This window comes from Pongo abelii, chromosome 5 (genome assembly GCF_028885655.2).
Source record: "Pongo abelii isolate AG06213 chromosome 5, NHGRI_mPonAbe1-v2.0_pri, whole genome shotgun sequence".
In the NCBI taxonomy this organism is placed as follows: Eukaryota; Metazoa; Chordata; class Mammalia; order Primates; family Hominidae; genus Pongo; species Pongo abelii.
Window position 1 is genome coordinate 94,819,421 of NC_071990.2, and position 144,179 is coordinate 94,963,599.

Consider the following 144,179-nt stretch of genomic DNA (forward strand, 5'->3'; position numbering starts at 1 on the left):
AAAGAATAGAACTTCATCAAGGTGGAAGTATTGGAGGGTGCCTTGCCAGCAAAGATCATCTACTCACTCTAAGAGGGAATTAAGAGTGGTGGTTTGGGGATAGCACCGAGAGATATCAGCTGTGATGGCTTGAAGAAACAGTGTAAACCATCAGTGTAAACAAGAGTAGGGCATTTATAAGTAGTTGAGAATGGAGAATAGGAGTATGACTAGAGAGAAAATAGTAGGGATGACAAGTTTTTTGGGGCTCGGCCTAAGTGGTGGGGGTGACTTCGTAAAGCCCTGTTGCAAAAAGTAGGGTAAGGACGAACAGACCTAATAGAATGAAGGGATGTATTAGGCTCATAAGGGTTATTACTGTTCTTCAGAAATACGAGTGAGTTTAAGGGAAGTAGGGGAGAGTACTTGCGACTTCCAGGAGGAAGAGGAGGGATTAGGCTGGCTGTCCAATGGACACAGCTTTATTCTGGAATGGTGAACCTAGTGGGGAGGATCTTGCAGGCGGATGGCAGTCGGGGTACTATAGATGACTAAGTAGGGTCCGGTCCATCAAGGTTGTAGAGTTTGAGGGGTCAGATTCTTAACAAGACTGATCGTACAGCTAGGGTGTCTTCATATGGCTAGGGATCTGGAGTAGGCAAGAGAAGATTAGCAGGCTGGTGAATTTCCGGTCTAGCCTGTTGGAGGACCGGAAGATAGTCACCTAGAGGGCTGGTGTCTGGGATGAGGTTGGGGCCAAGCAAGAAAGCGCATCCATATAAAAGTTCAAATGGACTGTACCTTGTAGCATCTCGAGGACAGGCTCTAATTCTGAGAAGGGCAAGAGGTAAAAGTACTGTCTAATCTTTTTTAAGTTGGAGGCTGAGCTTGGTGAGGCGTGTCTTTAAGAGACCATTAGTCCGTTCTACTTTTCCTGAAGATTGAGGATGGTAAGGGATATGAAGGTTCCACTGAATACTAAGAGCCTGAGAAATTGCTTGGGTGATTTGACTAGTAAAGGCTGGTCCATTATCAGACTGTATAGAGGTGGGAAAGCCAAACCGAGGAATTATGTCTGACAGAAAGGAAGAAATGACCGCGGTGGCCTTCTCAGACCCTGTGGGAAAGGCCTCTACTTATCTAGTGAAAGTGTCTACCTAGACTAGGAGATATTTTAGTTTTCTGACTCAAGGCATGTGAGTTAAGTCAATTTGCCAGTCCTGGGCAGGGGCAAATCCTTGAGCTTGATGTGTAGGAAAGGGAGGAGGCCTGAACAATCCTTGAGGAGTAGTAGAATAGCAGATGGAACACTGAGAAGTGATCTCCTTGAGGATAGATTCCCATGATGGAAAGGAAATGAGAGGTTCTAAGAGATAGGCTAGTGGCTTGTAACCTACATGGAAGAGGTTATGAAACGATGATGGAATAGAATGGGCCTGTGAGGCTGGAAGGAGATATTTTCCTTGGTCTAAGAACTATTTGCCTTGTGTGGGAAGAGATTGATAGGTGGAAGTTTCAGCAGGGGAGTAGGTGGGAGTGACTGATGTGAAGAAGAAAAACTGGCTGTGAGGGACAGAAGTTGGAGAGCTAGCTGCTTGTCTAGCCACCTTATCAGCATAAGCGTTGCTGTGAGAGACAGAAGTTGGAAAGCTAGCTGCTTGTCTAGCCACCTTATCAGCATAAGTGTTGCCTAGAGCAAAGGGATCTGACGCCTTTTGATGCCCCTTTGCAGTGAATGACCCTAGCTTCCTTTGGAAGTAAAGCGGCCTTGAGTAGAGTTTTTATTAAAGAGGCATTAATGTTGGAGCACCCTTGTGTAAGTGAGGAAACCTCTTTCAGCCTATATGACCACATGGTGGTGCAGAATATGAAAGGCATATTTAGAATCAGTATAGATATTGATGCGTAGTCCTTTTGCAAGAGTGAGGGCTTGAGTTAAGGCAACTAGTTCGGCTGGCTGAGAGGTAGTGGAGGGGGGCAGAGCGGTAGCCTCAATGATAGATGTGGAAGATACTATAGCATAGCCTGCCTTTGCTGGTGAGTGGCTATTAGGCCTGGTGGAACTGCCATCAATAAACTAAGTGTGATCAGGGTGAGAAACAGGGAAGAACGAAATGTGGGGAAATGGGGTGAACATCAGGTGGATCAGAGAGATGCAGTCATGAAGGTCAGGTGTGGTATCCGGAATAATGTGGGAGGCTGCATTGAAGTCCGGGCCAGGAACAATGGTAATTGTGGGAGACTCAACAAAGAGTGAGTATAGCTGAAGGAGCCGGGGAGCAGAAAGTATATGAGTCAGGTGTGATGAAGAAAATAGATTTTGGAAATTATGAGAGCTGTAGAGAGTGAGTTGAGCATAGTTTGTGATTTTGAGGGCCTCTAAAAGTATTAAGGTGGCAGCAGCTGCTGCATGGAGACATGATGGCCAGCCTAAAACAGTAAGGTCAAGTTGTTTGGACAAAAAGGCTACAGGACGCGATCCTGGTCCTTCTGTAAGAATTCTGACTGCACAGCCCTGCACTTCAGCTGTGTGTAATGAAAAGATTTGGGATGAGTCAGGGAGAGCTAGATTGGGGGCAGTCTTTAAAGCTATCTTCAAGGAATGGAAAGAGGAGTGGGGAAAGGATTTAGGATCTATGGGGTCAGCTAGGTTTCCTTTTGTGAGTTTATATAATGGTTTTGTTAGGATGGCAAAACCAGGTATCTAAAGGAGAAAGTATCTAACCATGCCCAGGAAGGAAAGGAGTTGTTGTTTTGTAGAAGGGGTTGGGGTTTGAGAGATCAGTCAGACACAATCGGCAGGGAGAGCACGTGTGTTTTTATGAAGAATTATGCAGAGGTAGGTAACGGATGGAGAAGAAATTTGAGCTTTGGAGGGGGATGCCTGATATCCTTTGGAGAATAAATGCTGAAGGAGCAGAAGTGTGTCTTGTTGAGAAGATGCAAAGGAGGGGATACAAAGAAGAAGGTCATCAATATATTGAATAAGGTGAGAAGCGGAGGGGTGGAAAGAAAGTAAATCATGAGAAAGAGCTTGGCTGAAGTAATGAGGGCTGTCCTTGAAACCTTGTGGCAACACAGCCCAGGTAAGCTGCTGGGACTGATGGGTGTCAGGGTCAGTCCAGGTGAAAGCAAAGAGAGGCTGGGATGAGGGGTGCAGGGGAATAGTGAAAAAAGCATCTTTAAGATCAAGAACGGAATAGTGAGTTGTGGAGGAAGATATTGAGGACAAAAGAGTGTATGGGTTGGGCACCACAGGGTGGATAGGCAAAACAATTTGGTTGATAAGGTGCAGATCCTGAACTAATCTGTAAGACTTGTCCGGTTTTCAGACAGGTAAAATGGGGGAATTGTAAGGAGAGTTTATAGGTTTTAGAAGCCCATGCTGTAGCAGGTGAGTGATAATAGATTTTAATCTTTTTAAAGTGTGCTGTGGGATGGGATATTGGCGTTGAGCAGGGTAAGGGTGATTAGGTTTTAATGGGATGGTAATGAGCATGTGATCGGTTGCCAGGGAAGGAGTAGAGATGTCCTATACTTGTGGGTTAAGATGGGGGGATACGAGAGGAAGACGTGAAGGAGGCTTTGGGTTGGGGAGAAGGGCGGAAATGAGATGCGGTAGCAGTTCAGGAATAGTCAGGGCAGAGATAATTTGGTTAAAACATCTTGGCCTAAAAAGGGAACTGGGCAGGTGGGGATAACTAAAAAAGAGTGCATAAAAGAGTGTTTCCTAAATTGGCACAAGAGTAGGGGAGTTTTCAGGGGTTTTGAAGCTTGGCCGTCAATACCTACAACAGTTATCCAGGCAAGGGAAACAGGCCCTTGAAAAGAAGGCAACGTGGAGTGGGTAGCCCCTGTATTGATTAAACAGGGGATGGACTTACCTTCCACTGTGAGAGTTACCTGAAGCTCGGCATCCATGAGGGTCCATGGGGCTTCCAAGGTGATCAGGCAGCATCAATTTTCAGTCACTAAGCCAAGCAGATCTGGGAAGGAGTCAGTCAGAGAGCCTTGGGCTAGAGCTTTAGGGGCTCTAAGAGTGGCTGCCGGGTGAGCTGGGCAGTCTGCCTTCCAGTGGGTCCCTGCACAGATGGGACATAGCTTGGAAGGAATCCTGGGCTGCAGGCATTCCTTGGCCCAGTGGCTAGATTTCTGGCACTTGAAGCAAGATCCTGATGGAGGAAGTCTTGTAGGAATGCTTGTCTGCTGTGGCTTAGGCATTTTGAAGTTCTTGTATGCTGGAGGTGTGGCTGGGTTTTGTCTCACAGCAGATGCAAGTAATTGTAACTCAGAAATGCGTTGCTGTCTGGCTGCTCCATCTCTATTATTGTATACCTTGAAGGCGAGGTTGATTAATTCCTGTTGTGGGGTTTGAGGGCCAGATTCTAATTTTTGAAGTTTTTTCCTAATGTCAGGAGTGGATTGGGTGATAAAATGCATATTAAGAATAAGGTGGCCTTCTGGCCCTTCTGGGTCTAGGGCGGTATAGCATCTAAGGGTTGCTGCTAAGCGGGCCATGAACTGGGGTGGGTTTTCATCTTTACCTTGGGTAGTTTCTTTAAGCTTGTCATAATTAACAGCTTTGTAAGCTGCCTTTTTAAGCCCTTCAACTAGGCAGGAAATCATGTAATCTTGCCTAGCTATACCTGGGGAATTTGCCTGGTAGTTCCATTGGGGATCCTCTTGGGGAACTGCTTTAATGCCTTCCTGGAGGTCTGGCTCATGAAGCCAGCAGTTATCAGCGTGAGATTGGGCTAGAGAAAAAAACTCTTTCCCATTCGTCTGGAGAGAGGGTAGAAGTCAGGATGACATTTAAGTCACTCCAGGTTAAATTGTAGGACAGAGTTAGATATTGGAATTCCTGTATATATTTAGTGGGGTCTGATGAGAAAGAGCCTAAACACTGACTGATCTGAGAGAGGTCTGATAGAGAAAAAGGTACATGTACCTTGACTATGCCTTAGCTCCAGCCACCTCTCTAAGAGGAAATTGTTGGGCAGGTGGGGAAGAGCTAGTCACGGAACTAAACTGTAAGCCAGACCGGGTGTAGAAGGATTATAGGGTGGAGGAGCGGAGGCTGAGGAGGCATTGGGACTTAGCTCGGCCTGGCGACAAGCAGCCTGGGGAGGACGGGAAAGGTCAGATGGGTCTGTAGAAAAGGAAGACTGGAAAGACTTAGCAACGCTTGGGGTTGGGACTGAGGGGACAGGTGGGAGGGAAAGAAGGAGGATTTGGGAGAAATCACACTGGGAACAGAGACTAGGAGGGAACAAAGTGTGAAAAATGCCTGGACATAAGGCATCTCAGACCATTTGCCTATTTTTTGACAAAAATTATTTAGGTCTTGTAGGATGGAGAAATCAAAAGTGCCATTTTCTGGCCATTTAGAGCCATTGTCAAGTTTGTATTGGGGCCAAGCAGCATTGCAGAAGAAAATAAGGTGTTTAGGTTTTAGGTCAAGTGTGAGTTGAAGAGGTTTTAAGTTTTTGAGAACACAGGCTAAGGGAGAAGAAGGAGGAATGGAGGGTGGAAGGTTGCCCATAGTGAAGGAGGCAAGCCCCTAGAAAAGAGAGTAGAGACATGGAGGGAAGGGGCTTGGGGGTTCTTACCCTCCAGAAAAGTGAGAAAGGGGTCAGGGCACAGAAATAAGGGGTTGGGGCACAGAGATAAGAGGTCAGGGCACAGAAATAAGGGATCGGGGTGCAGAGATAAGAGGTCGGGGCATGAAAATAAGGGATTGGGGTGCAGAGATAAGAGGTTGGGGCACAGAAATAAGGGATTGGGGTGCAGAGATAAGAGGTCAGGGTGTTCAAATAAGGGATTGGGGGTTCTTGCCCCCTAGAAAAGTGGGACTTGCAGCTAAGGGTGAAGGAGAAGGGGTTAAGGGGTTCTTGCCTCTGCCCCAGAAAAGCAGAGAAGGGGTAGAGACACAGAGAGAAGGGGTTGGGGTACTTGCCCCTCCCCCAGAAAAGCAGGACTTGCCGCTAAGGGTGAAGGACCAAGGCAGGCGTCCCTGCATGGTCTGACACCTCTGAAACCTGGAGGAATAATCAGAGAGGCGTGCCTGCAATGATTATACACCAAGGGAAGTCTGCCTTCCCTAGTCCGTAACCGGCGCCAGAGTTTTGGGTCCACGGATAAAACGTGTCTCCTTTGTCTCTACCAGAAAATGAAAGGAATTGAAATTAAGAGAAGGGAGAGATTGAAGTGTGGCACCAAGATTGAAAGGAGAAAGAGGTTGAGCGATAGTGAGGGAGGTTGAAGAAGAGAGTAAAAAGAGGCCGCTTACCTGATTTAAATTGGTGAGATGTTCCTTGGGCTGGTCAGTCTGAGGACCTGAGGTTGTAGATGGATCTTTCTCATGGAGCAAAGAGCAGGAGGACAGGGGATTGATCTCCCAAGGGAGGTCCCCTGATCCGAGTCACGGCACCAAATTTCATGTGCATCCATGTGAAGAGACCACTAAGCAGGCTTTGTGTGAGCAATAAAGCTTTTAATCACCTGGGTGCAGGCGGGCTGAGTCCGAAAAGAGAGTCAGGGAAGGGAGATAAGGGTGGGGCCATTTTATAAGATTTGGGCAGGTAAAGGAAAATTACAGTCAAAGGGGGTTTGTTCTCTGGCGGGCAGGAGTGGGGATCACAAGGTGCTCAGTGGGGGAGGTTTTTGAGCCAGGATGAGCCAGGAAAAGGACTTTCACAAGGTAATGCCATCACTTAAGGCAAGGACTGGCCATTTTCACTTCTTTGGTGGTGGAATGTCATCACTTAAGGCAAGGACCAGACATTTTCACTTCTTTTGTGGTGGAATGTCATCAGTTAAGGCAAGGACCGGCCATTTACACTTCTTTTGTGGTAGAATGTCATCAGTTAAGGCGAGGCAGGGCATTTTCACTTCTTTTGTGATTCTTCAGTTACTTCAGGCCATCTAGGCATATACGGGCAAGTCACAGGGGATGCAATGGCTTGGCTTAGGCTCAGAGGTCTGACAAATATATATTTGTAGATCCTTTCTTCTATAGGTTTAAAAGATAACTACATTTTAAAAAATTATTATATATCTCTGTCTATGGATATACCATGTATAAAATGTCATCTGTATAAATAGTAGTAAGCACAAAGTAGGAAAGATAATGGAGCTATATTAGCAGAAATTTTCTGTATACTATTACAGTTAAGCTGGATTAGTTTTAAGTAGATTTTATAAGTTAAGAACTTAAATATAAACACAGGGAAACTGTTAAAATTAAACTCAAAAAATAGTAAGATAAATGACAAATAAATATAAATCTTACTCTTGCAAATGTATATTTCATTCAAATAAGTCAATGATGGAATAATAGAGGAACAAAAATAGTAAGATTTTTGGAACACAAAAAGCAAAATTTCAGACATAAATTGTAATTTATCAGTAATTATGTGAATGAATTAAACACTCCAATTAAAAACAAGACTTTGCATAATAGATTTTTTAATAAAGTTGATTCAACTATATGCTATCTACGAAACAGTTTATTTTCAAAGACACCAAAAGATTAAAAGGAAAATAATGAATTAATATATATTATGCAAACAGAAAACTATGACAGAAAATATGGTTAAACTAGTATCAGTAAAACAAAAAACAAGTCTTTAATACAAAAAATATTACTATGGACAAAGAAGAACATTTTTAATAATAAAAATGCTGCTATAGTTTAAATGTTTGTGTTTCTCCCAAATTCTTATTTTGAAACCTACTTACCAACACGATGCATTCAGAACTGCACCCTTTGGGAGGTAATTCATGGGGCTCTGCCCTCATAAATAGGATTAGTGCCCTTAAAAAGGAGGCTCCAGAGACCTGCTTTGCCTCTCCCACTATGTGAGGACACAGCTAAAAGGTGCCATCTGTGAACCAGAAGACATACCCTCACTAAAAACTGAATCTGCTGATGCCTTGATTACAGTGAACTACAATTAACAACTATATGCTAATACATTAGATAAAATGGACAAATTCCTAGAAAAACACAAATTGGCAAAACTGACTCAAGAAAAAAACAGAATATTTGCATAGATGTATATTAACTAAAGAGATTGAATACTAAATAACTTTTCACAAAGAAAATACCAAGACCAATGAACAGAGCAAGATGGTGGAATAGAAGTCAACAGTGGTTGTACTCCCTGCCCCCCAGGAACACCAAATTTTAACAACTATTTGCATACAGAAAATCCCCATTACAAGAACCAAAAATCAGGTGAGTGATCATATTACCTGGTAGCTGGTTTTAACTTCATACTGTTGAAAGAGGCATAGAAGAGTGCAGGAGAGACAGTCTTCAATTGCCAATGCCTTCCCTCTCCCATCCACTAACAGTGGCCAGCCATGCTGGGCAGAGAATCTGCACATGGGTGAGGTAGAACACAGCAGCTGGGGGACATTATATTAGACTCAGTGCTACCCTGTCATGCTGGAGTATAGAGCCACGCTGGGCTCAGCCGACACCCATGCACAGAGGGAGCATTTGGACCAGCCCTAGCTAGAGAGGAATCTCACCTATCCCATCTGTCAAAACTCAAGTTTCTCAGCAAGCCTCACCATCATGGGCCAAAGTGCTCTGGGTCTCTAGGTAAACTTGAAAGGCAATGTAGGACACAAAGGCTGTAATTCCTAGGCAACTCCTAGTGCTAGGCTAGGCTCAGAAACAGAGGAGTAGAGTGGCACGTGACCTACAGAGATATCAGCCAGGGCAGCTAAAAGATTGCTTACCCCACCCCACTGCAACCTCAGGCAATGGGTCTGCCAGCAACAGAAGTGTCTTCTTCCTTATGCTTAAAAGGAGGCAAAAAAAAGAAGAAAGAAGACTTTATCTCAGATACAAGCTCACCCATAGTAGGATAGGATACTGAGCAGAGTCCTTAGGTCTGCAAACAGAAAAACCTAAAGACTCCACCAAAAAGCTACCAGAACTGATCAACCAATTCAGTGAAGTGGCAGGCTTCAAGACCAACATACAAAAATCAGTAGCATTTCTATATGCCAACAGTGAACAATCTGAAAAATAAATTAAAAAGTAATCCCATTTAAAATAGCCACAAATAAAAATAAATTTCTAAGAATTAAGTTAACCAAGAAAGTAAAAGATCTCTACAATAAAAACTATAAAACACTGATGAAAGGAATTGAAGAGGACACAAAAAATTAGAAAGATATTCCATGTTCACGAATTGGAAGAATCAACATTGTTAAAATGTCCATACTACCTAAAAGCAATCTACACATTCAATGTAATCTCTATGAAAATGCCAATAACATTCTTCACAGAAATACAAAAAATTATCCTAAAAAATTATATGGAACTCAAAAGATCCAAAAAAGTTAAAGCTGTCCTGGGCGAAAAGAACAAAATTGGAGTAATCAATCATATTTCCAGACATAAAATTACATTACAAAGCTATAGTAACCACAACAGCATGGTATTGGCATAAAAACAGACACATAGATCAATGGAACAAAATACAGAACCCCAAAACAAATCCATAAACCTAGAGTGAACTCATTTTTTGACAAAGATGTCAAGAACATACATTGAAGAAATGACAGTCTTGTCAATAAATGGTGCTGGGAAAACTGTATAACCATAGGCAGTAGAATAAAACTAGACCCATATCTCTTGACATATACAAAAATAAAATCAAAATGGATTAAATACTTAAATCTTAGACCTCAAACTATGACACTAAAACAAGAAAACTTTGGGGAAACTCTGCAGGACATTGGTCTGGGAAAAAATTTTTTGAGCAATACCCTGTAAGCTCAAGCAACCAAAGCAAAAATGGACAAATGAGATCACATCAAATCAAAAAGCTTCTGCACATCAAGGGAAACAACCCACAAAGTGAATAAACAACTCACAGAATGGGAGAATTGAAAACTATTCATCTGACATTGGATTAATAACCAGAATATATAAACAGCTCAAACAACTTTATAGGAAAAAAACTAATAATCCAATAAAAAATCGGCAAATAATTTGAATAGACATTTCTCAAAAGAAGACACGCAAATGGCAAATAGGCATATAAAAAGTGCTCAGGCCAGGTGTGGTGGCTCACATCTGTAATCCCAGCACTTTGGGAGACCTAGACAGGTGGATCACTTGAAGGCAGGAGTTTGAGACCAGCCTACCCAACATGGTAAAACCCCATCCCTACTAAAAATATAAAAATTAGCTGGGCATGGTGGTGGACACTTGTAATCCCAGCTACTCAGGAGGCTGAGGCAGGAGAATTGCTTGAACCCAAGAGATGGAGGTTGCAGTGAGCTGACACGGTGCCATTGCACTCCAGCCTAGGTGACAGAGTAGGACTCTGTCTAAAAAAAAAAAAAAGCTCAAGATCACTGATCATCAAAAAAATGCAAATCAAAATGACAGTGAGATATCCTCTCACTCCAGTTAAAATGGCTCTTATCAAAAAGACAGGCAATAACAAGTGCTGGAGAGGATGTGAAGAAAAGAAAACCTCATACACTGTTAGTGGGAAAATAAGTTAATACAACCACTGTGATGAACAGTTTGGAGGTTCCTCAAATATCTAAAAATAGAGCTTCCATACGATCCAGCTGTCCCACTCGGTATATACCCAAAAGAACGAAAATCAATATATACTGGTGCATATTAAAGAGATGTGTTGGGAGAGGTGGGGATGGTTTTGGGTACAAAAATATAGATAAAACAATGAATAATGTTTAGTATTTGATAAAACAACAATGCTTAGTATTTGATAGCACAGCAAACACTAAATGCTTAGTATTTGATAGCACTATAGTCAAAATAATTTAATTGTACATTTAAAATGACTAAAAGATTATAGTTGGACTATTTGTAACACAAAGGATAAAGAAAAGTTTGACTCAATTACCTCTGCCGCTGCAATCAACACACAATGAATATGCACAGACTAGTTCAGGGGTACCAGTAGGAAGAGTAGAGTTATATGGAGCAAGGACATCCCAGGTATGCCTAGCCTAAAGATGATCTGCAGCTGATCTTCAGCCAACGAATATGTGTGGGTACTAAATAAATGCTTGTTGTAAACAAATCATACTATGTAATTTATTTTACATGGTAGAAAATCAGTTCATCTCTATTCTGTCTTTTCTTTCAGCTCTCCTTAAAGTTTAAAATTAACTGAATTATTTGATCTCAAAAAACTTTCACAATTCTAAAAAATACCAATTATAATACTATATCATTGAAACAATCTTGAAAAGAGAAAGAATGAAATACAATTCATAGATTCAATTAGATATAAATAACTTCTTGACACATCACAAATTTTAGTATAGAATGTAAAATAAATTTATGGAAATCAAAACATTTTTAAAAATTATCACTGATTTCATTTCATTACTCAACCTGAAATGTGTTTTATTCTTCTAAATATTCTTGCTAAAACTCTTTTGTCTTTCCAAATTCAAACTTCTTTTCTGCCATGGATATAAACATTTTTTTAAAAAAAGTAATATCAATTTAGACTTTAAATTGTCTTAAAGATTACAGAGATAGTCTTTATTTCTTTATGTGGATTTAGTTTGAAATTCTTTTCTTTTTTCTTTTTTTTCTTTTTATGAGATGAAGTTTCACTCTTGTTACCCAGGCTGGAGTACAATGGTGCGACCTCTGCTCACTGCAACCTCTGCCCCCCAGGTTCAAGCGATTCTCTTGCCTCAGCTTCCAGAGTAGGTGCGATTACAGGAGCCTGCTACCACACTGGGGTCATTGATTTTTTAATTTTTATTTTTAGTAGAGATGTGTTTTCACTATGTTGGCCAGGCTGGTCTTGAACTTCTGACCTCAGGTGATCCACCTGCCTCCGCCTCCAAAAGTGCTGGGATTACAGGCGTGAGCCACCTCGCCCGGCAGTAGAATCTTTCAACTCATCTAAAACTAACTGCATATCTAAGTCTAGTTGATTAAATGCAATTTCTGTTTTAAAATTTTACATAATTAGTTATATTTTAGGTCATTAATTGGTTGATCTAATGAGATTTTATTTCATATAATTTTTCTTAATCAATTTTCTTATTTTTTTACATTGAATAAATCATTTAAATCTCTGAATTAACATTTTTATAAAATACAAAATATTATGAGTTATAAAGAGTTCCTTTTAGAAGAGTCTGCTTCTAACCCTCTAAGATTTGTAGCTAATGCTGACTTCAGGTCTTTTTCTTTTAAGCTATACATTTTTTGTCTCATTAGAGGAATTATAGAAATATCGGTGTTTTGCACGGAGTTAAAAATCATCTTTGGCATATCTTAATATCTAAGCAATATCCATGCACAAATGCACAAGCCCAGATTAAACGTCTTAAACCTTCAAACAAACAAACAAACAAACAAAACATAAAATGTGGTTCTCTAATGGGAATCTCTGACAGTTTTCACTGTGTTTGAGGCTCTGAAGTGAATTTCAGTTTATGTAATCTCATATTAAAGCAAAAGGGAATAAGGTAGAAAAATACTTTATTCAAGACTTAAATTTCTGAGGTTAATTTAATGTCTCATGTTCAGTAAACTCAGGTACCATAGAAACAAAATATTGCTTATCACTGAGAAAAATTGTCATGCACCTGTCAGAGACACTGCTGATTTAACGAACAATGGTTTGGGAAGTGGAGGAAGGTGGTCTCCTCCCAATCTAAGTTCCCTAGATCCTTGATAGCCATCAGTTACCCTATCCTTTGCATTCAAGAACATATTTTATAAACTTAGTTTGATGTTTTACATGAGACAGATGCCATGCCTTTGGGCATGATTTTTAAAAGTGTGTAGTTACTCCGTGCCAAACTGAGCCAGGAGCACACCACAGATGTTTTATTACCTGTTTTTTCAAATGCCAGCTTGGAAAACAATTAGTCAAGAGATATAAAAGAAGAAATCATTTTACTTGCTTACGTTTTCAAAATATTTTCTCTAATTCACATAGTCAAGTTAATATTTTTTGAAGAAATTCATTGTGTTAAGCAAAATAATGACCCCAAAAGATACCCATGCCATAATCCACAGTATTTGTGATACGTTACCTAACATAGCACAAGGCACTTTGTAGATATAAATTAAAGATATTGAAATGGTAATATTATTTAAATTTCCAGGTTGGCTCACTATAATCACAAAAGCCCTTTTAAGAGGAAGGCAAGAGATATGATAAAGGAAGCAGAAATCAAAATAATTCAGGGTCAGGATCCAAGGAAAGAGGGCAGCCTCCAAAAACGGCAAAAAGCCAGGTAACAGATTCTCCCTCAAAACTCCAGAAAGAATGCAGCCCTGCCATATCTTGATATTAGCCAAGTGAAACTGATTTTCTTAAGTACATGGAAAGTTATATAACCTTCTTATATATGAACACTCAATTACATAATAGCTCACGTGAAAGTAGCGGCTTTTATTTAAATTATTGTACTGCTCTTAAGATCTACATGACAGAATCAACAATCTTTCCTTGACTAATCAAAAATAGGGAATGCAAGTCCTCTTCCAGAGTGTCAGGCCACAGTAGATTTAGCAGATCATCAAGCTCCCTCCGATAAATGTTTATAAAAGGAGTTAAACAACCTCTTCTTTTCTGACAGCTCAGTCATCCCTGATCATTGACATGAGAACCATACCTTTTGATCATGTATCCACTTAAGGATATTGCTAGGTTTCTGATGCATAACTACGAGATAATAAATTTGTGTTGGTTTAAGTCACTAAGTTTGTGTTAATTTGTAACCAAGGCAATGAGAAACTAATATTCTTACAATCTCACTAGGTTTTTTGTTTTGCCTTCTATAATACTATAATCATTAAGAGAGAATACATCCAAGGAGGTTGAACAAAAAAATCATAGCCCCTGATGGACCAGGGATAAATTAATTACCATATACCTTCTAGAAGATATACAGACACTAATTTAAATGATCCTTACATTTAGCTTTTCAGCTGTGATGCCTTTATTGCATTCAAACATAGGCAAAACAAAATTATTTTAGCGTGTGCTTAGTAATAGAATCTGTGTATTTTTTTATTTGCTCTTAAAATAGAAATCATCTTTCAGCAGTTTTTTTTCTTATAATAAATGACAATGAGGGTGGCAGGTATTGTTTATTTTGAAATCTTTGCAATATGTCTATTTTAATGCTCTATCATCTAAAACCCGTTATCAATTTTTAAGCATTAGTTCTGAGAGCAAGAGAATGAACATGCAAGAGTATATATTCATCTACATGTGCGCAAGTGCACTTGCGCGCACATACACACACACACACACACACACATACACACAGAGAAGGCTTTCTTAGCAACCAGATGTAAACTAGGCATCAGAAGACGCTCAAGGAGAAACATGTTTTTCTCACCAAATCTGAAAATACATTTTCAGAACACCTCAATTGCCTCATTGTTAAAACTGAAAGAGATTGAAAAACAGTATTTACGATAACAGAAAAGGAGACAATAATGGTGTATGATGTATACAAATTGTTTAGCTAAATGTCCGTAATATATTTGACCCCTGCTACCTTCATTATTTTGTTACTCAAAAAACAAAACAAAACAAACAAACCAACAAAAACGGGGAATGAGTAGTCCATCGATTAAACCATGTGAATTTAAGTATCTAAGTTTGTCAGTGGAAGCAAGAGATACAGAATTTCAGGATGTGTTTTTCTTCTACTTAGATGTAACACATTCTCTCATTTCAAGATGAATTATAAACAATTCGACTTGTGAACACTCCCCATTTTTCTCCTACCTAATTTTCCTATAGTGATTTGTTTCTCCTTTCCTTTGCTACTGGCCTTGGCTTAATTTTCCAAAATTAAAACCCACATATGGGTTTGATCAGTGATTATAGCTGTAAGCAATAAACTACATTGCTTTTGTTTAAATTGTATAATTTTTGGCCCCTAGTTCAAAAGTAGACTGTAGATGGGCAGAGAAGAACACTTTCTGTTTCAAAACTGAACAGAATGAGAAAATATTTAATTGAACATCAATCCATTCACTTAAATATTTATTCAGTATCAAATGTATGACAGAGACTAGAATGGAGAAGCATCAGTGACAAAACAGACAAAGTTTGTCCACGTGGATCTTAAATCCAATGTTCAGAATATTAAAAATGCTGTCCCGATAGTTCATCTGACAATAATAGTTTTTATTTAAATCATTGTACTGCTCTTAAAACCTATATGACAGAATCCACAATCCCTCCATGACTAGTCAAAAATAGGGAATGCAAATCTTCTTCCAGAGTGCCATGCAATAGACTTGGAATATCCTCAAGTCTTCCGGTGATAAATGTTTCTAAAAGAAAGTAAACAATCTCTTCTGTCCTGTGTTACAAATCAGCCTTCCCTAATTATTGATAAGAGAACATGGACTTGATAACTTATCCACTTAAGGTTATGTCTATCTTTTCTAAACTTTCCTTGAAAGAAAGTAGAATGGAATTCTTTGGCCAGGTTCAGCAGGTGTCACAAAATTACACAGATTCACCTTCAGTTCACTTGCAAGAGGCAGTAAAGCTCATTTTTGCAAATTTTTGGTTTACATAGAAAACCAAGAACTACCAGCTGACATTATTGATTACATAATTAATCCAGCACGTTAACTATCAGCTGATAATTCTTAATGTAATTCTTCAAAATCTGGGACTACAACAATCACTGTCTTTCAAAACTTTAAGAAAAGAACTTTTTAAATGACAATGTACTTTCTCTTGATTAGATGCTTATAAATTCTTTCATTTATTTTCCCTTTTCTGTCTCTATTCCACTTCTACTGACATGTTCTTTCCTTTGTGGGTGTAAGATATTTTTATAAATTTTTAAAATGTAGATAGTCCTTTCCTGCCATGTATATGGTTTAATAACTTTTTAGTTTTCTTCTTTAAGTTTTAATTTAGTTTATGTAGTTTCAGCCAAGGTAATTTTATTGGCATTGCACTTAATTCATATGTAAATTTAGAAAGAATAGGCAAAGTTATGTGATTGAGTGTTCACATATAAGAAGGTGGTATAACTTTCCATTCACTCAAGCAAATTTTATAACTATTAAGAGATGTTTAGACCTTTCTTGATACAAATTCTATATTTCTTTCATTCACTTCATTCCTTAGTATTTTACATTTTTGCTTATTATTATGAATGTGACTAATTAAATCAATACATTTTATAAATGCAATTTATAGGTATATATTAAATATTTGAGCTCCTGTATTTATTTTATAATTAGTGACTTTATTTATAGAGTCATTTTTGTCTGATATTTAATATTGAGATATTTAATATTATGATTCTAGTTAGAACTCATTTACTTATGCAAAAAAAGGTAAGGAAACTGGTCCATGATAGATTCTATCCTCAGTCTTAGGATTCAATAACATTTCAGGATACATCCAGATATTGCTTACTTTTCATGAAGATTGCCAAATACTGAGCCCTTTTGTTCCACATGTCTATAGAAATTATATAGAGTGTGCTGCCTAATGCAATGGCTACTAGCCACATTACTAATTAAATGTAAGTTAATTTAAATTAAATTAAATTAAAAATTCAGTTTCTCATTTGCATCACATTGGACAGGTTTAAGTGTTTACCAGTTATGTGTGGCTGGTGGAAACAGTATTGAACAGTACAGAAGAATATTTCTATTATTGGAGAAATGTTTGATTGGACAATGTGGGCAGAGTACTTAAGGGCTATGGAATCAGTCTGCCTGTCTTTGGATTTGGATTTCATCTTTGTAATTGCCATTTATACGTATTAAGTAGCCTGGATTAAGGGATGCCCAGATACCTGGTAAAAGATTATTTCTGACTTTCCAGAAGAGGTTAAAACTTGTTAGACAGTTTGTTTGTTTGTTTATTTATTTTAACCTTTAAGTTCAGGCATACATGTGCAGAGGTTAACATCTGAATCAGTATGCTGAGTAAAGAAAATTTGTTCTCATCAATGTGGACAGGCATCATCTAATTCATTGAGGGACCAGATAGAACAAAAAGGCAGAAGGTCAAATTCATCTTTTTCTTGAGCTGAGGCATCCATCTTTTCCTGTCTTCAGACATTGCATCTCTTTGTTTTCAGCCTTTAGGATCTGAGACTTAAACCAGTGCCTTCCATCCTCCACTCCAATCCCCAGAGTTCTCAGATTATTGGCCTAGGACTAGGAGTTTTACCATCAGCTCCCCTGTTTTTCAGGTGTTTGGATTCAGACAGAATTGCCCCACCAGCTCTCCTGAGTCCCCAGCTTGCAGATAGCACATGATGGAACTTCCCAGGCTCCATAATCATATAAGACAGTTGCCATGACATTCTCTTATATATCCACAAACTACGACATTAGTTATTCTATCATTATTGTTAGTACTGCTACTACTGTTATCATTTCTGTAGAATAAATATGTGTTTTTTAAGCCTCCCTAAGTGTGGTAATTTGTTAAGTAGTTCTAGGAAACTAATACAGACACCATTCCCCAAACTCAGAAAGTGGAAACTTCTAGAAAAATGCAGAACATAACACAATATGTAGCTAAATCCAAGACCAGGCCAATTAAAATTTTCTTAAAAATGTATTGCAGTTCAGTTGCTCCAAATGTATACTTTGGTTTACTTGAATTGATTGCCTTTACAGGTAGCTTTCTTCTTTATCTCTTGCATGTTATGTTTGTCCTCCTGTAAGCACCAAGATATTTGGGTAGGTGCTGTACTTATCTAAGGAGAACGAATAGAGACTATACTAACTGAGAGTTGTAAAGACTATCATCAAATACTACTTAGTCAAAGTGCAGTGCCTTCTTTTTGTGTATGTTCCTAAGTCCCCAGGCTCTGTGTCCAGTCTAGTCCTATCCCCACATATGTCTCCAGGTACAAATATAATTGTAGTAAATTATTTTTAGGCAACTGCCATATTGATTCAGTACTATAAAAAGTCACCCTGTAGTAGGTCCATACGTTCAAAAGTTTTAGCATTTTAGGAAGACCAGGGAGACCTCTGGAAGCAACATTTTCTCTGCTTGGATTTGTTTTTATGGGTTTTGAAACTACTTGCAAGTGAGCAAGCCTTTTCTACCTAGCTTTTTAATTGGACTGGTCTTGGATTTAGCTACATATTGTGTTATGTTCTGCATTTTTCTAGAAGCTTCCACCTTCTGAGTTTGGGGAATGGTGTCTGTATTAGTATCCTAGAACTGCTTAACAAATTACCACACTTAGGGAGGCTTAAAAAACATATATTTATTCCACAGAGACTAGTAAGTCCAAAATTGAGACAGTGGAAGGGCTTGCTCTCTATGAAGGCCATAGGAAGAATCTGCTGAGTTCCCTTCTTTTAGCTCCTAGTGTTGCCAGCATTACTTGGCCTTCACTGGTTTGTAGATGCATCACTGCAATCTCTGCCTCTGTCACTGCATGACATTCTCTAGTGAATCTCTGTTTCTTGTTGTTTTATAAATATATCAGTCATAAAAAAGATTTCAGTCACATATTTTTCAGTATGACTTCTTCTAAGTTAACATCTGCAATGACTGATTCAATTTTCAAGTAAAGTCATATTCTGAGATTCCGGGAAAAACAGGAATTTGGAGGTAACACAACTCAACCCATACTCTCTCCAACTACTCTCTACTAGAAGGTGTGGTCTTCCACATGTGGAGGTCTTCCACATGTGGAAAGTGTTTTCCCAGTTATGAATTAATTTGACCACTTAAATCCTCAGGCCAATAGACTTGCTAATGATCATTGTTCATCTGAGGTAGCAATATAATTTTTTAAATGTTTTTTATTTCAATAGGTTTTTGGGGAACAAATAGTGAATGTTTTGTTACATGAATAAATTCTTTATTGGTGATTTCTGAGATTTTGGTGCACCCATCACTCAAGCAGTGTACAGCACACCCAATGTGTAGTCTTTTATCCCTCATCACTCCCAACCCTTTCCACTGAGTCCCCAAAATCTAATGTGTCATTCTTTTTTTTTTTTTGAGACAGAGTCTCGCTCTGTTGCCCAGGCTGGAGTGCAGTGGCATGACAATGTGTCATTCTTATGTCTTTGTATCATCATAGCTTAGCTCCCACATATGAGTGAGAACATACGATGTTTGGTTCTCCATTCCTGATTTACTTCACTTAGAATAAGTCTCCAATTCCATCCAGATTGCTGAAAATGCCATTATTTTATTCCTTTTTATTGCTGAATATGATTTTTATTGCTGAATACTATTCAATGGTATATATATATTATTATATATTATATATATTTCATATATATATATAATTTTCTTTATCCACTAGTTGATGGGCTGGTTCCATGTTTTTGCAATTGCAAATTGTACTGCTATAAACATGCCTGTATAAGTATCTTTTTGTGTAATGACTTCCTTTTGAGGTAGCAGCATAATCTGAATGAAATGCATTTTGTCTCTTTCTTGGACCCTGAGTAAGTATCTCAAATTTCTGCCCTTCAAGTTTATATTGGATTCCTACAGCTTCATGAAATTTCTCCACTGTACTATTGAGAATCTAGTTCAGAAAGTCTCCTCTTTGATGTTTAACATGACATCCCTTCCATCTCTACTTTGGTGGCTCTGAAATGCTATTAATTCATGACAGTGAATAGGGTAATAGATTTATTTTTATTTTTATCAATCCCATAGGTTATTGGAGAACAGGTGGTGTTTGGTTACATGAGTAAGTTCTTTAGTGGTGATTTGTGAGATTTTGGCGCACCCATCACACAAGCAGTACACACTGCACCATATTTGTTGTCTTTTATTCTTCACCCCCTTCCCACCCTTTCTCCAAGTCCCCAAAGTCCATTTTGTTCTTCTTATGCCTTTATATCCTCATAGCTTAGCTCATAGTTATGAGTGAGAACATACAATGTTTGGTTTTCCATTCCTGAATTACTTCACTTAGAATAATAGTCTCTAATCTCATCCAGGTCACCACTGTGAATGCCATTAACTCATTCCTTTTTATGGCTGAGTAGTATTCCCTCATATATATATAAAATCACAGTTTCTTTATCCATTTTGATTGATGGGGATTTGTGTTGGTTCCACGTTTTTGCAATTGTAAATTGTGCTGCTATAAACATGCATGTGCAAGTATCTTTTTCGTATAATGACTTCTTTTCCCCTGGATAGATACCCAGTACTGGGATCACTAGATCAAATGGTAGCTTTAGTTTTAGTTCTTTAAGCAATCTCCACACTGTTTTTGATACTGGTTGTGCTAGTTTACATTCCCACCAGCAGAGCAGAAGCATTCCCTGTTCAACACATCCATGCCAACATCTACTATTTTTGGATTTGTGGATTATGGCCATTCTGTTTGTTTTTTTTTTTTTTTTTTTTTTTTTTTGAGATGGAGTCTTGCTCTGTCGCCCAGGCTGGAGTGCAGTGGTGAAATCTCAGCTCATTGCAAGCCCTGACTCCCGGGTTCACACCGTTCTCCTGCCTCAGCCTCCCGAGTAGCTGGGACTACAGGTGCCTGCCACAATGCCCAGCTAATTTTTTGTATTTTTAGTAGAGATGGGGTTTCACCTTATTAGGCAGGATGGTCTCAATCTCCTGACCTTGTGATCCACCTGTGATTATGGCCATTCTTGCAGAAGTAAGGTGGTATATTGCACTGTAGTTTTGATTTGCATTTTCCTGATCATTAGTGATGTTGAGTCGTTTTTTAATATGTCTGCTGGCTATTTGTATATCTTCATTTGAGAATTGTCTATTGATGTCCTTAGCCCACTTTTTGATGGGATTTCTTTTTTCTTGTTGATTTGTTTGAGTTCATCGTAGATTGTGGATATTAGTCCTTTGTCAGATGTATAGATTGTGAAGATTTTTTTCCCACTCCATGAGTTGTCTGTTCACTCTGCTGACTATTCCTTTTGCTGTGCAAAAGCTCTTTAGTTTAATTAAGTCCCAGAAATTTATCTTTGTTTTTATTGCATTTGCTTTTGGGATCTTGGTCATAAAATCCTTGCCTAAGCCAATGTCTAGGAGAGTTTTTCCAATGTTCTAGAATTTTTATAGTTTCAAATCTTAGATTTAAATCATTAATCCATCTCGAGCTGATTTTTGTATAAGGTGAGAGATGAGGATTTCGTTCATTCTTCCACATGTGGCTCACCAATTATTCCAGGACCATTTGTTGAAAAGGATGTCCTTTCCCCACTTTATATTTTTGTTTTCTTTGTCAAAGATAAGTTGGCTGTAAATATTTGGTTTTATTTCTGGGTTCTTTGTTCTGTTCCACTGGTCTATGTGCCCATTTTTATATGAGTACCATGATGTTTTGGTGACTATAGCCTTATAGTATAGTTTCAAATTAGGTAATGTGATGCCTCCAGATTTGTTCCTTTTGCTTAGTCTTGCTTTGGCTATGTGGGCTCTTTTCTGGTTCCATGTGAATTTTAGAATTGTTTTTTCCTAATTCTGTGAGGAATGATGGTGGTATTTTGACAAGAATTGCATTGAATTTGTAGATTGCTTTTGCCAGTATGGTAATTTTCACAATGTTGAGTCTACTCATCCGTGAACATGGGATGTGTTTCTATTTGTTTGTGTCACCTATGATTTCTTTCAGCAGTGTTTTGTAGTTTTTCTTGTAGAGGTTTTTCACCTCCTTGGTTAGGTATAGTCCTACATATTTTATTTTATTTTTCTTTGCCACTATTGTAAAAGGGGTTGTGTTCTTGATTTGATTCTCAGTTTGGTTGCTGTTGATATATAGAAGAGCTACTGATTTGTGTACATTAATTTTGTATCTGGAAACTTTGCTAAATTAATTTACCAGTTCTAGGAGCTTTTTGGAGGAGTATTTGGGGTTTTCTAGGTAAATGATCATAACATCAGCAAACAGTGACAATTCGAATTCCTCTTTACCAATTTGAATGCTCTTTATTTGTTTCTCTTGTCCAATTGCTCTGGCTAGGACTTCCTGTACTATGTTGAAGAGGAGTGGTGAGAGTGGACATCCTTGTCTTGTTCCAGTTCTCCCTATTCAGTATTATGTTGGCTGTGAGTTTGTCATAGATTTTAAACATATTCTTGTATAATTAATGTCTTGTAATATGGAAGGACATTTGATAATTTAGATTTAACTAAGTAAATTTGGGTTATTATATTGGGTAAGTCATACTTTTATTAATGAAGGATGTATGAATGCAGTAAAAAAGAGTTAAGTCTCCTGTCTAGCAAAATAGAATAGAAGATTAAATTTCGGGGATTATTTGGTGTATATTTCTTAGAGAATACTCTCAGATACTTGATCCACCAGGCACTTATCTTAACTGACAGAACAACCAAAGTAGAATCCTTCCCTATTGATTTTACAAGTATTAATAACAATTTAAGCATCTAAAAAGAAGTTTGACACTAATGTAAACACTGAAGACTAACTGCAGTGAATACTTACTCAGAGAACCTCAGTAAATGGGAAATAGGTCACAACAAATTCATGAGGATGAAGAGAAAAACAATCAAGAGAATTAGAATATAATTTTGAAAAATGAAAGATGAACTGACTAAATTAGAAGAGAGAAAGCTATCAGCAAGGAAAAAATATGTAAGGCACAGCCACCAAAATACATAAGAGAAATCAAAAAATTCATAAACAAATTAAGTTCCAATATAAAAATAAAAATATAAACTGTATTTGTCAACATAAGCTTCATCAATTTCAAGACAGTTTTGTAAGCAATGATACCAGCCATTTATTTCACTTCTAAATAAATGATGGCCCTGGGAGTTTAACCATATCAATATAGTCTTACTTAACTGAAGAAAAAATGAGTGTCCTATATAGATTTCTTTAAGATTAGAAAATAAAGAAGTTGGAAGGAGCCAAGTCAGGACTATAGGTTGATGTCTAATGATTTTCCATCAAAACTCTTCCAAAATTGCCCTTTTTCTGATGAGAGAAATGATCAGGAGCATTGTCCTGGTGGAGAACACTCTGATAAAGCTTTCCTGGACATTTTTCTGCTACAGCCTTGGCTAACTTTCTCAAAATATTCTCATAATAAGCAGATGTTATCATTCTTTGGCCTTCCAGAAAGTCAACAAGCAAAATGCCTTGAGCATCCCAGGAAACTGTTGCCATGATTTTTGTTCTTGACTGTTCCACTTTTGCTTTGAGTGGACCATTTTCACCTCTTGGTAACCATTGTTTTGATTGTGCTTTATCTTCAGGATCATACCTGTAAAGTCATGTTTCATCATCTGTTACAATTCTTTGAAGAAATGCTTCAGGATCTTGATCCCACTGTTTAAAATTTCCATTAAAGGTTCTGCTCTTGTCTGCAGTCAACCTGAGTACAGCAGTTTTGGTACCCATTGAATGGAATGTTTGTTCAACTTTAATTTCTTAGAATTGTGTAAGCTGAGCCAACAGAGATGACTATGGTATGGGCTGTTATTTCTGCTGAATCGTTGGTCCTCTTCAATGAACGTACACACAAGATTAATTTTTTCTTGCAAATGTATGTGAATGGTCTACTGCTGTGAGCTCTATTTTCAACACTGTCCAATCCCTTCTTAAGATAAGTTATCTACTTGTAAACTGATGATTTATTTGGAGGCACTGTCCCCATAAGCTTTTTGTAAAGCATTAGTGATTTCAACATTCTTACACCCCAGCTTCACCATTATTTTGATGTTCATTCTTACTTCAAATTTAGCATAATTCATGTCACTCTGATAAGAGCTTTTTCAAACAGATGTCATATGCTTCTTAATGCCTCAAAATATATCCTGTATATGTTATAACAATTTAGTATAGATTGATTTTGGTACAACTTTAAACAATCCACATGTAGTTTTTTCATAACACACATTTTTCATGAATTTTTTGAAAATCCGTCACATGACATGGTAACAAAAGGTATCATTGAAGGGGGTTTGAATGCTAGGCTGAAAACAGGAGACTTGGTTACAAATCCATATAAGTAATCTTTAGCCTTCACCTTTTCTTCTCAGTGATAGCAGAAGATTGGAGAGATTAACAGAGTATCTGGATTGAAAGATACTAGGTCCAGTGTAAGGTAGCCTATACTCAAAAGAGGGTGACTAAGTGAATGTTTACATGACAGCTTCTGAGATTTCCAGCACTCCTCTCTCAGTCATGTCTAGAATGTTAGAAAACTGATTTATTACTCAAGTTATAGGTTTGGAAATATCTTTTCTCAAAATCTGACCATTGCAAGGGAAGATATTTACATTAAAAATCCCCAGTGAAATGACCCAATCAGATTAGTCAAAAATGAAGTTCACATTTGTTGTGTTGCACCTGACCTCAAATTTCTGAACAGGTTTTCGGTTCTCAATTTTTAAATGTGAGCAAACATCTAAGGAATGCCAGATAGCTGAGAAAATAAAAATCAAAATAAAAACTCTAATCTGGAAGATAAAGACTACCTGAAGAATTGAACGAACAAATAAATCACAACTACTACTATGGTAAAACTTAGAAGGAGAATATATTTTGTAGGAGGAATTAAAAAAATAAAAAATATAAAAATAAAAACAGTTCTCATCCTCAGAGTGCTAAGTGAAGTTATTTCACCCATAAAATAAGAACCGGAGTTTAAAAAATAAACTTTTAGGCTGGGCACAGTGGGTCATGCCAGTAATCCCAGCACTTAGGGAGGCCGAGGCAGGTGGATCACTTGAGACCAAGAGTTCGAGACCGGCCTGGCCAACATGGTGAAACCCTGTTTCTACTAAAGTAAAATAATGCCGGGTGCGGTGGCTCACACCTGTAATTCCAGCACTTTGGGAGGCTTAGGGGGGCGGATCATGAGGTCAGGATTTTGAGAACAGCCTGGCCGATATGGTGAAACCCCATCTCTACTAAAAATACAAAAATTAGCCAGGTGTGGTGGCACGTGCCTGTAGTCCCAGCTATTCAGGAGGCTCAGGTGGAAGAATAGCTTGAACCCAGGAGGTGGAGGTTGCAGTGAGCTGAGATCACAACACTGCACTCCAGCCTGGGTGACGGAGCCAGAGTCCGTCTCAAAAAAATAAAAAACGACATAAATTCACCAGGCGTGGTGGCACATGCCTGTGGTCCCTGCTACTTAGGAGGCTGAGGAACAAGAATCTCTTGAACCTGGGAGGCAGAGGTTGCAGTGAGCCAAGATCGTGCCACTGCATTCCAGCCTGGGTGATAGAGTGAGGGACCCTGTCTCAAAAGAATAATAAAAATAAAACAAATAAATGAATAAATAAAAAAATGTTTTTTAGAGATCAAGGCTGAGCACTTAAAAATATATAGCATAGTAGCAAAATTTTAAAAAATTACTAGAAAGATTAGAAGATAAACCTTATGTATTCCTGAAAATAAAGTAATAATGTGAAAAGATTGAAAACTATTGTATAGATTATTTGGAGACTAAATTTCATCTCAGGTTTTACCAGACTGGAAATATATCAATGAACACTTATCAGGTCCAAATCAAAACAGTTCTTGATATCAAACATTAAAACTATGGCTATCTTAATCAAAAGGGGGAAAATGATAACTTTAAAAGAGCAGATAGTTAAACTTTTGTGGCTGATGACAATCATGCATTTATCCTGTCAATATACTACATATTGTAACGGAAACTTTTCTGAGTGAGGAGAACAAGATCATGTCCATCTCTACCCCGTCATGATGATTAACATTCAGTTTTCTCGTACTGGGTTGTTGATCTTAAGTTATTTTAAAGTTTAAACATCCTATGATTTACTACTAAATGCTCACTAAATGTGTTTGATATGTGTATATGTGTATGCATATTTTATTTTCCTGCTCTTCCTAGCCTCACACGAACATGTACATCATAGTGCTATCATTAAATTAGTTCTGAATTATTCATGTTGGACAGTGTTTTCCAGTGTAACTATTCACCCCGGGTTCTGCCAGTTCTGTCTTGTTTTACGTCTGCTGTGCTGCTGCCAGCTTCTCAGAAAGACATCAAAATGACACTGAATGGGCAGGAAAAGTTGATAAATAATATGGAGGGAGAGCCACTTGGAAGTCCTGCAGTGTCACCAGAAATAATATAGTGAAGTGAAAACAATGAGAAATGGGGGCAGGGTATGGACTGCCACAAGAAATGGTCCTCAGGGGATTAAAAACAAAACAAAACAAAACAAAACAAAAAAACAAAGAACAGCTTCCAGGAAAAGTAATATTAATCAGGAAAGGAGATGGTAGTGTGGGAGAAAAGAATAAAAGCAATAAAGAGTATATAGAGATTTCAATTTTATTTATATAATATTCTAGAATCCACCAATGAATTAGCCTCAGAAACTTGCCCTGCTGTTTCAACACATCTACCTGTAAATTGTGACAAGATAAGGTTGATATGTGCTCATTATGTGGACTTTTATTCTGAACATTGTCCCTTCTGTTTCATCATCTGTTTCATTTTTGAAAAGTACACTTGACAACTGAAGAAATAGTCAGAAAAAGTATAGGGCATAGTGATGAATCTATTTCGTTATATGTGAATCCACTTACTGTGAATTCTCAAAGGTAGAAGTGAAAAAACGTGATCTGCTCATAAGAAAACACCAAAAGTACCAGGTACAAGTGTGTCAGGCAACATACCCAGGAAGAAATAAACCTCATTAGGGCAGCATCTCTAAGGAGGTTGCCTGTTGGGTTTTTCCACTCTGTGTTTCCGGAATCAATGTTAGACTTAGGTAAGACCTAAAGCATAAATATCAGACACCTTTAACAGAGTCTGTAGGGATTCTTCACAGAAACTTTACCAGGACAACAAAATCGCTTCTGAAGAAATCTAAACCCACACTCTAAAAGGGAACAAATGTGTGGTTTTGTGTGAGATTGTGAAGTTTCTAAATAACTTTTTGCAAAGAGATTATGACCACCTTTAGCCAGTATGGATAAGGTGGCTGCCCAGGCCTGTCCAGGATCCTCTCTAATGTCTTGCCAAGTTATTGGTGCCATATCTTCTCTGGAAGAGACTGCAAGTCCAGGTATACAATTGTTACTTTATCTTAATGAATCTTCTCAAATTGCTGCCTTTGTCACTGAATTTTGGTGGATATAGATCTCAGTCCACAAATTTGGGTCCACATAATATGTAACTTTATTTTTCTTTATTTAACTTGATAAAGGTGTCAATTTTCCAAGATTTCATTCAACACTAAGATATTGGTGGACATGAGGTGTAATGTGGATGTGCTATAGTCTGGTCGTCCACACAGTTTGTCCATATAGGAATCTGCTGGGACACCTCTCATTTATCTTGGCAAAATAGCTTCAAGTCCAATGGCCTTCATATTTAATCCTGTGCCATGCACAGGCACACAAAAATCATTTTTCCCCTCCTAGGTCATGCTCAGCAGAGGAATTCCTCTGAAAGTACTGTTATCGTACGTCCAACCACATCACAGAACTGTTTCTATTCTCAGGTGTTGCCATCTGCCTGTGGCATAAATAATTTTAGCTGTCAGAATCAGATGCTTAGTTGGGATTTTTGCAGTCTCCCTGTTCTTTGCTCAGAAGAAAGGCATGGGGCCCCTGTTTCCACTGACCCAGTGACTACACTGATCACTTCTCCTTTGTCATATTCTCCTCAAATCCCTTGGAATTTAGTTTTTCCCCTGGTAAAGTTGTGGAATCCTCAAATACTTTATGTTTATGGTTCATAACTTCTATCCCAAATTCTGTCTATACTCAGAATCTTACCATATCCACTAAGGCAAAGGTCTCTTAGATAGCTTCTGGCTCAAGATAACTTAAGTGAGCACAGCAGAATAGATGATAAAGGGAAACTGATGCTGTGCCTCAGTGCTGGGGAGACAAATGTCGTGGGCATGGACCACGGCTTCTGGGGAAGCACGGGACTCAGTGAAAGCCAAGTGCTGTTAATCAGATTCTTCTGTGGCCGTTTGTAAACACTACCTCCATTTCCTGACTGTCTGAATTTTCTATAGCTCCAGTTTGCCCATGTGCCTGCTCCAATGTCTAGGTATTCTCTGTGTTCTTTCTGAGGGGCTGTGGAAACCCTATAAGGAAGACGAATCCATTCATATTGGAAACTGGAAATAAAACTTAAAATAATTATTTGTTCATGTAGGCACCTGAATTCACCTACTTCCTTAGGCAGTAAAGACCTGAGCTTAGTCATGAGCTTTTTTCAATTCTGACGTAATTTAAAAGAAAAAATCTCTGTATTTTTCTGTTTCAATTTTTGCCTATTCCTAAATCTCCTTCTTGTCATGAAAGCCAGACTATTCCATTTCAAAGGAATTTTGAATATCTTCTTTTCAAGGATAGAAAAAAATATTTATTTCTGTTTCTCACCAGAATGTAACTTTGCTACAGTCAGTGACCATAGGGATCTGCCTTGTTTCTTGTTCACAGTTATCCAGCATGATGCCTGAAATGGAGCAGATATTCCTCAATGAGTATTTTTAAATGAATGAATGGATGATTGAATATTTTGTTCATGATTGAATATCCAACTGTCTTTCAAACTTGTCACTTTTACCCACTTACGTAATCAAGACATATTTCTAAAATATCAAGATATAGTTCTAAGGGTAGAGCAAGATGGCTGGACTATACCATTCATCTTGCACACAGAAACAGCAAATTTTAACAAATAACTACATACAAAAAAAGCACCAACACAAGAACCAAAAACCAGGTGAGCAATCGCAGCACCTGGTTTTAACTTCATATCACTGAAAGATGCACTAAAGAGGCTAAGACAGACAGTTTTGAACCTTGGATGTCACCCCTCACACATTGTCCTGCAGTGGCAGTACTGTGCCAAGAGAGAATCTGTGCACTTGGGGGATAAAGAGTTCAGTGACTAGAATACTTTACATTGAAAGTCAATGCTGCCCTGTCAGCAGAGAACAAAGCCATGCTGGGATCAGTCAGCACCCTCACACAGAGGGAGCATTTGGACTGCCCCTAGCCAAAGGGGAAGAGCCCATCCCAGTGGTAAGAATTTGAGTTTCTCTGCAGGCTTCACTATGGCAGGCCAAATACTCTGGAGTCATAGGTAAAATTGAAAGGCAGCCTAGGACATAAGTACTGCAAATTCTAGGCAAGTCTTAGTCCAGGGCTGGGCTTAGAGCCAGTGGACTTGAGGGGCACATGACCTAGGGAGACACCAGACTGGGCAGCAAAGGGAGTACTTGCACCACCTTTCTCCCAACCCCAGGCGGTGTAATGAAAGTGACTCCTTCCTATTGCTTGAAGAGAGGAGAATGATGAGCAAAGAGGACTTTATCTTACATCTTGGATATCAGCAAAACAACAGTAGGACAGGGCACCAGGTAGAGTTGCGAGGCCCCCATTCCAGGCCCTAGCTCATGGATGACATTTCAAGATACTCTCTGGCCCAGAAAATAACCCATTTCTTTGAAGGGAAGGACCCAGTTTTGTCGGGATTAAAGAACTGACTAAAGAACCCATGGGCCTTGAATAAACAACAGTGATACCTAGGTAGTACGCTATGAGCCTTAGGCTCTGAGATGTGCTGCTTTCAGGTGTGAGCCACCACATTCTAAGCTGTGGTGGCTATAGTGAAAGATTCCTTCTATTTGAGAAAAGCAGAGGGAAAAGTAAAGGGGACTTCGTCTTGTACCTTAGGTACTAGCTCACCCACAGTGGTATAGAGCACCAAGCAGGCTCTTGAGGTCCCCAAGTCCAGGCCCAGCTTCTGGTTAGCATTTCTGGACCAGACCCAAGCTGGCAGGGAGACCAATGCTATGAGGAGTTAGTCCCAGGCCTGATTGTATTCACCACAAATTAATTGAAGAGCCTTGGGCTTTAAGTGAACAATGTCAGTGGCCTAGCAGAAAACTTCATGGGCCAGTGGTGATGGTGACCACAGGGAGAGACTCTTCTGCCTATGGAAATGGGAGGAAAGAGCAGGAAGGACTTTATTTGTGGTTTGAATGCCAGCTTAGCAACCGGAGAATAGAACATCAGGTAAATTTCTAAGGTCTTTGAATCTAATCCCTGGCTTCTGGACAATATCTCTGGACCCACCTGGGGCCTGGGGAAGCTTATTGACCTAAAAGGAGGGATGCAAATCTGGCTGGCTTCACCATCTGCTGATCATAGAGTCTTGGGCCTTGAGTGATTATAGGTGGTAGCCAAGTAGTGGTTATAGCAGGCCTTGGGCAAGACCCAGTTCTGTGCTGGCTCCAGGTCTGACCCAGTGAAATCCCAGTGGTGGTGGCCACAGGGATATTTGTTTTTCTCAACCCTAAGTTCTAGAAAGCTCAGCACAGAGAGAGAGAGCTTCTATTTGTTGGGGAGAAACTAAAGGAAAATAACATAATCTCTATCTAGTAATTCACATAATTCTGGATCTTATCCAAGACCACCAAGATGGTACCCCTATGAATCTGCAAGAACCACAGCATTATTGGACTTGGAGCCCAAGAGTTTTTTTAATACCTGGAAAGTCTTCCCAAGAAGGATGGGCACAAACAAGCCCAGAGTTTGAAAACTAAACTAAATATCAAACTTGTCTATGTCCAGACACTGACAAACATCTACAGGCATCAAGACTATCCAAGAAAACATGAAATCATCAAATGAACTAAAGAAGACACCAGCGATGAGTCCTAAAGAAAGAGATATGTGACCTTTCAAACAGAGAATTCAAAATAGCTGCATTGAGAAAACTCAAAGAAATTCAAGGCAACACAAAGAAGGAATTAAGAATTCTCTCAGATAAATTTAACAAAGAGATTGAAATAATAAAAAAAAGCAGAAATTCTAAAGTGAACTATGCAACTGACATACTAAAGAATGCATCAGCGTCTCTTAATAGTAGAATTTATCAAGCAAAAGAAAGAATTTGTGAGCTTGAAGATAGGCTATTTGAAAATACACATTCAGAAGAGACAACAGAAAAAAGAATAAAACAATAAAGCATGCCTACAAGATTCAGAACATAGCCCCAAAAGGAAAAATCTGAGTTATTGGCCTTAAAGAGGAGGTAGAGAAAGACACAGGGGTAGAAAGTTTATAAAAAGAGATAATACCTGAGAACTTCCCCAAGCGAAAGAAAGATATTAATATTCAAGTACAAGAAGGTTGCCGATCACCAGACAGATGATTTGACCCAAAGAGTACTCAAGGCATTTAATAAACAAACTCCAAATGTCAAGGACGAAGAAAGAATACTAAAAGCAGCAAAATAAAAGAAACAAATAGCAATGGAGTTCCAACACATCTGGCAGCAGATTTTTCAGTGGAAATCTTACAGGCCAAGAGAGAGTGGCATGACATATTTAATGGGCTGAAGGAAAAAAAAATAAAAACTTTTATCCTAGAATGGTATGTCTGGTGAAAATAACCTTCAAGAGTGAGGGAGAAATAAAGACCTTCCTATACAAACAGAAACTGAAGGATTTCATCAATACCAGACCTATCTTACACAAATGGTCAAGGGTACTCTGCAATCTGAAGGAAAAATTATGTTAATGAGCAACAAGAAGTAGCTGAAGGTACAAAATTCACTGGTAATAGCACACAGAAAACACAGAATATTATAACAATGTCATTGTGTTGTGTAAACTGCTTTTATATGATGTATATTATAACAATGTCATTGTGTTGTGTAAACTGCTTTTATATGATGTAGAAAGATTAAATGATGAACCAATCAAATACAATAAATACAACCACATTTAAAGACATAGACTGTACAATAAGACATAAAGAGAAATAAAAAGTTTTAAACTGGTGAAAGAAATCACAGTGTAGAAATTTTATTAGTTTTCTTTTTGCATGATTGTTTAGTGTTAGGTTGTCATCAATTTAACATAGTTGGTTACAAGATAGTATTTGCAAGGCCTCAAGGAAATGAGAAGTTGAAAAACATACAACAGATACACAAAAAATAAAAAGCAAGAGATTAAATTATATGGCTGGAGAAAATCACCTTCAGTAAAAGGAAACCAGGAAAGAAAAAAAGAAAGAACACAAAACCACAAAACAATCAAAAAATATAAACAAAATGGCAGGAGTAAGTTCTTACTTATCAACAATAACGCAGAATGAAAGTGGACTAAACTCTCTAATCAAAAGACGTGGAGATGCTGAATGAATAAAAAAAGCAAAACCCAGTGATCTGTTGCCTAAAAGAAACACACTTCACCTATAAACGTACACATAGATTGAAAATAAAGGAATGGAAAAAAAGTTCCATGCCACTGGAAACCAAAAAGAGTGGGAGTAGATACACATATATTAGACAAAAACAATTTCAAGGCAAAAACTGTAGGAAGAGGCAATATCATTATATAATGATAAAGGGGTCAATTAACAAAGAGATATAATGTTTATAAATATGTAAATATCAAACACCACAGCACTCAAATATATAAAGCAAATATGATTAGAGTTAAAGAAAGAGATGACCTCAATATAATTATACTGGAAGCTTCAACACCCCACCTTCAGCATTGGACAGATTTCTGAAACAGACAAACAACAAAAATAAAATCAGACTTTATCTGCACTATAGACCAAACGGATGTAATAGATATTTATGGAACATTTCATCCAAATGCTGCAGAATACATATTCTTCTCTGCACATGAATTGTCCTCAAAGATAGACAGCACGTTAAGTCACAAAACAAATTTTAAAACAATTGAAATAACATCAAGCATCTTTCCTGACTGCAAGGAAATAAAACTAGAAATCAGTAACAGGATGAATTTTGGAAACTATACAAACACATGGAAATTAAACAATGTGCTGCAGAATGACCAGTGGGTCAGTGAAAAAATTAAGAAGAAAATTGAAAAAATCAAGAAGAAATTTGAAAAATTTCTTGAAAGAAATGATAATGGAAACACAACTTACCAAAACTTATGGGATACAGTGGAAGCAGTTCTAAAAGCAAAATTTGTTGCTATAAATGCCTTCATCAAAAAAATAAAAACTTCAAGTAAATAACCTAATAATGAATCTTAAAGAACTAGAAAAGCAATAGCAAATCAAACCAAAAATTAATAGGATAAAAGAAATAATACAGATCAGGGCAGCAATAAATGAATTTGAAATGAAGAAAACAATACAAAAGATGGACAAAACAAAAAGTTATTTTTTGTAAAAGATAAATAAAGGTGACAATCCTTTATCCTCACTAATGGAAAAAAAGGGAAAGATCCAAATAAATAAAATAAGAGATAAAAAAAGGAGACATTACAACTGACGCTGCAGAAATACGCAGGATCATTAGTGGCTGTAGTCAGCAAATAAGTGCGAAAACATTTAGAGGCAATGAATAAATACCTAGACGCATACAACCTACCAAGGTTGAACCATGAATAGGCCAATAACAAGTAATGAGATCACAGACATAATAAAATGTCTCCCAAAAAGAAAAGCCTGGAACCCAATGGCTTCACTGCTGAATTCTACCAAACATTCAAAGAAGAACTAATACCATTCTATGAAACTATTCTGAAAAATAAAGGAATTGGGAATACTTCCAAACTTATTCTATAAGGCCAGGATTACCCTGATAATTAAATCAAAGACACATCAGAAAAAGAAAACTATAGGCCAATATATCTGGTAAATATTGACACAATAATCCTTAAAAAATACTAGCAAACTGAATTCAACAATAAATTTAAAAAGTGTTTTTCATGACCATGTGTGATTTACCCCAAAGATGCAAGGATGAGTCAATATACGCAAGTCAATCAATATGATACATCATATCAGTAGAATGAAAGATAAAAATGTATATGATCATTTCAATTAATGTTGAAAAAGCATTTGATAAAGTCCAACATTCCTTCATGATTGAAAACCCTCAGAAAAATCAGACACAGAAGGAACTTACCTTAACATAATAAAAGCCATATATAACAGACCCACAGCTACTTTCATACTGAATGGGGAAAAAAATGAAAGCCTTTCCTCTAAGATCTGGAACATGACAAGGATGCGCACTTTCACCATTATTATTTCACATAATAATGGAAGTCCTAGCTACAACAATTGACAAGAGAAGGAAATAAATGCCATCCAAATTGGAAAAAAATAAGTCACGTTATCCTTGTTTGCAGATAATATGATCTAATACTCGAAAAAAATCTAAAACTTAAAGACTCCATCAAAACACTATTAGAATTAATAAATACATTTAATAAAGGTGCAGGATACAAGATCAACATACAAAATCAGTAGTATTTTATATGCCAATAGTGAACAATCTGAAAAAGAAATGAAAATAATCACATTTACAATAGCCACAAATAAAGCCAAATATCTAGGAATTAACTTAACCAAATAAGTGAAACATCTCTGTAGTAATAGTAAAAACTATAAAACACTGATAAAAAAATTGAAGAAGACAGAAAAAATGGAAAGATATTCCATGTTTATGCATTGGAAAGATCAATATTGTTAAAATGACGAAACTACTTACTCAAAGCAATCTATAGATTCAATGCAATTCCTACCATAATACCAATGACATTCTTCAAAGAAAAAAAATTCTAAAATTTATATGAAATCACAAATGATGCAAAATAGTCAAAGCAATCCTGAGCAAAAAGAACAAAACTGGAGGAATTACATTACCTGACTTCAAATTATACTGCAAAGCTATAGTAACCAAAACAGCATAAAACTGGCATATAAACAGAAATATAAACCAATGGAACAGAATAGAGATCCCAGAAACATATGCCTACAGTGAAGTCATTTTTGACAGTAGTGCCAAGAACACACACTAGGGAAAAAACTGTGTCTTTAATAAATGGTGCTGGGAAAACTGTATATGCATTTGCAAAATGAAACTATGTATCTTGGCATATACAAAAATCAAATCAAAATGGATTAAATGCTGTAATCTAATACCTTAAACTATAATACTACTACAAGAAACCTTGAGGAAATGCTCCAGGACATTGGTTCGGGCAAAAATTTCTTGAGCAATAACTCACAAGGGCAGACAACCAACGTGAAAATGGACAAATGGGATTACATCAAGTTAAAGGGCTTCTGCACATCAAGGGAAACAATCAAAAAAGTGAAGAGACAACCCACAGAATGGGAGACAATATTTGCAAAATATCCATCTGAAAAGGGATAATAGGCAGATTGTATAAGGAGCTCACGCAACTCTATAGGAAAAAAAAATCTAATAATTCAATGAAAAGGTGAGCAAATGATTTGAATAGATATTTGTCAAAAGAAAATATCCAAATGAAAACCAGGCATATGAAAAGGTGATCTAATTCATTGATTATCAGAGGAATGCAAATCAAAACTACAGTGAGATATTATTTCACTCCAGTTAAATTGGCTTGTATCCCAAAGACAGGCAATAACAAATGCTGGAGAGGATGTGGAGAAAAGGGCACCCTTGTACAGTTGGTAGAAGATAAATTAGTACAACTATGGAGAAGAGTTTGGAGGTTCCTCAACAAATTAAAAATAGAGCTGCCATACAACCCAGCACTTCCACTGCTGGGTATGTACCCAAAAGAAAGAAAATCAGTATATTGAAGAGATATCTGCACTCCCGTTTGTTTAAGCCCTTTTCATAATAGCCAAGATTTGGAAGCAACCTAAGTATCCATCAACAGATAAATAAATAAGGAAAATTTGGTACATATACACAAAGGAGTACTATTCAGCCATGAGAAAATGTGATCCTATTATTGACAACAACATGGATGGAACTTGAGGTCATTATGTGAAGTAAAATAAATCAGAATCAGAAAGACAAACTTCACAATTTCTCACTTGTATGTGGGAGCTAAACATGAAAACAATTGAACTTATGGAGATGGAGAGCAGAAGGGTGGCTACTAGAGGCTGGGAAGGATAGTGGGGATCACGAGGGAAGTAGGGATCAGTAATGGGTACCAGAAACTATTTATGAAGAATAAATAAAAGGTAGTGTTTCATAACACAACAGGGTGACTATAGTCAATAACAATTTAGTTGTATGTTTAAAACAACCAAAAGTGTATAATTGTTTGTAACACAAATAACAAATACTTGAGGAGAATAATACCCTATTTTCCATGACAATGGAAATTTTATTCTATATTGCTTGACTGTACCAAAGTTTCTCATGTTCACCACAAGTAGATACACCTGCTATGAACCCACACAATTAAAAAAATTAAAGATATATTTCTAATGAGAAATGTACATCATGAGATAGGTTTATTTAATTGGCATCATTGCATTATAGAAATGACAGTGAGAGTATGAAGGAAATATAAGGGTTTACAACGATTTAGGGCTATGTGAATTTATATTTTAGGATGAATGGTGGGCTGTACCCTGCATTTCCAGGAATATGTGAAATCAAGATTAGGACAAACTGATAATAAAAAGGCTTCTACTAAATCACAAGGCTTGGTTGATTGACAGTAAGGAAGGCTACACTTTATAATTACTCTGATTCCCTAAGAGAATTTTAGGAGCTAGCCTGAAATTTAACTCTCCTGGGAAGAATTGCCAGGGCCTTGTAGAAGACACACAATCACACTGACTCACTGACACATACACACACACACACATACACAACTTATTGAAGATGCTACATAACAAGGTAAAGGAGCCTATTGCATCAGTGCCTGGAAGTAAGCAGCAGAATTGGGACATGTCATAAAATAGAAAGAATTAGAATAGCAATTTTTAACTAAATCTGCTAAGTAGTGGTGACTGAGAATTATCAGTAGAAGTTGCCTTAGCTATCCACCATGAATGAAGGAACAGTGAGCTTCTGTAGAGTGAAGGGCCTAGTACATTCAATCAACTGATTTGGTAGAAAAGGTCTACATGTACTTCTCTTTTCTCTTTGGCTTTATATTTTAATCTGTATCTTAGCGTGGAAAAATAGAGTTAGAGTTAAAGATTAACTTATATAATAACTTATATAATAAATTAACTCTTATTCAGAGCTTGACATTTTTAGACACTTCTAGTCTACTGCCCTGTGATCTTCAACAGATAGGGCTAAATTATTTTGAGCTTTGTTTCCCTATGTGGGTGTGTGTGTGTGTGTGTGTCTGTGTGTGTGTGTTATAAAGTTTCATTGATGTCACTGAGCATGTGAAAACAACCTTTTTATTTTGAAAGAATATGAAAAATATTACGTGTATGAGGTGGATGCAGTCTTAAAACCTAGAAATTAAATATACTGGGGTAGTTTCGATACTTCAATTTGTGAGTTAATTAATTGCTAATAGTTTAGCTTCTTATGAGATATAATTTCTTCCGTTTGGGTAGAGAGGATAAAAAACTAAAACAATAATTTGGAATGATAAAAGCTAGTAATTGACTGAAATAAATACTGATAATTTCATAGGGGACTGTTGTGATAATTTATGTTCTTGAACATCACTGCTGAAATAACTTCGAGACCATTTTCTGCATGAGAAAAAAGATGCTTCAAGCCGTAGCAGATGACTGGTCAACACTTAGCCAGGGCCTACTTGTCTACATAGCCATTTAAAATTTTCTCGTCTTAAAATTTATTCAAAGGAGAGAGTAGATAATTTGTTAATTACATGACTTGCTCTTCAGTGTGCCCTGCTAGAACACTTACTGAATAAAAATGTGATATTTATGTGATATATTTACTTCAGTTAATTTAGTCCAAGAAAGTGTATAAGAATAAATTCTGTTGCTAGCAGGAAATGACAATTACTTTATTCTTCAGAAAATGCAAACTCTACATCTTGCAAGTTTGCTTCCAAATCCAATTGTCATTAGTTTTTCTGGATGCTCTCTGAGTTTTTGCTATATTTTTAAAATGTCTGAGAATTATTTTGGCATTTTCTCCATTGAACTAAACAGACATATATCAGTACAAATCAGTTTTATATTTGATGACTAAATGTTCAACTACCACAAGAAATCCTTATTTGCTGCACCGTAGAATTTGGATAATTACATTGAATTGTACAACAGTTTAGAAGTTCAAAATTTGGTAGGTGCAGGTTTCATTAGCAGCAGTAACCCTGAAAGGCCAAAGAATAGGCCAGTAATTGTTAGTTGCATCTTTAAGCAATAAAGCATGGGGTCATTCTACCCTCAACTCACAACCAACAATTGCTGTGTAAGTTGAGTGTGTGTGAAATGATTGCCCCTGCACCTAATTGTGGATGAAAAGAAAAATTAGTAATATTTTTTTAGAATTGTCTCTACCTAGGAACTTTTGTTTTGTTATTGTTATTGGTCTACCTTAGATTAGAATTTGTAAATATAGATTGTCTTATACATAAAGGGTTTTTATTCATGGATATTGAGGAGTGGAGAGTGTGCCCATCTACTCATTCATGAAATTGTCAAGATGACTCCTGCTCAACTAGATCCCTAGTTAGGTGATGTTCATCTTCATTCTAAACAAAGTAAAGCATGGAATTTTTTAACTGACTTTTAAATCCTCTCTAAGGTAAAATTACTTGATATTCATTTGTTTCTATTCATTGTTAAATTTCACTTCCAAATTTATTGCTGTTGAGAAATAGAAATAATGATGTGGTTTTTTTTCTTTTATTCATTAATTCCTTTTTTTTCTTTTGATACATGTGTGTTGTTTTGATGTCAGAGTTATGCTGGCTTCATAAAATAAATTGGAAAGTATCCCATCCTCACCTATTTTGTGGATATCTTTGTAAAGGAATACTGTTAATTCCTCTTAAATATTTGGGAATCTTCAGTGGTAATTTTACTGAAGAAAATTTGGGGTGTTTTTGTGTTTTGTTTTGCTTTCACTAATTCAAGCTCATTAGGTGTTATAGGTTTATGCAGGTTTTCCATTTCTTCTTCAGACAGTTTCCATATTTTTGTCTTTCTAGTGTTTGTTCCATTTTGTCTTTCTAGTGTTTGTTCAACTAAAGTTATAGAATGTGTTGGCATACAGTTGATAATGAGATTTTCTAATAATTTTATTTCTGTAGGACTAGTTGTGATATCTCTGATTTATTTCCCAATTTAGATATGTGAGTTTTCTCTCTTTTTTTTTTAGTCTACTTCAAGATTTGTTAATTTTGTTGATAATTACAAAAAAATTGGTTTTGTTTTTTTCTATTTTTTAAATTGTCTACATCATTTATTTTCACTCTGATGATTATTGTTTGCTTTCTCTGTCAGCTTGATTTTTACTCCTCTTGTTCTACCTTCTTAAAGTGATGAGTTAGTTGATTTGAGATTTTCTTTTAAGATGTAGTCCTGTAGAGCAGCAGTCCCCAAACTTCTTGGCACCAGATACTGGTTTCCTGACAGACAATTTTCCCCTAGATGGGTGATATGTTTGGCTCTGTGTCCCCACCCAAATCTCACATTGAATTGTAATAATTCCCATGTGTCAACGATAGGACAAGGTAGATATAACTGAATCATGGAGGCAATTTTCCCCATGCTATTCTAGTAATGGTGATTGAGTTCTCATGAGATCCAATGGTTTTATAAGGGGCTTACCCCTTTGCTCAATATTAATTCTCTGTCCTGCTGCCCTATGAAGGCGTGCCTTCCACCATTATTATAAGTTCCTGAGGACTCCCCAGTGATACAGAACTGTGAGTCAATTAAACCTCTTTTTCTTATCTATTACCCAGTCTTGGGTATTTCCTTATAGCAGTGTGAGAATGGACGAATACAGGAAATTTGTACAAGGAGTGGGGTGCTCCTATAAGGGTACTCAAAAATGTGAAAGTGACTTTGGAACTGGGTAGCAGGCAGACGTTGGAATAGATTGGAAGGCTAAGAAGACAAGAAAACATGGGAAAGTTGGGAGCATTCTAGTTATGAGCAATCAGAAGACAGAAAGATAGAGGAAAGTTTGGAACATCCTAGAGACTTGTTGAATGGCTTTGATCAAAATGCTGATAGTAATAGGAAAAACGAAGTCCAGGGTTAGGTGGCCTCGGATGGAGATGAGGAATTTGTTGGGAATTGGAATAAAGGTAATTTTTCCTATGCTTTAACAAAGAGACTGGTAGCATTTTGCCCCTGCCCTAGAGAGCTGAGGAAAGTTGAAATTGAGAGACATGATATATAGTATCCGGCAGAAGAAATTTCAAAGTGGCAAATTCAAGAGGAAGCATTCAAGAGGAAGCAGAGCATAAAATTTTGAAAAATTCGCAGCCTGGCAATGTGATAGAAAACAAAATTTCATTTTCTGGAGAAAAATTCAAGATGACTTCAGAAATTTGCTTAAGTTACAAGTACGCAAATGATAATGACAATAAGAATGGGGACAATGTCTCTGGGTCATGTCAGAGACCTTCATGGCTGCCACTCCCATCACAGGTCCAGAGGACTAGGAAGGAAAAATGGTTTTGTGTGGCAGGCTTAGGATCCCCCTACTCTATGCAGCCTTGGGACATGGTGCCCTGTGTCTGAGCTGCATCAGCTCCAGCCATAGCTAAAAGACACAAAAGTACAGCTTGAACCAGTGCTTCAGAGGATGCAAGCCCCAAACCTTGGTGGCTTCCACATGGTGTTGAAATTGTATGTTCATAGAAGTCAAGGATTGAGGTTTGGGAACCACAACTTTGATCTCAGAGGATGTATAGAAATGCCTGGATGTCCAGGCAGAAGTTCACTGCAAGGGCAGAGACCTCATGAAGAAACTCTGCTAGGGCAGTGCAGAAGGGAAATGTGGGATTAGAGCCCCCACACAGTTCCCACTGGGGCACTGCCTAGTGGAGCTGTGAGAAGAAGGCCACCGTCCTCCAGACCTCAGACTGGTAGATCCACTGACACCTTGCACTGTGCACCTGGGAAAGCCACAGACCCTCAACACCAGCCTGTGAAAGAAGCTGAGAGGGGGCTGTGCCCTGCAAAGCCAGAGGGGCAGAGCTGCACAAGGCCATGGGAGCCTACCTCTTGCATCAGCATGACCTTCATGTGAGACAAGGAATCAAAGGAGATCATTTTGGAACTTTAAAGTTTAATGATTGCCCTATTAAAATTTGGACTTGCAAGGGCCCTGTAACCCTTTTGTTCTGGCCATTTTCTCCCATTTAGAATTGATGTGTTTACTCAATGCCTGTACCCCACATTGTATCTAGGAAGTAACCAACTTGCTTCTAATTTTACAGGTTCATAGGCAGGTGGGACTTGCCTTGTCTCAGATGAGACTTTGGACTTAGACATTTGGGTTAATGCTGGATTGAGTTACGACTCTGGGGGACTGTTGAAAGGGCATGATTTTGTTTTGAAATATGAGGGCATGAGATTTGGGAGGAGCCAGTAGTAGAATGATAGAATGATATGGTTTGGCTCTTTGTCTCCACCCAAATCTCACCTTGAATTGGGACCAGATGGAGACAATTGAATCATGGGGGAGGTTCCCCCTTGCTGTTCTTGTGGCAGTGAGTGAGTTCTTACAATATCTGACAGTTTTATAAGGGGTGTCTCCCTTGGCTTGGCACTCATTCTCTCTACTATTGTCCTGTGAAGAGGTGCCTTCTGCCATGATTGTAAGTTTCCTGAGGCCTCCCCATCCATGTGAGTCAATGAAACCTCTTTTCTTTATCAATTACACATTCTCGGGTATTTCTTCATAGCAGCAAGAGAATGGGGATGGGGATGATTTGGGGATGAAACTGCTCTACCTCACATAATCAAACACTAGATTTTTGTAAGGAACGTGCAACCATCACATACGCAGTTCCCTGGAGGGTTTGTGTTTCTATGAGAATCTAATGTGACTACTGATCTGACAGGAGGTGGGCCTCTGGTGATAATGCTCACTTGCCTACTACTCATCTCCTGCTGTGTGACCTGGTTCTTAACAGACCATAGACCAGTACTGATCCATGGCCAGGGGATTGAGAACCCCTGCTGTAGAGCCACTCATTTACTTGTAAACACTGATTTAGATGCATGTCATACATTTTGGTATATTGTATTTTCGTTTTCATTCATCTTAAAATATTTTCTATTTTTGCATCTTATTTTTCCTTTGGACCATTGGTTATTTGGGAGTGTGCTATCTATTTTTCATATAGTTTTGAATTCCCTGATTTTCTTGTGTTATTGTATAAAATTTAATTTCATTTTTATTGTAAAACATTCTTTCTATGACGCCAATCCTCTTAACCATATGGAAGCTTTTTTGATGTTGTAACATACAGTCTATTCTGGAGAAAGTTTCAGGGATATTTAAAAGGAAGCTTATTAATCCTTGTATTAATACAGCCACTCCCACTCTCTTTGGTTACTGATTGGACTGTATCTTCTTTCTTCCTTTTACTTGTATAGGGGTGGAGGGGAAGCCTTCCTTTCTCATCTGAAGGTTAACTGCTGAAATGAACTGAAGATAAACAGATTGACACAAGAACACAGGAGTCCCACACATATGAGATTCAGTGAAGGGCCGGATGGTTAAGACTGAAATACCTTCTTCATAAAGAGGGAATTGGGGGTGCTGTAGACAGTTTTAGAGGAGTGGAAAATGATTTCTAGGAGAAATGGATAGAACCAAGGGGCAGACAATATCTTGCTAATGATTCTCTTAGGAAACTAGATAGAATTGTCAAGTTAAGGGAAAGTGAGGGTCAGAACTGCACTGTGAACAAAGTTTGTTTTATTATGTATATAAAATCTTCCTGATAATTGTGCAGAATTGCTCTTGGAAGAATAGAGGAAAACTCTATCTGAGTTTGATGATGATATTTAGTTTCTTCTCTTTTCCAGTGGTTAATCTTTCCTAGTTATTTGATGAGATTCTTAGGGAGGGGATCTTGGGAATTTTGCATTTCTTTGGGAAAGAAATTTCTTTAATGAGATAAGAAAATTTTAGAGAGAGTCATTCCTTGCACTTGGAGGGAGAAGGAACAAAAGAATGTGAGAAAATTACTGGTTCCGAGGCAGCTTCAAAGACCTTCCAATTTCATTTAATTCAAGACACTCAGCCTACTTAAGTGTCATATTTTGGGGTATCCTTTTCTGAGCCCAAACTCTTTTTATTCCATTTACTGTATTTTGAGTTATGTTATTAGTGATTGTTCTAGAAAATACAATTAACATTGTAACTTAAATAATCTCATTCAGAAAAAATGCCAATTTATTTCTAATACTATATAAAAATTCTGCTCTAATAGAGCACTGTTTACTTCCTCCTTTCTGTTATCATAGTCATCCTAATAATTCATTCTTATTTATAATCCAATCAACAAACTTTTGTAATTATTGCTTTATATTCTTCTCTTTTATATCAGATAGGAGGAGAAAAGAATTACCATAAAATATTTTAATGCTGTTGGTTATATTTACCTGTGTAGTTGCTTTTATTGTGTAGTTAGTTGTATTTCTTTGTACATGTTAAAGTTCTTGTTTAATGTCCTTTCATTTTGGCCTGAAAGATTGCCTTTTGTATTTTGTGGAAGGCTGGTGCTAGTAACATATTCTCTCATTAAAAAAAAAAAATGAACTGTTTTAATTTCTCCTTTATATTTGAAGGATAGTGTTCCTTCATATAGAATTCTTGTATAAAGTTTTTCAATTTAGCATTTTAAATATGTCACTCTATTGCCTTCTAGCCTCAGAGTTTCTGATGGAAAGTTAGCTATCAACCTTTTTGAAGATTCCTTATATATCATAAGTCATTTTTTCCTTCTTCTTTCATGATTCCCTGTTTTACTTTCAAAAAATGTGATTATGTTTTGTCTATGTGGAATCTCTTTGAGATTAGTCTATTTTGAGTTCATTGTACTTTCTGTGTATATAGACTAACATTTTTTAAAAACTGAATTTGGAAAGTTTCTGGCCCTAGTTTCTTCATATGTTCTTTCTGTCCCTTTCACTCTCTACTCTACTTCTAGTTTCTCTGTATGCTATATTGTTGTGCTTGTTCCTGTCTCACAGGTCTCTGGAATTCTATTGATTTTTTTTTCCATACGTTTTCCTCTTTTTTTCAGATTAGAACATCTCAATCGACCTATCTTCTTCATTTGTTGATTCTTTTTTCTGCACTCACACATGTGAGACCCTTTAGTAAATTTTCATTTTGGCTGTGATGCTTTACAAAATCCATAATTTCTATTTAATTTTCTTATAATTTTGATATCTTTATTTGATGAAACACTATTTTCTACTTTACTTATTTAGACATGGTTGTTTCAATATCTTTGAATTTATACATAAGTTTAGTTTGTTGTGTGTATATATACACACACACGTGTATATCATATATATATTAGCTGATTTGAAGTCTTTGTCTAGTATGTCCAGTATCTAGACATCCATAGGGGCAGGTTTGTTTTCATATATACATATATAAATACACACACACACAGATACATACATATAATTTCATATATATACACTTATATATACATACACACACATGTATATATCATATTATATATATAATTTCAATAGCTTTGGGAACACAAGTGTTTTTTGGTTACATAGATGAATTGTATAGTGTTGAAGTCTGAGATTTTAGTCAGCCTATCTCCCAAGTAGTGTACACTGTACCACCCACTATGTAGTTTTTTATTCCTCACCTCCCTCTCAGCCTCCCCACTTCTGAGTCTCCAGTGTCCATTATACTACTCTGTATGCCTTTGCTTACTCATAGCTTAGCTTACAAGTGAGAACATAGGGTGTTTGGTTTTTCCATTCCTGAGTTACTTCACTTAGAATGGCCCCCAGCTCCATCCACATTGCTGTACAAGACATTCTTTGGTTCTATTTATGTCTGAGAAATATTCCATAGATTACATATAAACCACATTTTCTTTATCCACACATCCTTTGATGGGCATTTAGGTTGGTTCCATATCTTTGTAATTGTGAATTATGCTGTGATAAATATATGCATTCAGATGTCCTTTTTTAATATAATAACTTATTTTCCTTTGGGTGGATACCCAGGAGTGGGCTTATGGATTGAATTGTAGATCTATTTTTGGTTATTTGAGAAATCTCCATACTATTTTCTATAGAGGCTGTGCTAATTTACATTCCCACCAACAGTGTATAAGTATTCCCTTTTCATCATATTCATGACAACACTTATTGTTTTTTGGCTTTTTAGTAATAGCTATTCTGGCTGGGGTCAAATGGTATCTCATTGTGGTTTTAATTTGCTTTTCCCCAATGATTAGTGCTGAGTATTTTTTTCATATGTTTGTCTCTCTTCTTTTGAGAAGTGTTTATTTATGTAATTTACCTAGTTTTTGATGGGGTTATTTGTTTTTTTTCTTACAGATTTGTTTGAGTTTTTGTGTAGATTCTGGATATTATTCACAGGGACAGATTTTAATATATGTAAAGCATGTATAGACCATACTTTCCTATGTATTTGTGTATCTTATCATATTTTGTTGAATACTAGGCACTTAAAATTATATAATGTCATAACTCTGGGATTCAGATCCTTACCCTTTTCCATGGTTTATTGTTGTTGTTTGTTATTGTTGTTGCTGTTGCTGATCATTCAGTGATTTTCCAAACTAATTCTGTGGAGTCTGTGGTTTTTTTTTTCTTATGTAGCCACTGAAAGTTTCTGCACTGTTCAGTGAATGATTAAACAGAGACTTATAAAAATGTCTAGAATAAATAACTTCCATTTTTTGCTGAGCGACTATCTCTGTTGAAGTAATTTTGCGATGCTCTGGAAATTTACAATTCAACCTTGGTCTTCGCTTCCTGACTTTGCAGAGTCTTAACTTCAGCCAAACATGAGCGATTAAGATGCACTCAGGCCTTTCCTGGTCATGAGCACTGTCCTGCACATATGCATTAGCCTTCTAGATTCCTTTAGACTTTTCAGATCTTTTCAAAGCCCTTTATGGACTTCTCCTTTCCTTTTTAAATTCGCTGGACAGACTCTTGGTGTCTCCAGCTGATATTGCCAACTCAGGTAACTATGTGTTAAATAATTGCCACTTATTTTTTAGAGAAACACCAGGGGATAGAGCCTTCACACTGAGTGAGTTCTGAATCAGGTCAGATAAAGACAACCCTTTGAATGGGGCTTTTCCAGGGAGCTTCCAGGAAGGTCAAATAATGACAGTTCTCTGAAGATGGAGCTTTGTGGGGATTTCCAAACCCATTCTTCCCTCTCCATTGGCTGCTATCCTCCTAGTTTTCACTGTGACCATGGATATGAGGCTGCTTATTTTCTATACTCCTAGTGAGCTATGAAGACAGGACGAAAATAGAATAAAGTAATCTGCTACAATGCTCACTGTTTTTACGAGATTCAGCAATTTTTCTTGAATAACCACTTATTGAATTGTTAGAAGTCTTTAGTTAATTTCCACAGTTCTGAAAAAGTTGATTTTAACAATACCTCCTATGTTCTCAGTGCTTTTATGGAGAAATAGATTTTCAGAGATCTTAACTCCACACTTTGTGGTGGTGTTAATTGTGATCTCTTGATTAATATAGTGTTTCTTAGACTTCTACATATTTTTGTTTCTTTTTAAATTAATAATAATTTGTGAATGAGTTCTTTGGTACTACGAATATATCCTGTTCCTAATCAAAATTTCAATTTCTCCATTAATTTATGTATTTCTATTTTATTCAATGGCTTATAATTTGTTACTATCATTATTTATTTTAATGCTCAGATTGTACCAGAGCCGTTAAATGGAAGCCTTTTCACCTGTAACTATACTTATTGTCAATATATTTACTTAGTTAAACAAATATTCCTTTATATAACCAATCTTCCATTGCCATTGCATTTACCTTTCTATGCCAACAATCCCTTTACATTGCTTGAACTTACACACCCCTGCCAGACCACATCCCCCACATAAACCACATGGATATTTTCCTCATCCACTCAGACTCCAAGATCTTGAGCTAAATTACTCTTCCTACAAACACTATTTTTACCTGCACTAACTCTAAAACCCCATATCTGATTTCTCTCACTCAGGAGTTCTCTTCTCTCTTGTGTCCTGATACTCCATGCTACACTGCATCTTCCCTCTGGGGATGCCCTTTTACCCTGCTTGGGTACTTACACTTTATAGTTGGCCAAGCCCCACATAAATCCCTTTCTTACATTGTCTGAGCTCCAACACAGTATACTCAGCTGCCTCAGCAGACAAACCTTCCTTATACCACTTGGGTTCTAATACTCTGAGCCAGATCACCCTTCTTGGCAGATACCTTGGTCAACATGCTTGCTTGTGTTGAATACCTTGCACTTGGCCACCACAGTAGTTGAACATTTCCTGTGCTGAGCCTTACTTTGCACAATCCTGCATGATGACTTTTAGAATGAATTGATTAGCAAGGAAAAGAAGGGAAGGGAAAAAGCAAGAAACCATTTGAAAATTTTATGTAATACTTTTAATGAAATATATATTATTCCAAAGCTGTGCATATGTAATTTTTCTAATAAAAGAAATAATTTATGCATTTGCCACTTTGCCTTTTAAAATAGTACACCTCTGTTGGTTGTTTGTTTTTTATTTATAAAATCTTTGGCTAATTGCTATATTTCATCCATAGCAGACATTTCTTAGCTTGAAGTAGTTATTAAAGAATGAAAGCTAACAGTCAATTACTTCAGATTTTCTAATTGAATTTATAGAAATACATTCTTGTGTAATTCAAATGACTCAAATTCAGGAATATCTAATAAGACAATAGAAAAACTACTCCCACGGGCCGGGCGCGGTGGCTCACGCCTGTAATCCCTGCACTTTGGGAGGCCGAGGCGGGCGGATCACGAGGTCAGGAGATCGAGACCATCCTGGCTAACACGGTGAAACCCCGTCTCTACTAAAAATACAAAATTAGCCGGGTGTGGTGGCGGGTGCCTGTAGTCCCAGCTACTTGGGAGGCTGAGGCAGGAGAATGGCGCGAACCAGGGAGGCGGAGCTTGCAGTGAGCCGAGATCGTGCCACTGCACTCCAGCCTGGGCGACAGAGCAAGACTCCGTCTCAAAAAAAAGAAAAAAAAAAAAGAAAAACTACTCCCGCATACTTGCCAAATACCTTTGGAATTTTACTGGCTTAAAATGTAAAATATATTTCTAAATAGATTTCATATCTTTGTAAATCATTCACAATTAAACAAAATTCAGAACAATGTAATCATTTGCATTAATATGTAAATATACTTGTACACAAAGAGATTACAATATATAGAGATAGGTATATTTTATTATATAATGTGTGTATATGTGTGTGTCTTATAATGTATGTATATGCGTGTGTGTATATACACATATATATGTTCATGCATTGCGTCGTATGTAGCTGGCCATGTGTGAATGTGTTTTAAGTATTTTTATATACTGGGAATGTACGTATGCACATATTTAATATCATATGTGCATTTTTTAGAAGCATTCATTTTTATTAGAGTAAGAATTGAGGCTTGAGAGCTTGTTTCTTTCACATGGGAGACAAAAAAATAGTAATTGTTTATTTTTGTTCTCAGCGCTATCACACAAAAACAAAACAGAAAAAGGAAATAAATTTTCATGAGCAACATCTCCTAACTTCAATATCCAGAGATAAATTAAGAAAATAAGAGGAAAGATGAAAGCCTAACAAGATTTAAGAAGAAAGTTTTCCATTATTCATTTAATTCACTTTTAGCTGACCAAGGTAAGGAATGCTGAAGTTTAGATAATGAATGTGTCATGGTGTCAGCATTCTTAAAAAAAAAAAAAAAAGACTGAGGGTAGGGGAATGGAGAAGGGAGGGATGTGTTCATAATTATCATGTTAACCTAAGAATGTTTTATTTTGAGTGAGGCTAGTTTAAAACTATATTCTCTAGGTTTTGTGAGGGAGATATTAGGATAATGGATTACATATTCCCTCTATGTATATATCGAGATAAATCTTTAAAAATTCTAAAAGATAAGAAAAGTTAAAAAAACGAGGAAATGCTTTCCAAAAACCATAATTGCAGCAAAATCAATTAGACAATTTTTCTTGATCGCATTTGAAGCTTTGACATCACACATCCCGTTTATTTGCTTCTGGCCTAATAATCCTCTGCATGCTGGGAAATATCTTTGTTCTCTGATAGAAGTAATAAAGCTGTCTGCACGATTCTCTCTCGTGAGACAGAATGTTCCTATTTTATTTAATCTATTGGTGTGCAGCCTTTTCAAAGTAAATACTTCACACACACTGAACAGAGAAAGACATGCAAGGGGGCTGGCCCGAGAAGTGTAAAAATTAAAAAGTGCCCTGTGAAGAAATAATGATGGCTCTCTAAAAAATTAAATAAATAAGAATCTCGGGTCAAGCGGGCCTTGACTCTCATTGCTGCTAGAGTATGGAGTGCTTCATATTCTCCCAACCCCCCTGTTCCATTCAGTTGTTCCTGTTGAATAGAAAGCATCGAGAAAATGAAGAGATCTAAATGCCAGCAGGAGACGAGCTGCATTCTTCTAGGCATGTCCTGAGCCTAGTCACCCAGAACAACTTGTGATCCCTGGACAAAGCCGTTCACAGCAGGTGGCCATATCAAGAAATTTTCCTCCTGGAATTAGATATTATCCCAGGAATCACTACTGAGTCAAACATAATGCCCCATCCTGCTGGGTCAAGTAGGATTCCATTTCAATTTCTTTACACAACGATGCGTTTCATCTTGTCTGCGTACAATGACAGTGCTCAGGCATGAAATAAATTGAAGTGCCTGAAAGGCAGAATTATCCCTTGAACCTGCAGCATTCCCAACCCCAAAAACACACATTGTCAAGTGAGTTCCAGATAAGCAGGATCTTCAGCAAGTGTTTGTGCTGCTTGGCTTCCTTTAATCATACTCCCTTTTGTAAAACGGATTTTTGAGGGGAAAGATAAATCATTGCTGAGGAAAAAGGTCATTTTCAAAAGGCTTAAGAGGTTCATTTTGTGTGGCTTTCCAAGGTGAAACAGGTAATTCAGAGTAGTGAAAGTCTTTTGTGATCAACTTAATTCATCGTTCATATTACCAAGAATAAAAACTATTGAAATAAGACTGAATAAATTTCTTTATAACAATGTTCCTACGGATAGAAAGTGATGACTTGTTGTTTGTTATGAAACTGTCCAAACTCCAGCAAATGAAAGTTTAGGTTGAGAGCAAGCTTTCCTTCCACCTTCTGTTCAGAAAGCATAGGGGTTTTTCTGGGCTGTTTGGCAGACATATTTCAATACCTTATCAATAACACACCTCTGTTTACAGAACATCAGGCTAGCTTCAGCATAGCCGTAAAGCCAAACAAAGAGCATTTTTCTCCATTGTCACATTATGTTTGAGCTCTTTGGAGATACAGACTTCAGAAAATTCAAGGAATAACATTTCCTTTCTATTTTACTGAGAACAACCTTTCCATAGCAGTCAGATATTTTGTAATCTTATATTCCACCTGTGAGAATAGTTTTCTTGAATTTATATATGGAAGAAAGTGATACAAAAGAAATAAGATATATCTTAATTTTAATAAGTTAGAGTATCTTGCAAATTGTTACCAAAAACAACTACTAGGACAAAAGGAAAGAAAGTAAAATACATACAATGACTTGGTATTTAATGCATAAATCTTGTAAAATGTTTCTCTTTTAATTTTGATTTATTTGATTTAAATGTGCATTTTTAGGCAGTCTGGAAGGTCCTTTAGAATATACAATAATAACTAACTGCAAGTTATTACATATGTTTAGAATTCTATTACTGTTCTTTTTATCTATATAATTGAATATTCAACACTGATCCCAACGTTCAAGTGAATTTGCCTACCAGCTTATAATCGGTTTTAGACTTGCTTTCTTCCACATTGTATAAATTATTTAACTGTGCATATTGTGGCGTTAAGTACTGTAATTCTGCAAAGTTACTCTAGCTGAAAGAGTCAGGCAGCTATGAACGCACAACTTTAGCCACTAACCCTACAGAATTTACTCAGAGTAGTCTAAGGAATCTATAAAAAGAGAAACAGTTGTTACAGGCTATTTACCTAGAAGAGTCAATGAAAAATAATTCCACTTATTGAAAAGGAACGTCCGTATACATTTAGAAATTATATTCAGACAAATGTGAATGAATACCTGAATGTTTGTGTTTTTCTTGTTTACTAACTTTAATGTTCTTATTTCATTATTCTATCAATTTTTAAAAGATTTCCTGAAATATGTTAGATCTAGGCTATGAGAGGATCTATATTTTTCCTAAGCATGTTTATATAACTACTGACAATATGTGCTAGTGATTTTTTAAAATTTTTTACCCTGAATACCCCTTCACCACTATTTATATCAATGCCTTAATTCTTTATACACTTACATTTTTTCCATAGTAAGCATCTTAAAATTGTAGCTTATGTTATATAATATATATCTCATTACACTTAACATTCTAGAACTAAAGTTGCTCAATACCTGCTTAATAAGTACATTAATAGTTGAATGTTATATTTAAAAAATAAATACATATTTGAAATAAACTTACAAAAAGTAAGTAGGAGATGACTATTTGCTCTTCCAGATGATTTTCATTTTTAGACAGATTTTTAGAATTTTCTAAATTTAAAGTCTAATATCTTAATATCTAGAAGGAATTTAATGTCTAAATTTTCATTGCATATTATTTTCCAGAATTCAGTTTAAAAATTTTAATTTGGGAGACTTTTTGACTTAGCTCCCCAATTAATTTATATTTTACAGTTACTGATGAAGTACCTTCATGGGTAATTTTTTTCAAGTACTGAGAACTCTTAATTTTTTCAGTGCAAACCCATTGTTTATGAATATTTGTCATGAGCTTTGCCTGAATGTTCTGATTGAGCCACGTATGAATCTTCAAAGGAAAGTGAAAGTTGCTACAAAGAAATTTTCTGCACCAAATGTAGATTGATTATAATATTGTCCACAAGTAGATTTGGTTATAATAGAGATTTTAATTTATACATTTTTAGGTTTTCAACATGTAAAAATATCAAGTTCGAGGAAAGGTTTTTGTTGTTGTTGTTTTATCTTAATAATCTATGTAAAGTAAATAGTGGAATAATTTTGCATTCAATGTCCTGTGCAAAGACTGAGCTACAATATGGTGCAGTGACAAATAACCACCAAATCCCAGCCACTTAAAGTGATATCTCACTTACTCTGCATGCCCTTCTGTGGCATCAGAGCTCAGTGCTTAATGAAGTCCCTAGAGGCCCGGGATGAGGGAGCGGTGATCTCTCAAATGTTTCTTATCACCACACCAGAAGGAAAAGAAGAATATAGGAAATTGCACATGAGCTATGAAAATGTTATCTGGAAGTGACACAGTCACTTGAATTTCACCGGCCAAAGCAAGCCATCTGCCCACAACTAACCTCAAAAGTGTAAGAAAGTGTAATTCTATCATGTTTCTGCAAGGGGGAAGAAGCAGAATTCTAAGTGAGCAGAACTAATGATTCCCTATACAATTTATGTCATCAGCCTTCTCTTTCTTACTTTCAGAAAGATATTAAACCTCTCCAATATCTCTGACCTTACTGTCACTCAAGATACACACATTTAGAGCCTCCTATTTTAAAAATGTGAGCTTCTTCTTGTGGAGATGTGAGAGTTTCCCCACTTCCAGCTTGACTCACCTCAAAAGATTTTACTTTGATGACACAGTAGTAAGCTTCTGCGTCCTCTAACTTGGATATTCCTCTGATTGGTGGCCACCGTTGCATTCAATATTTTTGCTTTATTGTTAACATCACTATCTTAGTTATCAACAAAGAATATCCGTAGTAACTAATAAAAGCACCTGTGAGCACTTTAAGACAGTGAAGCATTGTACTGAACATAAAGGCTCATAGTTCCCTTAAACACAGACATTGCCCAACTGCCATTCAGGTCAGGCATAAAAGGAGTAGAGGAACAGTCAGGTCCAGAGATGCATTCTAGTAATAAATGCTGTGCCCCCCACAGTTTTGTGTCTTGAAGATTATTTCTCTTATAGTATCTGTTCTCAAAACATTTTAGACCCACCATGTGAGAGACAGTATCTGCCCCCAGGGAAAAGAGAAAACATGTTTTTAAAAGAAGAAGAAGAAGAAGAAAGAAGTGTTTGTTTTGGATGGTGTTTTAGAAATGTGAAGGAAGAAACAGGGTTAGGAATACATGGAATGTGGTATGAGAGGTGGCATGGCTGTGAACCACATGTTTAAGACACAAAAAGATGATATTGATCTAATAATGGTAAGAAAAACAAGACTGATAAAACACAAAGAAATTATAATTTCTGATTTTCGAGTAGCATAATGGTTTCTCTGTGGAAAAGTTTTCTTGACAACTGCTTGAAATATGAGATGTAGAATATTTAATCTTATATAAAGAATTTAATAGCAATGTGTTAATTGTAAAAGTAAAAAAATGATTATCAAAACAAATAATAAACCTTGGGAGTCAGAATAAAAACGAGGATAGATAATGTCAAGTAACCAAGAAGATAATAGTGCTAGTTTCCTGATTCTATAGTGAAGATAATTGTAAAGCAGTTTAAAGCTAAGATCAAGGCAAAAGGATACTTCAACTTAGTTGGAAGTATATTTGTAAATGAATGGGTTATGGAAAGGGGAGGAGTACAAGCTAAATTACAAAGTTGAGGTTAATAAAGAAAACTGAATAATTTGACTTTTATACCTAATAATTTTGAAAGTAAAGATGAAAAACTGTACTTTGTCTGTAGAAAAAGGCCAAATCAACACTAAGAAAGAAAATGCATAAAATTGAAGAATTCTCAGAGAATGCAGAAAAATGAACTCTATGTGATATTATTGAGAAATATAAGAGAACTTATACTACTTCTACTCCTACCATCTAATGAAAAATTTCTAGGCTAACTTTGTAACAATCACATTTTACCTTATTTACTAAAGAAAATATAATTTGAATATAAGGAAGTTATGGAGAAAAAAAAAAAACAACACCTCCTGTGTACAATCATACTTCTTGAGTGGATCTGAGCAGCAAATGTGGACAGAAAGAGCTGTTACAACTGGAGCATGTTGAATAACCAAGACAGAAAGAGCTGAAGGGAAGCAGTGAAGCAGAAGGAGGAGAAATCTATCAGGGAACCAATAAGGTGGTGTGAAGCTACGACAGTGTGTTGTGAAGTGATTACTAAAATATACCTGTTAGTTGATTCAGGCTTTTAGAAAAACTACGAGTAAAGTCAAACACTAGATTTAAGGTAATTTGCGTCTGCAAAATTAGCACCCCAACTTAGCCTCACATCCATTAATGTAGCCCATTACACACATATGCACACATTTGATAATGGTTAGACTTGTTATGAAACCCAGCTGAAGTTTTATGCCTGTGTTCCAAGCAATTCAGAACATAAGGAACATGTGGGGGGTAGTGACATGAGCTAACAACTGATTTAAATCAATGAAGAAAATAGTGTATCTCCGGAGTTGAACATGAGAATATAAGGTTATCCTAAGACCTTCAGTTAAATAGAGAATACTTGCAGCATGCTCTGGAATTCCAGCGGGAATGATATAAGGAAGGAGCATCCTCAAAGCAAATAGCTGCATCTCAATGGGTAGGAAAACCCCTGAGGAGTTCTGGCTTTCATGGGAGGATGAGGAATATATTCGGAGGTTGTTTAATTAGTTATTAACTGAATTTCCAATGCTCATGCCAGTTGAGCCACATATTTTGTCTCTTCAATTCAATCCAATGGAAAATTATTGAGGTCCTCTCATAGGTATTTGTATAATGGTCAGACATACAAGTGCGAATCAGAGACAGCCTCTATTGCTGAAGTCCTCACAATCTATCTGTCTGCTGGACAAGAGTGGAGAAACGGACTGAAAAAATGGCTCCTACCAACATAAGGAGATAGTGCTAGAGCAGCAGTGTGAATCAAGTGCTACAGACATGGAGATGAAGGGAGCAGGAAGGAATAACCACAAATAAGAGAACACTTTTTATCAGGGCTCAAAGAATTGGCAGGGTTTTACTAGACAGAAAAATACAGATACATGGAAGTCCATAAATAAGCATATAGAGAATGAATGTGCCTCATGTGATTGGAGTCTATTGGAAGTTAGTTGATTTAAAAAAAGAGGACAGGAGAGTGTCACCACTGGCTAGTGAGCAGGCAGGCGTCAGCGCTAAGAAGAAACACAATGTTAAGAATAAAATGATCTGAGTAAAATAAATAATATACTTTTTCTTATTGCTACATTACATTACATTAATATTACATCATTGTTATGTATATTACACTAAGGTAATATTACATCAATATGACATTATTGAGTGCAATAACTGATCATGTTTTCAAAATAACTTTCTTTGTTTTCTCTCATGTAACTCTTTGTTCTGTGTATATATGTCCTGTGTCTCAATTATGATCACTTTCCTCTCAGACCTCCAAGCCAGAAAGCTTAAAATCATCACTCATGGCATAATTCTTATTTTCCCTTTCCAAAACCCTTGGATATAAGAAAAACAAAACAAATAATGAAACAAAATAACCCTCCCCCTTACTGCAACCAATTTCTAACTAGTTCCTAAATTTATTTATTGCATCCCATAGGATGCTACCAATTTTGTTGATTCCTCTCCATTTTTACTGCAGAATTCCTAACTTAGGTCTTCATAACTGTAGATTTGTATTTCCACTTTTACTTTCTTGCTAGCTTCCCTACATTCTCCTTATCAATCCTACCAAATGATTATGCAAACTGCCTCCAGATGGGTCTTTCTAAAGTTCAGACACAGTCATGTCATGTCTCTCATCATGCAGCTCAGTGGAAAAATGCTTGAATATGACATTTAAGACCATTATTTTTCTCCTACCTGCATGCTAACTGCAATTCTCTGTCAATAATAGTTAACAATATTAGAGCATTCATAGTTCCTCTCTGATTGCCTTTCACATCTATCCATCTCTCATCTATCTATCTATCTATCTATCTATCTATCTATCTATCTATCTATCTAACAAATATTACATCAATGCAGTTGTGTATCCTCTATTTACCATGATTTTTCCAACCTAGGCCTCAGACCATTGGAAAATCACTACTGCATATTAAGAGCATTATGGGCTGGGTGTGGTGGCTCATGCCTGTAATCCCAGCACTTTGGGAGGCCAAGGCAGGCAGATCACCTGAGTTCGGGAGTTCAACACGAGCCTGACCAACATGGAGAAACCGCTTCTCTACTAAAGATACAAAATTAGCGATACTCAGGAGGCTGAGGCAGGGGAATCGCTTGAACCCAGGAAGCACAGGTGGCGGTGAGCTGAGATCGCGCCATTGCACTCCAGCCTGGGCAACAAGGGCAAAACTAAAAAACAAAAAAACAAAAACAAAAACAAAAAACAAAAAAAGAGAGAGAGAGAGAGAGCACTGTGGCTTTTAAACTGCTGCATATTTGCAGAAAATTTATTTGAGGAGATTTAACTGTTGTTAATCTAATTTACAATTTTATTTTGCTTACAACGCTCATATTAACAAATCTATAAGGGCCCTGTTCCCATGAGCTAAGTTGAAGTGAGAGGTGAGGGATGGGGTATAGAATGCAGAACTCATGACTTTTAGATACAGTGCACACTGTTTTGCAACTCAGAATGTGTAATTACCTAAAAAGTGGAGATGGAGGGAAGGAAGAAATCTCCAAAGGTCCTGATTTATGAAGGTGTTCTGCCCTCACAGCTGCACAACCCCTGGGTGAACTGTGATTCACACTGTTTGCTGTGTCAAGCCTTTCTCCCGTTAGTGAATAGCATCCCCTTTTGGTGTGAAAAAAGTGTGGGCAGTCTTACAATGGGAACTGGATCCCTTTAAACATATGATTTAAGGCTTCCTTTTTAAGGATTTACTCATCGACAAAGTTTTAAAGCTTATCATAGTATCACATGCAAGAAAAATGTAATCTCTGACAAATTATGTCTAGGAAGGCAGGTACTGCTTCTAGTGATCAAGTTATGAAAACAATTCATCCTCATTTTGTAAGAAGTATCTCATTTTCTTACTATACCTTTCTTATTTCTGGATGCATTACCTAAATTTGTAATTTACAAGTTGTAATTAGAAACTCTGAGATAATAGATTTTACGAACAAAGGAATGGTTATGATGAAATGCATTAGAAGAGTTTGTTTTAAGACAAACCAAAAGATGGTTAGTGAATATTACATACTTTAGGAGGCTTAAAAAGTTGTTTGTATTAATTTACTGAATAATATATCTTTACATAATGACAACAAAGTAATCTTTTTTTACCTTATTATAGCAAGTGACCTAACCCATTTTAAATCATGTAAGCGATTAAATTTGGAGACAAGATCAAAATATCTTTCATCATCAGATGCAAAGAAATGACAACTAGAGACACAGCAGTAAGAAAAACACCCACCCTACTGAAATCCATTATATCAAAAACGTTACATTGAACGGACTTTACCACATTACTAAAGGATTGAAAATTAACCCAAGGTTATCCACTTCATACAAAATAAACATTGAACATTCAGTGCAGCAATTTCTTTACTGCCTTATGATGACTTACAATATAACACAGATTGGTTTTTGAATGTTTTACTGTGAAAGCTGATTTAAAATAATCTTTGAAAGGACTTTTTTTGAGGAGCTCTTTATTATTATTAAAAGGGTAAGTGCCAGAGCAGCAGCAGGGAACCACTTAAATAGAGGTTCAGATACCCTGTTCTTAATAGGACAAGCTTTAAGTATTTTTATACACAAAATAGACTGACACAATTTCCTGTGGGGTTTCTTCAACATATATAATACCCATTATGATACAACAAAGTAGTATTGACATGAAACTAATAAAGTGGGATTTTTTATCTGTCTTTATGCTTTTAAAAATTCTTACTGGATATATGAGCTAATTCAAAGAAAACTTGAAATCAACTGGAAAATGCTTGCAGAGGAAATGATATGGGCCACTTATGTGGACTGTCAAGTTTTTCTTGAAATTGTGAAATTTTTGACATGACATCCAGCTGCATAATGGTAGAACACAACAAAAAATGAAAAAACAATGTAAGGAGGGGGAAGCTCCTTTTACTGATATTAAAATTGTTCTGATCAGAAATATGCCATGCATCATTTGTAAAAATAAATTATTCCATAGCCAGGTAAATCAAGATCAAGAATAAATGAATGAATATTCAGGTTTTCACTTTTTAAAAACATTGAATAATAAAAACCACATTGATTTGACATAAAATTAATCATTCGTAAAATATTTCCACTTTATTTCACTAGATTAACTTAATTATCCTTTTATCTGTTACAAGAAGGACAAATTAAGAGATATCCTTTAGGACTGAACTCTTAATGCAAAACATTTCTTCAGAGAGGGAAGTAGATGCAAAGTTTAAGAGCTCTTTGCGGTTGGGAAGTTGCAGCTTGAAGATATATTGACATTCTTCCGCTGTTTAATGCCTTCTTAATGCTGCTCATGCATGCACGCACGCGCATAGACACACACACACACACACACACACACACACACACAATGCTCATTTAATGGCAAATAGTTGCTGTTTCTATTTGAATTGATTAAGATATATTTTAAAAAATAGGCTTTTGGCTTTTGAAATGGCACCCGTAATACCAAAGTGACATGATACTGCACTTCTGTAATTCAAATGGGCGGCCATTGAGACAAGAGAAGCAAGTGCCTCTGTGCAATTTTCCTCCTTTTTTTGTGAGTTAAGCAGATTTACTCTTTAACGGTGGAGCTTCAGTGGATGATTATGACATCAAAGTGTGACAGACAGTGATTATGTACTGCAGGGAGAAAATGCAGTTAAAAAGAGACAATTCATTCCCATAGCTTAAAGGGACAATTTCCTTGGCCAAAAGTAAAATAAACTCTATCATCCCAGGCTTCTTTCTGAAAGAAAGGAGAGTGGAGGCTTAGTCTGTTTCATTTGATTTTTCATTTCCTTTCATACTTTAGAATCACACTGTCTCCCCACATACTCAAATACCTTTCCCATCATAGTCACCCACTCATCACATATTCTCTGATTTCTGATTGAATTATTTGCTGTATTTCAGTATTTTTAACTGCAGATTTCTAAACATCAGGCACTTACACTTTACTGAAAATGACTTTGTTGTTATAGCCTGATTTTGCTTTTTTTGAACTCAATTATCTTTCTCAATTTGTGACCTCCCTTTAGTTTTTATGAAGCTGTTAGAAATTGTACCTGGAATATGGTTTAGTCAGATATTTGCAAATTTATTGTCAAAAATTAAGTAGTTATGATTTTTTGCTGTTTTATATTTAATTTTACTGTTTTTAATTTCCATTCCTTTATTGTACCTTTTTCATAAACATACTAATTACATGGGTTAATTATAACAAATGTTGTTGAATTTAACAAGGCCCAAAGTTGGGTAATTTAGTAGTTTAGTTGGAAAAATTTTATTAAGCAGAATCACCTTGATTCTTAGCCAGACACATTGCTCTCAATATAAAATTAGCATATGGTATGTGAAATTTAAAAGTAAAAATTACTATGAATTCCTGTGAAATTTTTAATAATAATTTATATATTTAAGTTTGTTTTATTCTGAGAAAAAAGTTGCCATTTTACTGTGTCTGAATTGTTTTGTAATATATTTTTAGAGAAATATAATTATGTCTTTTTAATTATGACACTTATATAACAAAACAAAAATACTTGATTTAAATATAGAAACTTCCCAAAGATATTAGTTTTACTAATCTAATCAAGATAAGTAAATTATTGGGATGTATCGAAAATGAAACTAAGAAGAAACAATAGGATAAACACAGTATTTATTCAAAAAATTAATTTGTCTTGTTTTTTGAATTATCACCTAAATAGAATTCATAACAACATTTTGTTGATGTGTCCATAAATTTTCTACTTAGAAAAGGAGATAAATTATATAAAGTATCTTTAAGTTGGAGATTATTTCAATTAAAATATTTTGGAATAAATTAAAACTCAGTAACATTCAAATGAATAATACTAAAAATGTTTTCTATGGAGAGAATTTTTAGAACATGTATTTTATATGTATTCAATCCCATATATTCAAATTTGAATTTGTGAAGAAAAGATAGCGTGTGGCAAAATTATAATATTGAGATCAAGTATTAAATAAGAATATTTATAATCCTGTTTTACTATCCCAAAACACTTAATTAATAGTTTGCTATATATTTTGCAATTTATTATTCTTATGTGTTTTAGGGTCTATATAATGCTAATGTTCTTGTTGCTATTGTTGTGTTACCTTTGTATTTTAAACAGAGCCTTCAGCTTGCAGTGGATAATACCCTCTTACGCATTTGGCATCATTTAATGTCTCTATGAAATAATTTCAATATTGTGTGACAATGTTTGGCTTGCCAAAACAAAACCCTGGAGGGCTTCATTTGTTTGTTATTTTTTCTTCTTTTATCTGCCTGTCTGTGTGTCTACCTGTCTGGTCTTCGCAACAATCTTATCTTCAATGTAGAAATGATGTAATATAGTTAAACGTGCGTATGATTTAGAAACACGGATTTAAATAATTGAAGGAGTCTTATGAAACTTATTCTCACACCTTTAGTTTGTTTTCCAGCACTCTTGATCATATTACTGACTACATGACCTCAGGATAAGAGTAAATAACATGCATTTTGTATTGTGGAGCTTCACAATCCAACAAAATCATAGAGAAAATGACATCTTAAAGTTTTTTCTCATCAAAAAGTGAGACAGAATTTGCTTTGATAGATTGTAGTTGCTGGGATAGCTCATTTTTATTAACTGTATCAAGGAGACATCAAAACTGCTGACCTTCAGGAGATTCTTCCATTTTTAAAATTTGATTTCTAAATAATTGGAAGTTTTAGAGATTATTCTTCTATACTTTATCAATAACAGTATTGCCACAAAACAAAAGGTAAATCTAGTTATGAAAAATGCAAAATGCCTGTCTTATACCAATGGAGTAGAATAAGTAAAATATGGGAACACGAATATTATCAAAGACACCAAATCCAATCACTTGTATTTGTGACCATAAAATCATGCAAAGCTGCTCCAAGTGAGAAAATATATATATAGTGTTAAATATGAATTCAAATGTAATTATTTCCTAAAGTTGTCAAATAATGGTAATATATGCAATAAAATGCTATTCAGAAAATAATAATATGTTTTTCTAAGACTCTTCACTGTTAGAAATCTACTTTTTCATATTGTAGCATTCTGAATTAGGATGTGGACAGCAGCAGTTTTGACATGGTTATTTTGTCTTCATAGGTGCCTTAAGTGTCAAGGCCTGGAAGAAAATCCTTCAGACCACAGTGGAACACTGTTTTAGAAAATACTCAATGAAAAAAGTAGATACCATAGAGTAGAAAACATTGATATTGATGACTATGAGTCAAAGCTGTTCTGATAGAAGAGCTGGATAGCCTAGGTTTTCTTCTAGGGTTTTTATGGTTTTAGGCACATGTATACATACGTAACAGACCTGCACTTTGTGCACATGTACCCTAGAGTTTAAAGTATTAAAAAAAAAAACAGCTGGATAGAGGGACTCTGAACATAAAAGTGATTTTAAAATACCTTAACCAATTTATTTTACTCATGAATTTTTATGTATGTACAAAATTTGTACATGATAAAAATCAACACTTGGTATTTAAAACAGTTTCTTCAGGTCAACCATGGTGGCTCACTTCTCTAATCCCAGTACTTTGAGAAGCTGAGGCAGGCAAATCGCTTGAGGCCAGGAGATAGAGATGAGCCTTGGCAGCATGGCAAAATTCCATGTATACCAAAAAAACACAAAAATTAGCCAGGCTTGGTGGAGCGCACCCATAGTCCTAGCTACTTGTGAGGCTCAGGTAATAGGAACACCTGAGCCCTGGAAGTCCAGGTTACAGTGAGCTGAGATTGCAGCACTGTACCCCAGCATGACAGAGAGACCCTACCTCAAAAAAAAGGAGTTATTTCAATAAGTATAATTAGCTATCTAGATATATCTATCTACCTACCCACTTACCTATACGTAGAGGGAGGTAGATACATTGGCCAATGTGCCAAATGATAAGGAACATTGTGTTATAGTTTAATTGACAGTTTTTTTTCTTTCTTAGTAGTAAATAATGGTGCATTTTAAAAACAATAGATTTGATGTCATAAGTAATAGGATTATTCGCCAAGTTCACTGTTCACTGAGACAACTCCTCCCATACTACCTGTGTATTTGCAGCATGTACCTTTCCAGGTACTTCTCATGCCCTTTTGTCTTTCCATGCACAGGATACCTCCACTCAATAGAATGTCATTTTCTAACTTCTCCACTCAATATATTCATTTATTTTTTAAGATCAATTCAAAAGGTATTTCCTTGGTGAAGTGTTTCTCTACTATCACAGAATTATAGCATTCTGCCTATACTATAGTCTAGCCTCTAGTCCATATACTATGACTTTTCTGCATATATTTTTATATTATTCTATTTTCTAGTTAATTGTAATCTTCCTAAGGGCAAAGGCCAGGTTCCAGTTAATGCTGTCAACCCAGAAAGCAGCATCATGTGCAAAATTTGTTTGTACTATCAGTAAATGATACCTGCTATGCATGTGGTAAGGCTCAGTAACTATTCTTTGAAATAATAAATAAATAAAAGTGTGAACAGTGAATATATGTGATATATTCATATAAACTATTTATATTTTACAACCATATTTTAACAAATCAAAGTGTGACAATGCTGAAGCCAAGGCCAACACATTAATTTTTCCAGGTTTATTTTCACCCATTTATTCTGGCTGTTATCCTGCACTGGCATGTTTATTCTTCCTTATTGCTGATACTAGAGAAGATTAGGAATAAATTAGTGCAACGTATCTTCACTATGTGAAAAGTCAATACTCATTGATGGTAAGTTAAAAATTGTCAATTTCTAAAATAATCTCATAAGTAGAAAATAGCATGCTTATATTAATACCTTGATTATAAATATTTTCAAAGAATAATTCAAAAATTCAACCTTACACATAATACATCTTTTTAAAATCCTGCTTTATTGTTCTCAGAAGTATATGAAAGATTAATATATTTAGGTTACAAAGTCTTTTTAACCTTTTGCTTTTACTATCTATTCAAATGTTTATGGGAATAGGCAAACATGAAGGAAGTGTACATGGATTTATCATTTGCTTGAGTGTTATAATTAGGGGCCCAAACTGTATAGGTAAGAATGATATTTAAAAATCAACCATGCTTAAACCTGAACATTAGTCTAATAAGAATTAGACACCCAAGTTGTTTGTTGCATCTTTGCTTTTATACAATTTTAATAGATGCCTTCTGGATAGCAATTAGTAGAAGCATTTTCTAAAACTACACAAAACATTTTACTTAAATTCTTTACTCTCTTTTCAACCTTTTTCTTTGATGAAAATATACTTTCCTTTTTCACCATAATGGCTTTTTATTTAACTTATGCCTGCTATACATGGTAGTATCTGTAAATAACAAAAAAAAAGTATGAAGGAATGATTAACTGTTACTGTCATTGACCTTTCATATTCAGGCTGTTTGTTGTATTTTAAAATACAATTTTAACTTTAAATAATTTAATAAATCTTAATTCTCTACTTTGCACCTTGGGCAAGCTTTTTAACAGTTCTGGGCCTCATTTTCCTCATTTGTAAAAAAAAAAAAAAAAGGAGATAATAATAACACCTAACTCACAGGGTATTTTGTGAAGACTAAATGGATTAATAGATGTAATATATTTAGAACAAGATGCATAATTATTTGATTTGGGAGTTATTTTTGAAATTATTGTCATTATTTCATTTGGTTAAAAAAATTCTGACAATTTCTGAACAGTGTCTTATGTTTATCAGGCTAATATTCAGGTTTAAGTATGATTAATTTTTAAATATCATTCTTACAGTTTTGTCCCCTAACATTAATAAAATGCAAGTGCAGGTACATTTCCTTTATGTTTGCTTAGTCTCAGAAAACCATGCTTTATTATGATTTATTTCTTCAAATAAATGAATAAATCCATTCTACTAAGGAAAACAGGAATAAGCATATTCTATGACTCAAACATGGCAACATAGAAAAATAGAAAACAATGATAAATAAATTTCAGTTCAATATAAAAATGAAAGCTCTGGTTAGAGCACTCAATTAGTAAAACTACTTGGTTTATGAATCAATGAGTTTGTGGCAGGACAACTGTCCAGATGGTCACTGAAAGGATTCCTTAGTTTGGTGAGAGGCCGGCTTAGAGGGCTCATATCATTCTTACAAAGGAGTCTACCTTATTTCAAAGCAGAATCATCTCTCCACGTGGGGTAATCTGAAGGGTGGCTACCTCACTCACTTTCTGACATGTTTGGAATACACATCTCTTTCTTTGAATCTTGAGCCCATAGCTTCATTACATCTAGAAAGGGTTTTCTTTAGTGTGACTTATTTAACAATTATCTGAGACAGAAAAAAAATGCATATTAAATGCTAGGAGATGTGAACTACCAGAAAAAAAGGAGAGTGGTAGAGCACTAATAACAAATTTTGCCTACGTTTTAATTTGAAGTTGAACCTGGTCAAATTAAGAAGTAACCAGTTCTCACAGTTCTGTTGCAGAAGCACACCTGGGTCTCCAGGTGCCTTCAAGTGAGAGGAAGTCACGCTTGGCAAGTGTCATTACTGTTGAATTAGATGACTAAGTCACAGAACAGTGAAAAAAACTCATAAGGATTTCATCATGGAAGTATGTACATAACACAGCCACTACGTAGACTCCTATGCTTCTGAAAACCTTAGGTTCGACCTTAGAGTGTTAGAATGAAATTATTGGCAATCAGCTTGTTCACAGAACTTGATCGTACCAAAATTTGTGAAACAGCCAAGAAAATGGTAGGTAATGTTTCCTGATTACTTTTGTTAATTAAATTTCAAAGCTATTCTCAATCAGACTCCCACTTTACAAACATATTGTATGAATGTGAATTCTTTCAGTCTTGATTATTAATTCAGTTATTGCCACCCTTTGCACTCACCTCCCCCAATTTTGGAAGTCTCATAGATGCAAATATTGGTACTGTACAACATGCAGCCCAGGTCTTGTCGTGCTCTGGACTGGAACTCCATCACTAATGAGTTTTTATTGCTGCTCCTACCAGCCCTTGAGCAGACTGTGTGGATGCCAATCTAGAGCAGCCCAGCATAAACTTCACATGTTCAGAATTTTCATTGACCTCACTGAGACTTCCGTGAGAATGGGTGTACCAAGTAAATATGGGAAAGGATTCTACGATACAACTCTCTAAATAGAAAACCTTTGTTTTTGCTGTCCATATTTGCATAACTAATGTTATAACAGGCATAGCAGAAAAACACTCAGAGTGAAGTCCGGAGCCATGACCCAAATTCAAAACGTTGTAAGAATAGCCAAGTATTCTTATGTGATCAGTTAAGCTTTCAAAGGTGCAGTGAAAAGGAAAACAACAGAAAAATAGCTGGATTGATGAGCTGTAAATTTTATAGATAATTATATGTGCTTCCTTGTTTGTAGAAATACGTAACTATGCATCCTAGCCAAGGTACCTCTAGGGAGTTAAAGAAGAAAATAAGAATGAAGGCAAAAATATCCTATTCAGATTTTCTAAACAGCTTATGTTGATGCTAAATAAACTTTAAAAAATAGACATAGTGGCTTAATTTTGTAATATTTAAGTGTTATAATTTTATTCCATTAAGTGTGTATGATTGTAAAAGCATCGAGGTTGAAAATCTGTGAAATTGGAGGAAAATACAATTTCACCTTTTGTTCAGAAATTTCCAATACTACAAAGTAAATAAATTCAAATATAAGTAGAAACATTAGTTCTTTATTTTATTCCTTGCCATAGATGAAGGACTTTATAGAATGACTATTTTTATGGTAAAGTGACTAGTTTCATATGTGAGTTGTATCTACAAAGCATGAAGTCTTGTTTTAAACAAAATGAAGACATTGTCTTTCAACCATTTCCCTGAAATTAGTTGCCTAGGAAAACAAATTTAATAATGAAGTCAAAATAAAATTTTAGTTTAATATTTATATGTATATTTTTACTTCAAGGGAAGATTTTCTGCATAGTTATATTCTTATTTATAAGGCTTTGCTCTAGTTAACGTTTCCCTATTTTTTAAACACAATTACCATTATAAAAATTATTTACCCTTTCTTGAAGAAATGCATTATTTAAATACAGTAACTCAGATGGAAGTAACATTTATTGAATTATAAATTTTTAATATCTTTAGTTTTAAAAATATCAAATCACTTGCTGATATTGCCACGTCTTCATTCTTTCTGTCCTGCACATTGGGCAATATACTTAGAAAATGAGAAAAACTTAACTACTTATTTTATTTTAGAAATAATTACAAAATATGTAAAATATTTTACTTTTTATTGTAAAAATATTTATATTAATATGTAAAATATTTAACTTTTATTGTAAAAATATTTATATTAATATGTAATATAAATTTAAAAGTTTATACAGAATGTTTTATCTCTTAAATTGTTAGATGTATACAAATAAATTTGAGTATCATATTGTCACCATTATGTAGTCCTGTGGACTAAATTTTGTCCCCCCATAATTCATATGTTGAAGCCCATAAATGCCAATGTGACTATATTTGGAGATAAGGTTTTTAAAGAGGCAATTAAAGTTGAATAAGGTCATAAGGATGTGGCTCTACTCCGGTAGAATTCGTGTCCTTATAAAAAGTGGAAGAGACATCAGAGAGCTCTCTTTCTTCATGAGCACATAAAGAGGATACATGAAGACGGCAAGAAAGCAGTAATCTGTAAGCTGAAAGAAAGAGTTCACCAAAAACTGAACTTACCAGAACCTTGACTGTCAAGTTCTAGCCTCCAAAATTGCCAGAAAATAAATGTCACTTGTTTAAGCTACCCAGCTGGTGGTATTTTCTTATAACAGACTGAGCTGACTAATATATGCAGCCATTGTTAATTTTTCTTACTAAGGATCTAAAGTTCGCAGAATTGATTGATCATAATTATTGGTTCATACTCATTGTTATCAATTGTCATTGCAAGATCATCTTCTATTTTATGTGTTTATTTAACTGGAACACTAGACTATTACCAGTAACTTACCTCTCCTCATATGTTCCCTACCTATATTGTTTCCCAAAGTGGTGATATTTATTTTTAAAATTCTCTTGCATTTTCTTATTTCCTTTGTGTTTTCTTTTTAGTTTTGTTACTAAATAACATATTAGTTTTTTTCTACTACATGTTAACTCCTTAAACTCACTTTTTTTCATTCAATATTTTCCTAAGTTTCATCCATGTTATTGGTTTCATTGTGGCTCATTTTCATTGTTGTATAATATTCTCTTTGCTCAATACATCAACATGTATTCATGAATTTTGCTAGTGAAAATTTTGTTCTCCGTGCTTTGCTATAATGAATGATGGGCTATAGACACTTTTTTGGTATTATTTTGTAGTACATATATGCCAAAGTTTGTCTTAGATGTATTCTTCTGGGCTTTATTGCTACGCCATAAGTTATGCAAATATTTAGTTTTGCAATATAATTTTAAAATATTTTCCAAAGTGTACCAGTTAGCATTACCACAAATAAATGAGAGCTTGTGAATATATACCCTCCGCACCACATGCAATCATCAAACTTATTTTCTCCAACCAATTGACCATAAAATGGAATAAAATGGTGGTCTTGGTTTAAGTTGCTTTGCTTATTAGTGAGATTAAATTTCTCTTCATATGTACTTATTTATGTTTTGTATGTTTTTCTTTGATGGTATACTCATTCATGTCTTTTGACCATTTTATTGCCTTAAATTTTTTGTACAGATTTTACAAATGCTTTATGTATTCATTATACTAATCCATTGTCACTCCGCATTTCAAAATATCTTCTCCAAGTTTAAATGTTTTTACTTTTTCGATCGTCATTTGAAAATAAACTGAAGGCAGAACAAAGACTAGAAGCCATATCCTTTAACCTCTACTTCCTCTCTCGACTCAGCAGGTGAGAACTTTTGATTTTGAAACTTCAGCTTCTTTAATTGCACTTCTCAACAATTCTCATGTATGTTATTTATTTTTTTTGCTTTCTGGTAATTAACTTTCATATCATAGTAAAAAATGTGTTTTGTATTATAACTATGTCTTATGCAAATGCTAAAGTCAAATCATAAATTTCATATTGTTAGCATAACGACATATTGTTGGGAATACAGAAACTATTGTACAAAATACTTTGTAAACTTTGTATTATGCTTCTCTGAATGCTTATAGTTTTAAGATTATTCTATCACTGTATAATATGAAATGGCATAGTAGAGTGGTTACATAGTGAATATAACTAAAGCACTTTAAATGTCTCATTAAAAACTGTTCCTGACACTCTTATTAACAGAAGTTATACATCTCCTGGATCTCTTAGGCATATATATTTTTAAATAATTATAACACACAATTATTTAAGAAGAAGAGAAAAAATAAAAAAAGAGGCATGCTACAGGAGGAAGTTATCATTCCAAGTCTGAAACATTGATAGCTGAAGTCATTTATATGCTTTCCTGAAGTCATCTCAACTAGTCAAATTAGTGGGTAATAATTCCAGAAACATAGTGTTTTTTTCTTTTTTTCTGTCAAAGGTCCATTTAGATGAGATCAGGCACATTCAGGGTGGTATAACCGTAGACTTATTGAACTACACTCTTCATTTACCAGCCAGCTTTGTAGTTAAGTTAACAATTTCCGTTCGCCACTGAATTAACAAAGTTCATTTACTCTCTGACCCTCTAACAAAAACATTTTATCATGTATTTTGCACCTAGAAGATTCTTAGTTTTCTTTGTAGTTAGACAGACATGACTCTCTTTATTACTCTGTGATTATAACAGTTTGGAAGTTATGTTTTCTAAAATATCTTAATAATAACTTAAAACTGAGTTATTTTGAATGATTAGTTAATAAAATTAACAATGGATACAATATTTGAAGAAAATAAAATGCCACACTTCTTTGCACTATGCTGTGGTTAAATAAAACTAGAAAACTGATAGAATTATCTAGTAATATTTCTGCACATTCATACTTATTGAATAAAATTCTACTTCTGGGTTTTCTGTAGTTGCTTCTCAAAGCAACTGTAATTGGAAGTGATTATGCAGAGCTATGGGCATAATATGTTCAGAATAATAACTGAAATCAGGAGTGAGAAATGAGATGTATACTACAATTACTTTGTACTGTACAGTCTTTCTAGACATGCTGGCACAAAATTGCTGCTTAAACATATAATTATTAAGAAAGGCTCCCTTAATTTTTCAAGATATTTAGAAATTAATTGAAATTGATAAAGACAACAAGACATAGTAGCACTTTGAAGCGGAATTACCTAAATTAACAAGTTACATTTATGCTGAGATGGTCAGAATGGATGTGCAATTTTTACATAAAACATAAATCAGCAACTATAGCTGTTTCTGTTCCATCACTGTTTAATTTTCTGTTCTCAGTCATGTATATTCATCCCTTGCCCAACACCTAAAAAATGCTAAGAATCTGGGAGGCTTTATGCAGACCTAGTTTTCTGAACACAAAACAGGAAACTATCTCAAATGCTCTTAGTTGATCCATCTTTGTGTTCCAAGCACAATGCCTCGAAAATCCACCTGCTGGAAGTCGGGTGGTGTATGCAAAGGGATGTCATGGTAATTTGAAAACTTTTGAATACAGAATAGAGGCTTTTCCTGCCTTCAAGCTCACCACACTGGTTTGTTTGGCTCATTACATGCCAAAACTTTTGATTGATGTGCTCTTTTCAGTCACGGGTAATTTTAACTCATATATTAAGTAGCTGGTGTTTCCACTCCATTATAGTTCCTTGTATGGGGCAAATCAGAGCTCGGGTCTTGTCTGTATTGGGCTGACCTAGAGCCATAGTGTGCTTTTGTTTGGATTTAAGTAGGAGGCAAGCTAATATTTCAAAACTAGCAAACGTGTACAATCTCTGCTTTTCTTAATTGTAGGAATCCCTGTGGTAAAGAGCATTTTATTGCTACCACATAGCTCTTTGGGAGTCCCAACGAAGCCAGAAATGTTGTTAAAGGCTTCCTAAAGACATAGAAATTCTTTTTAAATGTAGGAGATTCAAGTGGATTAATACAATGTAACCAATTCTGGCAACATTTCCTCCCCTCTTATCTGTTTTTATTTGTGGAAGTCATTGTGTCTTAATAGTAATTTTTGGTTGTAACCCAGTATCTGCGTTACATTTGGGGACTGAGCACACTTCAGTGCATTACCATTTTACCATTCATTCTGTACAGAATAGGACTTTAATAGGAATCACCACATAAATGGTAGCTAGTGATTTACATTTCTGTAAAATTTTAGGTTCAGTATTAATTTACATCAGTCTGCATAGAAAAATAATATAAGAATCATTTATTCATATCAGTAACCCTGTCTTTCTCTGAAACTCCTACCTATTAATTATAAATAGCAGAATTAAAATTAGACATTAGGCCAAACTAATCAGTTAAACAAATAAACTTTAATTACAATTGACTTGTTTGATTTAAATTCAAATAACATTATTATTACCATTATGTTATTATTATAGCACACAAATATGATTTATATTGAAACAAAGCCCTTTCCTCTAATAGAGCTTGAAGAATCTTTCTGGAAATAAATAAGATACACTAAAATGCTCATTTAAAAAATTTGGGTGTATCTCAGAGGATGTGTAATCTGTTAAATATACCAATGATAACAGCAAACACTTTGTAAACTATATAATCCAGGTTACAATCAACAAATACCTAATATGTGTACAAGAAAAACTAGTTTGAAAAAGGCAAAAATGGTTTATATTTTATAAATTGCTCAGAGGAAAGAAACAAATTAGGCTAGAAGCAGTAATTCAGAGGTATATAAGAAGCCTCTTTAAATATTTTGGGGGGAAGTAATTGGTATAAGTGTACATGTCAAGCTAAGCAACATTCAAATCCTCTTCTCATTGAATCAAATAAAATGAAATTGCCCATGGAAATAAGGGTTATAAACATTGTATTATTTTGCTGTTGTATTGTATTATTTTAACTCATGGGATACTTAAGTCAGAGTTGCACAATCCAAGATACAGGAGACTTGGGAATGACCTAGTTTTAGGTGCCAGTCTGGACAAACCAGACCAAATGAGCATTTTCTTCCTGGAAGTTGGATAAATATATATTTATGTGTATTTAAGCTTGTGTTACTCAGGAAGGAACTAATTTCGATTTTAAAATAATTTATTTTTAAAATTTATCTGTAAATAAAAATTGGTCTGAAAAAGGGCTGAAAAACTAAGGACCATGAGCCCAATCCAGTAAGCTTCCTGTTTTGGCAAATAAAGTTTTATTTGAACATATTCATGTACATATTATCTGTGGCTTCTTTTGTGCTATAAAGGCAGCGTTGAATGATTGAGACTGTATGGCTACCAAACCCTACATATTTACCATCGGGCCCTTTTAAAAATAATGTCTACCAGCAGCTGATTTAGAATAAATATCTTATGTTAAAATATAAAGACCATTAATCATAAAGTTTGAATGTTTAAAAAATATTTTAGTATTTTCAAATAGAGCTAAAGTAATAATATCATTAAACAATTCAAAATGCATTCCTAAACTCATATCAATATAAGTGTTATAATCATGTTATATTTAATACACTCAATATTACATATTACAGGCCAGAGTGAGTTATTCATATCTCTCAAGGAAAAAAAAAGATAACATATAAAATATAAGTTCTAAGAATTATATTTATGTGTTTATTCATATATTTCTTCATATAAATTTTGGTGAAGAAAAAAATATTTTTAAGTTTTCCATTTCCCATCATTAGGTTCCTTTTATAAAAGTGAAATAACTCAAACTTTGTTTTGTTTTGTTTTGATTTGCTTTTAGGTTTTTATAATACTTTTTAATTTTCCCATGAAGGAGCACAAGCCACGAAAAAGAAATCACAGTTTTCCTTCTGATGAAACACAACAATTAAGAAACTGGAAAAACTCAAATAATGTACTCATTAACTTTCATGCTATAGGTGGCCAAGCAAGAGACAGGCATTGCTGGAAAAAAGTGACTCCATTTAGTTCTCTTTAAAGAAGCCATCAACCAAGCAGCCATTGATATTTCCCTTCCTTAAACACCCTTCAATATTTGATGACTTCTTACTGAGAATTTGATATTTATTCATTGTAACAGAGGTTGGTGATTCTGGAGATAAATGAAAAAAAAAAACCAAGAATAAAAGAGCATATTTACTGCATTAATAGAATTGAGCATAAATAGAGCCAGATAACCCAAGAGAAAAAAACCCTTGTACAGGTTGGCAATATTTTGCTAGATTCCTTAATTCTATCCTGGCCTTTTCTGGTAACTGCTTTTAAATTTTACTTCAAGGTTTTTTTACCTTATCAGTGCATCTAAAAAATGATATCATAGAGATCACCTAGGAATTTATTAAAACAAATATTCTGATTAAGTGGGTCTGCAGTAAGACCTAGCATTATGTATTTCTAGCAAGATTCCAGGTGGCTCTGATGATGCTGGTACCAGAAAATACTCTGAATAGCAAGACCTTACATGACATCAATGAGGACTAAAAATTAGGGTATTTATAAAACATAAATGTATTATCCCTGAGAAGATTTTGGTTGTTTTTTATTACTCTTGTGTATACAATTCAAGAAAAAATACATAAAACCTGTCAAAATTTAGTCCAAATGGACTCTTCTACAAATATTCTTAGTAAGGAAGACTGTTTTTCCTATATTAAAAATATCCTTCTATGTCCACAAATAACCATTCTATTTCAGTCTTAAAATGTTTCTGGATTGCAACAAATCTACGAATATTTTTAGGAGTGCTCTTAATAAATATAGAAGAGAAAAATGTTGTCAGTTATCTCTTTGAGTAAGATTTAGAGTTTTTGTTTCTTCATAAAAAATTGTTCATTTTGAATATTTTCCTTAGTCAGGGATGCAAAATATTAAATCAAAGTGATTCATGTATCTCCATTTACCAATATATGCATTCATGTATATGTGTATATTATTAACACTTGACAAATCAATTTTTTCATTAACTTAACATGTGATTGCCAAAAGAAAATCTAGACCTTGAAAAATAAGAGATTTTAATAAACAGATGTAAGTAAATAAATGACAAACTGAAATCAACATCCCTAAAAAAATTATATGTAAACATATAAATATGCTTTACAGTTTAAATTTTTAAAAAATATATTAACATCTTACAGAACATGTTCTCTAGATTTGTAAAAATGTAAACCTTAACACAGGGAAAAAAAGATTACATTTAAAATCTGGGGTCTCAAACATATATTTCAAATGGATGATACCATGTATCTTTTACTGCAAAACAAAACTATACCCAAGAGTATATACATGTACTTTCTGATGTAGAAACTCCTTGGTAGTATTTTGATGTAAAAGTGTCTGGCATTATTAATAAATTAACTGAATAATGTGTAAATCAGAATTAGAATTGTGATTGTAATTTTTTAATATTAATAATTTCAATTCAGTACCACAAAATCCATATGGCAATAGAAACGGCATTTGCCTAACCAAATTCATTTAAGAAATTTTAAGAAAAAAGGACATATTAAAGAATTTTCTATGAATTACCAACAGATATGGAAGATAAATGACAATAGAATTTTAGAAAATTCCATTATAAATATTGTTGAATTTTTTTAAGCCATAAATAGGAGATAAAGAACATGATTAAATTTCACAGGAGGAAGTAAGAAATCCACTTAGCCTGTTGCTAATCTCTTAAAATTCTTTCAGTGAACACTGATAAAGATATAAAATCTGGGATTATCTGATATTCTTTCTTCTACTCTTCTTAATTCTTCCCACTGATTTAAGCCCTACAAGCATTGGAATGCCTACAAACACAGCAAGAGAATAATTACATTACAGTTCATGTAACCCTGAACACCTTTGACATTAAAAAACAATACCACTTGTTGTCATAACATACTCTCGAGTTGCTACATGGAAGCAAACTATTCCTAATAAATATACTAATACAGAATTTAAAAGAGAAAGTAATCCACTTGAAACATCAATGATTCTGCAAATGTGGGGTTAGAGTAAATTAAATACTTTTTAAAATAAGTTCAATTACATATACTTTTTGGGCATTTATATATACTTTTTAGTACTTAATGAAAGAAATTAGCGCAAATTGACCTGAATCTTTAATTTGTTCAAAATGTCTTTTATCTAGCAAAAAAGTCCCAACTTATATATTTTTATTTTTTGAAAAATACTGCTAGATATTTGTCCTTATATATATGAAAATATGCATGTGTGTGTCATGTGTATATATATATATAGTAGCAAAGTGTTTATTAAATGTGCATTATTTGCCTACTTATAGTCTTTGTATTATTTCATCATCATAAAAGTTACAGGCTTTAAAAGAGGACCAGAATCCAATAAGCTATCAATTGAAATATACTAGAATTCAAAGTATGCAAAGTCTTGTCAATAGAATTACTCATACAAAACTCTTCTTTACCTATAACATGTTTATCTGCTTCCCAAAAATCAATGTTTAAAAAATATATCATTTTTCTCTAACATGCCTCTTTTCAATATGTGTGATTTCTTCAAAACTATTTTTTTCTTTTCACATAATATATAAGCATATATTTTCTAGAGAATTAAGTCATATACAAAAAAGACACGTAACTTTTTTTCTGAGTCAGTCAATTTGGCCTCCTTTTTATGAAATCCATACATTTGTTATGAGCCTTAGCCTCAAATATCAGCTGAAAAGGTAAGAAGGGGAAATATTAGTTATATATTTCTAATAGGAAGGAAAACATTGTAATTGGTCCTAAAATAAATTCATAACTTCCAAATCTATATGTAATTTTTAGCTGAAACTGTATAATTTGGAAATAAACTACAGAAAGCTTCCAGGTAGCTCTATTAGAAGCAATCGAGTTAATTTTTTATAATCAGTCAATTTGAAAAAGATGCAAGAAAAAGGAAGGATTTCTAACAATAGCTTCCTTGTCTCTTGAAAGCTGTTGCTTTGATTTCTCCAGATGACAAAAGATCTTCTTTAGAATGTAATACGAATGACAGAGATGATTGATAGAGTTGGGCAGGGGCGGCAGGGGGGGCAGTTTACAGAGGTAAGCCATTGGCAACACCACATGGGTACGTGTGCTGGTATGCTTTATTTTTGTTGTTGTTACCATTGTTGTTTTTCTTTTTCCTACTTGTCTTCCTGTTCACTACAATTAATAAGGAATTCTTTACATTGTGACTTTTGGTTCTGGCTATCCGCTCTTTTATCACAGACAACCAACATGAATTTTTTTTCAGTTGCAGTGCAGTGAATTATTATTGTAAATGTTCTCCCCACACCCCTTTTGCTCCCAGGTAAGATGCTTTTTCCTACATATGTTGTTTGCTGGATGATTTGTTTCCTAACTACCAGTCAAACTGTAGATAATAACCTTCATCTCCAAGTTACTATTGAAAAACAACGGTTTTTCTGGAAACATGCTCTTTCAACAACTTTTAAAATTGTTCTTTCAGGCAATGTCCTAGTGAAAAATACAAATTAAAGAATGTTTAATACTTTTGACATGATTCTTCTGTCGTATTTGCTTAGATATTTTCACATGCAAGGAAAAAAAAAAAAAACACCAAGATAATCTGACTTGTCCAGAAAGAACTCTACTGGCAGCACAGTGCCCCCTAAAGTTATTCTTGAGAGAAAATGCCACAATTTCTCAACTCAATTACTCTATAAAATATCACTACATGACTTCCTTTTATCAAATAAATAAATCTCCCATAAAATAGCACAATTCATTAAAATACTATAGAAAAGTTTTTTTTATTTCAATAATAAATTTAATTACAAATGAAAAGTGTCATTTTATTGTGAGTTTCTATTCTATGCTATTTTAAATAACAGTAACAAAGTAATTAATAAAGACAGTTAAATATTCTGGTTACAAAATATACTGTGACAATAACATTTTTGATAATTTTATTTTCTGACTGGAATATATTTGCTGAAAGAGGACAGATAATTTCCAAAATGTAATATTAGATCTAGTAAAATATAAAACAATGTCTGTGTTTCAGATAAATAATTGAACAACAAATATAGAGAAAGTATTCAAAGAGAATGGGGACAAAATTTATTGGTAAGGTATAGCTTTATTACTATATTTGATATATTAATAAATTTCACTTTAAAGTGCTCTATATAAGTAAAATGTTACACTGATGTTATGAAAGTGAAAATAAGCACAGCTTGAAAAATCAAAACAAGCCAGCCATGGCATTTGTGTCTTTCTTATAAACCTGCTTTCTTTATAAAACAAAGTTGCTTTCCAATCTCCCATCTTTTAAAGCAAACAATTAATTTTATATCAATTCCCAAATATATTACAAAATAACAAGCTATTTGAAAGGTGTTATGACATATTGTTTATATATATTTATCTTTCACAAAATGTAAGTTTTAAAGTCCAGCTTTTCTTACTGATTTTCATAGAGCCTTAGTCACAATCTTGATGCTGGATACTCAGATGCAAATAGAATTTGCACCTGTTATTATTTGGCCCATTCCACTGAGTATACCTCTTTTGTTAGGATTTAAAGTTATCAAGATTGGAGGGATGAAATTGCAAAATGGTCCCCCTTAATTACAGTTTTAATGTTTCCTGAGGGTTAAAAATTTCTTCAATGACAATCACAGTAGACTAAATGTACTAACTAAATCTCAAACATCGATTTATTTATTTATTTATTTGCCATGGCTGCAACATTTGCTTGTGGTCGATGTTCAAAGACAAAGCATCATAAAACAATAAGAAATTATATACAGGAGAAAATAAAGAATACCCCCAAGTCATGAGTCATTTTCCACACTGTCATTACTCATTATCAGTGAGTGTGAGTATTATTAATTCCTACACTGTGCAGTGCTTGGGTCAATTTATAACCTGTGGAAATAGACAAAGTTGTGATTTGAAGCGTAACTTTTGCATATGTAGCATGCATTGTTTTCTAGGCCAAAAAAGCACCAAAATCCAGTGAACTTAGGGAAACCTACTGCATTTCAACTGGATGGTTCCCGGATTAGTTCATCCCTATACCTTAGTACTCAAAATTCTTTCTGAATCTTGGAAATAAAAAGAAAACATTACTTGGTTGAACGTGTAGTATCACTGTGATTTAATGTACTGCTTTGTTTAATGCTCACATAACTTTGCGAATATGTATTCTTATCCTTAGTTTTTGACTGTATGAGCAATCTGAGGCTCAGGCTCAGGTTGTTTCTCTAAGTTTCCCAATGTCAGGCTACTAATAAATAGCAAAGTTAGAACTGAAATTGTTTTTTCTTACTTCAAAAACGATGTTATTTTCATTTCAGCACAGAGGTCAATGGATAGCTGGAAATGGTTCAGAACTATATAAGCCTGTCGCCACTAAATGAGGTGGACATTTGCCCACAATATCAAACCATTTGTATGGTGATGCTTTATGAATACACCTACTTTGTTTTGGAAGTTATGTATAAATGTATATCTATATGTCTATGTATCTATCTATTATCTATTTTAATATAAAATTTCTAACACTAACTTGATTCTTCTAAATCTATTTAACTTTGCTACCAAAATTCATATTTTTAATTTATAGATTCTTAATATTTTAATTTGCAATAAAACAGATAAAAGTAGTTGAACTTTTTCAAAATAATGTATTCCTACTGCTGTCCTGAAACTTACCTTCCTGTTCATCATAGACATTGTGTTAAACATTGTCAACATACAAGTGGAAAAAAACTTTTTGTTATTTCTAATTTCTATTATCTTGAAATGTGTCAATCACTTTATTTTTGTAAGTGTGTATTTCTAAGCTCCTAAAAACTTAGTGACATACAAGTTTATTATAATATTTCCAACCTCAAATATTTTCATTTATGTCTATAAAATAAATATATCCCTAGTTGACAGGACAGTACTTCTCAAAATAGAAAAATGTCTAAACAATTACATCTGTGCTTTTTGATAAAACTCTGCTACAGAAAAATATATATATATATATTTCTCTCTCTCTCTATTGCGCTCTCTCTCTCTATATATGTATCCAAAAGAATACCATGTAGAGAAACGTGTGTAATGTTCAATTTTATAAAATATGATCACTTTTTAAATGCATGCCGTTAATTAACAGTAGAGATAGTTGCTAAATGTAAACCCTAAAATGACACAATTGTTCCAAATGATCTCTTTGACAATCTGAAAAGTGCATATATAATTTGCCTGACCAGAAATTCATTCAAGTGGGATCTTCATTATTTAATCAGAGTGAATGAGTTTGATTGAAGAAAAGTAAATTTCCAAAACAATGTATTCATTTTTTTTTCATTAAAAAGTCACCCAGAATTACAGAAAAGCTTCTAAACATTAGTATGGTCATTGAAGGGAAAAAGTAGCTAACAAAAAATCATGACTTTTCTCACTACTTCTAATGGTTAATGCCACTTTTCTTCTGTGCTTCCGGTCTTCTGAAGGAAGCCTCATGGCTGGCACAACCTTGCTGATTTCATTTTCCTTTCTCAGCCTGTGTTTCTGATAGCCCTGCATCCAGCCCACACAGGGAGGCAGTGTCCGCCCTCTAGCCCACATTTCTTTTTCTCCCTCTCAGATCTTTAATCTCTGGATTATTTACAGTTGATGATTTCTTTCATGTTCAAAATAATTCTTCTGATCAGAGTGATTATAAACTAGCAATATTTTTTTCAGTATCTTCCTTTTAATGAATATGTATATATTTTTCATTAAGTGTTGCTAGTTTCAAAGAGAATATTTCCCAGGAGGTATATTGGAAATAATCTTTCCAACAGAATATAAGAAGACAGAATGAGTTTTAGAGATTGCAAAGAGCTATGAAGAAAGACATCAGTAAAAGAACCTTCTATCTTGAGAGCTAATTTGGAAAGCACTCTTAAATGTAAATTAAATAAGTATAATATATGCACAACAAGTTAGTCAACCTGTGGTAGTAAACTGCTGTAGCAAGTAGTCTTGGTAGATCCTATAAATGAATCTTCTTTTGGCTATCCTAGTCTACTATTTTCTTTCAGCAGAAAATGAAATGCATACATATATACATGCTAGAAATAACAGATGCTTCCAAGTATTGTAATTGAAATTTTTTTCTTCTTTGTTAGAAAATATGCACATGCGCATGAATACACACACGGAGAAATCCCTGGCAAATAAAAATCCGTCAGTCTTCTCATGCAAATATCAGAGATTTTAGATATTATTCTTCCTTCAAAGAAGATGAATCTTTTTTTTTCTCAAAAATTTTGGCCATACAGGAACTATATTTAAGGAAAAAATACAGTGGCCTAAAAAACAATATTAAAGCATATATATCATTTATCAAATATCATGTGAGAAGGCTTGTCAACTTTCAATTTCAAAGGAGAAAACACTATTATTGTCTTGTGGTATCTGTTGAATGTTCCCTGAAGAAATCCCATTTATGATACACTAACTTATTGTGCATTACTGAAACATACCATTTTAGGTTTTTTTCTGTTTTTATATACAAAACCTTTAGATTATTTTTAGTCCTTTTAAAAACATGCAATGCTTTGATTGAACAAGTTGAAATACTAATATGGAAGATTAGATTTCCTCAGTTCAAAAGTGAAGGATGTTTTTGAAATACGTTTCTTGATTTTTTCAATCCACAATTTAAGTCACTAATATATTTTGTCAAAGCATTACCAAGTGAATGCATGAAAGCTTCATCCAAACTGTGAAGATACAAGGACAATTCAATTTTTGCATGAAGTATTTGGATAAATGCTGGAAAACTTAATGTGGTAAAGACCTTTGTGTTTTATACAGATGAGGAAAATATTTGCAAAGAACACATTATATTTTTAAGCTCAAGGAAATAAATCCAATAAAATATTAATTACCCGGTCTTTTATATTTCCTTTAAATTATGAAATTACAAAATCAGCATTACCTAATTAAGGTCTATCTGTCAATTAATCACTTAGAGTAATTACTTGTCACTATGCTGAATTATGAATACCTTAGTGAAAGGACATTCTTTGAAATTTAGGATTTAAAAATACATCTTCTAATGATTTCACATTGTTCAGGCACACATCTAGGAGTCCTGTGCTGAACAGTTCTGTGGTTGATGGGTCGATGAACTCCATGGGCACTCTACCTGAGGTACACATGATAAAGTACTCACACACCATCAGGTGATAGGCCAATGGCAATATGATTCATTGTTAATTTTTCACCTTGGTCAGACACCTTTAAAATTAGTGAAATCCTCTTTTATAATTAGTTTCTATGAATAGTAACTCTCTATTAGAGAACAGTTTTCCCTTGAAATATTACTTCACATTCATTAAAAAGGATTCTCCTATCATTTCAAAGTCTAATACCTAGAACTACATTTGTTAAAAAGGAGTTTCTTTCATAATAGATATTTTCTGAATCTTTTTCCACTGCAGAGCAAATGCTGAACATTAGAGTTTGGTCTTCAGTGATTTATTTTCTATTTAAGTGAGTGTGTATAAATTATACATGCATAATTTTTGTATATATAATAATTTCTTTTGCTAACTATTCCCCTTTTGTTTGACATTTATTGTATTTAATCAACAATAGTCAGTCTTTTATGACATTAATTTATTGTATACAGAAATTACCTATAAAGTCATGCAGACAAGAAATAAAGTTAACATTTGTTATCTTTCCCTTTAAATTGTATTAGAATGTATGCTTTCTATTTATGGTAAGCAAATTTAATTAGGTTATACACCTACTTTATTGAGAAGGGTTTTTTTGTTTGCTTGTTTTCTGAAATTAGCAATTTTCCCCTTTGATTATAAAAATGTAATAAGAAGAAGAACATTTTGAAAAATAGGTAAGAATTTAAGCCCATCAACATAAAATGTATTTTGTACATATACACGTAGTTAAATGAGACAGATTTTTATAATCATATTGTCCAATTTTGTCTTCTGCCTTTTTATTTCATATATATTTTATGTTTTATGATTGATGTTATTTTAATTTTAATAGTTGCCAACTATTTCACAAGATTAAAGCACTATAATCTAGTTTTTCATTTGTTTTTGGATAGCTAGGTTGTCTACATTTATTTAGTTATAACATCAGTGTTTTCTTCATTCCATTATATCAATGAAGTAAATTCATGTAAGTATCTTTTGCCTCTTGAAAAAAAATATGTGTTTTTCTGGAATAAACTCCACAGAGTGTTATGCTTAGTTAATGAATGTGATCATTGAAAAGGTTTTCGGTATATCAATTCAAGCAATAAATAATCAATTTTCTCAAACTGGGTAGTTTGCTGGCTTTTAATATTTTGTTAGTTGTTTTGGAAATTTAGTAGTTTTAAGATAGTATCTCAAAACTGTTTAATATTTATATCCTTAATTACTGGCAATAGTAATCTTATTGTTAACCGTTAGTTACCATTTACAATTCTATCTCTATTGTGTATGTTTTTGCTCATTTACATAATGAGATAAATGTTGTATATGTATTAAAGTAATTTAGTAATTATGAAAATATATTCCCATACTATTAATTTTCTGTTTAATAAATTATCTTTCATATACACATCTGAAATATAATCATGTCAGTGCTTTTCTCTGATATTTTTCAATCTCTGTAAAGTTTCAAATGTTATTTCTTATGAAATAGTAAATATTATATTTTCCTTAGACTAGATTTTTTTGGATATTGCTATGTGGATTTTATTAATTCATTTTGATTCTATATCAATAATTATGAATGTATTTTAACTGTTTTTAGGCAGATAACATCATATTACATATTCACAAAAGAATATTATTTCATTGAACCGAACATCTGATTTGATTTTACTCTTCCTAAGCTATTAAAATTAAGTATCCCTTTTTCTCTCCAGAACATTTTCTTTTATACCAACCTAGAGACTAATTAACACTGAAAAAAGATTTTAAATTTTTAAATTAAATAGAATAACAAAATATAACTTAAAGAGATTACTCTTGTGTTTATATTCTACAGCTATTTGCTCTAGCATTGCTAGAATAATGTAAATACATATAATTATGTGTCAAATTTGATTTAGGTAACATCAGCTAATAATTGACTATGTCTTAAGTCTGTCATCTTCTAAAGCTGATTTACCAGCTTGTATCTAGGAGTGTCTTTCCCTAGGATTTTGAATATTTTCAACTTACAAAGTCATTTATTATCTATAAGGATAATTATTTCTCAAATACAGATATTGTGTATATTTCTCAATTATAATAGAATAATCTAAATAGTTATATATATAAAATATGTAGTTTTATGTAACAGTATATTTAGTTATACACTATGTCTACTAATGATATAGAAAATATATTTCAAATTCTTAATATTTGTTTTGTTTTACATTTTTACTTAACAGCATAAGTTCTTTTTTATAATGTCAAAATGATTCAATGTTTGTAAAGTATAACATGTCATGGATATTAAAGCTACTGTAGGACAAAAAAGCCCTCAAATTTTGTATGTTGATGATATTTTTATTTTTATTCCTATAAACAGCCCATTAATTTTTTTCAGTACTTTATTCTTTACAGTCAATACAGAGTTTAGGCTTGAGATTCGGGGAGTTCATTTACATAAATTGTACTTCGTAATTTTTAAGTTGGATTTTAGAATCCTTGATTGTAGAAAGATAATATTCTCTTCACCTGTGCAATAGAGGGGAATAGAGTAAATCAGAAAATTAAAAGGCAAGCATAAAGTAATATGCAAGGTTTTGAATGATGATATGGAGTGCTCTTCTTAGGATTAGTGGTTATACTACGGGTAAGCAAAAGACTATTGAGAAAATGTCCATATTACTCTAATAACATCATGTGTCACTGAGTTCTTTTGCCACCTTCCTGTCTTACACTACACCCTAGAAATGAGTGTGTTGGGCTTGCCTTCTGGTTTTCTGTATCTCTAAGGAGGGGTTTGGTATAAAACCAGATGGCTAAAAGCTTTACTGCCAAAGCCAGACTCTCATCAGACACACCTAGGAAACCAAAATTGCCCACAACCACCCCACACCTATTAAATCAGGAATTTCCATTTGGAGATGGGCATTTGTTGTTCTGAAAGTATTCTTGGTGATATTTATGATCAGCCTAACTGAAGATCACTATTGGGAAAAAAGTATTAGTCATTTCTATTTTTAAATGCTTAAACACATAGAACCATGAAGGGAAATAATCAGCCCATTACCTTATCAATCAATTAATATTATTTATTGCATGCGTCTTATTTATAAGTAATGTGCTTGAATAGAGAATTGGTTAAGCATAAAGAAAAGAAAATGGACAGTGTAACTCTTGGTCCCAGATTCCATAATGTACGTGAGAGATAAACATGACATGTAAGTGGTAAAATCATGAGAGGCAAGAAAGGCTAAAATTAAATTCATGGCATACACATACATACACAAACAAGCACAAGTCAAACAGAAACTCGATAAAATCAGTGGATTGTATCAATGTCAGTTCCTTGTATAAACTCTCTGTATTATTTATTACAATTGCATGTGATGTACAAATTATACAAGTTTTAATTAAAGTTTGTTAATAATTAGTTTGGACATATATCATCAGAGGAGAATATGATTGCCTCTGAATAACGTTTTCACAGAAACCATCCATGAGAACCTGGTATTTTAGCTAGACTTTTCCAAATGAGCACTATTAGAGGGGAAGAAGTAAGACATTCTAGTCAGAAAACAGGAAAAGCAGTCAGTGAGAAATGAGGTCAGTTTGGAGCAAAGAGAGAAGTCAAATTAGGTTGGAGCCTGGGTTCAGATATAACAACAGTGTGTTTTAAGGCTATAAAAGAATGTCAAAGTCAGAAGTCACAAGTCAGAGTCAGAAGGCATCCAGGTGAGTTTAGATTTCATTACATATGTGATGTGGAGCCAGTCATATTCAGCTAAAAGTTTTAGATTTTGACATAATTTTTTAATAATAGAGTGCATCAGCTATGCTTGAATTTTGTTGATTAATCTTGTAGTCCTTTGTATTCTAACCATATATACATTCTTGCCTAATATTCCCCATCCCATCTCCAAATTTCTTATCTTATTTTACCAATCTAGATTATGTTTGCAATCACTTAAATTCATTAAACCATATAACAAACAACAACAGAAACCCTCAGTAATCACATTTGAGGAATACATGACAGAATGAATATGGGGCCAGAACAGGTAGAAGGGAGAATGAACTGTCTTTCTCTATTCTCTAAATGAATCAAAATGGATAAAATGTTGTCTAAATTACGCATATACTCCACCCTAGATCAGTTAGATACAAGCATCCATCTTCCAGAAAAGTATTATTTCACTTCTATCAAGAGGAAAGGACTAGAATGCATGTTATTACTCTCCTTGCTAGGAAGAAAAAAATAAAAAGCTATCATAAGAAGAAATAGCACTTTGTGAAGGACATCCTCAATAGACATAAAAGTAAAATAAGAAAAATTTCTGTCACATAGGAAAATATTATAAAAACAATAACCTCTGATTAAAAAACAGGTTATTTCAATTGCACTTGGAGAACATGAAATTTAGGAAATTAAAAGATGACCAACTTCTAATTTTACTTTAGAAGATATTGATAATCAAGATACAGTTTAAACATTGACAGTAAAAGAAATTTAGATATAATTATGTGGTACAGCAAAGAACTTTTAAATATTTTATTAAATTGTGATGCCATAAAAGTTAGATACTTCTAGTTCATAAGGCAAAAAAAAAAATCTGCCTAAGAATTAGATTCAGTCCAGAGAACAAAAACCTAGGGAATAAATAATTGAAGTAATAATAAAGACAAATTGAAAGCATAAAGCAACTTTGCTATAAAACATTATAACAAAGTTAATCCCAAATGTTCTAGTTTGATAATAAATGTAAATGGTTTATATTTAAATGTAAACCTCTGCATTAGAGGGCAAACAATCTCAGATTAACTGAAAGCAAAAGCAATAGCAAATAAATGCAATAGTTTTATGCATTGTGCAATGCATAAAAACAAGCTATTAAAACAATGAGTAAAATATAAACAAAAACAAAAATAGTGTTTTAATATTAATAGCAAATAGAACACGAAGCAAGGCAAGATGCTTTATATTTGATTGTGTATCACAAAAATAATATTACTTGATAAAGAGAAAAGTGGCTGTACTAGTAATATTACATTGAAAATGAAAAAGGTAATTATAAATATAATTATACTTGGATAGATCTTGAAGACACCAAAAAACTACAGAGGGCTTTACAAATATAACAAATATAGAAGATTTTATTTTCAAATGTATTTAAGTATGTATCTTGAACAGAGAATATGTTCATTTTCAAACCCTGCCCAATGGACAATTAGAATTGATTATATTTTGAGAAAAATTTGTATTGTAATGAACTAGAAAACATTAGGAATCTTACATATCACATTCTATGACTACAATGCAATATAACCAATGCAACTTAAAAAAACAAAATCAAAAAACAAACTTGAAAATGCAAATCAAAACACCAAATTCCCCAACAACAAAAAAGTTAATATAAATTATAATTAGAATATAATTAAAATAATCATAAGCATCACAGAATATCAAAATATATGAGATTTAGTTTTAAAACTATGATCAGAGAAAAAAGTATAGCCATAAATATTTTATTATCAATGCAAATTAACTGAATTCAATATGCAGTTTAGTTATATAAGTGAAAATATATAAAGATCAAAGGACATAGGAAGATAATCTACCATGTAACTATGTTTTGGCTCAACTTTGACCCCTAGCTAATAGATAAGCTTATCTCATATTAGTATTTTTTATTGTGACTATAGGGAGAGAAAGATAGTTATAAAAATAGATAAATAGATAAAAAGTCACATTGCATAGGCAATGTGGGACAATCATATTAATTAAGCCAATAGATTAATTTGCTACATAAGAGATTGAATTAATTGCCCCATTTTGTTCCTCTTTCTTATTTTCTTAATTATCTTTCTCCTTCTTTTTTTTTATTTTGATACATATGTCATTACAGAAACGTAAAACTACTCTATGAATTTTTTACACAGTATGAAATGGCCCCTCCAAATCTCTAAAATAATTTTACAAGGTTAACTCATGAGGTGTGCCACTATCATTGCTACATCCTAGCTTCAGTAATTTCATGCATGAAATTTGCTATTTTTTAAGTTTCTTCTTCATCATCTGGACCTTCATAAATTGCTTTGTGATACTGTACTTGGCTGTTCTAAAATTTTGAAAGTCTGAGATTCACACCACTTAAAAAAAATTATTCACTCACAAACAGTACCAGACAATGTGGGAAATAAATTTAGAAGTAAAGAAAAAAGTTCATGTCCCTGACAACATGAAGTCAAAAATCTAGCTCGAATGTTGGCTAAACTTACCTGTTTATAAAAATTATGAAATATTTGTTAAAATACAGATTTTATGAATATTCTTTACAGTCTCAATTGCAAGGTCTAGTAATATCTTACTAAGCTCATAAATCTTTGTTTTTAATAAATGCACTAGATGATATTTAGGATATGACAAGTTTGAAAAATACTTGTCTATTGACCCTATTTAGTCATTGAATACTTAGCCTAAAATATGTAGATTAGACCTCTTGGTATTCTATGAAACATACATTTGGCCTGCCTGGTCATAGGGTCAGTATCCTAGGTAGAAAATCCCTTCTTTTTTCATAATCTATGGTATGCTGACTACATTGACAATGACTGAGTTGATAAATCTAGCCTCCAAGCACTTCACTAGGATGCTTCTCAGATTTCATCAGGAAACAGATAAGTTTTTATGTAACCTGGTGGTTTTGTGCAGAAATAAATATTTCCTGAATGAATTCCAGTTTAAAGGACTAGAATTTGGGAGAAAGAAATTTCCCTTATTTATTGTTTTTTTAAGTGATATGATTGTTTTTGGAAAATTTATTATTTTCAATTTTGTAACGCCCGTAGCTATAATCAGAATGACCAGGTGAAATAAAAATTATGATAATAAATCTAATCCCAGGGCTTCTCATAACCCAAAATTCCGACTTACTGGGCCTGGTTTGGGGATGGTTTGGGGAATAGTGAAATATAGTAACTGGACACTCTCCAGTTGATTCTAACAAATAGTCATGTATTGAAAACACTTCTAGGTGACCATCAATTTTTTCTATGGTTATTCTTCCTCTCCAGTTGATGAGAGGGTCCAGTCACATTATATAAGGAAAAACATTGCTTTAGAAAATGACTACACTGGTATAGGTATAGATATTTTAAATCTACATCTTTCTGGTTAATACTTTTCATACATCACAGAGAGAGAGAGAGAGAACGAGCGAGTGAGGAAGATAAATAATAGCTACAGTGAAAATTTAGGGGTAAGATAAGATCCACCATCTTTCTCTCAAACACTTTCTCTACTCTGATTACAGAGCACTAATAGCTTTATAGTACTAGATTACTAGTCGTGAAAATGGAGTACTTGTCTGGGCACAGTGGCTCTAGCCTGTAATCCCAGCACTTTGGAAGGCTGAGAAGCAGGAGGATCATTTGTGGCCAGGAGTTCCAGGTAAGCCTGGGCAACATAGTGAGAACCCTTCTCTACTATGTATACGTATACATAGACACATATATATGTCTCTATGAGAGAATAAATGCCAAAAACACACAGAGAACAAAATTAGAAGATTCATTCAAATGATTCAAAAGAGAGAAGAAAAATGAAGAGAAAGGAACCTTCAATGACATAATTTCAGAACATTTTCCAGGACAGAAGAAATGATTTTGCATTTTAAAGAAGCTAAGAATATACCCAGTAAAACAGGTATTTAAGAAATCTACCCCAAGGTGTTTTTTTCAAAACATGGGGAGAAACAGAAGATGACAAAGCCTTCACAAGGACAGTGACGGGAGTCTACAAATAAAAAACACAAGATATATGAAGGATAATTTCTCACTCTATCTATTTGCTTTTGATTAGCTCATCACACTGTACCTTTTAATTGAATTCTAATTATAATACATATTATATCACATAAAGAGTAAAATAAAGAAGCAAGGTCAAGTTAAATGAGGGATGGATATGTGGATGAGGCACTATAGATTTTTTTGCTTCACCTTTACTTTTCTCTAAGACACTCTGAATAATGCTTTTTCTTTCATCCTAAAATGAACTGATCATTTTAGGATTCAGTTCTCATTTGGGCTTTGAAGTTTCCTGTCTGACTTTAATTACCTTTGATGGTAGGGTAAGACTCTTTTGCACAGAAGAATTTATATACTTAGGTTGATATAGCATATATTAAAAAAAAAGAAAAAGTAAAAAAAAAAAAGTCTTTTGCTTGAAGCGGCATTTTAAATTGTAAGGACACATCACATTGGCACACACTCAATAATAACCTTTAGCAGCTTTTAACTAAGCTGGTAAGTGAGTGTTCTTCTTTCCCACCCCCTCTTAGAGACAGCTGCCCCTTCCAGCTCATGTACTGTTTTTTGCTGATAGACTGATGTCTTTATTTAGGGAGTTATGAAGAATTGCTTCTAGTCATCAGCAGTTTCAAAAACTAGCCATTGAAGGGGGGATAAAGCCTATTCAGAAGATGGATGACAGCTTTTCATTTGAGGATCATACAGAAGGATATTTCCTTCTATAAAAATAGATTCTGCAGTGTAGCTTGAGACTTACATTTTGCAAGGGATCGCCACTGGAAAAAATGACACTAAAAACTGAAGACTAAAAGAGACATTCTTTTCATGTAAAAAGGGCCACACACGACAAAATTGTTTCAAATCATGTTATGCTATTTAACACACAAAATAATTTTTTAAAACGTATGCTTACCATAGTAATAGTTTTCTAGAGCATTAAACTTGAGGGAAAAAATGGCTAGTTTATCTTATTTCAATATACATTTTGTTTTCTAGGACATAATCCTGTTAAATGCCACTAAATAAAAAAATATACATAACCAGGTAAAAAGAAAGGAAAGCATGCCATAATTATGAATGCACAGAGCATTGCTTTATGTTACCTTTAAAAAGATGACAAAAATTCTTAATTAATCAGTAAAGCAGGAAGTACATAAATGTTGTCAGAAGTGATTAAAATATTTTAAAACATAAATGATGTTTTCTTTTCTCATTTTTTTCCAGCAATTGGTACCTCAAAATGTTGTCTCATTTCCTCTTAACATGAAAGCCTGAAAGGAAGAGGAAGTTAAAAATTACTTGAGAAAGTAAATCAAATGCTTCAATCAATTTCAGCATTTGATTTGGAATACTGAACGCCACTCTCTCTTTCTCCAAATTTGTAGAAAGACACTGTCTTAGGATTTCCTCTCTCATTTTTTACAGTCCAAAAGCTGAAGATATTAATCTGATTTTCTTTTCTCTTTGCCTATTACATCTACCAGTAATAAAATGTTTTATTTTATGCTAAAGTTATTGTTGTAAGTCCCCTTATCTCTTCATATAAAGAGAGAGGGGGTGATTCTACCTCTTAAATACTTTAGAATAATTTAATTCAAAGGTCACTTTCCCTATATAGTGCTACAAACTTTGCCTGTGAAACTAAATTGGCAAGAAATGTAATGTTATTTTTCAAAACCTCAACTTATTGTGCTATTTCATGTCTTTATTCCATTGGGTTTCTAAAAATTGTCCGTTAATTCAGGATACTTCCAGGTCCGGCATTCTCACCTGCTTGTATAGAGCTGTGTCCATAACCAGATAGCCTTTGTCAACCGAAGACTTGGGGTGGAATGAGTTTTCCTTGAACTTAATCACCTTTTTATGCCGGCATTCGAGAAACATCCTTGTCTCTATTAGTCTTCAGGGTTGCTGAGATATTGTTCCTTGTTTCTGAGTGCAACGACTTTCTGGGTCTAGCCCTCTTTTAACCCCTTTTGAACCACACAGAGGGTTACCTGATATTCCTTCAGGTTGCTTGAAGTTTCTTTACCATTCTTGTAATACAATGCTCTAGCATGCCTAAGCGGAGTAGATACAACTCTGAGGACCTTGTGCCCACAGCCATTCCATGGCATGAGAGGCCTTTCTCTTGTCTTTCCAGGTCCTAACTAAAAACGGGGCACTGATCCCCTCTACTATTAAGAAGAGCTGTAAAATGTTATGGGATTACCAAGCCAGGGCCCCTACTACAGAGAGAAGATGCTTTTTTTTTTTTCCTTTCATGACTGTCCTCTTTTTCCCTTTGGTCTAGGAGAAGTATTTCTAGTAATGGGGATGAATTTGACTGATTAGGAAGACAGTAAAACTATTTTAATACTATACCCAGACCTCAGATTTTGAAAGTCAAGTACCAAAAGTTTAATTTATTTAATTCTTCATTGAGTGGTAACATCTCCTTGAGAAATAAATGACTTATAGTTTAGCTTGTGGAATAGGAGAATGACATAGGGTTAAAGAAATATGGATAGAGGGATATTCACTTCAGTAAATATATCAAAATATAACTCCACCAAATAATGCACATTTTTAATTGTATTAGTTTAACTGACCCCTACTTTTTAAATTTGGTTAAACACAATAGCTAGATACAGAACATAATAGTGTACAGAAATAAAATGATTTTGGATGGTAATTTGGTATTTACTCGCTTTGATCATAGATAACCTACGAAATGTTAAAAAAAAAATTAAAAAAAGAAAGAAAAGAAGTGCTTCACTTTCCACATCTGCAAAACAAAGGTAATAACACAAGCATGTTAACCAGGGTAATATTGAATTCTGAAGGAATAAATGTTAGAATACATATAAAGAATTTTGGCAATATTAATTACTGGCAGCTATGTCGCCTAGCACAACACACACATATTTATAGGAGACTTTTGCATAGAGGTGTTACCGGATTGAAACTGCATATTCAACAGGATATTTTAGAATAGGCTATTAAGAAGATGACTTTTAGTGTAAAATTGTAATATTTCTAATTACTGAGTGCCCTTAATCCTGTTATACTACATTACTGTTCCATATATTAATAGCACTTAATACTGTGTATGTTTTTACTCCTCATTTGATCATTGTGTCATTCACCCACCAGAATGGAGGCCACATAAACATAAGGACTTTGTTATGTTCCTTCATGTCCCCAGTTCCTGGTAGAGAATACATGATTAATATTTATTTATTGAAAAAATAAATAAATTAACTTTATATTTGATAAAACTTAAGCACCCAAAATACACAGAATATAAGAAATACATCTGTATGTGGTTGTTAATGAAATTCACATAATGGTGAACATGTAACATTTAAACTTTAAGAGAAAACAATCTAAGCTTGTTCAACTAATCACTTACCAGTTGTCACTAAGAGGTTTGATAGAGCCAAACCTCTACCTAGTGCTAAGGGGCAGAAGCCTCTTTTCTGGTAGCTCTGAAACTTTATTTACCTGAGTGAATTCCTCCCACCACACCAACACAGTGAATTTTATACAATGAATTCGGAAGCGTGGTAGTTCCACAAGTAGAAAACATCTGCACTCACTGGGTTAGAATCTCTACATTTTACTTTAGCCTACTGTTTTTTGTTTTTTTTTTTTTTTTTTTTTTTTTTTTTTGAGACGGAGTCTTGCTCTGTGGCCCAGGCTGGAGTGCAGTGGCGCGATGTCGGCTCACTGCAAGCTCCGCCTCCCGGGTTCATGCCATTCTCCTGCCTCAGCCTCCCGAGTAACTGGGACTACAGGCGCCTGCCACCATGCCGGGCTAATTTTTTGTATTTTTCATAGAGACGGGGTTTCACCGTGTTAGCCAGGATGGTCTCGATCTCCTGACCTCATGATCTGCCCACCTTGGCCTCCCAAAGTGCTGGGATTATAGGCGTAAGCCACGACGCCCAGCCTAGCCTACTCTTTTAAGCATTAGCAAATAAGAACAGAAGAGTAGTGGAAATGTAGTTGATAAATGTAAATATATAATATTGCTGATTTTTGAGCAACTGCAGAAGATGGGTAACTCTATGTGACCTAAATGTTAGAATCCACATATTAGGAAAGAGATAGATGACTTACAGGAAACTTGGGCTACATGTACCACAGTTACAGATCTGCACACAAGAAGGAAACAGAGTATCAAGAGATGAAACTATGAGCCAGAAATAGAATGTTTAAGTGGAATCTTAAGAAAGATGGATATTATATATGAGATTCAACAGGCAAAGACAGAATGGAGGCACCCAGACACAAACAAGAATGCCATGAAGTACAGTCAGGATCATTCTGGGAGTGTTTGAAGAATTGAACGACAGTATACTATCAAATGTCTCGTGGAAGAAAACAAAAACAGCATTTGTAGCACACCAATTTCCATGATATTAATATACCCGCCAAGGCCCGTGTCAAGGTAAGAATGTTATTAGCTAGATCATGAAGTTCTTGAAAATTTGTCATCTAGCTTTTGAAAACTGCTACTAGCAGGACAACACGCACATTGTGGAAAGTAATCACATTTAGGTGAACATGTGGTATGAGGGTCTGGCTAGAAATGTAAGTAGAGAAATACTGAACTTTAGCCTAATGAATTCAGACGAAAGAATTGCTCTTTATTCTGTAGGAAATAATGACCTGTAGTAGGCTTTGAGTGGTGTGATGTGTTCAGATCAGACTATTCACAGACTTTATAATGTTAGCATGAGGTTAATGAATTATAAACTAAAAAGCTAAAATAGAGCCATATATTTCAGATTGCCAGAGGAAGTACACACTGAATGTATAAATGTATTTAATGGGAAATAAATTCCTTTCATCATTTTCCTTTTCCCTCTAGTGATATCTCTTTGAAATACGATCTTGTATTAAAGTAGATATTTTACTCCATCCCCTTACTTTCCTCTAACTGTACATTAAACTTGCTTTTTAAAGAGACTATACTTACCTTAGCATAATGTAATTTTCCTATTTAAGAAAAAAAAAGAAACATTAAAGTGTTATTTTATTTGACTCTATATCTATCAATAAACTCATTTTTATATAACAGTTCTGGTTAGTTTTGTTAGGTTTTTCAGAACCTAACCATCCCTGAACTTGTATAGAATCTCTGGGTGGTAGGAATAGGAAGGGAAAACACACACACAGACACACATACACACACACACACCCCCACACATACCTCAGAGGCAACTATAGAAAAGAAGAAAAGATAAGCAACAGAGACATCCTTCTCCAGGGAGTTGTTTATGTTTTCCATAAGGAAGCCCATTTCTTAACCTCCAAGATGTGAAAATCCCTGTAGACAAATGCTGGCTGTTTGATATTCATAATTATTTACATTCTGCTTCTTATTTGTCCCAGATAATGTGAACTCTTTAGACTTTGAGAGCTAAAGTAAATTTTGGTACCTTTCAGGAATTTTCTTGGAATCTATATGCTCTGACATATGACAGGTCTGAAATCTATCTTATTAATAACTTTAATAGTCTTACTCAGAATTTAAGCAACTCTTTCATTAAAATGTTCAGCTCATCAAGTCATGATAAGTAATTTAAAAACTCCTTCACTTCTTTCCTCGATGAAAGGCATGCAGAGCATAATTGGGTGCTATTGTGGTAGACAGCATTTGGTGTGATTATTCTTGACACTTTGCTTATCACAGTGCGATCTTCAGATAAATAAAATAACAACTCACTTCCCTTCACAACAAAGAATATACTCAGAGATAACAATGATTGGGGAATTTTGAAAACTCTACTAGATTCATATGTTAATGAACAGCTGTGATGTTTCCCAGACACATTACTAAAGCGAAGACAATTCCCAGGTTTCCGTATAATCTAAAACTTTTATGAAAACTCAAACTAAGAGTTGAAAGCAAAAATGTCAGTAGTTTCCACAATAAGTCCATACACCTTTGTGGTTCCAAGTTGTCACTATGCTTGGCTGAGGAGGCCCAAATGTTGCAACAATCTTTGTATTGATCTATTTTACATTCTTTTACTTTAGAAAATAAGTCTCCATATACACAGCACCGTTTCATTTGCTGTAATGGTTTGTTGTACTGAAACATCAAAAGCGAAAATGAGGGTAAATCAGGAAAAAAAGAATAGTGTTTAAAATAACAATAATGATGTCCATGTACTTTTAAATTCAGTAGGCCATGTATTCATTCACTCCCTCCATGCAGCAAGGCATTCTTACTATGTAAGGCCACGGTAATTAGTAAACAGATACAAAGATGACTAAGGGCCCTCAAAGAACTCTCAGACACCTACTTTCAAAAATATATTCCCTGCCATCACAGATTTTATATGTTAGTTGGGGAGACAATACATATGCAGGTGAAATGTAAAATAACTGCAAAAATTTCGAAATTAGATACATTCTTGTATTTTCTTCTGTGACCAGTCCTTTTGGGAATAAGACTGAAGATTTGTGATTGCCACCTGCCCTCTTTTTAGTATGAATTAGCATAAACAAGTGATTCAGAAACAAATATTACTGCTTTTATATCAGGCTAGGATATGTGCCCCTTGATTCACTTCAACTTGGTCTCACTGTTAATATGGTTTGTAAAGATTCATTCACTCTGACATTCACACTGATAGGACGAGTGCAGTGAAAGGCAGTTCAAATATTTCTCATTGTCTGTTCAATCTGCTGTGCCATGAATATAAGAATGCATCCAAATGATGTTAATCAAGCCTACCAAATAGCCAGTGCCATGAGAAACAGAACTCTTTCTCAAGATTTACATACATCCACTATTATTGGATTTGGAAAAAAAAATGAAGATATTTCAAAAAGAGGTATAAATCTATAAGTTTATAGTCACTGCAGTTTGTTCCAGGTCTAGAGACCTGAAATATTTATCAACAAACCACAATTACAGGTTAGTCATGGTATAACTTTGCCACTTAACTTAGGCATCGTTTTAGTTGTATCTTTTATTATTTTTTCAGAATAAGTGTTACCTATTCTATACTGTCTTTGCATTGAAGGCAGGGATGGTTATGGATATACTACCTTTTGCAGAGTCAAATACAAATGGTGTGAATTGTGTGTTCCCACTTACATGTGGATCAAGGTATGCATTACATATTTTTTGAAGATTTACAACAATTTAAAAAAACTCACAGATAAACTGTGAGCCTAGAAATATAAAAAAAAAAACAAGAAAAAATTAGGTATGTCATGATTGCATGACATCTATGTAGATGCTAGTTTATTTTATTATTTGCTACCAAAAATATGCACAAATTTATTATAAAAAGTTAAGATATATAGAAACTTACACACACACACTTAGAGATCAAACATGGCACAATTCACAGTTGAGAGCAGTGTAAACAAATGTAAAGATGCACTATTAAATCAGAACTGTATAAAATTCACTGTAGGACATGCTGTACTACAGTAATAATTTCATGGCCACTTCCTGCTGCTATTGTGGTGAGTTCAAGTGTTGCAAGTGCCTGCTTAAAAGGTCTTGTGATGCTAATCACATCTGCATGACCAGTCCTTCTCCCCAGTAAATGCGTATTGCTATAAAAATTGATATTTTGTGATTCTTGTGTATTTTTAATCATTTTCAGTGCAACACCATAGACCTTGAATAACATCATGGGACCCACATGAAGTGCCACTAGTGATGCTGGAAGTGCTCCCAAAATGTAGAGAAAATTCATGACATTACAAGAAATAGTTGAATTGCTTGATGTGTATCATGGATTAAGATCTGCATCTGTGGTTACCCACAATTTCAAGATAAATAAGTGCAGTGTAAGGGCTATCATAAAAAAAGAAAAGAAATTTGTAAAGCCATCACTGCAGCTATGCCATCAGGCATGAAAACCTCGCACTTTTTGTAAAACTCCTTTTTATCTCATACCGAAAATGCAGCTTTTATGTGGGTGAAGGATTGCTATAAGAAACGCACACCTATAGACGTTAACACATTTTGAGAAAAAGTGAAGTTATTTTATGACAATTTAAAGCAAAAGGAAGGTGATAGGTCTAAAGCTGGATAATTTAATGCCAGCAAAGGAATCTCTGATAATTTTAGAAAGGGATTTGGCTTAAAAAATAACAAGATAATAGAAGGAGATTCTGCCAACCAAGAGACATCAGGCAAATTCTCAGTCACCATTAAGAAAATCATTGAAGAGAAGAAATAGCCACCTGAACAGGTTTTTAATGCAGATGAAAGTGCCCTATTCTGGAACAAAAAAAAAATGCCTTAAATGACATTTATTGGAAAGGAAGAGAAACGGATTTAAGGCAGGAAAGAAGAGGCAAACTCTACTGTTTTGTACAAATGCAATTGGGTTTATGACCAGGGCTGCTCTTATCTCTGATGCTGCTAACCCCCAAGCCTTGCAGGAAAAAATAAACACCAACATCCAGTCTTTTGGTTGTAAAAGAAAGCCTAGACAATGAAAACCCTTTATCTAGATTGTTTCCATCAAATGATTTGTCCCTGTGGTCAGAAAGTACCTTGTCAATAAGAAACTATTTTTTAATTTTTTTTTATATTGAACAATACCTGGGGCCCAGAATCTTATGAGTTAAACAACAAAGACATCAAAGTAATCTGCTTGCCCTCAAACACAATTCCTCTAATAATAATTCAGCCTTTCCATCAGGGGTTATAAGGGTCGTTAAGGCTCACTACACACCACACTCTATGGAAAAGATCATCATCAGTGCTATGGAAAAGAACCCTGATAGAAAGAACATATTATGAAGATGCCATTATTGTTACAGAAAAAGTCGTGAAAGCCAGCAAGCCCCAGGCAATAAATTCCTGCTGGAGAAAGCTCTGTCCAGCTATTGTGCAGATTTCACAAGATTTATGACAAAACCAATTGAAGAAATCATGAAAAAGGTTGTGGATATAGCAAACAAACAAACAAAATATGGGGGGGGGGGAGGATTTCAAGATATGAATCTTAGAGAAATTTAAAAGCTAATAGACACCAGAGAAATGAACAGAAGACAACTTGTGGAGATGAGTGATTTTGAACCAATTCCAGACAATGAGGAAGAAGATATAGATGCAGTGCCAGAAAACAAATGACATCAGACAATCTGGCAGAAGGGTTCTGATTATTCAGAACTGTTTTTGACTTCTTTCACAACATGGATCCTTCTGTGATATGGGCACTAAAACTAAAGCAAATTGGTACTGTAAACATTTTTAGATAAATGGAAAAGGAAAAAAGCCCTATGATATGGGCCCTGAAATTAAAGCAAATGATGGAGATTGGTACTGTAAACATTTTTAGATAAACGAAAAAGGAAAAAAGTCAACAGGAATTACAATGCCTTTCATAAAGTTACATCTAGTGTGTCGGCCTCCCCTGCCTCGCCTTCCACATCCTCCATCTCCTAAACCTCTTCTGTCTCTGCCCCCCATGAGATAGCAAGACCTACTCTTCCTCCTCCTCAGCTTACTCAAAGTGAAGATTATGAGAATGAAGAACTTTATAATGATCTACTTCCACTTAATAAATAGTACATATATTTTTCTTATGGTTTTCTTCATAGCACATCTTTTCTCTGTATTGCTTTATTGTAAGAATACAGCATATAGTACATGTAACATAAAATATCTGTTAATTGACTATGTGTTGATAAGACTTTAATCAACAGAAAGCTGTTAGTACTTAAGTTTTGGGGGAGTCAAAAGTTATATGCATTTTATTTTTTTCTGTATGGGAGTGGGGTTTGTGCCCCTAACACTTAACCATTATTCAAAGGTCAACTGTAGTCTTAGTAAATATTTGCAGTGGCTTAATTTCATGGTAGAAGTGTTTTTAACAATTTCTTCTGTTGAATATTACTTAGTCAGTTGCTTCTCCCTTTTTTCTTTGCTTTCAACTCATCCATCTTCACTGATGGCTTTTCTAAAACTATAAAAATGCTAAAAATTATTCCATATTACAGAATTTTCTTTCCAGGGAGACCTTGATTTTGGTCTCTCCAGCTCTTGTGCACATGCATACACACACATGCACATACATGCTCCTTTTATGTTGTCCTCTCTGCCCAAAATCAGGGTCTCTAAGAAATAGCTCACTTGTTCACTGAATGAATACTTCATAGAATCAAATCTGGCAAAATATCGAATGGTATTCTAATTACCTAATTCAGTATATGCCTTTTAATTCTTTAATTTGACTCTGTGTCATCTGAATATGTTGGTCATTTCTTGAAATCAATGTATGTGAGAAATTTATTCCATTCTAATTATCTTCTTTCCTCTTATTCTTTCTATATTATTATCTTTACTAATCCATTTTGTGCCAATATCTTAATCTGGTATCTCCCAGATGTAATCTTTGCCCTTCCCCTTGGCAGTAGCCTTCATTCAAGTGACTTCAACCATCACCAGCAGATCTAAATCTAAAATGCATATCAAAATACAGGGAAATTTTTTCCAAATACTATCTTGCATCTCCCTGCTAGGTCAATAATTTTGACTGGGGCTATTTTCTCTGGGGAAAAAAAAAGCCTAAGTGATTTTAATATATTTTCTTGTGGGAGAAGCCCTGATATATATGATTAATTCTTTAAGCTGTAAACCAAAAGGTTTCATTGCCTGCTGGGTATATTCACTCTAAGGACCCACAGATAGTTCGAAGTTATATTTATGTAAAGCAGAAATCATCATCACCTCAAATACAAAGCTATTGAATCTTCTATATTTCCTAACTCTGTCATTATCCATACAATAACTCAAATCAGAAACTTGGAGGTGTAATTGGCTCTTTCTTACCTCTCATCAGATCTTGTGAATTCTATCATCTTAACAAATTTCATATGTATTCCTTTACATTCCTACTGCTACTTTTTTTTTTACAATTTTCATTTTTTGTAAATGTCATTTATTCTCACTTTACTTTTACAGACACACCACTTTCAGTATTCAAGTCAAACTCAATCTCCTAAGACTTCCCTCTTGACTGTCCCATATACATCATACACTGCCCTCTTTTCCCTAAAGTCATATTATTATCTGTGAATCTCAGTATATTCTTTATGTTTCTACCATTTTATCTGAAATTCTTCAAATATGTATTGAATATCTCTTTTTAATAAACTCAATGTGCCTTGATGTAAGTCATTATTAGCTTCTGGGATTTCCATTAATTAACAGAATTTCTGATGCTTATAGAGCCGTAAACAAGTGTTTGTTATGTCTACTTGTGCATACGTTTGTACGTGTGTGTTTAATATTCACATTGATGTGACTAAAGATCTAATATCTTTACAATGCATCATTTTATACATTGTTTATAGCTTTGTACGTATCTTTAAAAGAGATTTGGTATTGAATAAGAATATTTTTATATATATTTACTCTCTGAGATTGAGGTGTTATTTTCAGTTAATATATGAACATCAAAGTGTAAAGCAAACTTACAACTTATTGAATTTAACAGTAAATCATTATTAAAGTTAGATGTCTATAAGGCTTTATATCTAGTGCTATTTCAAATTAAATAATAAGGTCACAAATACTAGAAATATCAAAACATTTGCCACTGATCTAACTGTGAGATTCAGGATAATTTTCAAAGGCTCCAGTAAGGTTGTGAGTGCCTCCGTTTAAATTCTGCTTGAGTATTTAAAACCATTTAAAACCACCTGTTTGTGCATTCAGTTTCTCATGTTGCACACATAAATGTGAGTTTTTGCAAGCAAAAACAGATGCATTCCTAAAATGTGTCAGCACATTTTCAAAAGCCTACTGAAAATGTGTCCTCATATGTCTCCAGACTTTGTAATAACTTACATCAGTGAGCTGTATAAATTGGTTTCTTGAATATCCATTAATGCAAATTACCAGGCCAGGAAAACATCACACAAAGATCTGTAAAATCTCACAAAATATAACATCTTTCCTAGGAAGGAGATAAAAAGAACAAAGTTATGTTAGCATTTTTTATTCTAAGGTAATCTTGGAAGTAAATGTGGCTTATTTTAAAAAGTGCATCTTTCTCTATGCGTAGATAGTACTTTCCCTCTTACCCACAAATTCACCAGCTGACGTTGGATAAGGAAAATATATATATATATATATACACTTTCATTGTTAAAAAAGTATGGAAAATATCTTTCCATTACTCTTATTAAAAATAAACAAATTCAGGAAAAGAGTGGAAGATTGGGATATGGAAGGATGATTAGTTCTTTGGGGCAAAACATCTCTTAGAATGTATTGCAGAAGTTTCAATTATGATAGAGAAAATGAAAAGCAAGGATAGTCAAGCTGTAAATACCATTTGTCTTTCCTTAGTAAGTAGTTCTCATACAAGGTCTTTTTGGTCTAAACCTACCTAAATTGATACTAGTACTAGCAGGGAAAAAAAGTTACCAATTCCTACAAAATTCACTAACAGATAAACAAGATTGGTTTGACTGTGCCTTTCAATCTCCAGTGGCAAGCAGGAGCATACCACTTGCTTCACTCTTGTCTCTGAATCCTTGCTCCACCAAATTCCTGAAGAAAATTATCACATCTCTCTTTTTTCTTCCATATTTTTGTGTTATTTTCAACTGCATCTTTACATTCTATCTTTAAACAGATGCAGTATCATATGAGTTCTTTTTATTTTTTTCCAGTTATAATATCTGAGATGGTTAATTTTATTTGTTTCAAATATAGTATCTGAGATGGTTAATTTTATCTGTAATCTCAGCTGGGCTACAGGATGCACAGATATTTGATTAACATTATTTCTGGGTGTATCTATGAGAGTGATTCTGGATGGCATTAATATTGGAATAGGTAGATAAAATAAATCAGATCATCTTCCCCATTGTGGATGGGCCTCTTTCAATCCATTGAAGGGCCGAATAGCATCAAAAAGCTGAGTAAGAATTATCCCTCTATATCTGACAATTTTTTTGCTGGGACATTTGTCTTCTCCTACCTTCAAACTCAGACTTGAGCTGGAACTTACAATGGCCGTTCTGGGTCTCTAGCTTGTGAATTGAAGTCTGGGCATCCTACATAATTGTAAGTCAGTTTTTTTTAAAATAACAATTTCTGTTAAACTATTAAGAAAGAGAGAGATTAGACAGACAGATAAAGATAGATTCTATTGCTTCTATTTCTATTTTTCTAAAGATTTTGGTACTAAAAAGTGGTTCTAGAGAAACAGAATGTTAAATCTCAATTTGCTGAATTGATTCTGGGGTTTTTGAACTGGCTATTTAACTAGATTTAAAAATACTGACTCACGGTGGCTCACGCCTGTAATCCCAGCACTTTGGGAGGCCGAGGCAGGTGGATCACGAGGTCAGGGGATCGAGACCATCCTGGCTAACACGGTGAAACCCCGTCTCTACTAAAAATACAAAAAATTAGCTGGGCGTGGTGGCAGGTGCCTGTAGTCCCAGCTACTTGGGAGGCTGAGGCAGGAGAAGGGTGTGCACCCAGGAGGCGGAGCTTGCAGTGAGCCGAGATCGCGCCATTGCACTCCAGCCTGGGCGACAGAGCGACACTCCGTCTCAAAAAAAAAAAAAAAAAAACTGATTCCTCATTTTCTAGTAGAGTATTGATAGTCTGTAGTATAATATGGCAATAAAGATATACCAAGTATCTCTATTTTATACTCCTAATCAACCACTTGGAAGAAGAAACGAGCTGGGTCACTGGATATATATAATACTTTCAAACATTTTTAGAAAATTGACAAATATAATGAGCTTGGCTGGCTTCTTTTAATGTTGCTGGACAAAGTGGTAAAATAAAAAGATGAGCTCAGGAATTTGAATTTCCAGCTCAAGTGCTGCATGAATAACCTAAAACCTTCTATGTGTGCTCTGAAGGAGACCCCTCTCTCCTGCAGGCACACAATCTCATTCTGTAACTGGCTGAATTTCAAGTTGAAGTTCAAGCATTGCAGAGTGTCTACTATTGAAGTGAGGGCATTCAATGGGAAAGAACAGGATCTTGTAAGTAGAAATGGGGATGTGTGGGAAGATCTTGATAAAGCAGTAGACACTGAGCCCCTAAATTTTAATGACTCCTTTTCCCCTCAGTGGAAGATGCCTCTCTACCTACCCACTCTCAGTGATAGAAGCTTCCTCTCCACCCCATCCTAAGAGGATTAACCGCTGCATTGCCTGAGGGAACTATAATAGCCTTCCCTGAGGAAGCTGCCATGCAAGACAATGCTGATTTTCTTCAGAATCCACCCACAATAACCTTTATTGCTTCTAGACTTATAGGTAGACGCATCAGGGTCCTGAAACTGAGGTAAAATGTGTGAACCATGAAGAGGTGCACTACACGCCAAATTACTTGAATTTTCTTATTTATAGAGCAGAAATCTGGGGAACATGTATGTGAATGAATGTTATGGGCTTGGGCTATTGGTGGAAGGAAAATCAAATTTGACTGGAATGAACTTATTGATATGGTCTCACTAAGCAGATATTTTGCATTTAATGTGGAAGCTCAGGAATTTAAAAAGGTTTCTAACAATTTGTTTGATTGGCTGAAGTATAGACCAAAAGATGGTCTGCAGCAAATGAACTGGCAATGCTGGACTGCATTGGTTTAGTGTAGAGAAAAGAATTCAAGAAGATTAGAATGTTAGAGCAGATGTTTCATTTAAGACTTACTCACCCACACTAGGGTGGATCCATACCTAAGGTCCATACTGTTCACCATGACTGGAAGAAATACATTTGTGAGGGAAGACGAGACATCCTTAAAGAGCTCTATTATTGTTCTTCTCTTTAGTTCAGGTCTTACCGTGATTGCAGTCACTGAACTGGAAAATCTAAATGCAATGTGAGTAATTGAATCCTGTGGTGTAGGGAGCAAGTCGTGGAACTTACCCACCAAAGGCAAGGTGGGTGTGGTTAGTGCAATGGACAGCAGAGTCAAAGCACAGTCAGAATAGCCTGACTTCTGCAGGCATACGGCATTGGCTAGTTGATTAAGATGTAATAGAAAAGAAAAGGGTAAACCTTAGTAAATTCTCACTAGATCTGTATAAGTTTTATGTCTAGTGAACAAAGTCTACACCAAATAATAAAAACAGAGAGTCTCAGTCCCACATTCAATTTCCAGACTTGGAACAGTTTTAGAGCCTGGGTCCCCTTAAAAAAGAACTCTGGTATGCTCTAAAAAATGTATAATGTTAATTTTCTCTCCAAATTCCCCTAAAAGAGTCTGTGGCCTTTAACCAGAATAACTGTGCATTGGGAAAAGGAAATAATTCAGACCCTTTTCAGCCTACTTAATATTCTGAACTGGTACTAATTCTAGGAGGCCCAAAATGTCACTGTGATCCACCAATCAGAATGAAGGCTTATAGAGGTCAAGTGATCAATGGAATTTTAGCTCAAGTTCATCTTATATTTGACTCAGTGGGTTCCCAAACTCATCCTGTGTTTTTTCCCCTGGTTCCATAATGGATAATTGAAATAGATATCCTCAGTAACTGGTACAATCCCTTGACTTATGAAGTGAGGGCTTTATGGTGGGAAAGAACAAGTGCCACACTTAAAAAAAAAAAACAAACAAACAAAAAACAAACAAACGGGAAACCAACAGAAATATTGCATTCTTGGAGAAACTGCAGAGATTAGTGCCACCATCAAAAACTTGAAAATGCAGGGGTGACAATTCCCATCATATCCATTGAACTCACTTATTTGTATTTGGCCTGTAAAGTAGGTGGATCTTAGAGAACGACAGTAGAATATAATAAGCTTAACCAGGCAGTGACTTCAATTGCAGCCACTGTACCACATATGATTTTATCGTTTAAGCAAATTAACACACCCCTAAGTACATGGTATGGTGCTATTGATCAGGCAAAGATTTTTCTTTATACCTGTTAGTAAATACCACCAGAAGCAATTTCCTTTCAGCTGCAAGGCCAACAATACGCCTGCCCAGTCCTACTTCAAAGATATAGCAACTTTCTAGTCTTATGTCATAATTTAGTTCACAGAGATCTTGATTACTTTTCCCTTCCACAAGATATCACACTGATTCCTTATAATGACATTCCACTGGTTTGGACCTGGTGAGCAAGAAGAAATAACATCTCTAGACTTATTGGTGAGACATTTGCATGTCAGAGAGTGAGAAAATATTTTGCCTGATAAATTCAACAAAAATTTAGGGGATTTCTATGTCAGTAAAATTTCTAGGGATCCAGTGGTGATACATCAGAATCAAGATATATTTTCTTGTAGGCTTATTTAAAATGCCTCCTTTTTTGCATCTTCTTTTCGTCAGGTTGTCTTTAGATTTTTCATCCTTGTTCCAAAACATTTTTGGGTCTTTCTTTTGGGGTATAACTTGGTATGTCAAGACAAAACCAACAAAGAGGCACAGCATCTAATGGTCCTTTCTAGATTTTGGAGACAATATATTCTCATTTTGGTGTGTTACTCAGGCCCATTTACCAACTGACTTGAAAAGCTGGTTGTTTTGAGTGGGGACCAGACCAAGAGAAGGCTCTGTGATGGGTCCAGGCTTCTGTGTGAACTCCTCTGCTTCTTGCGTCATATTATCTAATAGATTCAATGGTGCTTGAAATGTCAGTGGAAAATAGAGATGCTGTTTTTAGCCTTTAGCAGGCCCATATATTTGTATCACAGGACCTTTGAATTTTGGAGCAAAGCCCTGCCATCCTCTATGAATAACTACCCTCCTTTTGAGAAACAGCTCTTGTCTACTACTAAGCCTTAGTAGAGGGTGAACACTTAACCAGGGCCACTAAGTTACTAGGTGACCTTAGCTGCCTACCACAATGTTTTGACTTCCCAAGCCAAAAAGTTGAGCATGCATAATAGCACTGCTCTATCATCAAGGGAAAGTGGTATATACATGATCTGTCCTGAGCAAGTCCTAAAGGCACGAGTAGGTTACATGAAGAAGGCCCAAATACCCATGATTCCCACTTCTGATACACAGCCTTTTCTCTCCTAGTGTGCATCTATGGCCTCAAGAGGAGTTCCCTATGATCAGTTGACAGAGGAAAAGAAGTCAGGCCAGATGGTTCTGCAAGGCATACAGACATCACTCAAAAACGGACAGCTGCAACACTACAGCCCTTCTCTGTGACATCCCTGGAGGACAGTGGCAAAGGGAAATTCTCCCAGTGGGCAGAACTTCAAGCAGTGCATCTAGTTATCCACTTCGCTTCAAAGGAGAAATGGCCAGATACACGATTTTATACCCTCTTGAGGTGGGGGGTGGGGGTGGAGAGTCTCTCTTCTCAAACTTCTGTACTATTGGGCTATAACTAAAATTGACAATAAGTTCATAAAATATTGATTGAATGTAATCATTTAATTAATTTAGCTCAAATTTCATCTTATTTTCCTTTTATTTTCTGACTTCCATGAGTAGTTTTAACATTTTGGTCTATAACATTCTTTTATACATTTTAAATGTTAAATTCTATTAATAATTTATTATTGTTTCAGTTTATTCTAGAAATCACAGAGGCCTACAGTTTATAAATGTTTGCTTACTGTACTAGCTTGATTATCACAGAGTAATAATTCTCAAAATGGTACCTACAGCAGTACCTGGAAACTTGTTAGAAATACAGATTCTTAGGGTCCCCTGCAGACCTACTGAATCAGCAATCTGTGTTTTAAGAAGCCCTTCTGCCCTGGTGTGGTGGCTCACATCTGTAATCCCAGCACTTTGGGAGGCCAAGGCAGGGTGGGCAGATCACCTGAGGTCAGGAGTTCAAGACCAGCTTGGCCAATATGGCAAAACCTGGTCTCTACTAAAAATATAAAAGTTAGCGGGGAGTGATGCTCTGTGCCTGTAATCCCAGCTACCCAGTAGGCCGAGGCAGGAAAGTTGCTTAAATCTGGAGGCAGAAGCTGCAGTGAGCCGAGATAGGGCCCACTGCACTCCAGCCTGAGACTCCATCTCAAGAAAAAAAGAAGCCCTCCTGGTGATTCATTCTGGTGCAGACAAAACTTTGAGAACAAGTTCCCTAGACACACTGATTGATATGGGAATTGTTTATTGACAGAATGTTCTGAAGTGAAACCTGTGGAGAAGTGAGGAACAGCAGCATGGCAAACATGTGAGTTCGGCTCAAGTCTAGCCACAATCTGATTTTCTGCTGCATCAATGAATCAAAATTTGAGGCAAAGGAATAGGACTCTTGTTATTCCTAAATTACTATACCGCTCCCAGAGTGAAGGTGTACCCTTCAGGTATTTCTGCATAAGATAGCTCTAGTATACCCAAGACAATTCCCCGAATGGTGCTGTCATGAGCTGTTAGGTTCCAGCTCTCATAGCAGTTTGGCTTAGATTCATCACTCAGGGATAGCATAAGAAAGACATGAGTGGGGCACAAAACTGTCCTTTACACATTTTATCTGAAATTTTTCTCAGAGGGAGAGGGAGAGAATTTGGGTTTTATGCGTATTTTCCTTTGGAAAACAATAAAAGAACATTTCATCCACAGACAGTAAAATTCAGAGATAAAAACTTCCAGTGCCTTCGAGATAAGTTTAATTAGTCCTTCAATCAGGTGAGTAATTTGCAGCCTTTCTCAACATTTTCTTTAATTCTTGCCAATCCATTTTATCCCAAGTCTTAAAACCAAAAGGTGTTTAATTTTTTAATTTAAAATATTTTTATGAAATGACCTCTTGACCACATAATGAATCTATCCTCTTATCTATTAATTCCTTCAAATCCTGGGTATTTTAAATTGCTCAAACCCCATTTGGTCTTGAAGATTATGCTGTTACTCATGATTTTACTCCTAAAAGTTGATAGTATGTTCATTGTAGAGTCATGAATTAAGCCATAATCCTAAATAAATTGCTCAATAATAATTTAAGCTTCTGAAGGTTTGATTAGGAGTGCTAGCGGATTATAAAAAGAATGCTGATGACCAAGTATCTGGGGACAAAAAGCAATGTCTTCAAACTCTTTTTTGAAGCATCTATGTTTGGAAATTAATATTAAATATTTTTCAGCACATTCCCTTTAGAAAGAAAATGAAAATACTAAAATTATTTCCCAATAACGATTTAGGCACCATTTAAATAATTTTACAAATAAGCATAGGCATATTGCAGTGCCTTGTATTAATTTTTAAAACATCTCTCAAAGAGTTAAAGGACATTTCTTAATTTGAAGTTAGTTTCTATTGATGTAGAGAACCAGAAATTATATAATTCTTCTCCTATATTTGTAGGTCCATGCCCCTCCCTTACCCCCTTTTAAAATAGCTACATTGAGCCTCTGTTTTAAAAATGTGTATATATATATAGACTTGTTTTTTTCCATAGTTGGAATCAAGATGTATTTTCTTGTAGGCGTATTTCAAAGGCCTCCTTTTTTTGCATCTCTGTCTTTTCATCATGTTTTCTTCAGGTTTTTCATCCTTGTTCTAAAACTTTTCTTGCCTCTGTCTTTTGAGATATAACTTGAGGAAGATTGAAGTAAAATTATTTTAAGCATAATTCTGTCTCTTTACTTCCTTGATTTCTCTCAATATCATTTGTCTTTTTACCATAAAGTGTAGTCATAGAGTTTTCCTGGGTTATTGCTCATTTTTGCCACTCTTCCTTTTTTTCCCAAATCCATGTTAGACTCCTTGTTCCCCTGTGTGAGGTGGTATACAGGCTTGCTTTGACTATGTATGTTGGAAAGAGAAAATTAACTTCAAACATAAACTCAAGAAATGAGATATGTAGCAGGTTCCTGAAACTCTCCATTCCCTATCTCCAAGCTTTCTCATCTGAATATTGAGGATAGAAAAGCTGTTTGTGTCCCACTCAGATTTCTCTTTCATGGCCAGTGCAGACACAGTTCCCCCTTTTCCTTAGAGAACATCTCTGTTGATGGCAGCCCCCTTTTCCAGGAGGCTAACCACCCCATATCCTTACCCTCTTCCTGGATGCACCCAAGAAGCCAATGACAGATAGGTGAATACAGAAGGCTGATCACTTACCTGTAGAAATCACAACTGTAGTAGAGATTTGTGATCACCCTGTAGATTAGGTCAAGGATAGACTTACCTGAGGCTGTATCTTTCCTCAGTTCATTCTCCTTTTCTATCCTGCCTCCCCCACTACCTTTACCAAATTCCTGTCTCAGGCTCTGCATCTAGGGAATCTTACCTAAAAATGATGCTTCCAGGAATCGTTCTAGGAAGCAAACATTAAGCATGGGATTCTGGAGTTGGATCAGTTATGCGTCAGCAGAAACAAAAATGCTATCATTTGTGGTAGATGAAGTATTGATAGATTTTGGCAGTGTAATTGCTAAGATTTTCTCCTGTGGTGAAAAATGATGGTAAACAGGTAGATGACTGTGTTCTGGCTTGCCTAATGTCTCTGGCTTCTTAGAGACAGTGGAGAAATAGTATTTATAAGGGTTGGAGTTTGGGTGGCCGTTGCTAAAAATTATGAATGCTTGAAGGCAGAAAATGACAGGCTCAGGGAAATCAATCATTAATTTACGTCCTGCTAACAGAGCTGAAAACCAGGCATTGTGTCACCACTGAATTCAAACTAGTATAATATAGTAATTACTTATATTGGTAAATAAGCCACCAAAAATAGTTTAAGTTATAATATGTATTCTGTGTTTAAGGGTTCAGGTAAGTGCAAAATATAGTCCAGACTGCTTGCAATCTAAAATCTTAAATGTTCCTGCTGAAAAAGATTTAGAAGTTGTTTGTCAAATGTGAGTGCATGTTGTGTTCTGAGTTTTAAATGATCATGTTGTCTTTATTTTGAAGAAAGTAAAGGAATGGTGAACATTTTTTATAACTAAGCATAATATGTGATATCATTTAATTTTCTCAAGTAGCCCACAAAGGCAGGTACTATTGTAATGACCATTTTACAGAAGAATAACATAAGACAAAGAGAGGTATCCACAAGGTTTCTAAAGGTCATAGACAATAGCAGTAGAGAGCTAGAACTCAAAATTAAGTCTTGATTTCAATAAATGCTATGTTGTTTTTCTATATTGATGTTAGCTATACGTAGGAGTCTTTTTTTTGAATGGCTGAGGAATTTTTCAAGATTATAGTTTTTATTGTTTTTCTTTGTTGGGCCTGGAATAAATGTGTAGTCTGCATAATTTAGAACTTACAGTGTAGTATAGGAAAGACTATCTTAAATAGTCTGAAAAATTAATCAGAAAATAAAATCAGATATGAGCAATACAATCCTTCAGGCTAAATATGACAATGATCTTGGTGTAAACCTAAGATGTGTCTAGACTTGGAGGTAGAGGTGTCCTCTTGGGCCCATGCAAGTGTTCATTTGCATTTAAAGTGACGGGTTGCCTGGAAAATAAATCACCTAAGGAAAAAGAAATTGAGGAACATGAGATATTTAAGGATAATGTGAAGACAGGGCTGGAAGCAGGAGGAAATTAAACTCTGCTTTGGTCTGCTGTAAGGACTTTTGGGTCCAGCACATGCAAATTTACTCAAATAATACTAAGTAAAGGGAAATTTTACTGAAGAGATTCACATACACTGGAAACAGAAAGTCATTCAGAATCAGATACAGCTCTAAGCTTATGCTACAATCTCAAAAAAAAACCTGTAAAATATATTTCTACGCTCTTTTTGTGGCTCATTATTTTCTCCCCAATTCCTTTCATAATCCCTTATCCAAATTGATTGGCTTAGTTCATTGGTTAGATGCTTCATGAACAGAGCGTTTTTTTCAAGGTAACTGACCTGTGACTTGCACATGGATCAGATACTCCAGCTGATCCACCAAATGGCTATCTTTGCACAATGGGTTTTTTTTTTTTTTTTTTGGTGTGATATCCCAAAGCAAAGCTGTTGTAAAGGAATGGTGAACATTTTTTATAACTAAGCATTATATGTAATAGCATTTAATTTTCTCAAGTAGACCACAAAGGCAGGTTCTGTTGTAATGACCATTTTACAGAAGGATAATATAAGACAAAGAGAGGTATGCACAAAGTTTCTAAAGGTCATGGACAATAGCAGTAGAGAGCTAGAACTCAAAATTAAGTCTTGATTTCAGTTGAAGTCAGTTTCAGCTATAGTTTTTTTCTGTTTGATTGGTTGGGATTTTTTTGGCAGCAATATGACTGAGACACCTAGTATGCAGATTATATTATTCTAATATTTTGATGATTATATAATTTATCATCAAAACTAGCTCACTTTTGAGGATGAGACGGGTGATCTTAATAATTACATTGAAACAACAGAAATAAAACAAGACTCTCTCTCAGACAAACTAGAATGTGAAGTTAAATTTCCTATGGCACAGACTCCTTTATTCTTCCTTCTGCTGCAGTTTGAGGCAAATAAATGTCATATCCATTTTTTGAGAATGCTAATAGAACGTGGTATCATCCATGTTAAATACCTGAGCCCAGGCCAGTGGCATCAGGACTTGGAGCAATTTCAGGTAAATCCATAGACCTACATCCCTGACATCGCTAAGATATTTTATTGTGTTTTGACAGACAGCAAAATCCTGGACAGTAGGCATTATTAAAGAAGTTATATTCAGGAAAGAAAGAGTGTTTCTAAGAAATTTCTTAGTAAATTCAGGGTGCCGGTTGTTTATAAGTGGGACCTCAAAAGCTTTCTTTGTCCCCACTTCCTGTTGGTATTTGATAATAGAATGACAGGTGTTTAAAAAACTAAGTTTTGTAAAATTTGAAGCAATTCATAGAAAATCAATAAGATTCAGAAGAGAAGTAAATTCTTAACTGTATGATCTTAGTCAAATCACAAAACTCTGGATCTCAGTAGCCTCAATTAAAAAATGAATTACTTTAATAAGAAGTCTGAAAATATTTACTCATGTAGGCTAATGACATGATAAAGAAGAAATTAAATTATTGGTAAAACTGATTCTTATGAATGAGACCAAGGTCACATTTGGAGTTATAATTTACAATTTATGTTAATCTAGTTCCTCCAGAAAACAAACACAAAAAAGGATTCAGTGCTCCAGGATTTTATTCAGCAAAACGCTTTGAAAGAAAATAAGTCTGGGAGTGCCACTGGACAACAATGCAAGTCTTGACTCAGAGAGGAGGGAGGGAAGGAAGTTTGGTAGTGGTGTCCTAGATGGCCATACATTCTAAAGAAGTTAACAAGGCACTCCAGGAGAATGCAAGATAGATGCAGCCAACAGATAAATCCTGTGCCTTCCAGGAGCAGATATAACATAGTATAGTATCCCACCGAGCTCAGACATGTGCTTGAAGTAGCCCTTGAGAAATGTGGGTTTAGTGCAGATGTGGAAATAGTTTTAGAAGCTTTGCCACAACTTCTAAGTTGTAGAGTTCTACTTCTTCGCAAATGTTCAGGAATTAGTTTTCTCTGTTTTTTCTGAAACTTTCTTCCTGAGGGGAACCTCGGAAGAGGAAACTTATTGGGATAAATTACAGTTTTCATTTCTGCACTTGAATTCTGAGCTATACATGGTACTCATCTTCTTCCTCCCCTACTGCTAATTTTAAATTCCCCTCAATCTTAGTGATCACCTGAGCAGGTTAGGGTGGTTTACCTGGTGTTACCTTCGTTACTAAGGTGTTCATACCCTTGATAATGGTACCAGTCTCAGTTCTGAACATGTCCATTCAGTTATAATAGGGTGAGGGATTACCAGGAGGTGACCAAGTAGATCTTCTGTGTTTAATTTGTTTTCTTGTCCTCTTTGTGTAAAAAAACACCCTAAAATATGCTTACTCTTTCTGTTAGGGCAAGTTACTTTTGCCAGAATGGTGACTGTTCTTGCTTTCCTGTCCCCATTAACAGGATGCCAAAGCACCCTGAAAATAGCTCTAAATTTTAGGTCAGTGGGACCCTTAATGTATTCGCTGGTAAACATGTGCTTGTTTGGAGACGAGGACATCCAACCCTACAAAGTGCAAAGTTGAGAGGACACAAGTCGCAAAATCCCCAATTAGGTCATCAGAGCTCGTGATAGGAGGAAGTACTCCATCTTCTACCTGGACAATGTATCCTTCCTATTGGAAACATAGAGCAAAAAGAGTTCTGCAGTATAATAAATATACTTTGTTCTGAAGGATGTCACCTTATCCTTTCAGATGTGGTTTTAGTCTCAGTTTTGAACACCTTTGTTGTGTTTTATGAGCATGTTGCAGTATATGATACAACCACTGAATCCCAAAGTTATGGACCCACTTCCATATCTCTTATGTATCCCCTAATCAGATTTTGTGCTCTTTGTGATTCTATACCTATGGACCAAGCATTCCATAAGCTCCTAGATATTAGTGCTTGCCAAAGCTTTGCAGGTTGGAAAAGCAAATTTATGCACAGAACAGGCATCTAATCCTACCAGAATGGACACCTGGCACTTCTGGGACAGATGGCAACCAGTGTGGAAAACTTGCCAAAAAGTGGCTGATTAGTCACCTGGAGAAATAGTGCCTTATTGGAGCTACAGTGTTGGTCTCCATTGCTGACAGGATGAACACTTGCAATATAATAATCTCATGAAATAGAATCCACTGGTATCATTCTAGCCTTTCATAATATATGCATCCCATATGTTCTCTTTACTGAGCTTCTTTATTCCCTCTTCTACCATTTGTAGGGCATTTTAAAACTTCTGAGAGCCACCTGAAATCCTTGCTGGGAGTTTAAATGCCATATATTGAGAAAGTGCCCACATGTCAATGAATTCTTGCCTTTCCTGTCAGAAATTCTGGCTCCCTTGATCAAGCATCATTAAAATCCAATCCACGCTCACAACTCTCAGTCATGGCAGTGTATGCCAGCTAGTTCTTGCAATTCTTCAGAAATACAGTCTTTTGTCTTCTTTATCAGGCCAAGCAAGTTCTCACAGAAGTTGTACTAAAATTTTTCATTAGTGTTTAGCCTGGCAGCCAGGAGAGCCTGTGGAGGCAGTTCCCAAGGCTGACATCTGTTGCCTTTGTAAGAGTGGCTTCCGCAACTTCTTTCACCACAGCTAGCTCTTATTATAGAAAGTGGTCCTTTTTACAGGCTCAAAACGTCCAGAGTAAGCTAAACAGTCAACATCTTCAGAGACAGCCTGAATGTATTTCCTGTTCCATGTTTCCATGAACCCAGGTTTACTCCACAAGGGCCTGACACTACTACAAGCCACTACACACCACTGCACCACTACAAGCAGTACTTAACAGAAGTAGTACATAGGTTGATGCAAAAGCAATTGCGGTTTTCGACCGTGAATTTTAAATCATTATAACTAGGATCAAACACATCTTTATTAATAAAAATAGGAACCATTACAATCAACACATTTTTGCCAATGAGAAATATGTTTATTCCCGTAGTGTAAAAATCCATGCTTACGGATTCGATGTACTCTTGGAAAGATTTTTCTGCCTTAGTTTCTGCATCCTGCTGATTGTGGAAGTGTTTTTCCTGCAAAAAGTCTTTAAGATGCTTGAAGGAGTGATAGTTGGTTGGCGAGAGGTCAGGTGAATACAGCAGGCGAGACAACACTTCATAGCCCAATTTGTTCAACTTTTGAAGTATTGGTTGTGCGAGGTGCAGTCGGGCCTTGTCTTGAAGAACTGGGCCCTTCCCATTGACCAATGATGGCTGCAGGTGTTGCAGTTTTCGTTGCATCTCATCAATTTGCTTAGCAGACTGCTCATACGTAATGGTTTCACCTGAATTCAGAAAGCTGCAGTGGATCAGACCACCAAACAGTGACCAGGACCCTTTTCTGTTGCAAGTTTGGCTTTGGGAAGTGCTTTGGAGCTTCTTCTCCATCCAACAACTGAGCTAGTCATCGCTGGTTGTCGTATGAAAGCCGCTTTTTATCTCAGGTCACAATCTGATCGAGAAATGGTTCATTGTTGATGCATAGAATAAGAGAAGATGAAACTTCAAAACGACGATTTTTTAAAATTTTCAGTCAGCTCATGAGGCACTCAAGAGATTTTTCACCTTTCCATTTTGCTTCAAATGCTGAACAACTGTAGAATGGTCGACGTTGAGTTCTTCGGCAACTTCTCATGTAGTTGTAAGAGGATCAGCTTCGATGATTGCTCTAAATTGGTCGTTGTCAACTTCCCATGGCTGGTCACTATGCTCCTCATCTTCAAGGCTCTTGTCTCCTTTGCAAAACTTCTTGAACCCCACTTCACTCTATGTTTGTTGGCAGTTCCTGGGTCGAATGCATTATTGATATCACCAGCTGACTTCGCTGCTTTATGACCCATTTTGAACACGAATAAGAAAATCGCTCAAATTTGCTTTTGTCTAACATTATTTCCATAGTCTAAAATAAATAAATAAACATAAAATAAACACCAAGTAATAAGTCATTAGCAAAAAACCCTATGAAATGTGCATTAAAATTACGTATAACATAACCACATTTATTTAAGAATGCCTTCCAATATCAAATTGCAATTTCAACAATGCAAAAACTTGTTTATCTTTGCAGCATATATTATATATAACTATACAAATACATACAGTATTTGTATAATTATATATTATGTATATGGCATATCCAAATATGCTATATCTACATCTATACCTAATCCTGATACTTCTTTTGTTTATCACACAGAAGCCCAGGCAGGACCCATGTCTGATGGCTGGGAAGGCCATCAGACCTCAAAGCAAGTCTGCCCTGAGGAAAGAATGAGGGAAAGAAAGTTGTGTGAAAACATCTTAAAGGGTTATGGGTTTCTGCAGTCTAAGGACAGTTTGGCAAGGATGCCATGGGACCCCCAGGGCAAAGTCAATCCTTAGAGGAGGCTCAGTTTCCCCAGCAATAGGGCTGCTTTAGTTTCCTAACTGTGCCTGTTCATTGCTGGGAGCAAGCCTGTGGGAGGAATGGCTTCAGTGCAGAAATGCTCAATGAACTTCTTATTACTACAGTTGGAGCCTTCATCAAATACCCTCCATGTCCTTTCATGATTGTGAGGGGCATTCTCATAGCCAGCAGAAAATTATTCTAGGGAAAAGTTTTACAGCCGTGAGGTGTGCAATGATCAGATGAAGACTAGGATTAGTAATCAAGCAATTAAGAAATAACTGATTTTTTAATGAAAGAATTTTTTAAAAAAGAATATAAAGAAGCCATAAAATATCATTATTCGTACCTGCTATGTTTTGGGTCATTGTCTCCTCCCAAATCTCATGTCAAATTGTAATCCTCAATGTGGAAGGTGTGGTTTGGTGGGAGGTGATTGGACCTGGGGGGATGGATTTCCTCTTTGGTGCTGTTCTTGTGATAGTGACTGAGTTATCATGAGATCTGATTGATTAAAAGTTTGTAGCCCTCCCACCATCTCTTCTTTCTGCTCCAAGCACGTAAGACATGCCTGCTTTTCCTTTGCCTTCTGCCATGGTTGAAAGTTTCCTGAGGCCTCCCCAGAATCCATCATGCTTCCTATACAGCCTGCAGAACCATGAGCCAATTAAAACTCATTTCTTTATATGACACAAATTTGGGTATTTCTTTACAGCAATGCCAGAATGAACTAATACAGTACCCCTGTGCCCTTTGCATTTTAGCATTTTAGTAATTTATGTGTCATGATAAATCAGTAACTCATTAAGGAAATAAGGCAAGTTCTTATTCCAATCATAGGTGGTTTAACAGGCAATAGATATATTCTTCCGCCTGTTAAATCATGTGTATGTGTATACACAAATGTATGTTTGTGTCAGTTAAACCATGTTATCAGAATACAAACTTGTCTTTTCTCCATTTTATATATATATACACATATATGTGTGTGTGTGTTTATGTGTGTGTATTTGTGTGTATAAATCTTATTATATACATCTATGCGTATGTTGATATGTATGCATCTATACATAATATAGACATACACATATATACATTTGGATATGTGTGCATATGTGTACTCAAACACAGACTATACATATATATATACCCATACACATGAACACACATATACACACACACACACCTGTGAGAGAGATGACTGTAGCAGTTGTCATTAAATAGATATTTAGTAATTATAACGTTTCACTCATTCTTATTAAATTATTTATGTCATAATGCTTATTTATCCTAAAGGAAGTGCTATGTCATATTTTCCTTGGAATCCATTATTTTCCATTATTCTGGGTCATCACCTTACCCATGCTGTAATGTAGAGAAGAGAGATTATGTATGTTCTTTTGTAAACATCCTGGATAAATGAAAAAAGCCAAATAGTTTGCAAAGAGTAAGCAAAATGATATCCTATAGTAAAAGAAGAACTTAAAAATAAATGGCAATATTGTAAAGTTTATTATGTAATTTTGGCTATGTTTCTGTAGTGATATTTGTGAAAAGTACAAGGTTATATGTGTTTGGTATTAATATATGAATGTGTATATTTTCTACATGAATATCACTCTTACATTTTATCAAAAATATTTTTTTGAAAAACAGGAATGCACATTTATTAGAGTTAGAAATTAAAAAAAAATTCTTTAAAAAAGTTGGTGTCCTGTAGTTTCTTTCTTTGTTTCTAAATATAAAACTCACCCTGAGAAAGATAGCTATGCCTGAGAAAGATAGCTATGCCTGAGAACATGAGGACTAGCTAGAGTTTCATGGCAGAGCTGCAATAGGACTTTAGTGAGTACGTTGTTCTCCTTGCTTTTTGGGTAACTTATTTTAAAACTTAATAATAAACTGTGTCTGGTTCAGAATTAAATAACTAAAGTAATGAAAACAGAAAATATACAGAACTACAAGATAGAATATAACAAAAATACAAAATAACATTATTTTCAACAGTATTAGTGATGTATGCTACTTTTCCATGACCGTAACAGGATTTACAATTCAGAGACTTGTAATTTCCTGTCTCCTCCCCTTAAAACCATCCTGATTATCCCACAATTACTATTACCAACACTTACTCAGGTTTAAAATAATTTTTTCTCATTTTTCCCACTGGAGTTACAAACAATTTGAAATAAGGGGCTCTGCCTTGTTTATTGCTATATCCTCATTTCCCAGGATATTCCTCTCATACCTTAAATATTTTTCTGAGTGAAATAATAATGCAATATATTTTTAAATAGTGTTTTACCCCCACATCCTCTACATACCTCTATAACCTAAGTATTACATGGTGTTACCTTCTTTGATGTGTAAATGTGGTGGTTCTAAATCTCCATCTAATTCAGTAGGGACCACATTCACACAACAAGTATTTGCAGCTTCTTGGGTTTCAGGGAAAGAACAGAGAGAGGTGCTATAAAAAATACCAAATATTTTTTCTAGCCATACATGGATTCATGTTTTTGTTTATGTCTAATAGGTTTATTTTCTGAATCATCTATGCAGGTGATGATATATAAAAGCAATTGTTAAAGACACGTGCATAGAGAACTCAAAATCGAAGGGTGGATGACCAGTCAATTTTCTTCTTAGAGTTCATCAACCTAACATGTTAAAGGTCCTCTCTTTAACATTCTGTACCATTCTCCTTACTTTTACATTACCTTTAAATTTTTGTACAAAGCAATGTTTCCATATCTTACATTTTACTTCAAGAATCTTAGGGACTCATCATATACACGTGAAGATATTTTTCTAAACAATCACATTTTGTACCCAAGGGGAGGTCTTGTGAAACTTGACAAAATTTCACCTTCAATGTATAGAATTCTATGTAGCATAACATCTTCTAATTCACTTCCAGTGTTCATGGTATTGAGTTCCCACAATTATTTGAGAACCAGTAGATATTTATTCACAGAAATAAGGAATATTCTTTGAATTAAATGACAGATTACATCCAGAATGTTGATGAAAATCCCCATATGCTTTACCCTAAATAAGGAATACACTTTACTCAATGTTTTTGCTTTCAAGTACCCAAATGGAGGTAAAATATGTAATATAACATATGTTATTAAATATATATCATGAAATATACATATATAACATATATCAAATGAAAGTTTTATATACATGTAGAATGCCCCAATTATTCTATTTATATTGAGTAACAATTGCCTAGCATCACAACATGCCCAAATACTATTTCATGATTGTACAGCCATAAACTGATATATTGGACCTAAATATTCCATATTAAATGATATTAACAAAGTAATTATTCACAAGATAAGAGAAGTGAAAAAGATTAATGAATCTGGGAATAAAACAATGGGAGCTACCCTTACACACTATCATGAACTCAGTTGGCCTTTTTTGTTTTACAAAATAAGAGGCAATACATGCTACATAACTAGAAGAGTTCGACTTCTCTCCCGTAACTCAATCAACAAACTCTTGGCAGCTGTATTACAGATGCTACATGTGAGTAACAGCTTAATTAAGGTATTACTGACATGAAATGTACTCTATATATTAAAAGTGTATGATTTGATACATTTCGATGTATGTAAACCTATGAAACAATCACTACAATGAACATGTCCATCACCCTCAAATATTTCCTTAGGCTTACTTGTAATACTTCCCACCTGCACTTTCTAATTGCCTCCAATCATTCCCAGGAAACTATTAATATGTTTTCTGTCAAGATAGGTTGGTTTACATTTTCTAGACATTTATACAAATAAAGTCATATATTCATTTTTATGTTGCTTCTTTCACTTAGCATAATTATTCTGGGATTTATCTGTGATGTTGAAAAATATATACATATATATGTGCATTCTGTTTTAAGAATGGACATTTAGGTTTTTTCAGTTTTTTTGTTTTGTTTCGAGCATTTTGGCTACACTTCTTAAGCTACTATAAACATTTATGTACAGGTCTTTGTTACCCACATATACTTTCATTTTACTTCAGCAAATAATTAAGAATGGAATAACTGGGTCATGTGCTGGTTATGTGTTTGTTTAAGGAAATGCCAAAATTTTTCCAAAGTGATTTAACAATTTGAATTCCTACCGGCATTCTATGAGTCCCAGTTCCTCCACATGTTTGCCAACAATTGGTATGACAATCTGTTTAAATTTATCCATTCTAATAGGTGTGTAGTGGCATATTATTATGGTTTTAATTAACATTTTCCTAATGACAAAGTGGTGTTCTGCTTATCTGCTATCTGTAGCTCTTCCATGGTAATGTATCTTCAAATATTTTGCTCATTTGTTTCCATTGAGCTTTTGTTTTATCATTGAGTTTTGAGGATTTTAAATATATTCTAGATACAACGTTGTATATGTCATGTGTTAATTATTTTCTCCTAGTCTGTTTCTTGTCTTTTTTATAATCTTAACAAAAAGCATCATTTTTATGAAATTCAAAAAGCATCATTTTTATGAAATTCAATAAGTATAATTTTTTAAATTATAGATTGTATTTTGGTGTTGTATGTAAGAAATTTTTGCCTAACTCACGACTCTAAAGATTCTCTTCTAAGTTTCTTCTAGAAGTTTTATATTTTCAGGTGTTACATTTAAGCTTATGATTCATTGTAAGATATTTTTGGTATATAATGTGAAGTATCATTGAAGGCTTTTTTTTTCTTCGTCTGTTTCACATATGACTATCCATTTTCCCCAAACAATATGTTGAAAAGATTATTCTTTCTTCACTGCATTGCTTTAGCATCTTGATCAGAATTCACCTGTCTACATGTGTGTGGATCTATTTCTGGACTCTCTTCTGAACCTTTGACCTATTTGTCTATCTCTACACCAAAACCATCTTGTCTTTATTACTGATGCTCTACAATAATTCTTAAAATCAGGTAGCATAAGTACTCTAAATTTGTTTCTTTTTAAACCCATCTTAGCCATTTTATGTGCTTTTCATTTCCATATGAATTTTAGAATCAGCACATCTCATTCTTTAAAAAAATAGCTAAATTTTTGTTTAGGATTGCATTGAATGTATAAATCAATTTTGAGAGAAATGATATCTTAACAATATTGAGATTTCACTACATAAGCACAGTACATTGTTCCAGTAATTTTGGTTTTCTTTGTAATATATTTAAGCAATATTTTAAAGTTTTAAAGTTTTTAGTGGACAGATATCATATATTTTTTATTATATCTATTCTTAATATTTTACATGTGTGATGCTATTATAAGTGGTGTTTTTAAAATTTCTAAGTGTGCATTGCTAATAATTATAATTGATTTTTGCATATTGATCTTACAGATTTAATAGGATTTTCCATGTAGGTGATCATATTATCTCTAATGAAATACAATTACACTTCTTTTTCCAATCTGTATGTGTTTCATATCTTATGCTTACCTTGTTGTACTAATTAGAGCTTTCAGTAAAATGTTAAAAAGAGGTGGTGAAAGCAGAACTCCTACTCTCCTAACATAACATACCCTTATGTTAGTAGAGATAGTAGTCTTTCTCCACTAAGTATAATGTTAGCTACTGGCTTTTAGTAGATGACTCGCCTCAGGTTGAGGGAGGTCCCTATGTTCCCAGCTTCCTGAGAGGTTTCATCAAAAAATGGATGTTAGATTTTTCCAATGTTTTTTCTGTCTCTATTGAAATCATCATGTGATTTTTTTTTTAATAGTCTTCTATTATGGTGAATTCTTTTTATTACTCTTCAAACATTAAACCAAACTTTCAGCTCTGGGGTAAACCCCACTGAGTCATAAATGGCATTCTTTTCATACATTATTGTATTAGATTTGCTAAAATTGGTTTAAAATTTTACATCTAAGCTCATGTGTGATATTGAGCTATAGTTTTATTTATTTTTATTTTTTTGGTGATGTTTTTGCCTGGTTTTAGTATCAAGAAAAAGCTAGTCTCATAGAATTAGTTAAAAGTTTTACTCATCTTGATTTTCTGTAGAACTTTGTATAGAATGGATTCTTTTTTCTCTTAAATGTTTGGCAGAATTCACCTTAGAAGCAATCTGTGCCTGGAGTTTTATTTGTGGGAAGGTTCTTTAACTACAATGTACTCAACATTAAAAATAGGTTTATGACGTTAAAAATGGGCGTACTTGCAGTAATTGTTTCTTCTTGACCAAACTTTGGTAGTTTGTATTTTTAAGCATTTGTTCACCTTATCTCAGTTGTCAAATTTATTTGTATATTATTTTATAATATTAAATTATTGTTATATTAATTTTTGAATAAGCTTCAGTAGTGTAATCTCTTCCACTATTGATATTGGTTGTTTTCTCTTTTTATGTTGATAAGTTTTGTTTCAATTTATTAATTTTTTGACTATTAAAAATAGCCAGTGTTTGGTTAAATTATCTATTTTTTTTTGTTTTGCAGTTTATTAATTGCTGGTGTAATCTTTATTACCTTCTTTTACTGCCTATTTTGGGTTGAATTTGTTCTTTCAGTTATTTATTAAGGTGTAAGCTAAGAACTTTTTTTAACAGAACTGTTTAATGCAAAAGTCTCCATTCATATGCTATTTTAGCTGCATCTCAAAAATTCTAATATGTTGTATTTTCATTTTTATCCCATTAAGAAGACTTTCTAAATTACCTTTTAATCCCTTCGCTGACTCATGTATTATTTAAAAATGTCTTGTTTAATTTCTAAACATCTGGTGATTTTCTAGATATCTTTCCTTTATTAAATTCTAATTTCATTTTATTGTGGTAAGATAATATACTTTATACAATTAAATTATTTTAAATTATTGTAAATTCGTTAATGGTCCGTAAAATGGCATAATTTTTATATCCAATTTCAAATTCACTGCAATGTGTCTAAATAATAAGACCCATATGTTTTTATTCCCAGAGATTTTATTTTTTCGTTGTGGCCTAATAAATAGTCAAATTCTGTGAAACTTACATATCTGGTTAATGTGCAATTTTCTGACAGAAGTTCTCACATTATGATTTTAGATTAATCAACTTTCTCCTGCAGAATTCTAGTCTCTGCCATGATAGGATAATGAACATATTATTTTCCTCTTCCCCACTTCTAGGAAAAATTGTCAAACTGCATTCACTATCCGAAGCAACATTTTTTTGAGGTACTGGGAAGCAGATAGTGTATGATTGCTACCCTCGAGAAAAAAAAAATGCCAGAGGTAAGGACCATGTTTGCCCTCTGTTTTGGAGCATTCTGTGTATTATGACACTGGGACATGGAATAAACATAGAAGTCTGCAGATTAGCAAAGTAGAAGTAACAAAGTTTAGGCTATAGGGATTCTGAAGGCAGTTGTATCTGTGCTCAGGGAACTGGAGATAAAGAAACTATATAGAGGGGAAGTATCAGAAATTTGCATGAAATTTTCTTGAATTTTGGCCAAATGCTAAACACAATTGCAGGTTAAGTCTCTGTGAGGTCTGAGTGAACAGCCACTGGGGGACTAAGAACTGAGTGGATATTTCATAGGTCACGTGGTGCTCTCATTAGCCAGAGTGCAGATACATTTTTAAAAACACCAGGAATTTAGTTGAGAAAACAGAAAGACTATCCCTTAGGACAAGATTATTCTAATCTTAGACTAGATACTAGGATACTAAATGTATCCTAACAAAAGCTAAACAAAAACTGCATGAGGTCCAGCTGAATAATAGTAAATTAAACTACTTTCAAAACAAAATCAACACTCTTCAGAGGAAGTAACACAAGACTCTCATTAACGTAGCAGCATAATGTTCATTACATTATAATAATAATAAAATTAGACATTAAAAGAAATAAAATGTAACCTGTAACCAGAGGAAAAAAATAGTAAACAGCAACAGACTTAGAAATGACAGAGATCCTATTATTAGCAGATAAGGAGCATGAAACATCCATTACAGACACATTCAAGAATATAAACGAAGTCCCAGCGTGATGGGTTGTTGAATGAAAACTCAAGTCAGAGAAGGAAACTGCAAAAACCAAAGAACGAGATCAAAATCAAAGAATTGGAAAAAATAATATCAATGACAAATGTACTAGATGGGCTTTACTGCAGATTTGACAGCACACAGTACAGAAACAGTGAACTTGAAGACATTAATATTAACTAGAAATTATCCAAATGAAAGTGAAGACCGAAAAAAAATGAAAGGAACCCCATCGACCTGTGTGACAATATCTAGTAATCTAACATGTGTTTATGTGTGTGTTTGTTCTAAAAGGGTTAATAAAACCCAAGAAGTCTAAACCCGTATCAAGATATACTTAGGCATGTTACTGTCCACTTTCCAAAACCCAAAGACAGGAGAAATCTTGAAAGCAGGCAGATCAATAAGATATCTTACATACAGAGAAACAACAGTATGACATCTATCAGAACAGAACAAGCCAGAAGACAGTGCGATAACAAGTTCTGATTTTTTCAAAAGACTAAAACTGTATATTTAAATGTCTTTAGAATTAAAGTTAAAGGCATTTTTCAGATAAACAAAAGCTGAGAGTATTAATCATTAGATACTTAAAATAAAACTTGGGCCTACATGATGAATCAGAGAGCACTGAAATGATAAACATGTGGGTCAACATAAAATTCTATTTATTATTTCTTAGTTTTTTAAAAAGACCATTAAGTGATTACATAGAAAATGAAAACAATATATTATTTTGGGGTATATAGAACATGTAAGTAGAATGTATGACCAAACAGTAAAATGGACAGGAGCAGGGTAAGGCAGCGTATACTTTTGTAAAGTTTGTAAAATACACATAAAATAAATGGTATTTCTTCCAGGTTGACTGTGATGAGTTCTGGATGCTTACTGCAATGCCTAAAGAAATCACTAAACCAATGAACTACTAATAAATTCAGCAACATGGGTAAATATAAAAAAAAAAGGTAAGCAAGAGAAATCAGAAACAAAGGAGCAGGCATTAAATTTTTCCATTTATTTGAAGATATAGGAGAGTCAAAACTGATTTTTGGTTTTAGAAATCAGCCAACTGGCTCTCTTTTGGGGAGACTGAAGAAGGGATGGAGGGGATAATGAAAATATTTTGTATTTTGGAATAATGGAAATATTCTATATATTTAGAGAAGTGTAGATCACACAGGCTACAGTTTCTTGAAATATATTGAACAGTACACTTGAAATTTATACCTTCCGTCATTTGAAAATACTACTTAAATACAAGAAAAATGCTGTTTTAATTATGAACAAATTATATTAAAGGTTTGTGTTTTATTGCTCTATTGTTATTTGTTGAAGTTTCAGGTTGGTATGCCTCCCAGAAGACAATAATTTTATAATAATATAGATTTGTCCTGTCACCTTTAAAAGATCTAATATTTATTTTCATCATCTCTGTCATTAGCTTAATCATGCTTACTTTTTGAACATATGTATGTTCCTTTATTTTTTATTAAAAGTGTTTTATATTTTCTTCAAGATATAAATAATACAACAAATACACAATTGCCCACCACTCAGCTTAAAGTAAAAAAAGAAGTTATCAATAAAACCAAAGCTATTTATAGATTATATGTGAAGAAACTCTATTTTCCTATTCTGCCATCTATACTTTTGACTTTCTTTTTATTATCTGCTAATGTCCTGTTTATCAATAATTCCTTTATAAATTGTACTTTTCAAGTCTTGCTTATGATCTACTTCCCTACTTTGGTCGTAAACATATATACATTTTTTAAAAATTATACATAGTTATCCAAATCTCTTGTAATTAATTTTTGGTTTTGTTCTCTATATGAATCTGATTATTTTTTCCTCATGGAAAACTGACTCAATATTATTCATTAATCAACGCTAGATCTTTCATACTTAATATTTCTACCAATGCATGTATCTGTTTTACAGCTTTTATCTTTACAATTATTTGCTTAATATCTTTAAAATTATTTGCTTAATACCATTATAGTTACAGCCGTATCCATTTGACTATTCTTTCTTGGCACATCCCCTTTTTTCCATTTTTAACATTTCTATATCCTTGCATTGGAGTTTCTCTCCTAAATGGCAATAGCTAGATTTTGAACTATGTTTTTAGTATTTTGCTTGATGTCCAATATGACATCACCTTTTAACCAGCAAGTTATATAATTTAGTTCAAATGGCATTACTTACACGGTTGAAATTATTTCTCACATCTCTTTAGAAAGCTTTTTACTCATGGTAGATTCACTCTTTATTAGCCTACAATACTTTCTAACACATTATTTAAAAGTTTATTTTTTAACATTTTAATAGAATTTATTACAGAAAAAATAAAAGTATTTTTAAACTCACTACAAAATTCTCAAATGTATACAAATGTATAGTGAAAAATTTATTTAATCCTCATCTACCCATCATCAAACTTCTTCAGTTACTAACAGTTTGTTAATCCTTCCTGCCCGCACCACTAGTAATTTTTATCTGCTTTTTGTACGTTTTGCTAGAAGTTTATTTAAAAATCCAAAAAATTATATAATTTTGTCCATAAATAGTCTATTATACAACTCTACTGAAAGACTTTTCATTTTTTCATAACCATATTGTCATTTTAATACTTAACAAAAATTTGCAATACTTAATGACAGTCTGTGATCTCAAGATACTTTTTACAATTGCTTTCTTTGAGTGAAGGGGCAAACAAAGTCCATATATTGGATTTGATCCTCACATTACTTTTTTATCTTTCTCTTCCTTTTTATAATTTCGATTTGTCAGAGGAATCAAGTTATATTTCCTATAGAAAGTCCCTTGACTTGACTGTCTCTTGTGGAACCCTCTCACTTTAGTATCTAAACTTTTTCATTTTGTGTTTATTTTCTACTCAATTTTAATTCTACTGCCAGGATTTTTTTTTAATGGAGGCTTTCTGTCAATTTGCTAGGAAGATGTTTGAGGTAATTAAAGCTTTTAGAGCAGCATTGTCCAATAGGAATATATGAGTCATATTAACAGTCTTAAATTTTCTACTAACCATATTACAGAAACTTAAAAAAAGTGAAATTAATTTTAACAATATATTTTATGTCATCCCCTATATCATAAGTAATGTCATTTTAGTTTGTAATCAAATTAAAAACTCTTGAGATATATTCCATTATCTATGAGGTGGGAGGGGTGGTTACTGAGGCTTCAAAACATGGTGTGTATTTTATTCCTTCAGGACATTGAATGCATTCAATCCAGACTAACTTAATAGCCATATGTGGCTAACTGGCTACTATATTTGACAGCACAGCTCTGCTGGGATTAACCACTCTACTACCATTTGACCTTCCTTCTGCCAGTTAGTGGGGCTTGGTAAATGAGCTTAAGCTCACTTCCACAAATTATAGCCTGTAGACTCCTTTTACTGCTTTTCTTAATTTCCTCAATGCATGGGGGGATATTTCCTGGTATTTTCTGCATTGCAAGACTTTTGAAACTATTAGAACTCTCGTTTCTCCTCTCTGCTGTCTTTGTACAGCTGTTAAACCCATGAAGGCTCTATAAGAATACTGCTGTTGTGTGGTTGGCACCATGGATTTGTGTTCTGGGCGTTCAGGGGATAAGTTGTAACCGAGTTTTATTGAAGATGTTGTTTGTGTTGTTTTCTTTGCTGCTTTTATGTTAGGGTTTTTAAAAACAGAATCATGGTTTTGCCCCATTCAGAAGCTGCCTCATAAATTTACCTACATTTTCTACCAATTCGTTTGTTTACAATATCAAACATGGTTTCTAGGATTACTTTTCATGCCCAATAAACTTTTACTTGTATTTATTTATTTGGAGATGGAGTCTGACTCTCTTGCCCAGGCTGGAGTGCAGTGGGCCAATCCCAGCTCACTGGAACCTCCGCTTCCAGGTTCAAGCAATTCTCTAGCCTCAGCCTCCTGAATAGCTGAGATTACAGGTTTGCACCCCTGTGCCTGGCTAATTTTTGTATTTTTGGTAGAGATGGGGTTTCACCACATTGGCCAGGCTGGTCTCGAACTCCTGATCTCAAGTGATCCTCCCAACTTAGCCTCACAAATTTCTGGGATTACAGGCATGAGCCCCTGCGCCTCTCCAGTAAATTTATACTTTAAAAGTTGCTTCTGTGAGCGTGAGTTGCTATGAGCTTAATTTTTTAAGTTTTATTGACTTCTTTTGTCTTTGTTCATCACATTTTTAACATTTTAAATAATATCTTTCTGTTTATTTTTATGTTGTTTTTTCATTTTATTTTATACTTTTAATTATTTTATTTTATTTTTTAGAGATGAGATCTCACTATATTACCCAAGCTGCTCTAGAATTCCTGGGCTCAAGTGACCCTCCCCACCTTGGCCTCCCAAAGTGCTGGAATTACAGGCATGAGCAACTGAACCCAATCATCTTTTCTATTAAATAAATATTTTTGTAATTCTTTTAAAGTTTCACTGGAAATAATGAAACCAAAATTTTATTTTTTTCTCAATTTTGCTGGACACTTAGTTATTAATTTGGAAAATGTTTCCTTTTTTTCTTAATTTTATTGGGCATTTGGTTATTAATTTGGAAAATGTTTCCTTTTTTCTTCTTTTTTTGGGCATTTAGTTATTAATTTGGAAAATGTTTCCTGTTGATTTTAATGATATGGTTCTATTGTCTCCTAGAAACCAGAGTTGATGAAATGTCTGATGCTTTTTCTTTTGTAAGATAACTATATTTGCATGTGTGGAAGTTTTCAAGACTTTCATTTTCTTTATTTTTTGTATTCTGAAACTTCACCAAGATATACTGGGTATATGTCTATCTGCCATTCACTTTCTCAGCCCTAGGTGTAGCCTTTTAGTAGGAAGCCTCCTTCAATTTTAAGAAGTAATTTTTATATTATGTATCTAAGTTTGTTTCTGCTGTCTTTTGATTAATTTTAGAATTTCTTTATCTATTTCCCAAGTCTTACCAGTTTCTCCAATTCTTTCTATTTCTTTATATATTCACATCACAGTCAATTCTCTGGGTCCTTCTCTATTTTGGTTAATTTGATCTCCATCATTCATTGGTCACTTTATCTTCTGCTTATTAGTCAAAATAATTGTAATATTACCTATGAGCATTAATCCAGCAACAGCTGACCGCTAATCTGGGAAAAGACTTTTTACTGGTAGTCAGCAGTCTGAGAAGCAGCTTGTGGTGATTCCTGGTAGTCTGGTTATCCCCACTTGGCAGTTTTTTGGGTTCCTACTCTGACATTCATCCTCCACACAGTAGTACCAATGATAGGTCCCTTGGTGAAGGTATCAGCACAGCCACAACAGCCTCTCTTCTTCATTGTCAGTTCCAGAGAAATAAGCCTCTTTTTGTTTCCCAGCCCTACAGTCCATAGCTCTTTCCTGCAGTTAGTAATGTCTGTTTCCTCACCGTTTCCTTTTTGTTCCATTGGGTTTTCCAATACCCATGTAACCAGTTGTCTGTATTAAAGTGCTTTTGTTTAAAAATACGTAAAGTAGTTTGTTGTTTCCTTAATGGACCTTGACTGGTATTCTTATATCTGTCTTTGGAGGCTGATTTGTAGAATTTGTAGAATATGTAGAATTGCCAGGTAAAATATAGGATGCAATAACTGGTATATTCTTATACAAGAAAAATAACCATTGTTTATTTGAAATTGAAATTGAACTGGGTGCTGTGCATTTTTATTTGCTACATTTGGCAACCCTATAATTATCTTCGCAGTCACCTGATGTTTTGATTATGGTAGAGAGATGGATTTGCTGTTGAGAAGAAGGCACTATTGCATGTCTTCTGTGTGAGTATGCTCACCTATTTTATCAGGTAAGTAGCCACCTGAGGCACTGTCCTTCCTATCCAGTTCCAGTCCCAGCACTCACTGCCTTAGTCTGGCAGCAAGTGCAGATGCTGCTGCAAAACAGCACACTTAGTGTTTGGAGAATGCCCTGTTGGAATTTATCAATGAAATCATTAATGATAAATGACAGTTTTAAAATAATCCATTTAAGTTTCTCCTGACTAATTTTCTCTTTGAAGATTTATGGTTTTCTCTTCTATTGAACTGAGCTGAATTTGTACATCTGTTTATTGGATATTTCATATGTGACTATATTAAGACATTTCATGTACTAATCTCTAAATAAATTAGGCCAGATATGCATTTTATCTTATCCCACAACACTGTAGAAGAAAAGTACTTATTTTTTACATTTTTGAGTATGAGAAACAAATGAAAGTAAACATGCAGCTTGTAATTAATCATGAGACCTTCAATATAATCAGTTATGCAAGAAATTGTTGAACTTCATGTGCAAGACCTAATATATACAATGGCACATCTACTCAGAATCAGGAACCAGATTTATTAGACAATTTGGTATTTCCTATCAGTTCCCGTTTTCTTGTCTCTCTTATAATTCCAAATTTCAACAGATGTTATATATAGTATGCAAAACTTATTAAAATCTTTTTCTTATTCAAGAAACTAAACTTACTTGGAGAAAATTTAAACCAAATACCTGGTTTTGCTAAAACAAGCTTATACTTTATTTTATTTTTCTCTCTTTAAATTTGTTTTTCACATGTCACAAGATATGACAATAGTCAGGATAATTTGACAATAAAAGTTGAAGACATAGGTACCGTTGATTACAATACAGGGAACAAAAGACAGAAAATACCTTTGTAAATGTGAGATCAAATTCTGTAAAAATAGTTGTAAGTGAATAAATGAAAACACTTTAACTCAAGAGTCTGATGTTTATTAACTTAATTCTTCAAATTGTAGCTTAAAAAATCCAGATAAATAATTAACCCACTGTCTTTACTAGTGAAAAGTATATGTAAGTAATGATCGTAAAAAAAAGAATGCTAAATAATGAGTATTAATTATACTTTTGTTGGGTTCCAGCACCAAATCTATTACAGATAGAGCATACTGTATTTTATTTCCAGTGATGTCTAGCAAATAAATTTATTATTTTTCTTGTTTACAGGATTATGCATAACTAAGACCATTGTATAAAATATAGAAATAACCAAGGATGATAAATAACTTAGATATCTTTAGAGTTTGGGTCCTCAGGAAGCAGCATCTGTAGTGGAGACTCGCATGAGCAGGGTCAAAACCTAAGGAAGCGAAAGGAAGCGAAAGGAAGAGAGAAAAGAAAGAATAAATTGGCAATGGGAAAAGTTGGGTTGCATTTCAGTCTCAACAAAAGCATCTGATCCCACATGAACCACTGAGTCTGGGACAACTCCTTAGAAGCATTTACTCTGTGGTGATGGGTCTGGGCCTTATACTCTTGCATCCACCAGTCATCAGATATATTTGAAAGGGCAAGATGAGCGACATGATTTCCTTCAGCTAAGAGCAATTTCCAAAGATGGCTAACAACTGGCAGCATTTCCCACAGCAGGGGAAATACATTTTTCAGTCTTGATGGGAGCTCTGAACTGAAAATCACAGCATCCACTACAATATTGTAAAGGCCTTATTTGAAAAACCAACAAACATTGTGGTTACCACTTGAAAAGAGGAGGATGGTCAAATGAAGTGAGTGACAGAAATAGGAAATTTGAAATTACAGCATCTAGCTTAAGGAAGGAGATAGAGAAAAACACGAGAAAAATGTTATGCTTCTGAAAAACCTAGTGTATTCTGTTGCATTCTGGTTGAGATTGACTAGAATCAGAAAACATGACTAAAGTTATATAACCATATTCATGAAGTAAGTTATTGAAATTATTAATTAGTACATTTAGTAAAAGTTAAGAAACTTTAAGTAAAATTATTTTGCTGCTGTGATCTGTAGCTTCTGGATTATAAGCCAGCGAGAATGCTGAACATATATAGGAATAAGAATATTCATACATGAAGTCATTGATAGAATCTATTAGGTTTAGACATTTCTTTGTGTATCTAGTCTTTCTGAGCATATTGAAGATTATTCTTTCTGAACATATTGAAGATTATTATACAGGGCTTTTATCTTTGAAAAATTCAAACACACACCTAAACTTAAGGTTCGTGTCCATGGTAGCCCTCTATGTGGGCATTGCTATTTTCTTTGCAAACACAAAAAATACATAAAGCATCATATTTAACTACATTATATTGTAGACGTATTTACAGTTGTCCTTGTTTGGGGAAGAAAACACAAATCATGTGACCTAAAATTAGCATACATTTTCCTGAATCTCAATAGTGAACTATCATGCTATTTTATATGTCAACCCTTATTACAATAATAACTTTTTGAAAAACCAAATGCTCAATTGCGAATTGGGTACAAGCAATGATGAAGCTAATAGATTTAAAATGAAATTATAGTCATATACAACTGCCCCTATTAAATTAACATAATATCCATTTAGAAACATCTTATAGCTTACCTCGTGCAATCATCTCATTTATCATAACTAAAAGTTAATTGAAGAACCAGTACTAGAATGTAAGTTTCCTGACATATATAAGCAATGTGGAATAAAGGTTTAATAAACATTTTAAAAGATATATTTCTCAGACATATGCTATAATGTCATTTCCATTAAGCAATATGGAATGTACTAATGTAGAGCAATTTTCTTATCTTATACCTGAATCATATCATCTACAATTTTAACAGATAGGTAATTTATTATTGATCAAGATAAAATACAAAGTTAGTTGCATATTTTGAAACATATACATTTAGAAATGTTTTATAAAATAAAGTATTTTATTACCAAATGTATATTTTCTATAATTAATATATGTTCCCAATCAGTTAATTTACCTGAACTACTAATGCACCAACATTACAAACATAGTACTTTTCCAAGTTCTGTTTTTAAGTTATTCTTTAGAAATAATTTGAAGATCAGTCAGGAGTGGAAACAATTGATGGATGCTAAATACTGTCTTTAGAAAGAGAGATATATACTATAGCAACCACACAGAGATAAGAGCTAAATAAAAAGGAAGTTTTCACAGTTTTATGCTGGGCTATCATCCAACAAGATGGGAATTGTGATATCCTTTTTGTTGATACTCCTCCTTAGTTTCTGAGCACATTTGTTTTGTTCTTTCATGATAATGGTTATGGATAGCATTAGGACAACAGAACCTACTATGTTAACTCCTTCCAATTTGCACATTTAAAGTATTTGTGACATTGCAATTGGTTTCCAGAAAAATCAAAAGAAAGAATGTAAAGATATATATGAAATCTCCAAAACATTTTTTTTTGCTTTTGAAACATATATAAATAAATATCTCATTTCTTACAAACTAGCACACAATATAATAAATCTACCAAACTGTTTGTTTCTTAACTGTTTTAATAAAACACTATATAAATGCAGCGCTTTCTGAGAAAGATCAAATACAGGTATAGATAATAAAAAAGCAGAATAAGGAAAAAAAACAGAATAAGGGCCATCATTCTTTCATGAATAAATTTTAAAATGTCTTTATTTTTATATTATTTGTAGTATGCAAATAATGTGAATATATTTATCTAGGTTTGAATACAATATATTTACTTTTCTTAAAGAGCATCACTGTAAAAGGGAATAAACATTAAATGCAAGTTACTAGATATACAGTGTGATCCTTACTTTTGGTTTTACAGGAAATACTGAACTTCTAAATTATGGAATAAATTTTGTCCATTATCCTTTGATACTGAAGAATAAGTTAATGTATCTTTCCTGGGTTTATTTACAGAAGCTCTCTAATGTCTATTTATAAATTTACTTTCCTAAGACTTAAGCTTGCCAGTTTGGTTTCTCTCACTTTTTAGCTCTTGTGCAAGATTATTTAGTAAGTACATTTTCCCCTTTCAATTAGTACCTGATTCCAAACACTAGAGTATTTTTAGTTGTTGTGTGAGACTGAGACAAAATTAATTTCTCTGTAATTTTAGGTTCTGAGTTTGTAAATAAGCTCTTATTTTCAAAGACCTATAGGGGTCCATCCTATGAAAATAAAGAAGTAAAAATTTAAATACATAAATATATAAATAAGAACAGAGAGAAGAAGAAGCCCTGATTGAGCTATGTTTAAGGAAGCACCACAGCAGAGCTCTGAGTTAGACACATAGGATCTATTGACTACCACTTACAGTCCTGGAAAACTGGGGCAGCACACTTAATTGATTATTTCTTTAATTTCCTTGCATATACAAATTATTGTTGAAAGGAGGTGCTATAAAATAATGAACAATTCTAATTAAAATACCTAGCACTGTGTTTGACAAATGTAGGCACTTGAAAACATTTGTTACTATTATTGTTTTGTCATTGCTACCATTTTGATAGCTTTGTTAAAATATTTCTGACAGTTGCCAGACTTTACTTATCTTACAAAAAAGTAAATAATCAGAAAAATCTTTTGAAGGCATATCTTGAAAGAAGTTGCAATAAACTAATGCAATCTATTTTTGACAAAATATATTTTGTACTTGAAAAAAGTGAAAATGAGTGTATTCCAATTACTGAGTTCATTGTTCCTCTGATACTTCAAAAAATGCTTTATAAAGTATTAGCTGGTAATTTTTTAAAATAAAACTTCTAATCTTTAGTCCTTTTCAATCCCCATTATAGATTGTTTAGAGGATTCCCTGAAGCCAAGAGACTTAAAAATCTATATTAAATCTAGAAATATTAAATATATAATATCTATATTAATGCAAAAATTCCTACAGCAAAAAGCAAAGTGATTATAAAAATTAGCTGGAAACATTATTTAGACAGTTTTCCTAGGTTATCAGTGGGCACAAACATATGCTGATTTTCCAAGAATGTTTTTAGATATGAGTCTGCCATCCTCTTTTAGTAACCTGCTTGGAGAGAAGATCAGAAAGCACAATTGAAAGGCTTGAATGTAGTCACAACTCAGAAAAACCCCTGGCTCTTGTGCTTCCTGTTTGTTTCTGTAAACCCAAGAAGGGACTTAAAAAAACATAATGACTTATGGGATCGCATTGCAAGGAAATGAATTAAATATAATTCACATTTCTTTTTGATTAAGTGCAAGCCTTGTTCCTTTCCTGGCCCCTTCCCCAAGCAGAAAAGCCCAGAGAAACTTTGTCTGAATTAATCCCAATAAAAGCAGAATCCTAACACCAATATATCTGAGGTTGAATTACTAGGTTCCTTGTTTTTTCTTGAGATGACTTATATATCATCAGAGGTTTAGATCCTTGACCAGAATACCCCTGGCAAAATGTGAGCGGCAATAACAATTTACATGGTGAGATAACACAAGGAAGCTTATTTTAATCACCAGCAAGCACAGCCAGCCATTCTTTGAGCAATATCTCTCTCTCAAGATTTAACATGGAGAGTAAAATCTAATTACATTTTCATCCTTAACTATATTTCTATTTCCTATCTTCACTAAAGACTGCTGCTTTCGACTCTCTAAATTTTGGTCACATTGGTTTCAAACACTATAGATTTTTTTCTGCAGTATTCACTCATAATCTTTCATTTTATTTGAAGTTAAATTTAGATTCCATGAACATTATAGTATGCATTTTATTCTTCAAAGCACCTGTGTGCCCACATATGCAGGTAAGTTTATCCATGTGTGGTTCCATTTGTGTGTGGATCTTCGTGTTCTCTGTAGGAATGTCTGTTTAATTCATAATTAAAGAATAATACATATGCTACGTATGCACACAGCTCAGATAAAACAACAGGGAAGGAGAAGAAGATAGTACATTGATTAATGGTCTAAAAGTCTAAAACTTGGCAGCATCACTGACAGAAATAAAAAGGTGGCAGAGGCGGTTTTTAAAAGAGGCCTAGGTGTCTAACACTGTGATTACTGAGACTGAATTGACTAGAATATTGCCAAGGGAAGGATGTTTCCCCTTAGTTTCCCTTATGTCCATGTTATATTAACTTACTATTCTTTTTTTAAATGTATCCACACAAGTTATGTTCTATACTCAGAAACTAGATAGCTGCTATTTAATATCCAACCACCATTTGATTGGATCACCTCTATAGGTTATCAAAACAATGTCATTATTCTTTCGCAATGTAGTAAACATTTGGCTCCTAAAATTATTAGGGTTTTAAAGTTATTAGTATTTTCTATTTTAAAAAGCCAACGCTCCTCTTCTGTAACTTACATTGAAGTTTAAAGTCCACTATGGCACATATGTACTTATGTAACAAACCTGCATGTTCTGCACGTGTATCCCAGAACTTAAAGTATAATTAAAATAAATAAATAAATAAATAAATAGAAGTGTTTAACAGACTATGACACTCTCCCTTCCTGTTTCTTTAAGCCTAGTTTTCCATCTCATTGATAAGTTTTCAGCATTTGATCCCCCAATCCCCTAACAGTTTGCAATGGCACTAACAAAAGTTTGAATTTAAGAGTAATTTTATTGCTTACAAATGTAGATCATTTTCTCATCCAAAGACATGTAAAAGACCCTGGGTCAGGAGTCACAAATTAAGAAAGAAAATAAAATACTCAGGGCAAACTATTAATATATAAGTTAGACAGACAAAATATATAACTAACAAGTCAGGAAAAGGATTTGCTTTTCTCTTGAAGTTCAGGAAAACAAACCCAAATATGTGTCAGCCAAAATAAAAAATAAATGAGAGCTGAGGGAGAGTTTTCAAATCCAGAATGATCAGTTTAAAGTACAGTATATTGACATAGGCTTGTTGTACAAAATCAATTAATATTATCATTATTATTGTTATCATTATTTTGCCCACAATTAAGCCTACCAATCATATAATAAGTGACATTATGGTGTGGTTCTTTTAGTTCAATCATTTACAGAGATCTCTACCATAAAAATGTCAAACTGATTAAACCCAAACCAGAGCAAACCAGTATTTTCAGCTGCAGATAATGTAGAAAAATCAAAGACATGTACCAATGTAATGATTACATTCTGATTCTAATATATTTAAGCTGACTTCAGCCAATATTGAATTTTTACATGTACAAGCTATATTAGAGATTTAAGTTCTACCCTACAATTCTATTTTTATGTTGAGATTTTAGTAATGACTTAAAGCAAATGTCCAGAATAAACTGACATTTAAACCTTGTTTGGCTGGTTTGAGTACTCTTTGTAACCCTAAGAAAAGCTGTCAGTGTTTGAACAAGAGTTCAAGCATTAAGGAGGAAATATCTGAATTAGAGCTTAGATGTGAAGAAAGAAATGAGCTTAAAGAAAGTCTCTATTGCTTCTTGTTACTTTAATCTCTATATAAAAGCTAACATCTTAAAAGTAAATCTATGGAGAATTATCTTGCAAAACATGTTTATTTATGTAAATTGGAAAAATGAGTGAACTATTCGCAGGTTTCATGAGAAGTAAATATGTCTCTAGGCATAAAAAACATTAACATCTTTACTGTTTTTTAAATAATATCTGTCAATCAAAAAGTTATGAATTAAAAAAGAAGAAGAAAAGCCTGCAATGCCAAACAGATTAGACACAGTGGGCTAAGAAAAGAAAGATGGATAGAATTGTTCACGGGGCAGATACTCTTCCCCTTTCTCACTAAGAATAAGCAGAGCTGCATTTGTGGAAACTTAACTAAGCAGAAACCTGCAGTGTCTGCTCAGTGCTGCTGACCTGCCAGCTGGAAAGAGCACTGAGTTTAAAGGGTTTAAGCTCTCAAAGAAGCTAAGACTTGGCTGATCATCTTGGGCTCAGCATATTGTGGGGCATATGAACACTCTCTTCAAAACTGGCAGAGAAAAAGGAAGGAAAATTGAAAATCTAAACACAGTAGCCAGTTAAAATTCAGACAATTATAAGGGTTATGTTTTCTGTGAAGCACTTGGTTATACCCAACACTGAGAAATAAGGAAAATAAATGGATTTTCTTTCTGAAGGGAAGAGCAGTATTCCTTTCAATTACTGCTACTTTTAAGTGTACTAAATTAAAAAACGCAATTCGTATCATTTTCCATTTGTTTCATTTTCCAAAATGTGATCCAGCTCTTTTTATCTATCCCTAGAAATTTATTTATATTATTTATTAGCATATTTTATTATCACTTTTAACAAAATAAGTAAGTTTAAATACATTTTAATAGGATATTCACTATTATAATGAATAAACTTCAAAGGCATGGTTTTCAAAAGGAATATGTGCAATAGCCCAAAAGTTACAATGGCATATTCATTATTCTTACATTTTTAAAAGAAAAAAAAATTGGCTTAGCTCCAGCAGAGTTAAAAACGATATTAATTTCTATTCTACTTTTTTTTTTTAACATTTCTGTTTGTGCTATATATGCCATATAAAGATAACACAACACCCCTCACTCCTGGGAATGTAAAAACATGCTGCCAACAACATTCTAAACTGACATACTTCTGATTTATTGCACCAATACAGAAAAATATTACTAAAGATAGTCAAAGTTCACCACTCCTGGGCACATCACAGGCCATGGGCCTGAAGAGCAGATGCTGCCCACACATCTGCAATCAGCATTTTTACTGATGTCACTTGAAATTGCTGAGCTAGAGGTTGAGACCGAATACTTATCAGTTATATTACTGACAAGTATTTGAGTTGTATATTTAGTGGAATTTGTAATAAATAGTTCTTTGCATTATATTTCAATTCACATTTCTTTTTTTTTTTGAGACAGAGACTTGCTCTGTCCCCAGGCTAAGTGCAGTGGCATGATCTCGGCTCACTGCAATCTGCACTTCCTAGGTTCAAGCGATTCTCTTGCCTTAGTCTCCTGAGTAGCTGTGACTACATGTGTGCACAACGCCCAGCTAATTTTTATATTTTTAGTAGAGACAGGGTTTCATCATGTTGGCCAGGATGGTCTTGATCTCTTGACCTCATGATCTGCCCACCTCAGCCTCCCAAAGTGCTGGGATTACAGGCGTGAGTCACTGTGCCGGGCCTCGATTTGCATTTCTAAGTGATAACTGAAGTCCAGGTTCAAAGCAAGCATTTGAGAAATACATGAGACTAAAATACATAAATAATCCTAGATCCAATTCTAGTTTCAGAAAATACATACGAGTATTAAGAAACTTGCAGTAAAGTTTTAATTTAAAAGAAATACATTTTATATTTATTTTATTTTCTGTTAAATAGTGCTTGCCCTTACCTTATCTCTTTAAACCTACTCTATTTCATTTTTGGATTAAACCTAAATTGTGTTTTAAAATATGACACTAATTATTCTAGAAATCAGAGCTGAATATAATATTCAATGAAATGTTTACTATGTGTAGTGAATCAACTACTTTGAGTAAGACAGAAAAATATTTTTAAAAGAAATGTAGACATTCTTTACTGCTAATACAAATTGAACAGAAAGAAAGGGTAGGACTTTTTGCCTACCCCAACTAGTAAATCATGTGCTACTTTAAATGGCTCCCCTGCTCAAAAAGATAATGTTCTTTTCTAGGAGGGAGGGTTTCTTTCCAAAATGATCTTGCTCATAATCTTTTCAGGTAAGTTGTTTTCATTGTGCCAAATGGAAGTTTTTAAAAATTGTTTATGGGTGTCAAAATTCCTTGAGAGTTCTGTTGGACTCTTTACTCTCCAAGCAACAGTACATAGGCAACACTTCCATCAGTAGTAAAAGTTGATCTGCCAAGTTTTAATGCTGTGACTCAAACAAGAGAGGTAGTTTGGTGGGGAAAAAAAAGCTGCCTGCTACTTGACGAGGTTTGGTTTACGGACAATATGACTGAAGGTGTTTGGCATGATACATTCTTTCTTCATCATACTTGTAGCCTTATGTCAGAATGTATATCCTCACCTGGAGTCAATCTGCTGAGTTCTTTTTCCCTTTTAACAGCAAAAGGAAAACTATGCTTAGGGAATAACAGTAAAGAATAATAAAGAGAGTTTTTACACATTGATTTTCTATGAAACTGTGATTAGAGATAATAATGAAGGCTAGCTGCTTATTTTTATGCAGAAGTAAATTCCTTCTTTCAGTGATACAGAGGGAAAAAAATCAGTCATTCTAAAAAAGATGTTATCTCATATGAAATCTACTTGCTCAAACTAAGAAATAAAGCACTGACACAGGGCAAGTGAAGGGATTTCTTTGTAGTCTGAAACGACTGTCTTAACTTGACTATAAATCTCCTTCACACAATGCCTGGGGTCTTGCTTGCAGGGATGTAATGAAGTTACACTGCCTGAATGAAAATTTAAAAAACAAATTAGGGCAGGGGACCTTGCCAGCTATCCATGATTTGTGGCAGTGTTTATCAGTAGCTGGTGTGGGGTGATTCATCGTGAGAACACCAAATCTCTTTGTCCCAGGCCACCATGTTTCACTCTAGTGTCAATATATCAGGGGAAATGAATGCTAAGCTCTAACAGTCATAGTTAGTGTTGGACATGTTTGTAACACACACAAAGAGAAATTTACAGCTGGGAAAAACTAGGACACATCCCCTAGTGACTTGGTTCATGGAGTTCTTGCCTTCTGACTGATTCAGTAGCAGCAATACTCCTTTAAGGTGACAACCTCAGTGATCTTAAGAATGTCTTCTACATGGTTGTATATATGAAATTAACACTATGAAAGGCATCAGTATAAAATCACTCTCTGGTATCTGCTTAAACTAAAGTTCCTGAAGATTCAAATCTTATCCTTAAAAAAAGTTATACGTAGTAAGAACTCATGAACTACAATGTGAATTATTTGAACTTTGTGATAGCTCACACCAGGATTGATAACTCTTACTACTATCTCTAAATAAAGATAATACAATGTTTTATATGTGTTATATGTTATTTTATATTAATATTATTAACGGGTTTTGGAGAATTTGTTTTATATGAGTTTATGGAGATTTTAAAAAAAAACTATTGCTAGATACCCAAAGTAGTATAGAATAATTTCATTCGACTGTTAATTTAAGATCATTCTTATCAATACTTTAAACTCTTTGCTAGTCCAGTTAAAATTAATTATCATAAAGCTAATTTTCCATTTCATGAAAAAGTATCAGAGATTGCAAATTTTATCCACCACCTCCTATATATCCCAGTTATATATTGTATACCTGTAAGATTTTTGCACACTCATGTGTGCTGCATTAGATTCCAATTTTTAAAAACTAGAATTAGAAAAGTCTTACAATCAGCTAAGAAAAAAAAAGGAGACATATCCAAATAATAATCAATGTTAATGCCAAACAGAAGCCACATGGTTGGTAAAGAAAGTGATCCGAAGCACTGAGAAAACAAAGCAAATGCAATCCATGGGACAATTGATCCTATTTTCAAAAGTGAGAAAGCCTATTTCTTGATGCTGCTCAGAAAGAGCATGTACATAGCAGATGTAACTTTGTCTTCACTCAAGTCATGTACCTATGTAATCTCCAGATTCCTTTTCAACGCAATGACCGAATTCTCTGAATATTAACATCTGAATAATATCACCATCACTTGTTTGCTTCAAATAGTGGCTAAAAAGAGATCATCTTAGAAGACTTCCTTGAACCATTTTGTGGCCCATATATCTTTAAAAGCCTCTGTGGAAATTGCTACTCACAGTTTCTTAGGTTTGCATTTCATTTTACAAGTACACATGGAAGTCTATGCAGTAAATATGGATGCAATTCCAGTTTAAGTGTGACCTCCATCAATTGTCATAACCAGGTTCAATTTTGGTTAAAATTTCTGATATTTATATGAAATATACATTTAACATTCTATTGGGTTGGGGATAGATTAGATAGGGTCATCCAGGGTCTATTATAGATTTGTGTCTTTGTGCAGAAAGAACAATTAACATTTAAAAAGATTTTTTTTAATTTGGCATAAGATGTCATTCTATTACTAGCCACATTTGGTTCATAGGTTTGTTGCTGTTTTTATTTTAATGGCAAAAATAAAGCCCCATAACCAACAAGTTGATACCAAAGCAATCAATTTCCATCTAACTAAATATTTTTCTGCTTCCCTATTTCTCTTAAATGTCACTCCCCACTCAGCGACAGAGAATGCTATCCTTGACTCTTTCCTATCCTGTCTTCAGCCTCACCTTCACACATTATAGTTAAGAATTCCTTACGTTATATGTATATCTTTTTCTTTTCTATTTCCACTTATCTACATATAAAAGCCTCAGTTCTGAATTAGTGCAATAATCTTGTATTTGTGTTCATTTACTTCATCTCTTTACTGAATAGGTGGCTCTACAATTACCTGTTTAATCTTCCTAAAATGTCATGCAACTAACCTACTCAAAATTTCGGATAATAGTTGCTATGGTTTGAATAGTTTTGTCTTCTTTCAAATTCATTTGTTGGAAACTTAATTACCAATGCAACAGTATTGTAAGGTGGGGCCTTTTGGGAGGTGTGTAGACCATGAGGGCTTCAGCCTCATGAATAGATTAAATGTCACTATAACAAGAGCCTGCAGGAGTGTCTTCACTGTCTTTGCTATTCTGCCATGTGAAGAAACAGAGTTGCTCTTTTGCTCTGTCACATGTGAGGACACAGCAAAAGGCTGTCATCAGATGCCAAAACCTTGGTCTTGGACTACTCAGCCTCCAGAATGGTGAGAGAATACACTTATGTTCTTTATAACTCACTCAGTTTGTGGTTCCATTACAGCAGCACAAATGGACTAAGACAGATACCTCATTGAATAAGTATCCAGGCTATATCCAAAAATGTTTGTTCCTTAATCATGTCGTAAGCTGCAGTCCACAAGTTTTGATTTGTGCATTTAATGCATACTAAGAAACCAGTGGTCCTTGCACTATTTTTTAACACTTTATAACCTTTAATTTGATTGTTTATTTGGCGATTATGGTTAAAAGGGGCTTCAGGATCCTGGTCATGTTCTGTTTTCTTACAAGAGTGGTGGTTATATGATTTGTTCTCACTTTACCCCGAGCTGTACATAAAGATGTATATTTATCATTGTGGACTTTTCTTTGCTGAGTTGTATTTCAATTTAAAAAGTAGTTTATTTGAAAAGCAAATTAAATTGTTAGGGAATAGAAATTCACTATCACCTTGGGTTGCAGAGAGGTTAGAATGAAAAGTGATGTTCCAGGCAACCAACTTGCTACACAAAGCAGAAAACTTCATGAGAATAAAAAGCAGAATTTAAAAGTTTAGAGAAGAAGGGAACATTAAGGTTAATCTACAGAACATGTCATTTAATTAACTGGAGTACAAAGCACAGGGTTCTGTGCTGTAATAACTGTAAAAGTATAAAACTATATGCTATTATGGTAAACTTTTATATGTATTTTCTTACTATAATATTGTTTATAAGTACTTCTTAATTTTCAAATGGAACAGTACTTTATAATTATTTTTTTGATGTTGATTCTTACCTTAATCTCACTATGATCAGATCAAAGACTGATATTATCAAAACCTAAAAGTTTGTTGAGGTTTACTTGCTTTGTAGAACAGATATAGTTGCACAAGTAGAAGTTGAAACAAATGTGTATTGTGGAGTTATTCTGTACAGTATTTTGTACATGTCAAGTAAATCCTATAGTTAGGTAATTGTGCTTTTCAAATGTATATCCTTCCTGATATTTAACTCAATCTGAAACTTTAGAGTTGTGATGAATCCGTTACAGGAATAGAAAAAAAAATTGTATTAATTTTTAGTTCTAAAATAACTTTCATTATTTTATGTAGCTTCCAGGTTTCTGTCAACATTTGTCATTTTGTCATTCAAATAGTTGCTGTCTTTTTAAAATTAAAGTAGGACTATTCTAATTTCTAATTTTTTGATGTATTTTTGTCACCTGTTCTTTCTCTTGATTATTAGTAATTTCTTGATGTTTTCATTGCAAGTTATTTTGATTGGATTTTTTATTAAGTATGACAATTTAGTATAAAAAAGTAGAGACAATTTGAAGAATTACATAATTTTAAATTTTTCCAGATTTTGCTTCCAGCTATAAGTTAGGTCAGTACAAATCAACTTAAACCAGAATTTCTACACCTCAAGACTACTTGATATTTTGGACTTGATAATTATTGATTGTGAAGAGTTGTCCATTGTAGGATACTTAGCAGAATTCTTTGCCACCCATCAGATGCCTGCAGCATTCCCCCATATTGTAACAATCAAAAATATCTCTACATAGCTATATGTTCCCTGCAGCGGGATGAGGTGTTTTGGTGGTGCTTAAGAATAACTGCTTTAACATGTCAGTAACTGAATTAGTTTAAATCTTGTTTAGGCCAAGTGCAGTGGCTCAGGCCTATAATCCCAGCACTTTGGGAGGCCGAGGCGGGTGGATCACCTGAGGCCAGGAGTTTGAGACCAGTCTGGCCAACATGGTGAAACCCCGTCTGTACTAAAAATACAAAAGAAAATTGGCTGAGCGTGGTGGTGGGTGCCAGTAATCCCAGCTACTTGGGAGGCTGAGGCAGGAGAATCACTCGAACCTGGGAGGTAGAGGTTGCAGTGAGCCGAGATCGTGCCATTGTACTCCAGTCCGGGCAACAAGAACGAAACTCTGTCTCAAAAATAAATAAATAAATAAATAATTCTTGTTTAGTTTTCATGAGAATTATTTTTTTTCTGGTGTGATCTTACTCATAGGCTTTAGATTTTACTTTTTTCAAATGGAACCAGAAGTATTTATCAGACACTCATTTTTAGTCCCAAACCCTGAGATGGACAGCCACACCTCTAAGCCTCTCAAGTGCCTCTTTTTGCTCAGATTCTCAGCTTCCCATTCTCTGCTTTTACTTGACAAATACCTTACAGGAAAGTGATGGCAAATGTCAGATTTACCTTCCAGAGGTTTTTTTTTTTTTGGAACATAGTTAACTCCCCAGTCCCTTTAAACAGACATTGTAGATATGCTCTTCAGTTATGTTGGTTGTGTTCCGGTAGTGGGTTGGTAAAAAGCAGTGAGCCTGTTATTGTCAGTTAAATATTCCCTTGACCAACTGTTTAAAACACGTTGTAGGATTGTAAGTCCCTGTCCTTATTGGCTTTGTATGTGTCCGACACCCATCTCTGAATGAGTCACAGTATCCACAAAAATGAAATGCTCAGTTTGGTTTATCCTGAGTTGTATGCCCATATCTAAAGATGTGTATGGGGCCAATGCTACTTCAACTGTATAGATAAACTATGGATGATGAGGAGCTTCACAAAGAAAATCTCAGGGCTGCTATCTTAAAGCAACAGTGAGGAGAGCTACAGTGGGAAAG